Source organism: Nothobranchius furzeri, chromosome 18, assembly GCF_043380555.1.
Source record: "Nothobranchius furzeri strain GRZ-AD chromosome 18, NfurGRZ-RIMD1, whole genome shotgun sequence".
In the NCBI taxonomy this organism is placed as follows: Eukaryota; Metazoa; Chordata; class Actinopteri; order Cyprinodontiformes; family Nothobranchiidae; genus Nothobranchius; species Nothobranchius furzeri.
This window is the reverse complement of record NC_091758.1, coordinates 32,687,704-32,829,278: the sequence shown is the minus strand read 5'-3', so window position 1 is coordinate 32,829,278 and position 141,575 is coordinate 32,687,704. Positions and strand designations below refer to the sequence as shown.

At 41.9% G+C, this 141,575-nt stretch overlaps 9 protein-coding genes and 2 long non-coding RNA genes across 19 annotated transcripts in view; 7 read left to right on the top strand and 4 right to left on the bottom strand.

Annotated features, from left to right (window-relative positions):
* fcf1 (FCF1 rRNA-processing protein) overlaps positions 1-90 on the top strand; it is a 2,441-nt gene extending 2,351 nt beyond the window's left edge. Inside the window, exon 8 of the mRNA XM_015970214.3 lies at positions 1-90. This exon is cut by the window's left edge and continues 158 nt beyond it. The gene's annotated coding sequence lies outside the window, so the exon portion shown is untranslated.
* Positions 91-2,338: 2,248 nt separating this feature from the next.
* On the top strand, positions 2,339-5,277 carry vash1 (vasohibin 1). The gene is made up of 7 exons (XM_015970211.3): positions 2,339-2,705; positions 2,808-2,896; positions 3,318-3,374; positions 3,619-3,693; positions 3,973-4,354; positions 4,774-4,883; positions 5,015-5,277. The coding sequence occupies exons 1-7, from the start codon at positions 2,484-2,486 to the stop codon at positions 5,082-5,084; spliced, it is 1,005 nt and encodes a 334-aa protein (XP_015825697.1). The 5' UTR covers positions 2,339-2,483; the 3' UTR covers positions 5,085-5,277.
* A 2,182-nt stretch (positions 5,278-7,459) lies between these two features.
* angel1 (angel homolog 1 (Drosophila)) lies at positions 7,460-11,604 on the bottom strand. Its single transcript, XM_015970209.3, has 10 exons — positions 11,500-11,604; positions 9,662-10,427; positions 9,325-9,551; positions 9,179-9,248; positions 8,663-9,105; positions 8,436-8,583; positions 8,240-8,350; positions 8,096-8,129; positions 7,827-7,990; positions 7,460-7,739 (listed from the first exon to the last, which is right to left on the bottom strand). Exons 2-10 carry the CDS (start codon positions 10,350-10,352, stop codon positions 7,579-7,581), a joined length of 2,049 nt encoding a protein of 682 aa, XP_015825695.3. The 5' UTR covers positions 10,353-10,427; positions 11,500-11,604; the 3' UTR covers positions 7,460-7,578.
* A 3,481-nt stretch (positions 11,605-15,085) lies between these two features.
* On the top strand, positions 15,086-18,237 carry LOC107392043 (leucine-rich repeat-containing protein 74A). The gene is made up of 13 exons (XM_070546783.1): positions 15,086-15,194; positions 15,330-15,505; positions 15,589-15,696; positions 15,806-15,899; positions 15,974-16,023; positions 16,124-16,205; positions 16,315-16,400; positions 16,467-16,661; positions 16,752-16,847; positions 16,926-17,069; positions 17,162-17,266; positions 17,401-17,486; positions 17,631-18,237. The coding sequence occupies exons 1-13, from the start codon at positions 15,086-15,088 to the stop codon at positions 18,235-18,237; spliced, it is 1,938 nt and encodes a 645-aa protein (XP_070402884.1).
* Positions 18,238-18,927: 690 nt separating this feature from the next.
* hsd17b8 (hydroxysteroid (17-beta) dehydrogenase 8) lies at positions 18,928-22,333 on the top strand. Its single transcript, XM_015970208.3, has 9 exons — positions 18,928-18,998; positions 19,661-19,863; positions 19,945-20,061; positions 21,235-21,330; positions 21,492-21,577; positions 21,658-21,742; positions 21,921-21,963; positions 22,054-22,128; positions 22,217-22,333. Exons 1-9 carry the CDS (start codon positions 18,953-18,955, stop codon positions 22,234-22,236), a joined length of 771 nt encoding a protein of 256 aa, XP_015825694.1. The 5' UTR covers positions 18,928-18,952; the 3' UTR covers positions 22,237-22,333.
* Positions 22,334-24,433: 2,100 nt separating this feature from the next.
* Positions 24,434-31,265, top strand: rps6kl1 (ribosomal protein S6 kinase-like 1). Of its 3 annotated transcripts, none has more exons than XM_015970202.3 (12): positions 24,434-24,546; positions 25,189-25,305; positions 25,445-25,619; positions 25,879-26,003; positions 26,405-26,497; positions 26,680-26,727; positions 27,206-27,338; positions 28,933-30,384; positions 30,461-30,550; positions 30,678-30,760; positions 30,849-30,944; positions 31,012-31,265. In XM_015970202.3, exons 3-12 carry the CDS (start codon positions 25,484-25,486, stop codon positions 31,120-31,122), a joined length of 2,367 nt encoding a protein of 788 aa, XP_015825688.3. In that variant the 5' UTR covers positions 24,434-24,546; positions 25,189-25,305; positions 25,445-25,483; the 3' UTR covers positions 31,123-31,265. The 3 variants fall into 3 exon arrangements, with proteins under 3 accessions (XP_015825688.3, XP_015825689.3, XP_015825691.3); XM_015970203.3 differs by having other exon boundaries at positions 25,381-25,619; XM_015970205.3 differs by lacking the exons at positions 24,434-24,546; positions 25,189-25,305; positions 25,445-25,619 and adding an exon at positions 25,638-25,778.
* Positions 31,266-31,529: 264 nt separating this feature from the next.
* dlst (dihydrolipoamide S-succinyltransferase) lies at positions 31,530-41,822 on the bottom strand. The gene is made up of 15 exons (XM_015970207.3): positions 41,668-41,822; positions 40,819-40,852; positions 40,697-40,736; positions 40,266-40,327; positions 40,095-40,169; positions 39,965-40,020; positions 36,810-36,918; positions 36,554-36,727; positions 36,298-36,383; positions 36,109-36,206; positions 34,961-35,091; positions 32,821-32,894; positions 32,666-32,749; positions 32,407-32,574; positions 31,530-32,214 (listed from the first exon to the last, which is right to left on the bottom strand). Exons 1-15 carry the CDS (start codon positions 41,728-41,730, stop codon positions 32,080-32,082), a joined length of 1,389 nt encoding a protein of 462 aa, XP_015825693.1. The 5' UTR covers positions 41,731-41,822; the 3' UTR covers positions 31,530-32,079.
* A 1,677-nt stretch (positions 41,823-43,499) lies between these two features.
* prox2 (prospero homeobox 2) lies at positions 43,500-53,787 on the top strand. Its single transcript, XM_015970201.3, has 5 exons — positions 43,500-43,560; positions 45,093-46,685; positions 48,253-48,360; positions 49,805-49,999; positions 53,099-53,787. Exons 2-5 carry the CDS (start codon positions 45,138-45,140, stop codon positions 53,264-53,266), a joined length of 2,019 nt encoding a protein of 672 aa, XP_015825687.3. The 5' UTR covers positions 43,500-43,560; positions 45,093-45,137; the 3' UTR covers positions 53,267-53,787.
* An 8,058-nt stretch (positions 53,788-61,845) lies between these two features.
* LOC139063824 (uncharacterized) lies at positions 61,846-81,295 on the bottom strand. Its single transcript, XR_011517158.1, has 4 exons — positions 81,228-81,295; positions 81,019-81,150; positions 80,173-80,259; positions 61,846-62,279 (listed from the first exon to the last, which is right to left on the bottom strand). It is a non-coding gene; the product is annotated as an uncharacterized lncRNA (long non-coding RNA).
* A 3,017-nt stretch (positions 81,296-84,312) lies between these two features.
* esrrb (estrogen-related receptor beta) lies at positions 84,313-124,669 on the bottom strand. Of its 7 annotated transcripts, none has more exons than XM_070547195.1 (9): positions 124,583-124,669; positions 123,385-123,601; positions 118,867-118,935; positions 109,604-110,013; positions 103,929-104,054; positions 98,210-98,320; positions 97,678-97,839; positions 89,451-89,720; positions 84,313-87,055 (listed from the first exon to the last, which is right to left on the bottom strand). In XM_070547195.1, exons 2-9 carry the CDS (start codon positions 123,390-123,392, stop codon positions 86,811-86,813), a joined length of 1,401 nt encoding a protein of 466 aa, XP_070403296.1. In that variant the 5' UTR covers positions 123,393-123,601; positions 124,583-124,669; the 3' UTR covers positions 84,313-86,810. The 7 variants fall into 7 exon arrangements, with proteins under 7 accessions (XP_070403296.1, XP_070403295.1, XP_054597548.1 ...); XM_070547194.1 differs by having other exon boundaries at positions 124,588-124,669; XM_054741573.2 differs by lacking the exon at positions 118,867-118,935 and having other exon boundaries at positions 124,588-124,669.
* Positions 124,670-124,749: 80 nt separating this feature from the next.
* LOC129163634 (uncharacterized) lies at positions 124,750-126,070 on the top strand. The gene is made up of 2 exons (XR_008563417.2): positions 124,750-124,868; positions 125,376-126,070. It is a non-coding gene; the product is annotated as an uncharacterized lncRNA (long non-coding RNA).
* The last annotated feature ends 15,505 nt before the right edge of the window (positions 126,071-141,575 follow it).

Genomic DNA, 141,575 nt, shown 5'->3' with positions numbered 1-141,575 from the left:
TATAGGTGGGTTTGATATTTCAATCTTGCACATTTATTCAAATATGTTGTCGTTTGCACTTTTGAATAAATAAATACATTTTTGAAATTACTTTGGTTTTTGACATTCAATATTCCCTCCATAAAGAAAGCTGAATTGTTTTAAAAAATACAGGTAAGTCGATAAAAGCTGACTTTGTAGCTCTACTGTATCGCCACTCTTTTTGCTTCAAAATTAAAGAATTTTATTTCAGCTTCATTGACAACAGGAGGAGGGCTGCGCAGTGGTTAGCTCTGTTGCCTTGCAGCAAGGAGTTTGCATGCATTCCCTGTGCATGCGTGGGTTCTATTCCTCCCACAGTCTAAAAACATGACTCAGTTTCATTGGTCTCTCTAAATTGTCCTTGGGCGTGTGTGTGTGTGCTTGGTAATTTGTCCTGTGTGTTTCTGTGATGGACTCTCTACCTGTCCAGGGTGTACCCCGCCTGCATGCCTGGAGACTGCTGGAGATAGCGCCGCCACCCCCAGCCATCAAATGTGTAGATGCAACGTTTCGCCAACAGAGGGTGTTTATTGCCTACCTTGTTCATAAAATAAGATAAATATACTTGGATCCAACAACTTTCCAGCATAGGTTTGTAGTTTCTAATCAAACATGTCAGATATAAAAATATAAGTTATTAGTTCAAAGATCATCGAGAAGAGCCAGTTGAAGTGGCTTGGGCATCTGGTCAGGATGCCTGCCTGGTGAGGGTTTCTGGGCATGTCCAACCGGGAGGAGGCTTAAAGGGAGACCCAGGACACGTTGGAGGGACTATGTCTCTCACCTGGCCAGGGAATGCCTTAGGATTTCCCTGGAGGAGCTGGCCCAAGTGGCTGGGGAGAGGGAAGTCTGGGCCTCTCGACTTAGGCTACTGCCCCCGCGACCCGACTCCGGATAAGCGGATGAAGATGGATGGATGGAGTTGATCAATAAATACCCAAGTACATCTTATAAACACTCAGACAGATTTTTAAGTCATATTTTGTTTTAAACAGGAAAAGCAATAAAGGATTTGTGTGTCACCAATGAATGTATACAATTCTCAAAAACAATTAGGTGAATAAATAAAATGCTACTGAATGCATGAGTAAATGCGTGATGATGCAGATTTAAAGTTTTTTAATCATATAAATGAAAATGTAAAATTATATGCAATATGATAATTGTATGGCTCAAAGAGCAAAAATGAATACAAATAAAATGTAATAACTAAATTTCAAAATCAATGAAAGTAGAACAAACATTTCTAAATAACTCTTATTCACAAACTTTAGTAACCTTCCAGTAGATAATGTATATTTGTTAGAGCAGTCCCACATAAATACGCACTGTATAATACATTTTGTGACAAGACTGCAGTGAAAATAAATGTACATTTAAGTACTTAATATATATAAATATATATATTCCACACTTCACAATGTTTTGCTCATAATTATTTAACCGTGTGGCGATTTTTATAAGCAAACTTTGATTACAGAATCCATGCCTCAGAAAACTAAATCTGCTACGACTTCGTTTTTTAATCTCTGCCAGACTGTCATTTTGCCAAACCTAACACACACACACACACACAGAGAGAGAGAGAGAGAGAGAGAGAGAGAGAGAGAGAGAGAGAGAGAGAGAGAGAGAGAGAGAGAGAGAGAGAAGTAAAAACTAAGAAAATCTCACCCCGAGACATGTTTAAAAGTTGACAGCCCAGAAATGATATCTGAAAGCTGAAAAAGGTTTCTTGGACACGTGTCTATTTAAAAGTTAGTTGAGAATCGTACAAGCGGTCGCACTTGAATGCAGCACACCAAAAACTGAGATCATGCGGAGTCCCGCGCATGCGCACTCATCGGAAATCGGGGAGCGTCTGAGCGGCTCGCAGGACTCGGAAGAAGCAGAAGGAGCATCTGCAGGAAACAATGAATCTGATTATTTGAAGGGGGCATATTTAGTGAGCGAACAAGATGGATATGTGTCGGGTTGGGACATTGGGATCATAACAGGGTTCGGGTTTGTTGGATATTTTCAGCGTGAACGATTTCTATCGGTGCGGGAAATAAGACGTTCTAATACTTGCTGCCTGCAGTGTAATCTAGTGAATGAACTGCGTTGTGTTGGCGACGTTATGAATGTTTTTATTTTTTATTTGGTAGGTTAAAGCTTCGCATCTTATTAATTTTCATCAATAGCTGCATATTAGATGGCCTTTGGAGTCGTATTTATTCCAAAACCAAATGCTTTTTTACTGTATTTTTTAATGACTGCTTCATCCACCTGCTTGAGCAATCAAAGAGCTATTTAACTCCCCTTCTAACCACAAATGCATTGATGCTATAATCTCCTGGATGTCATGAGTTGACCATCTGCTGTTTAAACCCATTTGTACTTACAAGCTGATTAACCAGTTAAAGGATCCGTGGCACCTTCATCACCATTAGTCATCAGCTGTGCTGCAGGCTGGTCAGGGAGGGATGCTGAAGGCCACAGTGAGCTCAGTGGAGGAGAAAGATGATGAGCAGGAGGATGAAGGCGAAGAGGAGTTGAGGGATGGGGGAGTGCCTTTCTTTGTGAACAGAGGAGGCCTCCCAGTGGACACGGAGACTTGGGAGAGGATGTGGAGACATGCGGCTAGAATCCATCCGACTGGTGAAGCATTAGCGAAGGAGATAAGAGGAGTCTCTGACCTGCCCAAGGTAAAGTTATAAATATAAATCTAACACGGTATTTTATTCATTTCATTAGCACAAGGCTAGACTCTTGAGCCACAACCACTATTGTTATTGTTTGTCCAACAGATTCCAGTACCAAGTGTGCCTACATACCAACCCACAACTACTATCCCACAACGCCTGGAAGCCATACAAAAGTACATCAGGGAATTGCAGTATCCTTCAATACATCTTTAACAACCAATTACAGCTTTTATTATGACAAATCAAGAACTTTAAAATCATTTTTGTCTGAATTGCACAACTTAATGGCCCTGTTTGTTATTTCTGCACTAATTTTTGCTCTAACTGAAGAAGTTTGTGCATTTTGACAAAATGTATTTGTTTTCTTATAACATAGGTTGATGTAGAGTCTGCGTTCCAGAACCTCAGAGAAGATATTTATAATAGTGTCTTAATTTATAATTTATCTGCTGCCTATATATATATATATATATATATATATATATATATATATATATATATATATATATATATATATCAAAACACACTTTAGTGATTAAATTATTCTTGTATGCATCTTTGTAGCACATGGATTGCCATATTTTACTTTTTGACCTTAACTGTATCCTACAGGTACAATCACACAGGGACACAGTTTTTTGAGATAAAGAAAAGCCGTCCTCTTACTGCGTGAGTTACCTCACTGACAGGCTGTGGTGTCAGAGGTGGTGTTTGCTGCTGTTTTAAGGTTTCAGCCACTAACAACAGATGCATGTGGATTAGCTGTGTCTCTGGGCTTTGTGAGAAGCTACTAATGTCAGTCAGCTTGCTTTATTAGATTTACTGTTACTCTGGCTTGTGGAAAAGGCTTTTGAATGCACAAACGTGACTGGTTCACTGTTATGTCTTATTTTAAATATTTTTTTCTTCACAGGTTATTGGACATTGCTAAGGAGATGACACGAGAAGCTCTGCCAATCAAATGCTTGGAAGCGGTGATCCTGGCAATGTATCTTTAAACACACAAGCAGATTCAGATTTAACCAATCTGATCACTGAATTTTGGCCACTGAAGTGAGGAATGTTTTTTAGGTTCAAAATATATTCTAAATGTGTTAAAATAAACTGATTTCCCACATGGTTTGGGGAATGCCTCCTTCTAGATCTTTCAACAACAAGCTGATATTTCTGTATGACATCAGGTTACTGGGAAGCTTGACTGAAAATGCATATTTGCATTTAGGAATTAGGGAACAGATGTTCATTTCCTTGACTCGTCTCAATCCAGTTACCTCACCAACAACATGCCCGGTGTGGAGCGCTTCCCCCTCAGCTTCAAGTCTCACTTCTCAGGGAACCACTTCTACCACATTGTGCTTGGAGTTCACAGCGGGGGGCGCTTCGGTGCGCTGGGCATGAGCCGAAGGGAGGACCTCATGTTCAAGCCCCTGGAATTCCGAACACTGATGGAATTGGTTCAGGAATTCGAGGGAGCCTACAGGGGCTACTGGCACACCCTGCGCAAGATCAAGATTGGCCAGTATGTGTCCCATGACCCTCACAGCGTAGAGCAGATAGAGTGGAAACACTCGATACTGGATGTGGACAAGCTGAGCAAGGAGGAGCTAAGGAAAGACCTGGAGAGACACACTCGGGACATGAGGCTAAAGGTACGTTTATGTGATGCACATTTGTAGTTTGGGTGCTTTCACGAACACAAACTAGCAGCTAACAATCTAAACCAACAAAAAAAGAATGGAAAAATCTTGTCGTCCTGACCTTTCTGAAAAAGGTTTCTTGGACACGTGTCTTTTTACAGTGACCAAGTTAAGCAGAAAAGCAAGTTCTCTCATGTTTCTCCCTCATCACCTTCCATGAAAGGATAATGCATCGCGTGTCATAGAACTAATGCAATGATCGCTTTGTGCACTGATGGCCCAGTCCATCAATCACAGTTATTTTATACCGAGTGCTCTGCAGAAATCACTTTAAAAGCATAAGTGAAACCCACACTGGACAAAAACCTCGTTATTTCACAGGGGTAGTGTTGTAAAGTGATCAAAATCTGACTGTTGAATTGTTTTTACAGATAGGGAAACCTGCACCCCCCTCTCCCACAAAAGACAGACGAAACAGTATGGGTTCACCCCTTAAAGGACCAAACAGCCCCTTCCGGAGGATCAGCCGAGTTGAGAGACGGTAGGATTGATTGTGTGAAAAGAGCGTAAACTAACTAGGATTTCACAGAGCTGAACCTTCTGCAGACATATTTAGTCAAAATAGTTTACGAACAAACTTTCCTTTGTAATATTTTTGTGTTTTTGTTGCAGTCCCTCTGGAGAGAGAAAGGTTTTGGATCAAAAATCAGCAGATATTAATGGATACCAGATTCGAGTGTGAAGAAGGAATTGTGTTTGCTTGTTTAATGAAGGCCAGTAAGGGACTTATTGTCTACACACAGACCTATTCACTGGATGCACTGTTGAATTGGTAATGCAACTTTACTTCCTGTGGTTGTTTTCAGGCTTTTCGCAGATATTGGTGCCGACAGTGCTCCTAATGATTAAAACAGTGTAAAGCTGTAGAATAGTTTCTATTTAATAAATGCAGTTTTTCTATAAATGACATAAAATCTTTTTGTCTGCAGCTAGGTGTTACTGCAGCCATTATATTGTTAATTATGGGGTGCCATTTGTAAAGTCAGATAGTCATAACTTAACATAAATATTTTTGGGTAATCATAAGTTATTTTTTTCACTATCTTATTTATACATTTATAAATGTTAAAAGTTCAAGACTAAATAGTTAGCAAGCTAAATATTTAACTTCAAGTTAAATATTTATTTTACAAACTAAATATTTAGGTCAGACCTAAGTAGTTTGTGAAAGAAATATTTAATGTATTAACTAAATATTTAATTTGGAGCTAAATATTTAGTTTACAAACTAAATAATTAGCTTCAATTCAAATAATTATTTTCCAAAATAAATATTTTGATCCCAGCCAAATATTTATTTTGGGGCAAATTCTAAACATTGCTTTTTGCTAACCAAATGTTTAGCTCCAAATCAATATTTATCTGGGATCTAAAAAAATGATTTGGAAAAATAAATATTTTGTTTGGAGCTGAATCTTTAGTTTGTAAACAAAACATTTAAATTGAATATTTACTTAGTAAATTAAATATTTTACAAACTAAATATTTAGGTCAAACCTAAATATTTAGTTTGGAAATGAAAATTTTAACTCTAAATTAAATATTTTGCTTGTTAACTTAATTTTTAGTTGGGATCTTTAACATTTACAATATTTATAAATGTTTGAATAACATGCTGAAAATAGGACTTTAAAAAATTCAATCCCATTTTTTTCTCCTAAGATAAACTAAATAACTTAAATTATTAATGATAAATTATTACTGTTTAACTTAACAAATGTCACCCCATAGTTAATACGCAAAGACTGTGTGTGTATTGTTAAATCCACTAGATCACAAGTGTAGTAACTAGTTTAAAAACTAATATCCTTGTGCCTTGAGCTAAAATGGAAGAAAAACACTAATATTGACTTGGGTTAGCATGTTTAGCGCCCTGCTTTGTGAGATGGAACTATATCGAAGTGTAATAAGGCATCACCTTTTTAAAGACAATGTCATCAGTACCAACCTTCACTGCGTTTAATCTATATGTAAAAGATTAAAAGTCTATTATGTGTGGTAAATTTTCTCAGTACTGATTCAAATTTTTATTGTAGCAACTTTCACTTGCCTTAAGTGATACCAGTCTGACTTCCATTCAGTCATAGGTGTAAAGTATTTTTTACAGCACTTTTATTCAATTGTTTATGCTTTTAATTGACAATTCTGTCACTTTTATACTACCTACAGTGTTTGTAATCACTAGTGAACACTGAATATTCATGTTGCTGCTATGGTTGACATTTTTATATGTTTACTGGATGTTGTTCACTTTGATTCCAGTGTTCTGTAATGCAAATGACTTGCAAAATCACAATAAAGGGTCACTTGAGAGTTTTATGAACTTGTGGTTTAAAAAACTGGCTGAAACACAAATTTAAGAAAGTTAACCACATAACAGGAAGAGCATCAATCTTATGACTGTTCCTGTTGTAGCAGAAATTTACTCCAACGTAGAATGATTAGATCCACAATTCTATTTGATTAAGTTGTTGAAAATTTAACAATTTTCATGTAAAGAATGCCATTATCTGGTGCACCAGTATGACAAAGATAAGCAAGCACATCATATTCAATAAAAATAATTTTTCCACCTGTAATTGATGTGGTGATGGTGACAGTGGTGGTCTGAGGGACTGGTGGTGCTGATGGTGGCAGCCTATCAGTGCACCCCAGGGCAGCTGTGGCTACGGTGTAGCTCATCACAAACAATGTGTAAATGACTTGTGTTGTAAAGCACTTTGGGGGGGGTATAGGAATATAAGGCACGAAAAACAACAAGCCATTTACCATGTCAAAAATTATTTCAACCCCCAAGTGACCAAACAATGCTTGCGTGAATTGGTTTCAGGTATTAAAGTAGTCTGTCGAGACGATACTCAAGACCCATCTACCCATCATGATGCATTAAAGCTCAACTGTGTATGGATTATTCATGCATGCATTCATGACAAGTGCACACTGACAAAGTGGGATGAGAGCACCACAGCTCACATCTAGGTCATGATTACAGCCGTAGACTAGATAGGACGTCCTCAAATGCATTTGATTGACTCAATCATGAATTCAGGCAAAATATGAACTACATTAATGGCAAATTTTTATTTTATTGCAAACCACATTTGCCCAAAAATATTCATCATAAAACTAAAAAATCAAGTTTTACTTCAGCTGGGAACATAAAGAAGCTTGTTCTTTCACTCAGCATTAATATCCAGCTGGAATCGGGCGAGCAGACTGAGATGGTCTGAGGGGAAAATGTGATTGGGAAGACCATTCATCGACCACAAGACGTCTTCAGACAGTAGAGACAGAAAGCCAGTGAGCTTTAGCCCTTCCCCTGCAGACTTCCCATAGGCTAGGGGAAAATAAGGAACAATCATGTGAGCCGTTAGAAATAAGACATTAAAAACAACATCAGCGACTTGCAGTTTTATTTTTGTACCTTTTTGATCAGGAGCAAAGTCACGTTTTGGAGAATAAAAGATGTAGTCGACAGTATTTCCTCCTTCAGCGTGCAGGGTTGTGATTTCTGGACAGCCAGATCTGGGAAGAAAGTGTTTATAGACCGACTCTAGGTCCAACATGTGTCTGAGAATGTGTCTGAACCTGGAAAACAAAAGCAATACTTTCATTTATTTAGGTTTCTTTTTTTATTTACAGGTTTTTAAACATTTATCCAGTAAAACACAAAAAATCTTTCGGTTCATTCACCGTTTATCTTGCTGTTGATCATCCCTCGAATTCTCTGTGCTCAATGAGAAATAAAATCAGGATAAAAATTAAAAAAAAGAAAGTTTCAGCTGTTTAATCTTTTTTTATATATATTTTGCTCACAGTACAACATTTCAGACTCACCTGGGTTGATGTTAGTTACTCCTGGAATCAAGATCAGGTCTTGGGGACGAACACACGCGGCTGGACAATAGCGAAACTGCAGAATAAACTCACGAGTGTACTGACGTTTCTCTACATCGGAAGAACAGTGAAATGAAGGAAGGTCAAAACATAGGAACCTTCTACTTGGATAAATATAAAACCATCAATCACAGACCTGACTTCTGACTTGTGCTCTCAGAAGTATGATTGTTGGTGTTTGCGGTGTACTGGCAGAGGTCATTGATTCCCAGAGAGTTGGGCCACAAAGGAGCCCGCAGATGGCGATAACAATGCTTATTTGACTGGTCCTCCTGGCCTGATATCTGTTCGACACAAATAAATTACTGAAAAGATCAAAAGCTTGGCATGCACAAAAACTATGAAGTCCTTGTGTTTTCTCACCATGTTTGCCGGCAGACCCTGATAGTAGAGCTCACCGGTAATGATCAGCTGGTGCAGAGGCATGTGCGGAACAGAGTTAAAGTCCCCACACACCACAACATTACAGTGTTCACCCTTGGCCTTGCAGGACTTGACCACGGCATCGATTTCTGCCAGCAAAATGGCTAACTGTGCCAACTTCACATCCCCTTTTTTAGGGTTGAAGAGCAGGTGTGTGTTGGCTACACACAGCGGTGGGCCCACCGCCGTCACCACTGCTTCCTGGACTATCAGTGGCCGAATAAGTAAAACGATACCCACATTGTGACGGTCTAACATCTCCAGCTCAGGTCGGAAGAACTCCAATTTAGTGACAGCAACTTCAGCGAAGCACGTGCTACGATAGCAAGTAGCACAGCCATCGGTCTTGGTCCCTGTCCGACGTTTGTACACACAGGTGTAGCCTGGACAACAAAAACAGATGTTTTATTTTGTCACAACCTCCCACACAATCTCTGCTCCTTTGTTTCGTCTTACCCATCTGAGAAAGGGCTGGATACAGCTGTTCATGGTAGTGGTTCTCCTGAACCTCTTGAAGACACAAAATCTACATACAGGTGAACACATACCAAATACTAGTGAAACATTAGACACAAAATACTTTTTTTTTAATGTAAACTCACATCTGGAGTCCAGTTTTCTATTTCTTTTAGAAGCAGGCTGCAGCGGTAAGTCCAGTCCAGCACCTCTAGGGGGCACTGCACGTACAGCTGCTTGTTGGCCTCCAACAGGTCTTGAGCAAGGATGTTGTAGGACATCACAGTGAAGTCCATGGACATTTTTTTGACTGAGAAAGGGATCAGAGAACTCTGATCCTTTTGATTGCACTCATCCCACTCTCTCCACACAACTGGATGAAGAACAAACAGGAATATGAATATAAAGCTGCATTTCAAATTACATGGATAAAAACAGACAAATGGCAAACTCTTGATCAAATAAAAATGTTTGTTTTATTACCTTCAAATGGCATGGTCAGCTCCAGTTGAGGATAATAGCTTGCAACAGGAAAGTGCCACAGAGGGCACTGCACTTCTTGTGTTAGGCCAGGCCCCGCAGGAAAGTGCCAACTGGTTTGTGCATCAAGCTGCACGCCAACATCAAGATGTGGTTGGGTGTTGAAGAGAAGGGGGTTTAACAAAACCCCTTCGTTACCAGCCGCATTGGAGTTCACATCTCCAGAGAGAATCACATATTCATCCCAGCATTCCGTCGCTTCAAATACAGTTTTATCTTCGAGTCGTTTATCTCCAGAACAGCCAGAGTTGCTCTCCTCAGCTTGAACTCGAACCATGTTTGAGGTTTCAGACGGTTTTAGTTTTTGTGCTTGACAGGCATGTTTATGTATGCCTTCCTCTGTCTGCAGGTAAGTTAACTGTACCAACAGTTCTTCCTGTGGACTGATGCCACCAGCGTTAATGCCTTCACCATCTGTGCATTTTGTCATATGGTGTCCGACTATTTCACCATCCTCCAGTTTGGGAGGTTCTACTTTTTCCTTTGATGCAGAATGGATCTCACACGTATTTGCAGCTACGTCATTGATTGTGTCCTTTTGCAGGACAGCCATCAGTGGTTCCTCGTTCGTGACAAGTTGAGTTTTTTCCCCCTTAAGGCTAGACTCATTTACAGTATATTTTGTATCTCCCATTATTTCTCCCCTTTAGGTGGTGGTGCCACCATCTCACATTGTCCTGTCATTAACCACCACCTTTATTTGAGATTTCTAAAAAGAAACAAAAAGGTAATCATTAATTTCACAAAACACATTTGGTCAATTAGCATCTCTTTTCAAAAAGGAGATAATGCAATTAAAGCATAAGCTTTTATTATACGCATGTCTATGAACTCAACCACTTTCTGCAACCTGTGGTTCGTATTTGGCTCTGTAGACCCTTTAAAGTTGCTTTTTGTAGCTTTCACTTTAAGTGCCATGAATAGACGTTGTGCTTATTTAAACTAACGATACAAAAATGTGGCATTAGCAGTTCTGGTCTGCAGATATTTGCAGAGAAAGTGAAATAAGTTTCCATAGCAGAGAGGCTAATACAAAAAGTTAAAGGTGTCAGAGTGAATTAAATCTTACTAACTGAAATCAATAATTAGATCAACTATTATAAACAAGGGTGCAACCCCCCCCCCCCCCCCCCAACCACACACACACACACACGCACATTTTTTGTGTTTAAAATTTCAATATTAATAAACAAACAAATAAATATGGTCACTTATCTTGTAAATAGAGGTTGTGATCTTTAGAGGACAACTAATTCATAAAACATTATTTTATGGTTGCACTTTCGACATTCAATGTAATTTAATCCTGTATCTCTGAAATGACTAGCTCTCTGTTTAATTAAAAAGAGGAAGAGCATGGCAGGCCAGGCTATAAAAGGACAACAGGTTTTGCTAACTTAAGAGGAAAGTTTATTTTTGAGCAAGTTATATTTAGTAGGTCAGCTGGTTTAAAATGTCCCTCGGGAGCTTGAATTTATGGGGTTAAAAGGTTAGAAGTGCAAAAACAAACTATTTGCATCCCTCCAAACACTGGAGTAAACGTACGTTTGAAAACCAAAACACCTCGTGTTAGACTGAGCCCTATCTATAAATGCTAACAAACTATAAAAACTTACTTTGTCACCGTTGCACCAAGAAAACACCGCCACGTTAGCAGCATAAGCGTTCAGTTAAAAATAATTAGCACGTTTCAAAAACGGACAAGAGACAAAGACTGAAAATCAAACGGAAAACAGTTCACAAAAGTGTTTAAATAATCTGAATATCAACAGGAAACGTACCGAAATAAAGGGTAGAGCCATGTGAGATGTCTGTGGGTAGAGTAGAGCAACAACAAACCACTAAACGTGATTTCTCCCTTAAATCTGCGCACGCGTATTTGTGACGTAGTCCAGTAGCGTCAGTGTTTTGTTTAGTATTTATCTGGTATTTATGCTTTGTTTCTAACGTTGAAGGAGTGAATAAAATAGCTAATTACATCGAAAATGTCAAATAAATTAACAATGATAATCAATATTATTTATTTATTTATTTATTTATTTATTTATTTATTTATTTATTTATTTATTTATTTGTTTGTTTGTTTGTTTATATTATTGTGGTTTCAATGACATGTCAAAATCAATCCACTATTCTAAGGCAGTTTCAGGGTTACTTTAAGGAGAGCATCCTTCTAGTGATGCTAGCTGTTCCCAATGCACGTTTAAAAAGCCGTGGAGAGAGGGCTTTCTCTGTCTGTGCACCGAAGCTGTGGAACGCATTACCACTGCTAGTGAGGCTAGCACCAACAGCTAGCATTTTTAAATCACGCCTGAAAACTCACTACTTCAACCTAGCTTATACAACATAATTATGAACCTCACTGACATCTGCACTGTTTATAAACTGACCCCACAATTATCAACTTCCGTACTATTGAGGTTCTTTGTAAAATGTTTTTTCCTATTTTTACTTCACCCTGTGTCTTAATGATTTTTAGCTGTTATTTTTGGGAATTTTGTTGTATTTCCTTTTTATCTTTTATCTGTGTTCGACATGTTTATATAACGCCTGTTTAATTAACCAACATTTTTAGTGTACAGCGCCTTGTTTGGTTGTAATGCCTTGTGAATGCTCTTTATAAATAAAATTGGATTGGATGGATTGGATTGGATTGGATCTTTGATAAGCTCCGTAATGGAGACCCTTTCTTCAGATGGGATGGGCAGGTCTTTTTTTCTTTATTCTTGATGATGATGTCTGGCCTGTTACTGGTATGTACTCTGACCTGGCTAAAGTGGGACAGCCTGACAGAATGTGGTCAATAGTTTCTTCATACTGGTTGCACATTCTGCAGGTGGGGTCTGTTCAGTCTTTCACGATCTTGCTGTGGTATGATCTTGTAGACAGGCTCTGGTCTTGTGCAACTATCAACATTCCTTCAGTTTCTGCCTTTAGTCATGCACTGCGTAGCCACTGATGGGTTTAATTTTTTTCCACATCTGCTCTTTTTACTCTTAATGGATATATTGTCCATGCATGGGCTTTTCTACCTATGTTCCTCTCATCCTTTTCTGGGCCCATTTCCTTGCTTCCTTTGTGGTTCTCTTGGAAAAGCTTGTTACTCTTTCTTGCTCATTGCCTCTTCAGATGTTCAGTTCATGTGCATATCTGGTAGCTTCTTTTGTGATGGTGTACAACTTCTTGGTAGCTCAATGTTGATGAACTAGGATCAGCAGGTTATCTTCTGTTGTTTCCAGATAGGTTTTCAGTCCCACTGTGGTTGTTTTGTAAGTCATCTCAAGCTGGTTGAGCCCTCTGCCTCCAATCTTTCTTGGTAGGTACATCCTTTCGACACCTGCCTTTGGGTGGTGCATTCTTTCAGAAGTCAGCAATTTTTGGTTTCTAGCTTATTTACTTCTTTAAGTAGCCAGCTGATGATATTAAAACAGTGTGTAACCACAGCAACAGCCAATAAGGTTAATAGCTTCGACCTTGTTTGCTGCATGAAGTTCACACTATAATACTCTTTTTTGAATTTTTTGTTTCCATGGCAGCATGTTGTATATCTCCTTCATTGACACCAAGATATTTATATGTATCTTGACTGAGCTCCATTATGACGGTCTCTTGGTTATATTGTATGTCTGATGTTGATGTCAGTTTTCCTCTTTTGAATGCTGCCCCTGCACATCCGTCAAGTCCACATTGCATGTGGCTGTCTTTACTGAAGAGCTTGACTATTTGCAGTAGTCCCTCCTGTTGGTTGTCATTTTTGGCAAAGGTCTTGAGGTAATCCACGTGGAAGAGGTGGTTGATCTTCTTACTTTGAATCTTGGGTGACGGTGGCACAGGAGTGCTCACCCCGTAAGGGGTTGCAGGTTCAAGACCCGCTCAGTCTGTCGCTGTCATTGTGTCCTTGGGCAAGACACTTAACCTGCTGGTGGTGGTCGGAGGGACCGGCGGCGCCTGTGTACGGCAGACTCGCCTCTGTCAGTGTGCCCCAGGGAAGCTGTGGCTACAGTGTAGCTCATCACCACCAGGGTGTGAATGTGTGTGTGAATGGGTGAATGACTGATTGTGTTGTAAAGCGCCTTGGGGGGTGTTCCAGGACTCTAGAAGGCGCTATATCAAATACAGGCTATTTACTATTTACCAAGTGAACATCATAGGGATCCTCTATAATCTCATACTTGTCTTAACGAAGTTGATGAATGTTGGTGAGATTCGGTAAAGTTCCATTACTTTGATGATCCATGAGTGTGGTACACTGTTGAAGGCTTTCCTGTAGTCTGCTCATGCTGTACTTGGGGTTTTTTTTCCCTCCCCTTGCTATCTTCCACTATCATCTTGTTGATCAGGAGTTGGGCCTTGCTACTGTAGCCTCCTCTCTTGCAGCCTTTTTGTTTTAGTGGTAGCATGTGTCAGGATCTGCTCCTACCCCTCTGACTCTTGGTCTCATCTGCCCCTTGTTATCCTGCCCATGTGTTCCTGATTGTTCCTTGTGTATTTATACTCCCTGTTCGCTCTTGTCCTTTGTCGGGTCATTGTTGGTTTCCACCCTGTTACGTTGCGCCTCTTGTATCATCCCACCTACCATCATTCATTAAATCTGTTTTATGTTACCTGAGCTGCATTTCTGCCTCCTGGTCCTGCTCCACCACACATGGATCCACCTCCACCCACACCGCATCATGACAGAACGTTGTTTTCGACGAAGATATATGTTCTCCCAGTGATGATGGTTTTGAGAATCTTGTAGGCTGTTGGTAAGCAGGTGATTGGTCTGTAGTTCTTAGAGTTGGTCTTGGGCAGCAGATATGTTAGCCATGTTGGGCTCTTCATCGGTGTTTTAATGATCTCTGTGTATTCTTATGAAATAACTTCATGTATGATTTCAAGATGTTTAAGCCAGAAATGTTGTACTTTGTCAACTCCAGGTGACTTTCAGTTATTATTATTATTATTATTATTATTAGTCAAGGCCACTATAAAATCATAACAATCTCAGAGAATTACGGAAAACTTTAAATAAACCCATAAACAGTTACAAAAGATGACTCAACATTTTTGTACAGTAAAACAGACACATTCATTTGAAAAGCGATGACATCAAAATACTCGTAATCATTTCACTTTTAAACAAAATAATCCATCATCTTACTTTTGTTGCATATCTTGCTTACTGTTTGTTTTGGTGGTAACCACACAGGTGCATTAATTGTTAATGCCGCTCTGCGTGGCACATAACCTGAGGACTAGAATTACCTGCAGCCCTGCACTCGTCTGTTCCATTTCACTGGTCTAGTTCTAACAGAAACAAACTCTTTCTGTATTTATTATTTCCTTAAATTATTCCTCCAAATACAATTTTGACAGGCGGCAACCATGTCGTCACTATCATTTGAGGACCTCAGTTTGGTAGATGATAACCGTCCATCACCAACTCGATTGCAAGACTCAGACTCTGAGTCAGACCAGGACTTGGAGTCAGGCGGTGAGTACTTTCTGTAGGGTTTTATTTCATTTTGAGTCATTTTTTAGCTTTGAGTGTAAAAGTGGGCTTTATTTTGCTAAACGTGCAAAGGGTTTCTAACTGCTACTTTCTTTTGATGGTTTTAATCATAAACAGAAAACATAAAAGTCAGCAAGGAGATGTCGGTAGCTGAGGTTTACCTGCAGGCCTGCAAGTTGGTCGGTGTGGTTCCGGTCTCCTACTTCATTAGAAACCTCGACTCTCCCACTATGACACTCACCCATCATGGTTTAGGACCTTTAGGGTGCAAGGCCCTTGCAATAGCTCTAGTGGTAAGTTTGCTGTTGCTGAGTGAGTCTGCCTTAAAAGATGAGTTAGATGGTTTTATGATATTTCAGTTTTTTTAATCTATTAGTCTGACATGCACATTAACACCCTGGAATTGGCTGATAATCACATTCAAGCTGAGGGAGTAAAATGTCTACTGGAGCTGTTGAGAGCTAATTTTACCATTCAGCACTTGGTATGTAAAACTAAAGCATGGCCACAAGAGGGCGCAAATAATAATTAAGATCATATTTTGAATAAATACACATTTCTTGTTTTATTTATCTTTTTGTTATTTTTTTCAGGACGTTTCCAACAATAACTTGACATCTGAAGGAGCAGAGCATGTTGCTAAACATTTACTAGACAGCATTTCATTAAAATCTCTAAAGCTTTCAGGTAACATGGAAGTATTTATGTGCATTACGTAGTAAACAAGTAAATGTCTTGCACATTTAAACTTGCTTTTGCAGGAAATGGATTCATCGATGAGGATGCAAAACTTTTTGCGGATGCACTGTCAGTAAGTCACCAGTAAAAGAAAGTTTTTCTGTGTTTTCTTATTTATTGTATTGTTTGTTTTTTAATATCAGTTCTGATATTTAGTTTAACTTTGCATTTAGGTCAATTCCAGGATTAAGGAACTTGACCTGAGTCACAATAAGTTTAGTGACAGAGGAGGGGTGCATTTAGGACAGCTTCTAGGTATGATCTCATTAAAACAATTTTTTTTTTTGGGGGGGGCGGGGGGGGGTTGCAAAAAGTTTACTATATTTTCATGATTTATTTGTTTAAACCTTCCAATTTCCTTCAGCAAACAACGAAGGCTTAGTGGTTCTTGACCTGAGCTGGAACAGCCTTAGAATGAAGGGAGCTGTGGCCTTTTCTGCTGGACTAAAGGTAAGTCTTTCATACCTCAACTGTTTATTATCTGGCTTAGTGGGAATAAATCGTGTCTGTGTTCAGGTGAACATTACTCTGAAACACCTCGACTTGTCCTGGAACTGTTTGGGGAATGAGGGAACCTTAGCTATAGGCGAGGCCCTAAGATTCAACAACACTCTGATGCATCTCAACCTCAGCAACAACTGCCTCACAGACGAGGGTGTCAGCATGCTCTGCAGGGGTCTCGAATACAACGGCATGCTCCGAGTCCTGCTGGTGGGTGAAACAAAGGCTGTGTCTGGTTACAACACAAACACAAACATGGCCCCAGTGATGCTGCAAAGTGAATTGTCTTTACCTCTGTAGCTGGCTTATAATTCTATAACAGTAGAGGGCGCTCTGACTCTGGTGAACTTGGTGAAGAACACACCTAAAACTGCTCTGGAGGAGATCGACATCTGTGTGAGTTTGGATCTCCAGCATCGCTACAACTTTACATGTAATAAATGATTTCACCATTTCATTTGGTATTGGAAACAGAACGTGCTGGTAAATGAGAACTTTGTGAATCTGTTGGAGATCACATGTCAGGATCGTCCAGGTTTGGATGTTCATTACGGAGGGGTTGGAGGATTTATCGCTAAGAAGCCACCAAAACGAGTTGATCCAATGAAAATCATCCAGGTTCGTTGGTTCTTACACGGATGAAAAATAACAATGACAGATATTTGTTTGCTCTATATTGTCATAATCATTTCTCCTAATTTTTTCTGAAGGATTATCTTGATGGCCGAAAAATGCGTCTGTGGGACTTCTTTAGGAACATTGATAAGGATGGCTTCATGCAAGTTCCTGTCTCAGACTTCAGGAAGGCAGTTCAGGTTTCCACACAAATGATCTCAAGTTTTGCAGGAATCATCTGAACTGACAAATCTCAGTGACAGAATTTGATAGAAGATCACTTTTGTTAAAGGGGGAACTTATTTATTGTATTGTTTGTGTTTGAAACTTTAAGCAATCGACTATTCCACTGAATCTGTACCAGATTGAAGAGTTGATTCAGAGACTTGATCGTGACGGGACAGGAATGGTGGATTACAGGTGAGCTTGTCCCTCTCTGGTTGTGCACACACTAGTTATAGGAATGTTTGATGACGAAGTGTGTTTTAGTTAGCTAACGGCTTTGTGAACGCTCATGTCCAAAGCAGCTGAAGAGGTTTTTAGTTTCACAATGTTATTTTTCAGGGGACTGGCAGACACAAGAAAACAAATGATGAGAGATCATCGACGTCAGCTCAAGAAGGTTGAATCTCGTCAGAAGAAGGAGAAGCAGAAGAGTGATCGCATCCTTAAAACTTTCCAGAGTGCCGTAGAGGCGGTCACACCTCGCAGTTCCATCATCATTTCTCCTGGAGATGCCAAAGAAGAATCAAATGGTCCCCAACCTTTTTCTGCCACCCCTCTCAGTTCTTGGCATCACATTGTCATGACCAACAGCAGTCGCTACTCTGTTTCCAATTTGAGTGGTGAGCAGATCCATCTGCCCATGCTGAGTGGCTCAGCGTCTTACCGTCCCACCAGCTCCCCAGCCATGCGCTCCCACTCCCAGCCCAACCTGCTGGCTAATTCCCCTCACTCAGCTCCAGGCAAGTCCACATCCGCTCAGGGCATTCGCTCTGATCCAGATATGGATCACAGCAAGCTAAGTCCTACCACCAACAGCCTGACCAGGTCCAGACCTGTTCTCAATGCAGAGCAGCCAAAGGGAAATGGCAAAACCAAGAAAATAAAGAAAAGAAAACCAAAGAAACTAGAAAAAAGCTTGAAGTCCTCTAAACAAGTTGAGAAGTAAACGTTTTATTGTGCTGTTTTTCTAATATATTATCCTTAAATAAAAACTACGTCTTCTTGTTTATTTTGCTTCTGGTCTCATGCCAATTAAAAAGGACATCCAAGGTCACCTTCAGGGGTCAAATACTTTACAAGACTTTAAAATATTTTGGAATGTCACAAACTCATGTAGAAACGAGATTAAAATTCCTTTCTTTGATCTAAAAAGCTTTCAATATTTTTAATTGATATTCCAAGTTTTATAATAATCACTTATAAAGAAACTCTCATTATTCACATCTTTTCACAGAAAGTAGTTTTGATGGATTGTTGCATCTTTTTGAGTCATTTTGATAGTTAACGTTTTTCTCCAAAAGAAGTAGTCTATGGTAAAAGTATAATTTGGATAATAAATCATAAAGACCACAACAATAAAGAAGACAGGCTCTAACAAATGGAAGGATCGAAGAGGAACAGTACCGTTTCATCTCCACCAGATGGGGGTGTTTCACTGTAGTAAAGAGGATACTCAGACGCGCTGAGCCAGTGGAGGACTAAAAATCGCTTCTGTATAATATAGAACCATTAAAATAAATGAAATCATCAAGGCGGCAAAAGGCCGCGCCTCTCTATAGCTGGTTTATACCATCGACATTTAAATATTGGACAAATGTGATTGGATATCAGCATACGCCCTCTAGTGAACAGACCAAACATTACATAAACAGAAAACCGTCATGGCGGCCACCGCCAGACTCCTATCAAGGTTGACTCTGGTTACAGGTTAGGTTAGATTTAACTATTTTACTATTTAAAATTTGATATTGAACAATTAGATAAAGTGTTTCCATACACAGGACGTGCATACACTTCTAATGTTTTGCTAGTTTATAAAACAAAGTTTTGTTAAATCAAATCTGGATTGTGTTCATAACACAATTGTTCCGGATTGTTCTATAACAAAAAGGTCATTTAGGTCTTGCATCAGCAGGTTAGTGCGCTAATGCAAACCTTACAGGTTTGTTGTTATTTGCTAATTTAAACAATTATCACGAACATGTGTTAAAACATCCGTTTCTGTAACATTAGTGTGACAAAAGGATGAAAACTTTCTTCCCGTTTTAACTTTTGTTGAACTTATTTAACCAACATTTTCATCTAGACTGGCTTGTTTGTTTTTCACATTTTATTACCGATATTGGACTTTATTGTACTGGTTTAAATAAACAGACAATTTTGTTTAATATGTGTAACGCACCTCATCTAAACTTCGTTTGATGACTGTAAAAAAACATTAAATATCTTTTAAAAACAATAAATAACATCAAACCAATTAAAACTAAGACAATGCAGATTAAGTTTGTGTTCACTCAAGCAATCCTAATTATAAGGATTATATAAACTACAAGGAACAAAAATCTAAATTTTGTTTCACCTGTTCCCAGGCGGAGGCAGTGGGATTGGACGGGCGGTGTGCCAGCGTTTGGCCTCTGAAGGAGCTTCTGTGGTGGTCGCTGACATCAGCGAGGAGTCAGCTAATGAGACGTTAGGGAGTTTACCGACAGATCTCAGAGGGCAGGTTCACCTGGCGGCTGCTGTAGACGTGTCGTCTAAGGAGAGCGTAAAGAAGCTGGTGACGAGTATACAGGTGTAGAAAAACAGCTGAAATTGTGTTGGAGGGGGCTTGTTTATGCCTTTTCCTTTAAAACCTGTTTTTTTTTTTCTGCAGACCCATTACTTCCAGCCTCCTTCGGTGTGTGTGAATGCAGCGGGCATCACTCAGGACGACTTCCTGCTCAACATGGAGGAAGAGCAGTTTGACAGAGTCATCCAGGTCAACCTGAAGGTAGAAGTCCTGTCGGACGCACCTCTGAACAACGACTCAGAATTCTGGATAAAAACGAATTTTACATCTAAAGAAAAGTTTGATTTTCACAAACACAAAAGTTTCTGCTCCTCAAATTAAAGGGGCATTATGGAAGTTTGACAGCTAAAACATGTACAGAAATAATAAATTTTTTCTTCATACATTCTCCTGCAATGCCCTGGTCTGTAGAATGAGCCCTGGCATTTTTACTGTGATTGCCTGTTTTTCTGTAAAATCACAGAAAAAGAGAGCTGCTCGGGTCGAGCAGGCTGCTTCACACGCGTTCACGCTCAGGCATCGCCCGTAGCATTTGCTATCAGTAGCTTTAGCAGCAGAGAGTGAGGTAGTGCCAACTCAGCGACTTTGTCGCTGTTCCTAACGCCTAGTGATGAACCTAGCTACATTTCTGAGGACCCTTAGCTACTTTCTTCTATATATTTCCAGCAAATTAGCAACAAAATAGCCATTTTCTCTCCAAACCGTTCTTTGAACGTTGTTTGAGCTGTCATTAGGAATATAAATATTACAGATACAAAAGACGTCACCGGTGCTATAGCCCACCTAGTAAAATGGCGGACTCCCGTGCGGAAGACCCGGGTTTGATTCTGGATGTGAATATAATTTATTTAGAGTTTCTTTTTTACATTGATGGTATATTTTTTACAGTAAGATGTCCAAATTTTTATTTGAGACTCGCCGAACGGCATTGAATTCACAGATAAAAAAGATGTGGGTTCAACTTTCATTTTGGAACAATTTTTCAAGCAAGGGAAGGGAATGATCTGAGCATGCAGGAGGACTGACCCATCTTAAACCTTTGTCGGCTGTGCTGAAGAGAAAGGTACAGAACCAAATTATTTAATTAATTAGCTGCGCGTTCTCCTGTCCTCTGTCCTCCGGGCCACACACACACACACACACAGGACTGTCTCAGCTGTTATTTTCGTTAAGGAGTGTGCACGTACAGCATGCGCGCCTCGTGCACGAGCCTACTATTGAAGCTGCCGTTACGCTTTTGGCCTGAGGGGGCAATCGCGAGCATAAAAATTCAAAACTCCGTAAAGTCCCTTTAAGATGTTGATTTCATATCAAGTCTAAAAGTGAAACATCTGATTGAAATAATCACATTTATTTCTTCATCTTTCCTTTCAGGGTTCATTCTTGGTGACTCAGGCTGTCGCTCAGGCTCTGGTGGCTTGTGGAGCTCCTAAAGGATCCATCATCACGTTGGGCAGCATCGTAGGAAAGGTGAAACCAGCAGCTGTGGAGAGTCCTTTGTCTTTACTAAACCTTCCCAGTCATAATTAGATGTGTTTCCAGACTTGACTGGCTGTGGTTCAAAGAGAAAAATAAAGGGAATTCCGATCTGAAGTTAAAATGAGATGGTTAGGATGCGTGGATGTTTGCAGGTTGGGAACCTCGGACAGGTCAATTATGCAGCATCTAAAGCTGGAGTTGAAGGTTTGACCCGGACGGCTGCTAAAGAACTCAGCAGGTGGGAGGAAATCAATGCAGCAGATACAGATTTGAGTAGAACAGAGCTAAACAAGGATTTGTCATTCTTTTTTTATCCAGATTTGGGATTCGTTGTAATTGCGTGTTGCCTGGTTTCATATCAACACCGATGACGGAAAAAGTACCAGAGAAAGTCATCAACAAGGTCCGAAAACATGTAAAAAATTTTTTAAAGGAGTAACAGCTTACAAAATCAAATTTGAAACGAAGTTTCATGTTGCATTTATGCATTTAAATTATGTTTTGGAGTCATTTTATTGTATCTTTTTCTTTTCATGTGAAACTAAATTTACGTCGTTCTAAAATGATTTATTGGTTCTTAGATGATGTCATTGGTGCCTCTGGGAAGAATTGGCGAACCTGCAGGTTAGTTCACTTGTTTTATGTCTTACATCCCAGATATTGTGTGTAGTCAAGAATTAAATATGAGCTGATTTTTGTCTCTTTGTCTTTTAGAGGTCGCTGATGTTTGTGCCTTTTTAGCTTCTGATGACTCTCGGTACATCACAGGAGTCAGCATCGAGGTCACAGGTATTGTTGAAGTGACTTCTGTTGGTTAAATCATTTTCCCTTCAGAAAAAACTCACAGTGAAACACAAAACTTGTCTTTCTTCGTCAGGTGGACTCTTCATTGGTTAAAACATCCTTCTGTTGACCTGGAGACAGATTTCGTCATAATTACTACTATGTTAAATAGTTTATTTGTAAATCTGTATTAAACAACCTGTTGACTGTGTCATGTTTATTTTGTGATTATAAACGCATGATTTCATTAATTGTGATGTTTTCAATCTAATTTACCAACTAGCTCTTATTTATTCTGAAGCAACATTTGCAGCATTTTTAATCAGTTTGTCTAAATGTCTTTATCGTGATTACGGAAGAGGACACACATTTTTTTGGAATGTGTGTTTTAAACAGATAAACAAATAAATAAATGAATCTTAAACTTTTGGAAAGCTGGGATTAAATTCAGGAGTGCTTTAGTAATCCCAAAAGCAGACTAGAAACGTCTATGAGGTTAAATATTCTCTTTTAATTGGCTAAAAAAGGTAAAACGTTTTGTACCTGTTTCGGTCACTAGAAGGCAGCAACTCCCAATTTTCCCTTGTGTTGCCAGCGGAGGGTGGAAATTCTCCATTCTTCCAATGAATTAATACACATAGAGCAAGAGTTTTTCCAAAGTAAGTCTTGTAAAAGTCTATTTAGACAAAAATCCAATAGCAAAAAGAACTGCAACTGTATTGTGTTACTGTTTACTTAAAAACCCTAACAGTGTAAATAAATAAATCATTAAATAAATAAATGAATTTCAAACTTTAGGAAAGCTGGTATTAAATTTAGAAGTGCTTCAGCACCCCGAAAAGCAGACAAGAAACTTTTAGAGGAGGCAAAATATTCTCTTATAATTGGCTAAAAATTTACAAAGTTTAGTACCAGCTTCGGCCACTGGAGGGCAGCAACTCCCATGTTTCCCTTTTCTAAATTGTGTTGGAAATCAGAGTGTTATTCTGTGTGTTGCCAGCGGAGGGTGGAAATTCTCCATTCTTTCAATGAATTAATACATATAGAGCAAATGTTTTTACTAAGTAAGTCTTGTAAAAGTCCATTTACACAAATAACAAACAGCAAAAACAAACTGCAACTGTATTACTGGTTACTTAAAAACACACTAACAGTATAAATAAATCATTAAATAAATGAATGAATCTCAAACTTTAGGAGTGCTTCAGCACTCCAGTCCCAAAAGCAAACTAGAAACGCTTATGAGGAGGCTAAATATTCTCTTTTAATTGGCTAAAAAGTTAAAAAGTTTAGTACTAGCTTTGGCCACTGGAGGGCAGCAAATCTCCATCTTCTCTGAATGGTCTGGAAATCAGGGTGGATTTATAAAGTTTCAAGATTTACTCAATAGAAACAGCTTTTCAATATAATTTGTTCTGGCATTTTGGAACTGGTAAAACGAAAATTAACTAAGATTTAATTTCTTTTATTATTTAGCTAAAATAAAATTAAAACCACAGGTGTTTAACACGCTGGTAGTGGCAAGAGGCAAGTCCAGCAAGCTACATTGAATGTTGAACTGAAAGAATGGGAAATTTGCGCCCTCTGCTGGTTAAAGCTAGAACAACACTCTAGTTTTTGACAACATTCAAAAACAAGAGAAGATGGGGAGGTGTCTGAAAGCACTTTGTTCATTTCAGCCATCTAGAAGTGAATAATTTAGTCTCCTTACCTTTAATGAAGCTTTAATTATTTAAATCTTTTTTTTGTTGTTCTACCAAATGATGCACGGCTATCGCTCAAAAAACAATCAAGATTTTGTGCCAAACCAGGAAAAAAAAACCTTCGGGTGTTAAGGGATAAAGTTGCAGCATCACATTTCAGAGTTCTGCTGGAGTCGCTCCCCCAACCACCACCATCTGTAAAGCTGCCCTCTCTTGGGTGAGTTGTTGTCGTGTGTGTGTGTGTGTGTGGGTGGGGGGGTGGGGGGGGGGGGGTGTTCCTCTCCTTTGTATTATAGTTGGATACTGGCTCCATCTGGTATCAAGCACCAGGCACCAATCGTTTCATTTTAGAGCACAGCAGACATCAAACAAACATGTTAACTTTTACATGTGAATAATGCGGGCATGGGATTAGTGAAATAAATTATCTATTTAAAGCAAATTAGAGCTCAGATGTTATTTAGCCAGTGCATATAAAAGAGCACTATCTCTTTAAATCTTCCAGCATCTGTCATGAGGAGAGGAAGGGGGTGGGAGGGTGTCGTGCATGAAATGGTACCCTTACATGACATCACAGTCAGCCAATCAGCAGCCTTCAATGTACCCCGTCTCCTCCTCCTCTGCTTGTGGGATGACAGTGTTCTAGCTGCTGATGAGACGGTGTACGCTGCTGCTGCTGATGCTGTTAGGGTGGAGGATCCAGGCCGTGCTCACACTCTAGGTACAGCATGTCTCCTATCTTCATTTGTTACTGTTTTCTGTGATTTTAGTGGATTTATTCCTAATGCTGACTAGCTCTGGAAGTGCCTTTTGGGGAGAAGATGGATAATCATGGAGGAAACTAAAGATGGCTCTGTGCATTTCCTCACTCTGCTTAGATGATTCTTACCAGACACCCTAGCTGCGTGTGTGTGTGTGTGTGTGTGTGTGTGTGTGTGTGTGTGTGTGTGTGGTCAAACAAACATGAGACTTTCTGTTTTTAGGCTGCAATAGCTTCCACTGCTAAATGGGTGATTTAACTAAAAATTGGTGGCACAACAGTTGGGATTTATCATATTCCTTTCTAGCAAAGATTTGTTTCCCTTCTTGGAATGAATCAGTTTCACCTGATTTATTAAAGTGTTGTAGAAATCCGTGAGGCTTAACTTTGGATTGAGACACAAAACGTTCTCCACAATGATTATTTCACTATAATGAAAGCATAAATAACCCAACTACCCTGAAACACTCATCACCATCACCAGCCCTCTAAATCACCTCTTTGTCATCTCGGACCTTTCCATTCATCAGAAATAGTAGGCACACGCCAGCACTCACTTCCTGTTCTGCTCTGAAGGTTAACTCTTTGTTTTCTTTTGCTCAGATGATCATGCTTCGCTGCAAAGATCTGAGCCTTGGAGTCTCAGGGCTCAGACTCACATTGAGCACAGCGACAGGGAAAAAATATGTTTCCTTGTGCTGATCAGACACAGGAGCAAAGGTGAGAGCCAAGATAAGATGTATAGCTGAATAACTATTTATTCATACTTCCTACAGACTTAGTTTCTGTTTACAGATTGACAAAGAGGCGTGTTCATGTAGAGATCCGTCAGCATCCACGTGTCTGTGCTCTGATCTAGGCCCGTTTGGACCTGGACGGATGTAAAAAAAGCTCAAAAATGGCCAAGAGAGACTACCTGGTGGAGGCAGCCAAGCAGATCCACATGGCTCTGGACAGCGAGGTCAGAGAAGACTACGAGGCGGCTTTCAGCTACTATAAGAACAGCGTGGACTTGCTGCTGAATGGAGTTCAGCGTAAGTGTAGAACGTTAGTGATTCACAGCTTGGGTTAAATATCTACTCATCTGCACAAGACAGACATGTGATGGGACACAAATAAAAAAAGAGGAAGCTGAACGCTGAGTGCCGATTTGCCGAGGGGGCATTTTCTTCATCAAGAGTGAACGACTAACTGTAAGAGACAGGCCAGGTTGAGTGGAAGAATAATTTTATATTGTGTTATTATGGTTCGCTTTGATTCTTTAGGTGTCGTAAAAAGTTTTCTTATTCACAGTGGATCCAAACAAAGAAAGGCGGGAGGCTGTGAAGAGGAAGACCACACAGTACCTGAAGAGAGCTGAAGAAATCTTCATCACACATCTGCAGGATAACTTAGGAAGAGGGAATTCTCGTTTGGGGGTGAGACTTTATCTTGCGTTCCTTCTTACAGTCAAATAAACATTTACACTTCTTAATGTCTGGTTGATAAGGCAGTAGTGACAATTATTATGTATTTCAAATTGTTAACACTTTATATGTTGCTTTGGTGCATTTCAATAGTAAATAGAAGTTTCTTTATAACATAATATGCTGTATTTACAATAAATTACTGCTTTTTAATAGACTTACATATAATTTAATACAATAGAATAAAATCCAACAACCTGCTGAATGATTTTTCTGGCTGTTTTTAGAGTTTCCTTGAGCTAAAACATGTTCCCACAGTAGTTCTGCTTGTAATCAAGTACTTTGGAAAGATGTGTTATCATTTTCACCAAAATGCAGTATGTGATTGTTTCCTCTCTGGGTTTCCTGATCAGGGCTACAGCAGTCTGAGATTTCGTCCAATCAGACATCTGAGTTCACCTGTGGAAGATCTGGAGATGTGTAAATTGGTTGGAGTCAGCGACAAGGTACGAGACTTTCTTTTTTATCTCTAAAAGTAGAAAATGTTGCATTTGCACATGTTGGCTGTAGATTTTCTATTTAGTAAATGATCCATTAACTTTTAACCATGAAAGTTGCTCATAGTGAAATATTCTGAGATAATCCACCTGCTTTGCTGTGGTTACAACCTTTTTTCTCCTTTCCGAAGGTCCTGGTTGTTCAGAGCATGGTGAACAAAGAGAAATTTGTGGTGAAGGTAAGAAAGCCTCACAGAATAAATGCACACACTGTATGAAACATCTGAATCCAGCAGCAGACCGCTGGCGGGTCACAGAACGACATCTGGCAATAAGCCAGGTCACATGTTATGTGGTGAGCCAGTCGATGTAAGCCGTCGTCATCCTTTCTCCTTGAGTATCCCTCAGCATCGATCTGCCTGAGAGCTCCCACCCTTTTAGACTCCGATTTCAGTTCAAGTATTAGTCGTATAAATAGATGCACATTGCTAAAGGGCTGATCCAAATTGTGATTACTGCAAAACTCCGACAATGCCTGCACGTCTTCCTCATCTGCCATACTTCATATCAAGACTCATTTCACTTGCGTTTTCATATAAATTTAGACAATTTCCAAGTGATTCAAAAGCAACCGAGCTGCGGATGCATTTTATTTCTATGTAAAATAATCCAGATTATTGTCCCTGAATTGGTCTCTATGCTATTCTTGTTTTGCAGAGTCTGGTCAAATCAAGCTGGGAAAGCAGAGACCAGCCAACTATTATCCCTCAAGGGGTGCCGTACATGGTTAAGCTGCTACGGTATTACGTCAGTGAGGATGCTGTGTACCTGCATCTTGAGCATGTCAAAGGTGAAATGATTACATCTGTTTTAAGAGGCATGTTGTGTGAATTTTCAGGAATGTCCCTGCTAAAAAAAACAGCATAGGTTTTACCAGCAAATGCTGTGTTTTGGTGCTGGTTTGGCTGTGGATACAACGCTGGTCCAGAATGGGAAGCTAGCCTAGTGTAATGGTTTAATTTACATGTTATTTAATAAGCCATAAGACATAAGATGCCATAGTAAATATGAAATCAGCCGTATGGATCTGTGGGTACTGTTTAACCAGAAGATTGGAACTTTTTATTGCAGGGATTATGTAACAACCTCGTATTAACTCAGAGAAAACAGAAGAGAGAGAGTCAAGTTTAAAGATTTATTACCAAACAAATTAAAACTAGACTAACTTTAACACTAAATGTATGGTGTAACTAAGGCGAATGAGACGGAGAATGGTGTAATGTGGAATGTTGCTCAGAACCAGCAAATCCGAAGAAACGATTAGTTCTGGTGGGAAGTGAAGGTGATGTCTTCACGCTAAGCTTTGATTTGGAGATTCATAAACACATACAACGCCATTCCGTCGGCCTACGTACCCTTTTGGAAGTCCCCGTTAGATCAGGAATGTCGAGGTCCAGCTGGACCCTCTCTGGAACCGAAGCCAGTAGGAAAAGCAGCGGTTGCCGACCAGACCAGTCTTTGAGATACTTCCGGGTCACGACGGTTTTGTTGGCATCTAGCGAGACCCAAACCTGGGTCGTGATGGTTCAGCTTTTATTCTGAAAGGAACCGTTGCAGCAGTTGGAACAGCAACAGATTTTATCCAGCTTGTCGATGGTTCTTTTGGCTGAAGAGGAAAGTTACGGATTGGCCACTCCGACAACTTCTCTAGAACGCTTTGAACTGGCGTTAAAGATGACGTGGGCATAGTTTTATACTTCGGATGTTTGGGTTTATGGTCGAATGAAAAGATGACAGATTTACCAAACACCACCAAAACCACGTCTCCGTCACATCTGGCAGATTCTGATTGGATCAGTGAAAGCAATGTGTCTTCTCTTAACTCTACGTGAGATCAGTCCTAGTGGAAACATTTAAAGTCGTATTACTGATTATATTCTATAGGATTATATTAAAATAATTAATATTTTGATTTCACAGATTGGTCACATCTTATTATTGACTAACACTTTGTTTGATTAGCTTTATTAAAAATAGAGTTATTTGATTTATTAAAAGGAGATAGTTCTTTCTTCATTCTTCTCTTGAGCTGGAAAGAAGCAGTTTATAAGCAAATGCATGAGAACTTGAGGCCATATCTCATGCAGACTAGTTCTGTGTCAGAGGAGAGGGGGAAATGACTTTTGGTGGAAAACAGTCATTTCATTCTGTTACACTAGCATGCTGGTCCAGCGTCCCATGTTGGCCGCCGGCACAGTAAAGCAGGTAGAGGCCTCCCGACCGGTGTTACTGGAACCGCAAAACCTTTAAGTGCAGCTTCTGGTCAGCAGAGGGCTACAGAGAGCTGTACATTGTGAAGTTGCTCCAGTTTCAACATCAAGAATCACTTTGAAAGCAACAGTTTAAAATGTGAAATACTCTGAAGTGGTTTTGTGTTTTTTTAGGTGGGAGGCTCTTCTCCAAGTTGCACAAATTAAAACACGAGAAAGCCAAAGAACACCCAGAATGCATCACTTCTGGCCAGCATGGCATCAAAATGAAGCCCAGCCACACATCTCCCTCAATCACCACAGACTACAAGGACAGTAGCAGGAATTCAGCAGCGACGCCACGCAAACTAAGCGACGAGAGCCCGGACACGGATTTTCCATCCTCGTGGGATGAGACTCAGCAGCGACTGGAAAGCTGCGGCACTCACTCGTACATCGAAGAGACTGGATGCTTGCAGAACACGCGCTCTGCAGCATCGTTTTACACCAAGCTAGATCAGCTAACTCTGCTTTCTGGGCTCACAAGGACACAGCTCACCACCCACATCCATCCACCAGCTCCTAGTTTGTGTTTGCACTCCAGTGAAACTCAGGAAAAGCCTGCTCTTCCTCTCCCTTGCACTCGAGTAAGTCAGGCTCTTGATGTCATGTCAGAATTCCATAAAAAGAACGTGGGAATGGGGCTGATAGAGTGCAGTTCGGACTTTGAAGCAGCTTGGAAAGCTGCAGATCCATCACACAGCTGTGAGAAAACGAACCCCTATGCAGCGTTGGACAATAACTTATCAAAAATTGTTGAAGCAACTACAAATCAGACACCTCTCAATAAAACAGGATCTCCTGCAGGTCAAAATGAGGTTCTGGGTTCCTCTCCTGCCATTTTACACCTTCCTCTCCATTGCCAAACCCAAATCCATGGCAGGGCATCATGGGATACTAATGGCTCCCATAAGGGACCTTTTTTAAATTGTACCTCTGCAGAAATAAATACAGACTCAAAGCAGGACTGCAGCAGTCCAACAGTTGAGGAAAAAAATGGGATGATAGTTATCAGGAGCACAGACAGAGCTGTGTTTTCTGACCACACGGATACAGACACCACCTCAGAAAGATCTTGGACTTCCTCTGCTTACCTTCACCCCTCGAGTGCAACTACACAGGGGGCGCTCTCAGGAGTCTCACTGGGCCACACTGGGGTCATTTATAAAAGCGAAACAAGTTCCAATAGAAGAAAAGAGAGCATAGAAGTGGCCTGCGAAGTTCTGAGTCCCGGAGACAAGAAGTCGACTCTAAAAGAGAGATCATACGTAGGCTGGTTCTCCTCTGGCTCTCTTCAAGACACATCCCACGGGAGCAGAAAGGATTCAGTGGGTTCCCTTAAACCAGAAGGATCAGATAGGAATGCAGATGATCAGATTATTGAGGTGGATGGCTGGTGTCATCTGCCGCAGTTTCCTGCAAAGACACCCCGACCTGGAGATAATTCCATGCAGACCTACTGGGGGCTTCCAGAAGCAGAGGTGCGTGTGTGGGGGGCACAGATCCTGCTAGCTCTGGAGAGTCTGCACCAGCAAGGCATCCTGTGTCGGGATCTCAACCCTAGAAACATTCTGCTCACCAGCAACGGTGAGAGAAGCAAATAAATGTTCAAGGATTTTACAAATACGAGTGTTTTTGAGTTTAACTTGACATGTTTTCACAGGAAAAGTGTGTTTGACGTTTTTCAGCCAATGGAGCGAAGTTCAGTCAGAGATCAGCAGCAAAGCCATGGAAAAGATGTACTGTGCTCCAGGTAGTGACACCCTAGTGCCACCTAGTGGTGAGATGCAATTAGCTCACGACCGCCACATAAAGAGCATTGAACATTAAACTTTCAATGCTTTTTGAGCAGAAACATGATTAATTTCTTTTTGTGGCAGAAATTGGGGGCGTGTCCAAGATCACAGAAGCTTGTGATTGGTGGAGTCTTGGAGCTTTGCTCTTTGAACTTCTTACAGGAATGGTAAGATATTTAGGCCAGTAGGTTTTATATTCTGTATCACGGCAAACTACAGTAAAGGGAATATATATGTATATTTGTATTGCTTCAGCCGCTGTGGCAGCTCCATCCTGCAGGAATCCACTCCCATACTCAGCTGGTGATCCCCGACCACCTGAGTGCTGCAGCTGCATCTCTGCTCACCGAGGTTAGCCATCAGTATCCAAACAGGGGTCTGTAACCATGCTTCAATTCTGAACCTTTTCACCTTGCAGCTGCTCCAGTTTGATGCTGGCTACCGCTTGGGTTCAGGAGGTGGAGGTGTGAGTGACATCAAGTGTCACCCATTCTTCAGCAGCGTCTCATGGAAGGCTCTGTCTTGCTAGCACAAGTTGGGACTTGCAGATAAACTCTCTGCTGGAAGCATCTGACCTGCCAGAAGGAATGTAGCAGACCTCAGCTGCACTTTGTGCTTTCCATAGAAAACTACGAAAGTTGAATAAAAGTAAAGACACATCCATAAATCTAACATGAATCATGGATTTATTCAATTCATGCAATAAAAAATAAGGTAATTTTACCAGCTTTAGATTTGTTCCTGAAGCAAGAATCTGCCTCAAACTAAAGAAAATATGTTCATCTTATTTTAATGAGTTGCTCTGTAAATACAGGTAGATTTGCTAAGCACTTCTAAACCTTCTGTGTGTTTATGTAGATGCTCAACTAGTTTTTTTTTTGTAGACTTGCTAAAAAAAATTTACTAACGTGAAAAAATAAGCATCCAAACAAAAACTACAGTTGGGTAATGAAGCTTTTATTGTTTAAAACGTTGCTTTTCTCTCTTGAATACTTTAACTCACACAGCAAGAAGTTTTCCTCATCCTCCACAAACCAGATGGCATAAAATCTGAGGATTTCTTCACTCTGGAGACTTTAAAACAGCATTTCTAGTTTTCCAACCCAATATGTGCTCATTGTTCTTTTCTCAACCAGAATCATAAAATTATATCGCTGAAACTTTAATTGCGTGTCATCTCACAACAGGTGTTTCTTTTCTCAAGCTTCGCGTAGAAAATGACAAATGCAAATAAGTTATAGAATTTCTTGTTTGATCCAACGACCAGCACCAGAAACCTCAGAGAGACCCAGAACAGGACCAAACCTTTAATCCTTGCCAGTCTTACAAATGTCCATTGCACAACCCAACTGTTGCCAGAAATAGATTTTCCTAGTTAACCAATAAGACGATACATCAACTGTAGTTATGGTAATGTTCATTGAGTGTTTACACAGCCGCTGTTGGTGTGGGAAGTGGTTTGGTTGGGCCCGGAGCAGACGAGGGTTCACATGTCAAGGAGGAGCACTCTGGGGTCCTCCACCACCGACTTGATCTTACGTAGGAAGGTGACAGCCTCTCTTCCATCGATCAGACGGTGGTCGTATGTTAGCGCAACATACATCATGGGACGGATCTCCACCTAGGAGGAAGAAAAGTAATCACTGAAAAATGACCAATAATTATTTGCTAAATTTGTAAACATATGCAACATTTAAATGTGACCCCCCCCCGTTTACTTGAGAATGTAGCCTGGTTGCTCATAAATAATGGAGTAAAACCTACAGTTGTTTAAAAGCAGACACGTTTCAGCAAATGACCAGAGGATACAAACCTTGCCTCCGACTGCAACCGGTCTGTCAAAGATCCCGTGCATGCCCAGAATAGCAGACTGTGGAGGGTTGATTATCGGTGTGCCGAACAAGGACCCAAACACACCACCGTTGCTGATGGTGAAGGTGCCTCCGTCCATGTCTTCAACAGCCAGCTCATTCTTACGAGCCTAAAAACAACATCCAGACCCAGTTATGCAAACATTTCATCACTTTTCATGCAAACGTGTACAATTTAAACAATTTTAATACGATAATCACCTTTTCTCCCAACAAATTGATTGCTTTCTCGATGTCAGTAAAGTTCATCCCCTCTACATTTCTTATGACGGGAACCACCAAACCCTGGAAAAAGAGAACATAGCCGAACGTTCTAGCTCTTTGTTTTTCCTTTCAGTGAAATCCACTTTTCTTACCTTCGGTGTAGCTACAGCCACACTGATGTCGACATAGTCCCTGTACACAATCTCTTTGGTTGTATCATCAATCACTACAAACACAGAAAATAGGATTATTATGATTTAACTTCTCCAGATTAGACTATTAATCACCACTATATTTCTGGCAAGATCAAGTTCTTTCCTTGTGAACCGCTTTCTGTCACATGCAAAGCTAAGAGTTGTGGTAAGTGAACCCACAGGGCATTTCAGATCTTTAAAAGGCATCAGCATGCACCACCCTAGCTTCACTGTGGTCTACCTAAATAGGTCAGAGTGGTCTAGAGCAGTGGTTCCCAACCTTTTTCCCAAGGGACCCGTTTTTTACCAGTAAAATTGTTGACGACCCCCTCCCATTCTCTCTTCCAATAAACGTTTGACACATAAAAAATACACTGAGCAAAATGTACTTAAATGTGTATATTACTGTTTTAGGGCTGAAACGATTCCTCGAGTACCTCGAATAATTCGAGTACAAAAAATCCTCGAGTCAAATTCTCTGCCTCGAGGATTCGTTTAATTCATATTTAATTAATTTGTGGCTTTGCAGTCGCCCGTGGTCATGTTTCACCCAGACTGAAATAAGTGACGCACATGCCCACTGGACTGCACACGCGAGTAGCGAATGTAACTTAACTTTCTCTTAAGCCATGGCGGACAACGTGGACCCCGGTGGAGTGCGAAAAAGACAGAAAATGTCAAGATGTGGGACCATTTTTCACGTCGTTAGGCGGAAAACGTACTCCAGTGTAAATACTGTAAAATGGATTAAGCCTACCACAACACCACATCCTCCATGCTGCAGCACCTGTAAATGTCTCTTCTGCAAGCGGACTCGGAGCCTCTACAAGATAATGCATTTTAGCCTGTTTTTCTATATATTCTGTGGACACTGTGCGACTTTTTCGTTTGTAGCAGTCAGTTTCAGCTCACACCGTACGTCTGGTAGCAACACGTCGGACTTAAAATGTGCTAAAAATAGCAGTTTTTACACAAAACGTCGGACTTTTTATTGTGTTATTGATGTTTGTTGTCCTTCGGGATTGCTGCAGGAGGACATGGGTATTTATGAGAGGAAAACGAAAGAAAGTAAATAAATGTTTTGTGATCAGTATAATTTGACAAAACCACGGCAAACACGCTTTCTCGACAATCCTTGTTATTGTGTGAGAAAAAAGTGTTGAAATTAAAACGAACGTGTGTTAATAGGGAACAGCCGGCGAGCTGTTTGCGCATGCACCGTGAGCGGTTCTGGTTCTGTTTGGGCCGCAGCCGCTCGCAGCGCTACTTCAACAGTTATCCTCCTAGTTTTTGTCTGGCTTGCAGGCTAGCAGATTCTCGCACGAGGGGAAAATCGGCTCAGGTTGTGTACTTATTTTTTGCACAGCCATTTGTTTACTGTGAAGTAAAGTTGAAGTGCTGAAGTTTTGAAAACTAATTTTGAATAAAACTTGAAGAATAACTGGCAATAGCTTGCTCATTTTAAGAGGTCTTTCATATTTTATAACATGCTATTTGATAAAATGGTTTACAAATACAAAAGGGTAATTTATTAGAGTACTCGATTAATCGAAAAAAATATTCGATAGAGTACTCGATTACAAAAATATTCGATAGCTGCAGCCCTATACTGTTTATACTAGATTATTTACTGTAAAGGCTGTGATTAATCAACCAGTCCTATCTTTAATGAACTTTTGACACTTGAAAATAAAACAGTGAGCTGAGCAAAATGTTCTTAAAAGTGTGTTACTTTTTCTGTACTAATTATTTCCTGTCTTAATATCAGTAAACTTTTCACTCATTAAAAAAAATGTGAGCAAAATGTGGGCTATAAACAAGTAATAAATGACGTTTTAACCCCTTAAAGTGGAGAGGCCCTGGCGACCCACTGAGAGGCTTTGGCGCCCCCTTGTGGGGGTGGGGACCCCCAGGTTAGGAACCACTGGTCTAGAGGAAGTAAATAAGTTAGAGATGGCTTTGAGGTTGCTGAAATTAAAAAATAATACATTGAAACTTTCTTCACTACACACACACTTGACGTGACTTGACGCCACACATGCAGACGTTCCAAAACTAACACCAACATGTTGAAGGTTTCCAGAGGTAAAATCTTTACCGGCATTGACAGCAGGTTGGTCTGTCAGAGCGTACGCAGCAGCCTTTACGAATGCGGACATGAAGCCCAGCTTGATGTTGTGTTTTTTTAGGAAAGCATCCTTGTACACCTTTCTCATCTCCGTGATGTTGCTGCAGGAATAAAAGCAGGAAAACACAGAAATCCATCAACACTTTTCAAACGCTTTAAACAGGAAGAAACAACGAGCTGAAATTATTCTCTTGAGAAAAATATTTTTGTTAACTATGAAATCACGGCTCTACAGCTATAGTGGGGGAATAGAGCTATTAAAAACGGTTGCTAATTGTTTCAGTATTGCTCATTCTTCACTTGTATCTCTCTTTTTAATTGTTTGTTTTCCTGTCTCTAACCCTGTTGAAGTTCTAGGGTTTCTCCGCTAACGGAATTAGCCCCTCCCAAGACACAGACTCTCCGAGAAAGGAGAGAAGAAGCGATAAAAATCTTCACTTTCTAGAGCCTGTAAATCTTATTGGGCTGTCATAAAAGCCCATATCGGTTGAGGCAGCTCTTCCACTCAGAGCGCGGGTCTCTGTGGGCCTCCGCAGATGCTCCGGCCTCCTGTTCTGACCAGTTCCTTCGGCTCCAGATGAGCCCTAGACTGGGAAGTCTTCCTCCAGACCGTCAATGTCAATCCAATTAGGATGCACAGAAAACCCTGAATAGCTGAAAGCCGACACCACACATTTGCAGGGAAAAGAAATCCTCAAAGTGTCCTCTTCAGCACAGGGTGGCAAGTGCACACAATAACATTTCCTTGTAAATTAATAAAACCTGTTTTAACAAATCTTATCTTTGTTTTAGATGGAATTATGACCAAATATTTACATTCCAGTGTTTAAGAGGATATTGGGTTTCAAAAAGCTTTTCCTATTGGGAAGATTCCAATCTATAACCATTTGTGGGAGTGTTGTTAAGCCTTTTAACAGGAGCTGGAAGTGGTACTCGTCCTGGAATCTTGTTTGCAGCAAAAATACATACATTTTCTAAAAGAATTAGACTCTTTACACTCAGTGTGTGTGTTCCACTTATGTGTTTATGGTGAAATCAGCATATTATTGTATTAAAAAAAGCAGCACGGAGGGTTTAAATAGGTAGGCAAGTAGGTCAGTTAAGTGAGAATTTCCCACCTCATGTCGACCTCATTAAACGTAGTGAGCATGGCACAGGTGTTCTGGGCTTCCTTCAGCCTCTGGGCAATTCTTAGTCTCATGCGGTTCATCTTAACCTAAACACACACGTTATTAGCCACATTAAATATTTCACAACTTTTTTTTTGCATGAACGTGTCATTAAATCAGTTTAAACATTAAATTTACCCTGCTCTCTGTCCTCGCTGATTTAGCCCCTCCTTCTGCCTGAGCTGATGGTGCAGTCTGAGCAGCAGTGGGCTTAATGGCTGACACTTTGGGAAAGAGAGATTTAAAAAAGCTCTCAGTGTGGCTGAAACAGCAACGAAACACTGTTTACAGAATCCCAAACAATGATTAATTGTTAACGTTAGAGGTCAAGAACACAGATGTCAAGCTAATCAGTTTTCACGAGACCCAAGCTGTCTGGTGGATGACTACTAACCTGGTTTGGTGTCCATAGCATGTGCGGGCACAGGTGGCACAGGGGGCATGGTGGTGGGAATGGGGCCCACAGCTGAGGGGGGAGGTGGGGGTGGTGTTGGAGCAGCAGAAGGTGGAGGAGAGGCTGCAGCAGGAGCCTCAGATTTAGGAGCTTCTGTAGCTTTGGGAGCACCAGCTACAGAAACAGGTATGGTAATACAGATTTTAAACTTTTGTCTAAAATCTTATGTTTTTGTTAAAAATCCTGCCCAACACACCTCCTTTTTTGAGCTTGAAAAGTGGTGTTCCTCCTTCAACCTTCCCCCCATCTGGAACCAGGAGCTCCTCAATCACACCAGCAGCAGGAGAGGGAACCTGCACCGATGTCTAAAAGCATGGGGATAAAAGAAAAACCTCATTTAATAAAGAAATTAGATTTTTTTAACAAGTATAAAACAATTCTATGGACTAGTTACTATAAAAATAATGCACATTACTTAATAAATGATACAGTAGATTGCAACTTTGTGGATAAAGTCCTTGCAGATATTTGATCAATTTTAAAGTATAAACGAATGCCTTGTGAGTTGCTCTGCGGGAAAAAGCTCTGGCACTCCTGTTTCCGGAAGTAGAAATGAGCCAGATGAGAGGTGAGCAGAAGACAGCAGGATTGGGAGACTTATTTCCTGATATTCGGACAACTCACGGATTGGTTAACAGTAACAGAACTCTACCACTGACTATTTGTTTCGCAACGTTGATGGTAATCTACAAATAACTCAAGCCTGATTGGGTTCTGCCATATTGTGAAGTTGCTAACGGTTAGCTTCTACTAGCTGAGACTTGCTTTGCTCTCTCCTGGATTCAAAATCAACAGTCACAAGTCCGATCTTCCGTCATGAGCCAATGTAGGAGTCCATGAAAGCTAAATTTCACTGTGATGTAATCTGAGCATTCCACCATCTATTATCAATCGGCAGCTAATGCAGGAAATAGGGGTAGAAGACTCTTTGCGTTTAGCATGCATGTTTCAGAGTGGCCGATCATATTTCATTCACTGCCAGCCATTATCCGAACAGAAAACTCTCGACTGCTAGCGTTTTTTTTAAAGCCTTTTTACTGTTTTTTGAAGAGTCAAAATGCTGTGCTCTTAGCCTGGCCTGCCAGTCTCCTCTGATTAATTCTGCACAGAGAAAGGGTCTGGGAACTCTTCTATACAAATAACCCCACCCCGTGAGAATTCTAACCGAGCCAATCAGTGCACCACAACGCAGTTTCTCATAAACATGGCGACTGGAGTTCACTGCGGCTCTTTCCTCTGCTCTAAATGACTTGAATGTCTTTAAAACCACAAAAGGTAGAAGCGCTAAAAGCCTTTCTTGTTTGCACTGTCGCCAGACGCCATTTTTTTTACTACAGCTAAAAAACGACAGCGGATGTCACACACAACAATGCTCAGTTTCTCATAAACAACGAAGAAAGTGGCGGAGTTCGCTGCGGCTCTTTCCTCTGTTCTAAATGACTGGAATGTTTTTAAAACCACAACAAGTAGAAGTAAAAGCCTTTCTTCTAAAAATTTATTTTATATATATATATATAGGGGGGAGGTGGGGGTGTATATATATATATATATATATATATATATGAATTACAGCATCGCGCAGTACAGTTGGCACTTCCATCTTTTTTTTTGATTGGTCATTTTTGAGCTGCCTAGTCCCGCCCCTCAGGTGCCTCTCTGCCTGTGCGTTAGACTCTTTCTCTGTGCAGAATTAAACAGAGGACGAGTCTGGCAGTAGGGTTGGGCGTCATTTGATTGTGAACGATTCCGATTCCAATTCCTCGTTTCGATTCCGGTTCCTATAGATTCCCGATTCCGATTCATTCATGACATGACATGCTTTACATGAGCCAGCTAACCACAGGTCCTATTTGATGAAATAATCTTAACTTTAACATGAATTTTAATTCTATGAACAACATCACCTTCATTTAGACAAAAACATGTTTTGGAGAAAAAAGAAAAAGACTTGCAGCACAACCAGTGTGTTTGTTTCTGACCACAACCAAAGTATGGAAGAAGCCTCTGGGATGAGAGGCTAAATGTCTCCAACATATCCAGGAACGTCCAGCTGTTTCCAGCTAAAACTCTCAGGATGATCATGTCCAGGATGACTGAGAACTACACCTCCATGCTGCAGCAGCATTCAGTCAGAACAGAAAGTGAAACTTAAATGTAGCTGCTGTCAGAAACAATCTAACAGATTTTAAACATTAAAACTCAACAGAAATAGTTCAGAAAGGAAATTGAAATGTTCACAAATTTGTGTGTCATTTATTATTATTATTATAATTATTTATTGTGGCAGAAGCTGGTGTGGTCGACCACAGAGAAGCTTCTCTAGCATGATGACTTTAACCATTCTACAGGTTACTGTTCAGAATTCTGATGCTCATGCACACACGCACGCGCGCGCGCGCGCACACACACACACACACACACACACACACACACACACACACACACGAGTGTTGGTGAGCAGCTGCGTCTGACTGCTGACGCTCCGTGTGTGTGTTTTTATTTCTGCAGTGAGGCAAACTCGCCTCGCACCGTCCAGTTTGTTCTTTAAAGCTTCTAGTAAATCCACCATGTTGATGTATTTTAGCACGTTTCCTCTACGCTGCAGGAATTTAAGTTTACATTACGGAGTAAAAGTTCGGCAGACGCGTTTGTTTATATTTGGCCGCTGCGCGTCGGGTTGGGGGGGGAGGGGGAACTCTGTGCTGCACACAGACAGCTGGTGTGATCAGCTCTGAAAAGCATTGATCACAATTTGCAGATCACGTTTATTTTCACGGAGGTCGGCCGCGGATTACTCTTCCATCTGCATACTAGGAATCGAAACTAGGAATCGAAATAAAAAACTTTGAACGATTCTGGGAAAAACTAACAGTTGGAACCGGTTCCAATCAGTGGCAGGCCAGGTTACTGTACTTTATGACCATGTAAACACCAAAACTAAGAAAGAGTAGACTCACTTCTTACATCAGAAAAATTCTGCTTGTTTCTAGTTTTTTTCTGTTCTCTTACAAGCCATTGTCGAAGTGCGAGCTGCAGAAGGCTTTTCTGGTTAGCGCCTTTCTTTAGGCATAGCAACCTCCCAAAACGATCCAATTCATGGATTGTCTATTTCATGATCACGTGCGTGTGTGACACACACAGACGGAATTTAACTTTACGACCGTGATGTTTTTCTATCACAAGGTGCACACGCTCGTTCCCAGGCTGCCCCATTAAAAATATAATGATGAATGAAAAAACAATTTCTCTATGAAATTAATCTTAAAGAAAAATTATTTAGAAAATATATTTCATACAAATATAACTTTTAAATATATATATATATATATATATTGGGTCTTTTTGTTTTACCTTGTCTGTTTCAATTTCACACACCACCTCATCCTCAGAGACAGCATCTCCAACAGCTATGAAGATTAAAAAAATTAAGTATTTAGTCACGTTTGAGAGGTGCTTGTGTACTATTAGTTGTCAGAATTACCTTTCTCCCACCTCACATCCCCCTCTGTGACAGACTCTGCAAATGCAGGAGTCTTGACTGTGATGACTTCATCTCCTACAAAAGAAAGAAAATGAAAGAAAATCAATCTCATTTATTTGCAAATAACCTTTAGATTCAAGTATGTTTGAAATTGGAAGATGAAATACGTACTGAAGGCTACAGATGTCCTGAAGTACTGAATTCGGAAAACACTGGACCTGGGATTATATTTTCTGAGAAGAAAAAAGACAAACATCGCATTTATTGTTCAAATAAAATGGTTTGTTTTAAGTCTGACATTATGGGTTGAACATATAATGTTAGTTTTAAGGAAAAAATTATAAATAATCTGCACACTACAGTGTATCATTCATCCATTCACACGCCGATGATGATGAACTACATAATAGCCACAGCTGCCATGTGGTACACACTGACAGAGGCAAATTACTTTAATAATACAATAATAAGAATTAGTTTGAATTAAAATGGGGCTTAAGATGGTATACTATCACTAAAAAGCAGCCCACAACTTATCTGCGATGTAAAATATGATTATGATTTTTTATTCTGTAAATATTTAAGTTAGTATAAGAACTTACACATCATTGTTTAAAGTGGTTGGATGGCTAGCTGATAGAACTGGCAAAACGAGAAAAAGAGAAACATGTTACTTTTCAGGGAGAATTATGCGAGTCAATAATTAAACAAGAAGAAAACATACCTGCTGTGGCTCGACGAGCAAACACATTGTTTCCCTGTAAAACAACTGAATCATAACTAAATACATAATGACTAAATACATCATTTACTTTTAATAATCAAGTGAAAGTCCAATCAATTTAATTACATTAAACCTGCAAATTGTTCCAAGTCAAATACACAATAACTAGAGTGTAACTAAAAATCCCGATGACCTTTGGCACTACTGATAAGTGTTGGTCAAAATTTTTGTTCAATTCCCAAATATAAGAACTCCACTAGCTAACTTATTTGCATATTTTCCCCGAATAAGTCAATTAATCTTTGTAAGCATTGATATTCAATAATATAATTAAAGACATACTAGCTGATCAGCAGGTTAGCAGCAAAACTTACGTAACTTTGGCTAAAAATACTAAATTTACTTAACATGCATCTTACAATGACAAAAATGTTGTTTACTCACATTCTAAACAATTTGACCTCAACATGACAGCTTGGTGTAGCTAATGAATCTGACCGTTGCTTTGAGCGTTCACGGCTAACATGTTCTCGAGAGAGAAAAATATACATATAAATCAACTAATTCAATGGGTTTATGGCCATTGAAATGCGACTTTCTGAGTAGTTACAACATTAATGTAAACCCTCAAATAAAGTTAGCAGCAAATGCTTGTCTGGGAAAGTGTCATTCTGTCCTTGGCTTTCAATGTTACGGCCTGACCGTGGCCTACAGCAGCGATCTAGCTAATGCTAATGTTAGCTAGGATGTAGCTGACCACACACAAACTGCGGCTTCTTCCGCCGCCAGAGCCAGTGAGGGAATCTGTCACTCGGGGTTACGATAATGTTTTACTCATTTGACGCCTACCTGGCGGATGGCAGACAGGGAACGGCCGAAATTCCTGGTAAGACACCGGGAATGGGATAACATTGTCGCCGTGTGACAGCAGCCTGTCCGCGGAAGAGAAACTCCAGCAGCTCCAACAGGGCTGACTGCGCTTGCGCAAGACCCGAGGAGGTGTGATAAACCATTTAACAGGGAGGGGGCGACACAGACGAGTCCATTCAGTTTCACCAACCAAACACCAAATAATAAACATCGATATACCGAATAAATTGTTGCTGTTTGTTCATTTATCTTAGATTTTAGATATTATGTTGATTTTTACAGTTAATTTTTGTAACCATATCACAAAAGGTAAATAAGCCCCGGCTTTTGTTGTCATACATAACTCCAAAATTTAGCAGATCAAAAACAAGATAATTTAAAAGTTCATAATTGGAAAACAAAAAAGCAAAAAACCCAACTATAGGCTTCGAAACCATTCCAAGGATGTTGCTGTTTAGGAAATTGACCAAGTGCATTAAACATTTTCTTTCTTAACAGCAACTCCTTTGAGGAAGGCATCTCTAAATTCACAGAACCAACACAATTTTGTTAAAGGAAAGAGTGGGGAAATCTAAAACAGTTGGGAGGACAGAAAGGAAGGGACTGCAGTGGACAAATGTCATCTCACACGGGCGTTTGGAGATAGTAAAAGTACACATACTTTAGTAGAAGTACAGATACCCGTGTAAAATGGCTCTGGTAAAAGTAAAGGTACTGATTCTGTCTTTATTTAAGTTAAAGTAAAGATCCCAGGTTTTAAAATGTTCTTAATTATTAAATACTGGCAGGTACTGTGTGTGTGTGTGTGTGTGTGTGTGTGTGTGTGTGTGTGTGTGTGTGTGTGTGTGTGTGTGTGTGTGAAATTGTACTTAATTCCTGAATGTGCTTTATTAATTAGTTGGAGAAACTGATATGTAAAACAGAACTTAATGAAATAAATTATCTGTAAAACTTACAGATGCAAACTCCACGCGTCCTCCAACTCGTAAGCAAATTTAAACCGGATGTGCGGTTAAATTTGAAACGTGCTCGTGAACAAGGGCACCGTAATGCAGCTTGTTGTCGCACACTTGAATATTGGAGTGACGGCCTGTATGTAAGTCCTCTCTGAAGCGGAGGCTGTTTTGAGTACCACTGATGTTCTGTTTGGATGACATAGCCCAACCTCAGATGAATCTCTCTCAGATGAGTCCCTGTGCTTTGATTCCACACACATAAGATCCTTGAAGTATTAGTAAGGTAGGTTGTAGGGCTACCAAGTAGTGATGGGAATTCCGGCTCTTTTTAGAGAGTCGGTTCTTTAGGCTCACCTCATTCCCTCTTGTCTCCCTCCACCCGCATGTGCTCTGCTGTGTGTGTCTGTCTGAGTATGATCCTCCCTCTTCCCCGCCCCTACTGCTCTGTGTGTGGACAGTCTGGACACACAGTTACACATGTTGACCAATCGCCTGTAGCTTTCACCAAGGCAGGGGGGAGGGGGGAGGGGACGGCTCCCAATGACGAGCCGGCTCCCTTCGTTCACTTCAAAGAGCCGGCTCTTAGAGCCGGTTCGTTCGCGACCGACACATCACTACTACCAAGTACTGTCTGCTTTTTTAAAAACATTTGGGTTTTATTTACTTTCAATCTTTAATAAAACAATTGCTCTCAGGACAACATTGTTAAGCAAACATAATTTTTATCAGTAGATTTCATCTTTAGTCCACCATCACATGTTGTCTGTTCAGAGAAGACTCTTGTGAGGGATGAACCTTCCATCCTCTCCTTTCGCGTGGCCACGCCCCAGCTTTGATGGATTGACTCTCCTGCACTCCCAGAACCAAACTCAGTCTGCTCAAGCCAGCAGCTCGGAGCCACCACCCAGCTCAACAGGTAGGTCCCGTCACCGCCGCTCAGTGTGTCTCTATCAAGCGTGGTTATTAACCCGCAGACCTGAAGAAGTGTGACAAAGTGCATGCCTGCTGCTCACTTTGGTGGTTTGTTTAGTGAACAGTATTTCCACTTGTGGCTGGTATTTCTGCAGTAGTTCTCAGCTTTATCAGAGTTTCTGGAAGATTTATGTATTTAATTTAATTGCTGTATTTGTGTGTTTATTTACTTCTCAGTAAATGTTTTTACTGTTCAAACAATGTATTCTTATATTAAATCAGGCAACAACAACAAAAAAAGTAAGATTTAAAATTTAAGCCTATTAATAGGGACTTTTAAAAATTAATTCTAATTGCTGCTTTAAGAATAATTAGCTGTAAGAACTGTTATGTTGTTAAAACAATATACTTTGCTTATTTGCATGTGAGAATATGTTTCTCAAAGTCAGAATTTTTGCAATATAAAGTTCGTTAAATGTGTGATATCGTCATTACAAAAAATAGACTTCATTTGATTATGACACTATTTTAAATTAGTTAAATAATTTTAATTTTTGCTAAAACCCAAAGATACACACATGCAATTAATCCAGTGACCACAGACACGCGCAAAATACTTTCTATTTTCTTAATATTCCTATAAATTTGTTTTCCTATTTTAGTAATTCATACCATTCCTTGAAATATACATTTATTTTTAAGAACTCTTTTCATAGACTCTCTTTTAAATAATGCATCTCCTGTGCTCCGTATATTTTGTGTTGTGTGGATCAGCTTAAAAGGCAGCTTTTGTTGTTAAACTCCAATCCTTTTTTATCTTTTGCACTATCAATCAATCAAAGCTTTATTTATAAAGCGCCTTCCACAACCCTGTCAGGAAGCCCAAGGCGCTGAACATGGAACAGTACAAAGTTAAATAAAGTGAATAAATCAGAAAATAAAAGCAATTTAAATTACAGATTACAAATTACAAAAAAGGTGAAACATTCTAGTAGAAGACAAATGTGTAAAACAAGGGAAAAAGTGAACTAATGAAAACTGTGAGATAAAGTCAACATAAAAGAGGGCCAAATTCAAACATGTTCAGGAATTGCCAAGCGGAGGAGGTGGGTTTTTAGGCGACTCTTGAAGACTGGCAGAGATGGGGACAGCCTAACAGCCTAACTAATCATTATTGCAGCCTAAAGATGAAAGAAATCAAATGAGTCTTTTTCATTTATGATTATTTAATATGATAATATTATATATGATATAATATTTAGTTTTCAAACACCAGTTTAGATTATATTTAAGGCTTACATTGATTGTGAAAAACAAATAGCAACAATTATGAATATAAAAATAAAACACATTTTGCTCAAGACCAGCCTTTAGTCAGCACAGCAGGTGTGTTTATTTATTTGGCCAATGCAGCAACTTGAAAAACAAGAGTGTTAGGCTTTTACCATCATGAATTAAAAAAAAAGTATAAAAAGACCTTTTTTGGCATTGTATAAAACTCTTGTATTGTTATCTTTTGTATTTCCTGTGTAACAGTTGACTCTAATTCCTTAACGTGAGGTGAGACGATTCACCGCGAGCATGAACCTGAGTCTTCCTGATCAGAACACGCTCAGCTCAAATGAAAGCTGCCTAGAAGACGACAAGCCTGCAGTCATGCTGCCCTGCTTCCGCAGAAGCATGTATGACGAGCCTCTGGCTTCGTACTCAAACAGATCCATCATCTCCCAACTCCTTCGCAAGACAATCCACAACAAACGGGCCCTGGACGAAACCCACTTTTACCTCTCTAGCTCTGCTGCCGCAGACTCTGGCCAAGATGACCACAGCAGCGTCTCCTCAAAGGACAGCACACTGGAGGCGGCGTCCCCGGGTGACCACATCTCTACAGGAGCCAGCCCAGAAGGAGAGAATCCCATGACTGATCATCTACAGGCCAAGAGAGCCAGAGTGGAGAACATCATTCGAGTCATGGCTGGTTCTCCTAACAGCAAGCAGCACGGCGAGACCGAAAAGTCTGATGCAGAAGTCAGAGACACAAGGGAGGCCAGAGAATCATTTAGGGAGAACAAACGCAAGCAAAGGTTGCCCCAGCATCAGGAGCACAGTTCAGCGGGGGGAGAGATGAGCAGAAAACCTGGCAGCGGCAGCGACAACACTAAAGAAGAGGAATGTCACAAGTTGAAAGAGCAGCTGCACAGCATGCAGAGGATCCTGCATCAGCTCCAGGAGAAGTTTCTGCAGGTTTACAGTCAGGAAAATCCAGAATATGACAACAGGGATGCAACAGAAGCCGATTCAGATCATGATCTCCTGAGAGAAAAAGTAGAGTCGTGCTACATAAGCACTGAAGAGGAGCAGGAAAAGGACAAAAGCACAGCAACTCTGGCCTGTAAAGACAGAATAAAAGCTATTGGGTACGGGGTTCCTGAAAGAGAAATTCAGAGTCTGCAGGAAACCTTAAAACATGAGCTTTCCAGAGCCATGAATGATTGTCTAGACAGGGTGTTCAAGAAGGTGTCTTCCACAGGGATAAACCTGTCCCCTGAGCCCCGTATGTGCTCATCACCAGAAATCCCAATCAGCACAGGAGCAGACAGGAAGAGCCAGCTGACCTGCTCCACCCTTGGTGAGTCTGAAATGGAGGAGTCCGTTATAAAATCTCAGTCATCAGAGTTCTACGAAAGCTCAGAGGCTCAAAGCCCACAAGACCAGACAGAGGCCCTGTCTTTGGTGGTCCGTAAGCCCACAGAGACACCTGTTAGCTCCATTACCCCGGCTGTGAAAAGGCCTTACCCCGTGCACCACACACCCTTTCAGTTCAGCTACACCAACCCTCTGCATGAGAACCACATCCTGGAGCACCTTCTGAAGTACGGCCCCCACACCAGCTTTGGACTGCTCCCTTGCATGCCCCCTTCCATGGACAGGACCTCGCCAGACTCGATGAACATGTCCTGGGACGCCGTCGGCATGAGGTCCAAAGTGACATCCAGCCACTTTGGGCACCACCCGCGTTCTTCCAGTCTGGGAGCGGTGGCGGTGGACGGCCTGTGTGTCCCTCACGTTAAGATGGAGAGCGGGGAACTGCAGAGCATGGCTGAACGAAACCCCTACATGTCTCTCAATATATCCTTTGCTTTAAACTACTAAACCTTTGAAGATTGATTTTTTTTAGGAGAATGCAGACCCTACAGTCCACTTGATATTTCAACAAAAATTAAGAGTCATCATAAAAAATACAAGATTTTAAAGCTGCACTTTATGATTTTCTATTCATAACACGTATTATCTTAGCAATTTACACTAAAAGTCCAGATGGCACTTTGTAATATTGTTTACTTCTCCTGCTGTGCATCAGTGCATTTGTGATAATAATTTATATATGCACTATTTACCTTTAATTTAGCACAAGCTCTCCATTTCTTAGCTCATCCCTCTGAACAATGGCTGGTTGCGGTTCACTTCAACGTGGGCAGTTTCAGCAACAAACTTCAAGGAGAATTTTGCCTTTGATCTTACCAACCCCACAGAAAATTATAGCATCTTCTTTATTCTGAACAGAGTAATGACTTTAAGTCTGGAAAAAGACAAATAAAAAGGAATACAAGGCTTTGATAAGAATTGCCGGGAACAAAAGCCAATTTTCAAAGGCAGAGAAAGCTTCAGTCTCTTTTTCAGGAAGAATTTTTTTTTCATACTTGAAAAGGTGCAGGATCTATTTCTCCATCATCAGAGTGATAGGGGTGCATCTAAAAGGTCACCTCTGAGTGCTGGTGGAAACCACAAGTGCCTCCCAACCATAACACTTGAGCTCTTGTCTTGAGCTTTTGTTGTGGGAGCCCTTTTTTAGGAAGTGTATGACTGAAACAGAACACAATAGCAGAGGAACTCTACGTACGTCAGGCAGATTTAAAAAAAAGGGAAAATAATGTATTTAATTTTATTCCTGAAAAATAAATCTCAAAATTATGCAGCAGATCTTCAGTATCATCCATGAGGTGATGTGTTTGGTGTTGCTGCGAGATTTTACAGAAGTATGTTTGGTGGTAATGCTGCCTTTATCTTTACAGTGCAAAGAGCGTTCTTCTCTTTGAACAATGCTACATAAATTTTTCATCCATTCCTCCTTATTTCAAAGGGAGGGTTCCATCATAAATGTGCGGTTTGGCGACCTGATAAGAAGATATTATGAGCTCAGGTGGGTAGACTCCTCAGGTCAAGGAAAAGCTTGTGAAAGAATTGTGTATTTTAGTATTTGCAAAACATTTTTAAACTGGTTTTAGACAAATAATTCTTCATAAATTAAATAAATAAGCCATTTTAATGATCTAACACTCTTGCAGGTTATTTAGGGACAATTGTGACATATGCCGCGTTTAAATCAGATCGCTTCTGTCCGTCAATCAGCGTCTCCTTTCAAAACATTTCAAAACAAGCGGTCTTAACTCCCAGGCATGAAGTGCTTTGCTCTCTAATTAAAAAACCCCTAACCTAATTTGTGATTCTGTTTTGCCAATAAGCGCACGTTAGGATCATTATTGACTTCCAAGTTAATGCCGAGCTGTTCTTTAGTGAAATTCAATTTTGGCCGGAGACAGGGGCAACACAATCCTCTGGCCCACTATCACTTTGCACGGGACTGTGTGGTGTGTGTTGGATTTAATTGCCGTTGTCCTTAACTTAAGTGTAAAACATCCAGGAGGGGCTCACTCCGAGTCATCTGAAGAAAGCGAAGCTCATGTTCTTCTACACCCGCTACCCCAGCTCCAACGCGCTGAAGACCTTCTTTCCTGATGTCAAGGTAAGTGCTTACTTGTTCAAATCATCCAACCGCACGTGTCGAAAACCCACAGAAGTGTTTGTGCTGTTTTTTTTTTTTTTACCCCTACTAGTGTCTACTTGTCACTGTGTGTTTGGAACAGGAAAAAAACTCAGCAGTGTGTCGGAGGAGAGAAACAAAAAGGCAGAGGGGTTTAAATAACAAAGCCGCTGAGCTGCTAGTATGTCCTGGGGGCAGAGGGAGATACAGGGGCATTCTCTCTTTAAAAAAAGCCTCTCCAGTCAGCAAATGGACTGACAAAGGACTCTGTAGGAAAGGCATCGCTATTGAGTGTCAACAGAGAGTTGGTATTAGAGACTTTTGCAGTTGCAACCAGGCAGTCCTAAACAAAACATCCTGTGTTTTTTTAGCCTTGTCACCCCTTTTCTGTCATCCTTTTGCCTTCTTCCCCGTTGCTGTTTCCTACCGTATGTGTTCCTGCCTTAATTTCACCTGAATCATCTCTCCCTAGCTATTTCCTCCATGCATCCCTCAGCAGTCCCTCCCATCACCTTTCCTATCTTGTGTCCTGGATCTCTGAGTCTGTGCGGGCCCCCCTGCCTCTCAGTCTGCACTGACCCCCTGGGTCAGGGGGGAGGATGCTGTTGCTGCAGCCCAGCGAACGTCTCCTCCTTGCTTACAATCCTGCGGTGGGAAGTGGCACTGGACAAAAGAGCCCATAATCCCAGTGTCTGATTCCATCCTATCAGCCCGAGTCAATGAGAGGGAAGCTTCCTTCTGTCCTTACGCTGCTGCTTTCTCATCCACCACACCAGAGAGAAGAGGCGTCTTTGATGCCTGCCCAGCCCTTGGGCACTTTTTCTCCTCTTTTCTTTCTGGATGACAAGATAGAATAACAAGACTAATGTCAAGACCATCTTTAAAAACACAGACTTCTGACAGATGTTTTTTCATCTCAGACATTGGTGGGAAAGGATCAATGAAATCAATGCTGACTCTTAGATGGGATTTTATTGCTAAACTATTAAGGAAGATTTATATGTTTAAATTTGGAATATTTGTGATCATTTTGATGCCAGAACTTTACAGGTAAACCTCAGAATATTAGAAATGGTGCAAAAGTTAATTTGAATAATTCAACCTAAAAAGTGAAACCAATCTATGAGACAGATATTTCAAGCTTTTATTTGTTATAATTGTGACAATAGCTTACAGCAAATTAAAAAACTCAGACAATTAGAATAATATGAAAAGGTTCGATGTTCTAGACTCAACGTGTCACACTCCAATCAGCTGATTATTCCAGAACACCTGCAAAGGGTTCCTGAGCCTTTAGATGGTCTCTCAGTCTAAGATGAATTACTGAAATAAATGGATTTTGCAGTATATTGGAATTTTTCGAGTTTCACTCGTAACTGCAGAACAGTAGGTCTTAATTACCAATCGTTTTTCTCCTTATTTCTAGTTCAATCGCTGCATCACCTCCCAACTGATCAAGTGGTTCAGTAACTTCAGGGAGTTCTACTACATCCAGATGGAGAAGTTTGCACGCCAGGCCATCATTGATGGCATCACAGACGTCAAAGACATCACAGTTAGCAGGGATTCAGAACTCTTCCGGGCTCTGAACATGCACTACAACAAAGCCAACGACTTCCACGTGAGTTAGTTGCCTTTACACAGCTGGGGTTTGTGTCTTATCTGGGAAATATTTTGCTTTATTATAAGATTGAAACTTGCTTATTATAAGCAACATTCCTTTGTTTATTCTTCAAATCCTAAAGCTCATTGGGAAATGAAATATTTTTGTTGTTTTGATGTTTGTGTTTGATTTGGGAGGATTTAATACTTTTTTTGTACAAAGCAGATTATTGAACAATAAATGTTCAATCCATCCATCCATCCATCCATCCATCCATCCTCTTCCGCTTATCTGGAGTCGGGTCATTGAGGCAACAGCCTAAGCCGAGAGGCCCAGACTTCCTTCTCCCCAGCCACTTGAGCCAGCTCTTCCGGGGGAATCCCAAGGCATTCCTTGGCCAGGTGAGAGACATAGTCTCTCTAACGTGTCCTGGGTCTTCCCTTGGGTCTCCTCCCAGCTGGATGTGCCCGGAAAACCTCACCAGGAGGCGTCCTAATCAGATGCCCGAGCCACCTCAACCGGCTCATCTCGATGTGGAGGAACAGCGGGTCTACTCCGAGCCCCTCCCGGATGACCGAGCTTCTAACCATATCTCTAAGGCGGACCCAGCCACCATGCAGAGAAAACTAAATTTGGCCGCTTGTATCTGCAATCTCGTTCTGTCGCTAGCCAAAGCTTGTGACCATAGGTGAGGGTAGGAACGTTGATGACCGGTAAATCGAGAGCTTCGCCTTCTGGCTCAGGTCTCTTTTTACCACGACAGAACGGTACAACGCCTGCACCACTGCAAACACAGCACCAATCCGCCCATCGATCTCACACTTCAACTTTCCCTCACTCGTGAACAAGACCCCGAGATACTTAAACTCCTCCACTTGGGGCAGGACCTCATCCCTGACCTACAATCGGTTTGAGTTTCAAACCATCTAAAAAAGCAAAGTCCACTGTTTTATTTGTTTCTGAACTGCAAGTAATCAAACATTCATAAAAGCATGCAAAACCTTGTCTGACGACACCATTGTCTGCGAAACCTGTTGTAAATCTGCCTTCAACCAGTAGGGGAAGAAGCGGGAAACTCACTGAAGCCGGGCGTACACTGTGCGACTTTTTCACTCGCAGCGTTCAGCTTCAGCTCAAACTGTACGACTTCCTCGCAGGGCAGATCTCACGAGTCGTGCGCTCACACTGCACGACCCAGTTCTCGGTTGCGACCTGACTGCTCACACTGTACGTCTGGTAGCAACACGTCGGCCCTAAAAATATGCTAAAAATAGCAGTTTTTACACAACACGTCAGACTTTTTTGTCTTGTTTTGCCTGTTGTCCTTCGGGAGTGCTGCAGGGGGACACACAGGGATTTATGGGGGTTGGATGAGTAAAATGAAATAAAGTAAATCTGTGTTTGGTGATCAGTTTAATTTGACATGAACACGACAAACACGCTTTCTTGACAATCTTTGTGAGTAAAAAAACGTGTAGAAATAAAAACGAACAACGTGTGTTATTAGGGAAATAGCGAGCGAGCGGTGTTGATGCAGGATTGCGCATGCGCCGTGAGCGGTTCTGATACTTTTTGGGTCGCAGCTGCTCGCAGCGCCGCTTCAACAGTGCGATACCCTCACGAGGGACGAGCGAAATATTAAACACGCCAGAAGTCCGTGCGACCTCACGACTGCTGATTGGCAGCTGGTCACGTGTTGTTAATCGCCTCTCGTAACCCCCTGTACACTACACGACCGCTCGGCGCAAAACTCGCCCCGATGTCGTGGATTCTCGCACGACTGGAAAATCGGCTCAAAAAGTGAAAAAGTCGCACAGTGTACGCCCGGCTTAAGTGTTACTGTAAGACAGTTTCTTTCAGAAGGTAATTAAATGCAAAATAGAAAACTTTGTAATTGCAAAATAAAAAGATATGTCATTTAACAGATTACAAGGCTACTTCAAGCTGTTGATTCTTCATTTAAAAGTTGAATAAATTGGAAAAAAACAAGACACAAAATCAACACTGCTGGCAATTGAGAAGGGTAGTAATTCCCGTAGGTCGTACATGTGGAGTGACCCAACAGAAGTGCACGTTTAAGTTGGCGATCACTTTGGAGAAGAAGCTGTTAAGCCTGCTGGAAAATGAAAAAGGTTTTGGACCTAAAGATAATTAAAAAATAAATAATTTATTTAAAAAAACGGTTCCTGTGATTAATGATAGGTCTAATTTGAGCTTTTATGATGATGCAGGGTTTCTGGAGGATTAATGTTCTCTGGAGGATGTTAGTCTGCAGACACGTGAGACCTTCTCCATGGGGCTGTGGTCATCTATGACTGTGCTGACCTGCGCTTTATGCTGCACCTGTGGCTGACCAGCCCTAGCAGCCATTATCTAAACTCCAGAGTGATGCTTTATTAAACTGTGGGAAGAGGAAGCCACAAAATCCTGCTAAAACAACTTCGGATTAGAGGACCAGCACGCCTGAGCGAGACCGAGATTGCTACTGATGCGGAATGCTGAGAAAGATGCTGTGGATTCCGAGGGAGAAGGCCGTTTGATGGGAAAGGGATGGGACGGTTTTCTTTACCTTGGGACCAAGACATTCCTTTCCCAGGGATGCTTTTGTGTCAGGAGATGAGGGGAAAGAAAAATAACACATCCAAACCATTCTAGTGGATGGGAAACAAGTGATGAGGAATGGGTTTTTCCCAGCATCCTTTGCTTCTGGCTTTAAACTTCATTTATTTATGGGTTTCAGTCAATTCCGCTGCAGCTGAATCTCACCAAATCCTCACTTGGGTAAACTTTTCACAAATTCAATGTGATTAACTGAATACATCTTTTGTTGAAGTTTGGTTGGATTCAAAAATTTGCTTTTGTTCGGAGCTCTTTAAGAATCTCTTGGAAAAAGCTTGAAGAAAACACGGCTAGCTAATGAAAGACAGAGTTAATATTTGCTACGTCGCATTTGCTGTTTGTGTTCAGAGAACAAAGACATGAGCTCCCTTTCATCAGCTTGACTGAAGAATTGTGCTACTGGTCCTCGTTTCACATATATAGAGAAAAACAAAGACAGGCTGTTTGCGGCGCAGCTTCACGTATAAAGTTCTTCACTTTCTCTTTCTTGTTCTCCAGGTTCCCGACAGGTTCTTGGAGGTCGCCGAAATCACATTGCATGAATTTTACAATGCCATCTCTGCAGCTAAAGATTCAGACCCATCTTGGAAGAAGGCCATTTATAAAGTGATCTGCAAGCTGGACAACGACATCCCAGAGGACTTCAAGACGTCCTCATACTTGTAGACTGCAGAAGAAGAAACATCCAAATCAATTAGTGGGTTGTTTTTTTAATTGGCAGTAATATTTAATATTTTTCTTGTGGTGCATTTTCAGTGAGGTGAAATTACTGAACACATTTTTGTAGAATATAAAATCTGTATAGAAATTAAACATTTTATGCTCCGTTTTACAAAGTCTGAAAAAATAATACCTGGATAAATTCATCTCTTGTCAATTCATTACGATGTTTGTTGTGTTTTGGCATTTATTAAGTTTTAAGTTGTGCATAAAAGATGTTTCATAGCATAGTTTCCTATCAGTCAGTAGTTTTCGTTTAATAGATATGTGAATGCCCATGCACTGCTGGCTTTTTGTTGTGTAATTTATTATTTTGTTAGCTTGTCTGAATGAGTATGTCATGATTTTTATTATTATAGGTGACAGTTAAGCTGTCGTCTTGCACAAAACAAATCTTCATTTTCAGAAATTTCACTCAAATTATTGTACTGGATGATAAACTGAATAAAAGATGCAGTAAATTTTGATTCAAGGCTGATGTTGTCCTTGTGTTTTAAAGGTTTAAGCAAATGTTTAACTGTTGGGTGAAAGCCCTTCATCCCAGGGCCGTACCCAAGGTGCCTCTAATCCACGTCCAGCTGCCCCCCCCCCCCACAAACACACACACACACACTCCAAACTGTGCTTGCTCACATTGTTCATCGAAGCTGATTCAAGTCAACTTTCTAAGGCCAGCATTCATTGTGCGGCCGCTGCGGATGTGGACAACTGCCATGTCTTAAAAACAGCCACAATGCATTCCCTCCTCATGACGAACGCCGAGGTGACCTCATATCGCAGTTGTGCCACCAAAGCAGAATTCCACAAACCCGGTCGGCCCTGTCTTGCAGGCTCGAACCAAGCTGATGTCCAATTCAAGCCAGAGTTTGGCCAAAAATCACAAAAATAGCTGCAGAATATTTGTACTTCCTAAACGTAATCTCTACATGCACAATATTCAACCAGTAAAATCCATTTTCCTCCTTTTTGCAAACTTACAATTAGTTTAACATGAAAAAATGAAACGAGCACAAGTGTGAGTTTACAATTTCAGCACCTTAAACCAAACATTTAATTGAAAAAGCTGTTATGCACCCAAGCACCAATTACATCAGAAATGATAACATTAAGGAAATTAAAACATTTGTCCAAATGGTTGATGACAAAAACTGGAGACAATAAACCTCTCTAATCTTTTAATGGACATTTCTTTTCAATTACACCAGCCTTCTTCTGTAATTTGATTTACATTCTCAACCCAATTAAAAAGCCTCTGATTGAAGCAAAGTGCTCCGCTTAAATTAATTTGTTGTGTGACATTTTCTGAACAAGACTTGGTCACCTCTGATATAATGAAAGAAAACAAATTACATACCTTCAGTTGTTTCGCCGCCCCAGGCTGACGAGGCCTCAGCTTAAACCGCACGATATGAAATTATGTTCAGTATTAGAAAATCTGAGATAAAACAGAACCTTCCTTTATAATGAAGATGAAATGAAAAGTGAAAGGAGCAAACATGAAGAAAAGCAGATTAAATTAATGCAAAAAGTCAGTTTCAGCTTCATTATGCGTTTGACATTTTGAAAACTCACGGTATTATAAAAAAAACGCTGTTTTGCTGTTTTTCTGAGAATCTAATGTTGAAAGAGGCTGCAAAAATAAAATTGAGATTTCCCAACGCCACCACTTGTGACACTTTTAAAGAGGAACAACAGCACCACCTAGTGGACACTTACTGCAATCTACGCAACTCTCTGCACACTGATTTAATTGATCGCAAAGGCAGCTTAGAAACACAACTCTTCAGATAAGGGATACGTTAAAAATGCAGCTTTAAACAATTCTCCTAACAACAAAAAAACTGATCTGGAATAATCTTCAGTGTCATTTTTCCTTAGAAAAGGTCAATATTCAGTTTTATATTTTAAGAGGATTTTAGGTTCACTAGAGGCTGTGTTGTGGTAACTTTAGATAAAAAATTAGCCTGTCTTCTTTGCAGGGTCCTACAAAGACAAAGGCGGGATCAAACACCCCAAAGCGAGACACAATTGGAGCTTTGGGACTGGGGGAACTGGGGGCATTGGGACAGCCCCTCTCTTTAATCTTGTTGCTCATAAATGTGGTCTTTTGCCAACTGAGAGGGCGCTGGGAGCAAAAGCGAGTCTAACTTGAGAATGGAGGCTGCTGACTTTAGGCTGCCCTTCAGACAACCACTTCTTAGTGTAGTTTAGACTGATCACCAGTAAATCTTTATTAATTTTAATTGGAGCCCCCATTTAAAAGAGCAATTAAAGCGAATTAATCGAGCCCATCCCATATAATGTCTTCTGTTAATTAGTTTGTCAGCACTGTTTTAATATCGCTTAATGACTTCATATTTCAGGGATGACATTAAAGGGATGCTGAAGGAAAAGAAATGGCCTTATCACAATGCACTGCTTTAATGGGAGATGCCCCCCACCTCATCCACCAGTGGGCAAGGTCAGACCCGGGGCCGCTGGGGAGGAAGAGGCGTCAGGGTGCCACCATGACAGCCACCTCCAGGGAAACACAGCCACACAAATCCTCCTGCCACCCAGGAACAGTCTCATTTTCATAGCAATGTTACGGAGAACAGATATCGGTAGACGCTTGACTATTTTTTCCAAAATTAACATTATTACACATTTTCAATTTTACAATATTGTGCTTTTTACTTGCTAAGCCTCTGAACTTGTTTCCCCAGGGAATCAGTTTTTAATTCATTTTCTTTAATTATTTGAAAGCAATCTTTTCAAGCTTTTTGAAGGTGTTTTTGGACTCTTGTTGCCTTTTTTCCAGTCTTAGCCTTGACAAACATCGCAGTTTATGCATCACATGCTTAAAAAAATAGAAAGATTAACAAGTAACAAAAAATATGAAACTTTAAAACATTCTTCATGGTCTGTGATAAAAACATAAGCCACCAAACATCTGACCCAGGACCTGAAAGATGTCATTTGATGGTTCACTGAGGAATCTTGTTTGTGCTAAAATACTATTTAATGATTAGTTTTGATATTTGTCATAGAATTAGTCCTAAAATGTAAATAAATTCCTTCTCTTTGACAATCAATTAGAAAAAAGTATCTAAACCACATTTTAAATGACTTTTAGAAGATTTCCAATGCAATGGTTGCCATCATTTTAGCTTGTTGCCAGTTAAATTACAATGATACATACTCGGTATCCCATAAACACAAATTTTATAGACATGCCTTCTTCTTCTTTCTTTAAAAATAAAGATTTATTGCCTTGTACCAAGGCCTGTAATGCTCCTTCATATAGTGACACCAAGTCAAAGGTGGCCAGGTAACATGGAGCTGATAAAACCCAACGCCACGTCTTCCTTATTGCAGCACTGGCTGGCGTGCATCCCTGCTAATTTGAGTGTGCCCTCGCACCTCCACTCTCCTCAGCAGATTCATAAATCTCATTCCCATTATCCCGCTAATTAGCCAGGATTACAGGAGCATGTAATGCCCCCGCTTCTCAATAGATTGATTGGAGGACGGTCTCTTTGTTTTGAAATCACTTCCTGATTGATGTACAGAGCTCTAGTTTGCAATTGTAATGGCCCAGATGTTAACAATCAAATGCGTTTCCGCTCCAGGAAGTAACAGTCTGTCATGGAAGAGGAGCCAGCCGAGCGTGTAACGACACATCACAGGAGTGTGGGGAAGGAGGGACTGCAGGGGAGAAGGGGGGTTGATGGAGGGGTGGTGGTGCTGAAGCTGAGGAGCATCAAGGCCGTACATGTCCTTCTGTGTAAAACCGTTGCATTTTTGTGGGATTTTTAAAATGAAAATGGCTGAAATTGTGTTGGTTGTGAATTAATAGTGTTTATTTGCATAGCCAAATGTTTTAAGAAAAAAAAAGCTATTTCATTCTTTTAAGGAAGTTTTGTGCATCATTAAAGGCCAGAATTAACTATTTTCTCCCCTCCAAAAACAATGAAATCCTCACAGCTGAAGCTTGACGAGCTTCTTTTCCTCCCCCCTGTTCCAATGTGATCCACTTCCCCATCAGTAGAGTGCACTATTGTCTAACCAAACTGTCTCCAATCCCACTTCCTCACCTCACCCCCCCCTTCCCTCCTTTCCCCAATAAATCACTTTCCCGGATAGTTAATGGATATAGAAGCAGATCATGAGTGAGCTATCTGCGGGGCGATAATTTAAGTGAAGATCCCTGCACTGATTGCTGTGAAAGGTTATTTATTTCAACAATAATGCTGGAAACAAAGGAGGAATCATGGGCAAGATTACCAGCTAGGGTACGCTAGAGTGCTCATCTCCAATGGAGCAGCGTGTAAATTGGGTTCACTTTCCCCAATGAAAATACAAACTGCAGTTTATTTCAACTTTATGCACATGAAAGGCTGCGCTTCCCTCTCAAGGGTGGCTGAGGACTCAGAGATGGCTGAGTGTGAGAGGAAAGGGAGGGTTTAGACCTTGAAAAATGCCCTTTTTGTCCCAGAGTCAGAGTCTCTGGGAAGGCTGAACCGCTGAGGTATGGACCCCTGTCCACCAATTCCCACTCTCCTCTAATTAAAAATTATGATGACAACAAGGGATTGGTCAAGATATCGCAGCCCGACTAGAAGACAGAAATGCACAAGCGCCTGAAAGAAACTCACTGTGCATCCGTCTTGCTTTATTTGTCTGGAAGTCTGTGTGTTTGCATTCTGTAAACAGCTGACTCCGGGCATTATCGATTGACTGAACCGCCACAAAAGCCAGCTCGGCATGGACACTCCAGGTCTCTACCTCATGCAGAAAAATGCACGATTAAGGCCTGACTGACAGGTCTAAAAAGGCCCGGAGAGAAAAGGGGAAATGGCTCCATATGTTTCCCCATGTGGTCACAGCATCCATGAAGGGTGGAATGTGGGTTCAACAACAAGTTCCTGCAGCCTTTAATCACCAGGTCCTATAAAATAGTGCTAAACACAAACAGGGACATTAAAACTGTGGCTTTGATATTTTTACATGACTGTTAGCTGGCAGCCTTTCAACCCTGTTGTCAGGCAAGATATGCATCAGACATGGATCCAATGCTGTGTGAGATACAGCGCTGAGTAAAGGATGGGAGCCCTTGAGCTGCATGATAAGCACTGTCAGAGAGACATATGTATCAATTCTATGCTTTGCTCAATGCTCCAGTGAGCTCTGGTTGACTTTACCTGAGGTGGCAGGTGAATTCCCCTGTTCAGCAGTAAAGTGAAAGGATCAAACTGGAGGTCTGAAGTGATGCAGTGAATGAGCAGCGATCAGAGGCACAGCAAAGGGGTGTCTAGTGCTTCTTCAGGGGGGATCTCTGCCCCCAGACGAGCCAAATGATCGTCTGACTCCTTCCTTGGGGTGATGGAAGCAAAGCACGCCTGTGAATACAGCCGTCTCTCCAGATGGGTGGATCACAGGTCAAATCCTCTTAGACATCTGAGTGGGGACAGTGGGGTGGCTGGTCCCAGGGGGACAGCGTGGGACAAGAGGGAACCTGCCTGAGACTGGCAGATGCAGCACTCCCTCCTGGCCTAACACACCCGAGGGTGTACCTGCTGCTCAGCTTGTGCCCTGGTGGCATGTGACAAATGGTGACATGCTTCTGCTCCCCTGCTTTGTCAGATTGGTGGCCCAGAGTGAAAGCGAAGCAGCAGGCGCCTCTCAGATCCACATGTCTGCAGAGAAATAGAGAGAGCAGAATGCAAGGGGGTGATTCTTCTGCAGCTGCAGCGAATGCTCAGACAAATGAAAATTAAGTGATATCGTTCCAGCACATAAACGTATGCAGTTTTCTTCAGTAATGGAGGGGAAGTGGAGATGAGCACATGCACCGCAATCTTTTTATTTACATATGGATGAGTCATTTTTTGTTTTTATGCACACAGCACTCTTCATTAAAATGTGCTGCTCAAGTCATTCAAAGATGGGTCATATTTCATAGAGAAAAAGGAGACTTCCAAAGGATTTTGAAGAAATAAAACAAGAAAAGAGAATAACTGAGCTGGGCCTTCCTCTGAAGTTCCAGCAGCCTTTATTAAAAGTGCTGCATGATTGATAACCTGCCAGTCATCTGAATAATAAAGACCAATCCCGTCTCTCACAGCCAGCACTGCTTCCCGCCCTCATCCTTTATGCCCCTATCACCTCCAACACATCCACTTGCCATTGAAAACCTGTAATTGAATGAGTTTTTGTCATTATTGTGATTAATCATATTAATTTGAACTAATTAAGAGATGGTTTGAAGTTATGACAATTAGATTAATGAAATTAGTTTAAACTTTTTTTCTTTCTTTCCTTTTTCACCCAACCTAATATGAAAGGAAAAAATCCAACCAGGAAACAGTTGGCAATCTGGATTTTGGGACTAATTGAATGTCTGATTTTATTAATGATGAAATTTATAAAAGCCCTTGAGGGGGAAATTAACGCAGATTCAGCTGCTCAGAGTGGAAAATTAATTAAAATTCCTGGAGATATTCCTGTCATTAAAGGCACGGGCCTTGCTAACCCTGGTCTTTCTGTGAAAAGCAGTCTGTGATACACACAGGAGCCCTTTGTGACTGCATACGTTGGATATTTAGAGGTTTGTAGAGGGATGATGGAACAAATCTGTTCTATTTATCATTGAATTGTGCATTTTTTCTCCATTTTTTTGCTTTAAAGAAAGTTATATGGAGAGAGTTTCAGTCAAAATGAGTCAAAAACTAAAGATTATCTTTGAGAGGCTTCGCATGTGCTATATGTAAAATCACATATTTGGGCTTATTTTACCGGTACACTTCTTAAATAAGTTGCTGGAATTTCCTGAAAGGTAGAAAAACACTTTTAAGCTAAAATATTTTATAATTTATTTGATTTTTCTTAGCAAATTTTTATTTATTAGATTGCCATGAAATGTAGGCAGACTTAAGATATCGTTACAGTGTTCTCAACGTCGATGGACTCTTAGCATTAGTACCTTCATTAAAAACAACTGCCTTCTGCCCTCTAGTGGAGGAAGTGGCCAATTTTATTTTATTTTTTTCTTCACCTTATTACAAATTGTTATAAAAGTACATCGAATAAATGAAACTATAACATTAGTAAATGTTAAAAAAAGCTTAAAATTTCATCTAATTCAGAAGATTTTCATTTAGAACTGTGGAAGGTAATGAGATTACCTCTAGATATAAAACATATAATATGCAAGAAATTAAAAGGATCTTATAGTTGCAGAAGTTTTATTTAATACTTCAGGGAGTCAGAAGCAAAGAGTCGAAGAAACGTTATTAACGTTAATAACTCAGTAACTCATAAGACTTTCACAAATGTAACTTTTAATTAATGTCAATGTAAATTTAAAAATAAATAGGATCATCGTGAGCTTGTGTGCACACAACATTACACTAACTGTTATCCTGACTTCCTCAGATATGAATGAAAAACCTAATGTTTTAAGACTTCACTCAAACTTGAGTCTTAACATCCCCGCGTAAAAGCTGCTGAACTTTTCTTTGCCGTCAAAGTAAGAAAGTTCCTTTCTATGTGTAGTTTGATATTTTGGGTCTTTTCCAAGCAATTCTTGTCCTGTTGCTCGACCAGTGCTGCTGATTGACACCCGGGTCGACCCCTGCCACTCCAGGTGCTGTGGGGGTCCGACACTTGTGTTGCACGGGCTCTGCACGCTCCTTCAGCTCTGCATATTCACCAGCCTGTCTCCCTCTCTGCAGGCCAATTCATAATTAACAGCTGTTGGCTTGTCAAAAGTGGCCCTGGCCGCGGCTCGCGCACATATATTTATATTCACTGTGAAGACCCCTTGCCATGGATGGATTTCAGAGGCCGTGAACCCATCCTCTTTCCCCGAATGATGGACACTCACCTGAAAGCTCAAACGCATACTCAGTCAACCTGCTCTAACTATCCCACCTCCTTCTTTTCCCTCCATCCCTCTTCCTCGCTTCTATTCTCATCCAGGCCCCCTCCCCCCAACCCCACCTCCTGCTCAGCACCTTCTGCCTCCACGTCAGGAACTTTTGCATTAAGTCCAGTCCTTCTGGCTTGCGAGGTGGCAATATGAAAATGAAGTGTGTGGCCACGGCTATGTGTGTTTGTCATACCTGTTTAGCTGAGGTTGAAATGTAAATATCGCCTGCAGGAGATCTCAGCTGTGATAGGCTGCTTGAAATTCTAATAAACAAGTAGCTGTCCACCTGTAATAAATGACGCCCATAAAAAAGGGTGATTCCTCGAGCAGATAAAGATTAGAAGTAATTGTTTGTGCTCACACAAAATTAATCAGATCAAAACAGGGGCAATCATTTTAAAGAGACACCAGACCCATAAAAAAGGCAAAGCTGTGATAAAGTATTGGCTATCAGGCATGCAGTCTGGAGGTTAGCATTACAATAATATGAAGGGCCAGTATTCATGTGGCTGGAGATAGGATTATTGCATATATTCAAAGAGGAGAAAATGTTTATGGTACATATATGAGGTTCACAAAGATATCAAGGTACAAGGTCATAGGCAATGGACAGTTTCATGGGATATCAGTAGCTGATGGCAAGAAAAAGGCTACAACAAAGAAAAATCTCCTCATCAAAGTAACATTTGAGGACAATTTTAAGTGATTTATGGAGACTCAATGAGCTCCATTCATCATTCAATTAATTAATAAAAACACTAATTTTTCTAGTGAATTGCAGCATTAATAATTCATGAAAGAATAGTGACAAGCCTGTCTTTATCTACTCTGCACCTGATGGCATTTGTCTGTTCAAATTTTCACATTTGCCCAAAACCAAGTGTAACTTGAATTTGGTTCTGCTGCATGTTTGCTGAGCCACAGCTGCCATCACTTCTATTGGAACTAGCACTCAACTCAGAGCCAGCCAGGGGTGTTCCCCGTACGCGGTGATCAACACACATGCCTCGTGCCATCCAGTCTGAGGGCCCAGATATGATAGACCACCTGGAAAGACAAGAGGCAATGCAAACATGGTTATTTTCACAGCTTTGATATGCTAAACACACAAAACCCCAGAGCAGCAAAAGGGCCAATTTCTGTTGCTCGGTGTTTAGCCGTACACACGGCGAGGACATAGAGGAGCTCTGTTCGGCTCATATGCACTGGCTGTGGTCCTGTGCAATGTGTTTACCAGAGCAGCAGAGACACCCTGATGCACACAAATAACACCGGAGCTCAGTTCCCACTGGCCACCTTGGAAACCATCCATAATGCATTTCAAGCATGAGGACGACTCACATAGTGCCATAATGTATGTTTGCACAGTGACATTTTCATTCAATATGTTTCTCTTTCTTCTTCTATAGTGTGAATTTGTAAGAAAAACTTCATAAATTGTTGGTTATCTGGTGTAAAATCACCAAACTTATGATTTAAAGAGTCTTAAATTGAGGAAATCACAAGTCTTTCATTTATTAGCTTCCTTAATTGAGCGGGTGATGAGTGTCAGGCGTCTCTGGAGGATGTTTTGGCAACAGTCTCATGTAGTTATGAGTAAAAGATCGTCTCAGAGAGAGACGGGCAGCCTTCGTGTGAAACTTTTAACTCCCCACACACTTTATTCTTGTCTGGCAGTTTGTAATGGAGTTAATTGTACAATAAAAGCTATTCTCTAAATCATTTCCTATCTGTCCATACAAGATTGATCACGGAACCAATCCTTTCTATCGCCGTAATTTTCATATTTAATGAGCGTGACTCCAAAACTATTACACTAATTAGTCAAATCTCACATATCGGTAATGATGCTCGCAGTAATTAATATTGTATTTAATTAAAAAATGACCCATTTCAGCAGCTTGCATACAGGCGCTCCTCGTTGGTTTGCCTGCGGGTAGGAAGAGATGTTGTAGATGAGCGTTTTTGAAGGGGTGGGGGTTGGACTGATGGAGAGGACAGAGTAGATGGATAGAGCTTGACAAGATGGGGAGAAGAAGGATAGACAGGTGGAGGTGCACCGAGTGTCTCTTCTTGTGGCTGTGCTTTTGCAGATTTTCACTCTCCTGCAGCATATGTCTATGTGGTTAGTATGTGCTTAAAAAAACCCTCTTCCTCTCACTAGAGGGAGCGAGCCTGTGTGATTTATGTGAGGACCCTGTTCCACTGTGCATGCACTGGAAAATCTCCAGTTTACACAAGAATTGCCTGAAAAATGAGATCTGTGACTACATTCTTTTCATTAGCGGCTTACGCTAGCGTGGAGCCCGGGAGCCTCTGAGCTCCTAATGATGCGCGTGCAAGCCCGCATAGTCTCCCAGCTGCTCTCAGGCTCTCATTACCTGCAACATTCATGTCACAAACACTTTTATTTAATTTCCACCACAATTAAAAAAGGAAAACAGCAGAAGAAACTTCAGGTGGAGACGGCAGCGCGAGGCAGCTGTGTGTTCAGCGACGCAACAAACGACACAACACATACTAATGTTCAGCCATAAAAAAGAAGATTTAAGCAGCGGCTACAGCCTATTCTGATACTGTTCCACATAACACACCCAGAGAGGTCCTAGAGAGGAAATGACATCAGGATGGAGTATGATGGGAATTTATTACCAAGGGACTGACTTCACAAATGCACACTTAAAAAACAAAAACCATGTCTGTCTATCTGCAGAGTGACAGATTTTCTCTTCTTGTGGTCCTACTCTTCTGCAAACACAAGAACAACAGTCAATCTGTCTTGTGGCATAAGAACATGCAAAGACCAGTCACCCCCCTCCGTCTGCTCCCCTTCCTCCCCACCGCTCCAGCCATCAGTAACAAACAATGATGCTCTCATCCCGGGCGGCAGTTCAGTTCTCTTATCTAAATAAGATTTAGCCTTCATTTAAACAGGGCCTCCATCAGTTTGGAGAGATGGCAGAGGAGTAGTCAGTGGGACAGAAGACCTAGGCACCTCGTTTTATCTTTATTTACGTCTCTAGGCTTCGCGAGACTGGGTGTACACACGCCAAGACACACTCAACAACGTAATTGGGGTGATGAAAAATTATCGTGATTGGGGGCATAGCCTCTCTCCCTCGTACCCCTTTTGCCGCCCTATGCTCCCCCAGACCTCCAACGCTCCCCCCCTTTCCTGACACCCCGTCTCCCCTCCCCTGACTGCCTCACCCCGACCAGTAATAACATCTCCGGGCCCATCTGTCACCATCTAATGTGACAAAGTTTTTATCGCATGTATTAAGGCGGCCAGATTAAAAAGTAAATACGGCAATCTCACCAGGCCCCTGGCTGGCAGGTTATGGCGCATTTCACGGTGGCCTGAGCACCTCATCAGTGTTCCGCCGCCTGTGCCCCTGGCAGGGAAACAAACAGGCCCCGAGGGAGCACAGCCTGGGGGGTGAGGGGATTGGGGCGGGGTTGTGAGTGGGCTGCAGGGGGGGAGGAGAATCCAAAAGCAAGGGAGGATTGGGGTTAAGGAGATGTTAACAGATACCATTAATGTTATATGTCTTCTTTCCCATGAGGTCTCCTAATATTGCCTCTTTGTTCCCTCCACATTTTCTCCTCCTGATCTAAAAGAGAAAAAGAAATGGAGAAACTATTAAATTGTAAAAAGTGGTGAGTCTACAGAGTTAGCTTTCTAAAAAAAAAAAAACTCAAAAATGCATAACTGGCTGCTGATTCCACCAAAAACCATGCCCTGACCAGGTGATTCAGTCGTCCTCTTCCACCCTGCATCTCTTTCCATCCATGGTCAGTAGTTTGCCACTAAAGTAGAGTGTTTTCCATCTGTCCCATCCAGTTCTGCAGTCAGGAGGAACAAACTGTGGCTCTCAGCGCTGAGGCTGGCAGATGGGGAACTGAATGCACTGTGCCTGTCAGATTAGCTCCTGTAATGGCTCATTTGGGCTCCTATGAGGAGATATTAGCACATGTGTTCGATACGTCTGTGCTGAGCTCCACCAGGAGAATCCTTCATAAACACAAAATGCACACCTCAAGAGTCATCTTAGCAAGGGAGACCAAGCGCAGCAGAGCAGGGAGTTTTGGAGAAAGGTAACATTATTGCAAGATGGGTTTTACATCCAGCGTAGAAGAGCCTGAACATCAAATCAAAGGCTAAAAAAGTGTTGTTGTCTTGTGTCCCATGCATACTGCTTATAATGAAGTGTCCAGGGCTGCTTTGAGTAAAGCCTTAATGAATCTTAGCAGCAGCAGGCTTGGCAGAGAAGCCGACAGAACAGGGTGTAGGGATTGTCAGGAGAGCACCTGGGATAGCGAGGCTGCGTAGCTGACAGGCTGGTTGCTGACAGCACCGTGACAGGTCAGTGTCTGTGGTGGAGCGCTATCTGTAGCCTCCTCCAGAGGGAGAGCCGGCGAACATGTGTAGCTGTCTCTCTGCCTGTCATTAGGGGCTGCTTAGCGAGAAGGCCCAAAGCGCCACTCCAGTTCACAATTAACTTTGCATGGCGCTGGGTGTGACAGACAGAGAGGACTGTGTGGGATGGTGTCAGGCCAACAGCGAGGACAGGGCGGCCGCTGTGCAGCTCCCGTCTACAACAGATGCTAGTTCAGATGCCTGGGACCTCAGTGTCACTGACCATTCACATTGCCACCATACTCAAAACAGGATATCCAAAGGCAGCAGATACTCTATGCATATGTCTCACTTTGCATAATGTATAAAAGGAGGCCTACATTGTGCAGTTTAACAGGCAACATATATGCACAGGTCAACAAAGAATAATGTCATGCGATACTCTCGTGCAACCTGCAGTGAAAGTCTGAACAAGACACAGCAACAGTCGTCCTCACATCCTCAGAAACACAGTATGATCTGCATCCGGGCCATGTTTCTGCTGTTTGCACAAATACTAGTGCTTGTGCATGAACGCACGATGTGCTGAAAGGCTGCTAACGTCTTCCAGCCGGGCCATACTGAAGGTGGAGGACATCCCTGGTGCTGAAAAGGCCAGGGCCAAACACTTAGGAGTCAATTCACCAGAAAGTAACCCACCAACAAAGGTCACGTTGACACATTATTGCGTTCACTGAGAAAGACATGGGCTTTACAGAGCGGAAGAAATCAATTCATAATCTAACTGAAGGTTTTTCTGTGTATGTGCCAATGCTGGCGATGAGTCTCTTTGTAGATGTGTGCATCACAGAGCTAGTTTATTGAATGACCTATTGTGTGTGGGCTTTTTGCACACAAACACATATTTCAGCTGCAACTCCTGAGTGTTGCAACAGGAATCCAAATAGCACACCTAAGGGTCTTGTCTTACAGACCGTCTATAACAGGAGAACAAAGAAGCGATCTCGGGTGCTTTTAGAGGTTTAAAAGCAATATTTTACCCACAGTTACAAACCTCTGTGTCTCTTAAAGCGCTCACGGATTCAGTTGTACTTTTTTCTCAACACCTTGGTATTTCTGCTAAGTGGCTATCTATCATTGATTGCTGCAGCCATTGTGATCAGATATGTGAATGACCTCTCATTAAGTCAAACGCAGCAGATTAATCAGGGCCAATGGGTGCTGTTCATGAGCAGGGGGAGAGAGAGAGAGAGAGAGAGAGAGAGAGAGAGACATGATAACTGGGGTATGCAATGAGATTGAGAGAAGGAGGAGGAAAGGAGCATAAAAGCAGGAGAGATGGATCATCCTGCCGAAACGATGGAAGGTGAAAGTGAGGGTGGAAACAGTGTGCAACATTTACGGATATACTCCGTTCTCTGGTTTAAGTGATTGTGCACACATTGCATCATTGAAATGTCTCTTTGCAGGCTTTACTTTATCCACTTTACAAAAAAAGGACTTTGTTTAGTCTAGAATCAAACAAGGTTTGATAGCGGTTTAGTGATGCTGGAAAGTTGATAATTTTCTCCTGAATCAATACTTTTCAGACAGACATGCTGCCTCTGAATATCTATCTATCTATCTATCTATCTATCTATCTATCTATCTATCTATCTATCTATCTATCTATCTATCTATCTATCTATCTATCTATCTATCTATCTATCTATCTATCTATCTATCTATCTATCTATCTATCTTATATAATAATTGGCTTGTTTTGACTAGTTTCCCACGAGTTTTAATGTGTGTAAATGCTCGTTCTGCCAATCATGATGACAAGGGGGTGGTCCCATGAGCGGCATGATGTCACTTGCAAAGGGTCAGTTGCAGCCTCAGTGGGAGATGAGTGGATGAGGCCAGCTCCAGCTCGTTTTCTTAAAGTGTCACAGCCCTGAAACAGCTCACTCTGGAAGGTACTGAATCTGAATAAAACAACTTACATTGTTTCATGTAAAAGGGATTTCATCCAAATCATTTCATTAACATGTTTTGTATCAACCACAGAGCTGTTATACTGTAAGAAAAAATGTGTCTGCTGTAATAACTGCAACGTTTTTCTTAAATTTATAGTGTTGTTCTAAAAATGCCATGAATCTAATGGACTGTAGGAAAATGTAATAGTTGTCCAACAACGCATGTGCACATCACACATTTAATGAATGTCGTACAATGCGCACCATGTACTTTAACTGCATACTAAATGCAGATGTATTTAATTTTCTCCTGTGTCCATCTGATGTATTGAGATATCCTTCATCCACACTGGCGTGGATATTGATGAGTGGACAAGGTCACGAGCCGCTGGCACTTCCGCCTTGTGTGCATGGCAATTATCATCAAATTGTTCAGAGGCAGGATGCTCTCGGGACGCTCTTATACCCCAGAATGCTGCAGTGAAATGGGTAAGGTGTCTGTTTTTTGCAAAGTGAGAAAGTATGTGTGTGTGAGCTGCGAGGGGGTTCCCTGTCATGATTAGTACTAAAAGGGATTGGCAGGCTTAGCTTTAACCTCCCACTTCCAAGAATCTTTGTTCAGCAAAATGGTATTCCTGATTTAATTAACACTTCAATTAGATGTGATTGCATACACACTCCGCTAACAGCGGAAAGCGGTTTGTAAGCAATGCAACATTGGTAGGAGTTTTTCTCATTATGGCAATGAGAGCAGTCTTGTTACACAAATGATAATTAGGCGTCATTAGCACATACAAACTGGGTTAATTACGGAACAGAAGCCCAAACACTTAAGATGGACTGATTCAAGTTCCAGCCTGACATTTTTGGAGTATATTCAGCTAAGGGTAGGGCTAAACATTATCACTCATGTCAGCTATGAGCTGGACCTCAAACAAAATATGAATACGAAGAGAACCATCCATTATGGGATGTGTTTTATCATCCCCTCTGGCTTTCCTTATCGTCACAAGTTTGTTTCCTTCTTTATTCATGGAATATTCTTTCAGTAATCTGCAGCTGCTCTGAGCATCCCCTATTTGCAACAGTGAGATGGTAGACTTACACCTGAACTTTGATACTCTTTAGAATAATTGCATATCAGCATGCGGCATCACCGTGGTGCACACCAAACAAGCTCCTCTGCATGGCAAGAAAACACCACTGTTTGCATAAACCCATTTATTATGAGTGATAGTGCTGCCTTCTGTGACATTTCGTAAACTGGAGGCACGTAATCTTGTTTGGATATTCGATACTTATTAAAATACCAGAATAGTCAGTGAGGAGATGTCGAAAGCACTGCTGACGATGTCCTGATAGGCGTTGTGCTTTTGATCACAAATATAAATACATTTGTCTTGTGGCAGCCAAGCTTGCTGTAGGTTTTTTTTTTTTTTTTTGTGTCCAGGTAAGAGGAGCACTGTGGCTGTTTGCCTCCATCACACATGATTTATGATCTAACAGCAATGAGCAGGGCGTTGTGGTGGGATGTGAAAAAGTTTGCAGAAGCCAGCCGGAGAGCCGGGTTGTTAACGCTCAGGCTGCAACAGTCAGTTTCACAAAAGAAACCTCCAAACGATCTGTTGCAGGTGTCTGTGCATTAAAAGAAGGAAAGGGGGCAGTGTGATGTGGAGTTTAGCAGCTGTAGACAGTTGGGGGGGTGGGGGGTGGGGGTGGCAGTGTTGCCAGAATAATTGAATTCTACAATGGTTGGCAGATATCTGAATGTGACTTTGTGCAGCTTCGGTCCTTTATCCCTTCCCAGTCCGAGTATTGACAGCTAAAAACAACAGCCATTATCTGTTAATTACATTAACATTTTATCAGCACCAGGTTGCCGGAGTGCATGTCCCGCAGCTAGAAGATAGCTGTCAGTCAGAGGCGTGGAGGGGAGTGGAGAAAGGGCTGGAGGGGCAGGCTCTGGAGATGCAGCCCTGCAGGAAGAAAGGCCTTCTCTCAGAGCTGCCCTACTAATGCCCCTGCACCTCCAGGGGCTCTGCTGCTCCACCTCCTGTGTACTGTTCACAGAAGACCAACCGAGATAACCGCTGACACCTGCCAAGCCATCCAACCCCATGGCAAGAGACACACCAGTTTGGCCACGCCACTCAGGACAATGGACTTGAGACGCAGACGGATCAATGTCGTACTGCGTTGCTCTGTGAAAACCAAAGGTGGAGCTGTTGGATCTGCAGCCTTCTGTTTTAATTATACAGAACTCCTTTTGAGCGGTCTGTCCGAGTACATCAGCAGACACTGAACTCCGACTCCGCTGGCTCCGCTACTATTTTCTCATTACGGCTCTCATATGTTTTATTTATGCTGTTTGTAGAGTGTCCAGCTCTGCCTGGGCACAGACATGGGTGGCAGTGCCAAACTGAGGACAATAAGAGAGGGTGCCAGCTAATGCTCCAGGATTTGGCAGTGGACTTTGTGCGATGGCCCTATTCAGGGTGTGAGGACATAGTTTCAGCTCTGCCTGCAGGTCTTTGGGGTTATCCACAGCCCCCAATCATATTACCCCCTGGCTAGTGGGTCTCCCACTGAAGGGACTTGGCTCTGCCTCTCCTCTCGCCTCTGTTTATTGATTAGAGGCTGACTTATAACTTAATATTTTACCTGCCAATTTCCCTCACTGAAGCCGCCTCCTGTCAAAGGGGCAACAGAGGGATCAATGAGAACCTTGTTGAAGCAGAGAAAGGTCCCAGCAAGGGTCGGCCACTGACTGACAGGAGCTTTGCATTCAGCTGCAGCAAAACAGTCAACTGTCAATAAAAAACAATCCATGACCATGTTGTGTCTCATTGCAATTAACAACACTATTTGCATGATAGTGTTCTGGTGTTTTTAGCAACAGAGGGGTTGAGGACCAGTAATACACACACAGCAACAATACACCAAACCATGCACCAAAATGCTAAACCAGTGCTGACAAAGAGAGAGTAGGAAAGAAAGAGATATCAAGTGTAGTAATCAAAATGAAAAATGGGTCTCCAGCTACTTTAAACAAGAGCTAATTTATCACCAGAAAGTACGGATAAGTAGCCGAGTTGTTGCCGTTCAGTAAGTACCCGTTCTGCACCAAATTATTCCACCCCTGCCTGTGTGCAACCATAAATCATACACTTCCACACATCTTTTCCTATTAGCAGCCATGCTAGGCATGGGCGCCTGCTTTGCTACCAAACACAGACTAATAGACTATAACTTTTAATTTTTAGAATGCAACTCCCCCCTTTCAATACTCCCCACCTCCAACCCCCCAACCCACTTCTGCTCTTCACAGCACAACGTTCACATTGCCGCACACAGAAGCATCACACAATCATGTTTTATCAGCTGATACCAGCCAGTCAGGAGGCTGCTGTCCGCCCACATATCGGCTTTGTGACCGGGAAAGGGCTGATCTCTCAGCCCAGGACACAAGAGGACACACTTTTCTGTTTGTCCACAATAAATAACTGTTTTTACTTCTATTTGTCGTGGATGCATGCGTGTGTGTGTGTGTGTGTGTGTGTGTGTGTGTGTGTGTGTGTGTGTGTGTGTCTGCACCCATGTTTGCTAATTATCTTATGAATGGATTAAAAATAAATAAATAAACACAAAAGCCATCACTGTAAACAACTCATTAACATATGGCGTTAACCTGATTCAAGATGGCTGCCACAGCTAATCACTAATAACAGTAAAATATTTATGATTCAGTCATTTTTACAGATATGTGGCTGAAAGCTATGCCAATCGCACCTTCCAAGAGCTAATTTAGTGTTTAAGAGCATGGTATAAGTTTGCCATTTTCACTCGGAGTCAACAATTTTTTAACGGAATTTAATGAAAATTTCCAAGAGTAATCTATTATTGTTGGTTATTGTTGGAGTCACCTGAATTTAAAAAACACTCAGGTGGGACCAAGCTAGACTGCTACACATCACACTGTAAAATTTGCATTCATGGACTCATCCGCCTTGGCTTGTGACCAAGGAAGACTGCTGAGTTAGTAGCCAGGAGAGAGCAGAGCACATCTTAGCTAGTAGAAGCTAACTGTTAGCATTAGCAACTCCACAACATGGCAGAACTCCTCCAGGCTTGTGTTATTTGTGGAGATAAACATCCATGTTGCAAAGCAAATAGAGTGAGTGGTAGAGTCACATTGCTGTTAGTCAATCAGAGGTTAGATGTCCAAATATCAGGATATAAGACACTAAAATCTGCCGTGTTCTGCTCTCCTTGCCTCTGACTCACTTCAGTTTCCAGAAACAAGAGCGCCAGGGCTCACTTCCCCACAGAGATCGACTCATAAGTCATTCATTAATACCAGAGACAACTGCAAATGTGTTAGGAAAACAAGTGAACTTGGTCTTTGAATCAAAGTCACAATCTGGTTTTTCTTCATTAAAAATAAAGCAAACATGAAACAGTTTTAGTATAGCCACAAATATTTCCCATGTCTCCTAAAACATATCTTAAGTAAAATATTCTAGCAAATATATTTTATAGTGTGAGAAAATTGCATTCCACAGTATGGCTGCAGCAATCCCTGAAACTACCAAACCCATACTGTCTAAATGCATGCCTTACACCAAATGTTTCTCAAAACAGCAAAGCAATAAGCAGTAAAATGCATCCACTACACACATACAGTATGTGTTTGTGTGTGAGGCTGGAAAGTCCCACAGAAGACAGCAGCAGCACCAGTCAAATGCTAAAGGGACGTTATGGGTGATGGATGGAGTCTTTGACTTCCAGTAGAAGTGGCATGATGGCCAGGCTTCTCTCTGAAGTGAATCACTCGCATTGTGACCAAATCCTGTTATGTCCCTGTTTCATTGCGGTGACAGCATGAGGAATGCTTGGTTTTGTTCTCCCTACTGTTGCTATCCATCATCTGTGGAGAAAGAGAACAAGCACATCGTGACACTTTGCTTTCCACCTCTAATCCACCTCAGCTCGCTCTCCTCTCTTTTTATGTGTTGAGACATTGTGCCATTGCAGCGGCAGCCTCCTGTAAAAACTATCTGCGCTGGTTTTCGCTCTTCATTCCAGTGGATTTCTCTTCATGGTGAGAGGACAGAAGCTTTGTTCACAAACACTTAGCCCGTAAAGGTGCAGCCCCCAAATCAATCCACTACTTAAAGACGGATGTAATGTGAGCTCAGTCAATGTGCTTGGTGATGAAAGCATCCTGCTCGGTTTTTCTAACCTTAAGAAAAAAAAATGCATTAATGTCCAAGCATCTAATTAAAGCTCGAGTTTCACTTGATCACATTCTGGAGCGGTCAATGGGTAGGAGGATAAAAATGTTTAATTACTTCTTTCCCCCTCGCTAAAGCTTATATTTAAATTAGAAAATAAACAGGAAATCAAGGCCTTGGTGTCTAATCATGATCAATGAAGCAGAGCCTGGACTTATATTGTGATAGGAGGGAAAACTCGCGGCTTAAATTGCCACATAAAAGATACGTAATTAGTCAAACGTAATTAGCAGAACATTACGCAATTATTAGGCTGCAGAGTGATGCCTTTCATGCTTGTGTGCAGAAAAATCAAGGAGAACCCTCATTGTGTTGCAAACCTTCCAGATGTTTGAAAGTATAAACGTTGTGCTTCAAAATGAGTTATTTAATTTCTCGTTTATTTAACAAGGTAATCACATCTAAAGGTTGATGTTTGGCAAAAAATAAAAAATAAAACTACAAACAGAGTGTCATTATCGTCCTAACTGATAATACAAGAGTCTGATATGCTGTCGCCTAATAGGTACCCAGGACCCGGCTCTGCATAGGCGTGTCAGTGTGTATCACTCACGCTTGAGTGTTGAGATCCTATCTCATAAAGAGGCTTATAAATGTACAACTATCTCACGTCTCATAAAGGAGCCCGCTGATTTATTTCTATTGATCAGCCGCTGGTGAGCGACACTGCTGGTTTTCAACACTCCTTCACAGTCAAAGCAGTCGCGCAGAGACACGAGTCGTCTGTGGGGTTGTACGCTTTAAAATTTAAACTATGCAAGAATTATCAGGCGTCAAGTGAACCCTGTGAAAGGAAGTACTCAACAGATGTACAGGAACACATGAATATTGCAAACTAGAGCTTGATCCGTGCCCAACTTTGGCAAGCTTTAAAAACAAGCGGAAAAAGCTGACGTCCGAGTTTACGGAACGCTTATGTGACATCACAGCTGACCAGTGCTAGACGTTGACCCTCAACCTGTCTCTGTGTGGTGCCCCAAAGGTGTCATAAAAGCCGGGCTGGGAGCTTTGCTTTGGATGACAGAGTGCCAGGCGTTCTCCCACCAGGACCTCATTTCCCCCTGTGAAAATGGATAGCACGTCCAAAGCGTAGCTTAGTTTAAAATGCAAAATGTGGACATTATCTGGCATGGAGATTCAGCGGCATCCATCACGCTATGCTAATGCAGCCCAGTGGTTAAGATATTCTAATGTAAGCCACCCTGGAGATGTAGAGGAATTAACACAAACAGAGCAGGGCAGCTGGAACACAGAGGGGTCAGGAGATAGGACAGGGGAGCTACTGGTGAGACAGGCACTGCCACACACACACACACACACACACACACACACACACACACACACACACACACACACACACACACACACACACACACACACACACACACACACACACACACACACACAGATTCCAATACAATCAAGCACACAGGCAGACTTTTGCTTATGCTGACACACCCAATCATGCACACAAAGATTTCCACAAAAGCATTTGAGAATCACATTCCAAACCGACAACCTTCCTCTTAATTTTAAGAACCAGGTGTGTGAAAGCGTTTATTCTTGCAGCCATATCCAATTCCATCTCCATTCAGATGTTTTCTCCCTAGCTGGAGTAATTTTTCCATTCGGCAGTGACGTTGTTGTCCCTGCCTGCAGAGTCCCAGTAGAGTTCCTTTCCCTCGGTTTAGCAGCTCTCCTGACAGCCCAGTCCCATTCCCATTCCCCGGCTCTGCCTGCCAGAGCTGCAAGGGAAGGCATTATTATCATTATATTAATGTGACATTAATTGCTTTTACTTTTTCACTCCATTAAGTGTGCTCTATCTCTTTGGGAGCCTGGCCAGATGGTTTATCACTTCCTGAGCTGTTGGTAGCACCATTAATGGGCTAAGACACTGGGCTATAAAATAATTGTGCCGCAGTGTTGGAAATGTTCATCGTGCTAATTGAAAAGTAATTGCGGCGGTATAGTGCAACTGTCACGCCATAAAAAGGCCGTCATAGAGAGGAGACATGCCTTCTTGTAAAACAGCTTTTGTTTGCAGTCGTTCACTCCAGCGAGTGGTCAAAGCGGCGAGGGAAGGGCCTTTCGAGCTAAATGTTAACACAGGCAACGATCCATCCAAAACACCATCCTTCCGTTTGTTTCCACGTCACGTGGAGTCTTTTCCACTGCCACAATTTATGCTATCAGTGTTTAGCTGTTTCTGTAAAGTGTGTGTTGAATTAACACTGTGAGAAGATGTGAATTAGTAAATGTGACAGTTAATCATGCAGGAAGAGGATTTTACAGCAGAGACTCAAAACGTCAAACTAAACAGACAATACGATCATATCAGTCATTTCTGCTGAACGTGCAAAGACACACAGGCATGTTCTTTCATGCACATGCGCACGCACACACACACACACACACACACACATGCACGCACATACATTCTGTATTGTGTGCACTCTCACGGAGATTCATGGCATTTGCATCCTAAATTTTTCATTACAGCATGCATTTTGGTTAGTTATAAATCAGAATAACAAGTTCAGTCACCAAAGCCTCATCAGTAGTGAAATGTGATTTACTTCTAATGAACTTTGGATATTACAATGCAGAAGCAAGAGTATTAAATCATTAAAGTGTTAATGTAACATTATAAAATGTCATTAAGCTGGCAATTAATCAGTAGGAAAAATAAAAGAGGAGGATTTTAGTGCTCCACAACTTGTAGATTTCAAACTTCTTTACCATGATGTACTCAGAAGCTGCAGCTCTATGACCTTTGACCTTTAGGGGTATTGTTCAAGTGAGGCTTGACGCGTCAAATTTGATTTGAGTTTTGTTGTGATTGTAACAGCAGTTCTAAGCCGTCATTACTAAAACAAAGCAGCCTCGCTTCCCATCAGTCCCACATCGACTCCCTCAACAGCCCGTCTCCGGACCAATCCGCAGTATTGACAGTCATTGACAGGGGCTCCAGCAGCGGTGAACTTGTCTAACACAGATCAGGTCAGGATGAGAGAAAAGAGGTGGGGAGTTTTGAATGTGAGCCCCACCCCCACACACACATACAAACACACACACATGTGCTCGTGGACCCAATAATGTGCATGTGCTCCTGATCACTGACACGAGGGCAGAAGTGGTTCATTTACACTCATCTTGAACCTTTCTTAATTATTTGTTCTTGCAAAAAAAAAAAAAAGACTAAAACTGTATCACGTTCAGCAACAGGGGCGTGTCCAGGGAGTGGCCTGGGGTAGTGCATGCCACCCTTGGAATCTTATTGGCCACCCCAGGTACCACCACACCAATTTACCTTTAAATAGGCTTTTCATTGTCCACAAAAGGTTTGGGGGCAAAACAAAAAAAAAAAAGCATAACCATTGGTGCCACCCATGCACAAAGTTGTGCCTCAACTGGGCCACCCCATTTTAAAAGATCTGGACACACCACTGTTCAGCAACCTGCCTGAACTGTGGGCCACCTCAACCCTTCACCCAGTTTCCCCTTCCTCTGTCATTTTCTTCACATACCAAGGTCAATATCCTCAACAATTAGTCCGAGGAGGAGTATTTGAAGCATGGTCGCACCCTCTACAAATGCCCCTTCAAGGGCTTTGTGGGGCAGCAACGGTATGTCAGACTAAAGTGAATAGTGTACCCATTTCCTCTTTATGTCTCCATTTGCCACCCTCATTAGGGCTGTTCATGAGCACTTAGAGGCCCCTTTTACATCCACACATCACCACGGTCAGGTCTAACCTCTCCTCGATGCACCTTTTTCCAATCAAACCGTTGCTAATCTGTGTGTGGGGGTTCAAAAGGAGTCTGGTTTGGTAATCCATATTTAAAGGACATAGCACAATTCCTCCTCTTTCCTCTTTTTTCTCTTGTTTTCTTTAAGAAAAAGGGATGCCAACTGGTCTTCGGAGACTCAGCGGAGGACAAAATAAGAACGGGGCAGCCGTCAGGAAGCTCGATGTGTGTGAAAATACAAAGGAGGTGAAGAAAGTACAAAGGTTGAGCACAGAGAAACTAGTCCCCTGTGGGCTCATGTTCTGTGTTACTAAGAAAGAGGAGATCTGTCTGCTCTCACAGCAAACTCACACACACTCAGATGGAGAATATTTGGCACATTTTGTCATTTTGAATTCGAAACATCTGAGAAGGATTCTTTGAACTTTTTTTTTTTACTTAACATACAGCTGTTGCCTTTCATTCAGCCCCCCCACCACACACACACACACACACACACACACACACACACACACACACACACACACACACACACACACACACACACACACACACACACACACACACACACACACACACACACACACACTCGTTGCAGAAATCACAAAGTGTTTTGACGGCGAGAGGCCTCAAAGACTTTGGAACAAAGAGCACGCTGCTTCGTTTTTGATTCAAGTGATTTGCATAGAAAAGTTCATAAGCATGGGACATAAGGATGTGATCATAAAAGAGGGCAATAAAAAATTTAACTATGACAGAATATTAAAAGTGGCAGTAAATCGAAGGCAGGCTGCAGAATGACCCTTACGGAGTGACTTCCTCGATTGGGACTGCTAATCTCGGCGCGTGAGAGGGGCACTCACTGTACACAGAGAATAAAACACCTCCTCCCGACCCCTGACAGATATGGTTGTCTCTCACACTTTCATCCTGCTGGATAGTTAAGATTTAAGATAATGACACAACGACTTTCACGTTGATGCCGACATTGAATCTTTTTAAGGGGCCTCCTGCTGCAGAGCTGGGACGGCCCGTCAGCCACTGGCAGTGAAAGAGCTGAATGTCTTGCGCACGCTCGTTTCTCGACGTCAGGAAGAAATTGTTCGTAACATCGGCCCCTCACACTTGTCTCAACTCATTTATTTCAGCCAAGGTCTGCGGATATAAATAAAAGGAAATGTTACTGGAGCATTTAAACTCGACGCCAGCCTTGAGAGCAGTAATGTAACCACATATCATCAAAAGTGCTGAATCTCCCTTTGTCACCACACATGACATGCAATTTCTCCAAAACATATTCATGTTTGTTGCCATTCATACAAATAAATAATCACAGGGAGCCAGGACAGTTCTTTAAAGCTGACCTCTACAGTAATACTGAGTGTCCGTCAGATTTATACAGCTGCAGCTAAAAATAGAGGTTTCAAGTGGTTCACCTCCTTCAGGGGTTTAATTTCACAATAAGCACCCTTTTTTTAAGCAAGATTTAAATGATTTTATCATGAATGTAGTTCAACAGGTGGTCCATAGATGGAGCTCTTCTCATTACAATATGCATCATATTAGATTAGGAACATGTCCTGAGGTAGATGTGTGCAGGAGCATCAGAAAAGTTCTGATTACTCCTCTTCCACCTGAGCAGAAAAACTAAAGAAAAACAAGCCCGCTGCAAGACTTAGACAAATTTCTCTTATTTGTCCAAATGAGTTGTGTTTCTCTGCATTAGTTAACCCTCCGGACCCCATGTGAGTGGGTGTCAAACCACCAACCACCGGGTCCCCGGCGCAGGACAAGTTAATTAAGCCATCCTGGGAAATCTAATTACAATAATGCACAGAGGATGGTGTGATATTCCCTCTGCTCCTGCTGCAACACCTTTCCCTCACACACACACACACACATGCATGTGGGTGTGTGTGCTTTCACTCGCCTCATGCACACGAATAAAAAACTGGAGGCAGGGCGAGAGGAGGCACATCTAGGCTGTGGGTATTCACAAACTGAAACAACTGTAAAACATTTAATAGAAGACGTTTTAATCACGATTCATGGGCCAGTAAACCTTTAAAACCCAGTCACTCAGATGTGAGGCTGTAAAAAAGACAATATGATCTAGGAGTGACGTGTTTATATGGGGTGGAGGAAAGTTTAGTGTTTTATATTTAGAAAATTTTCTGAATTCTTTGCAGGTGGAAAAGTCACTGAGCAAAGCTTTTCCCAGCAAATTTCAGACAGTTAGAATGAAAGCTGCTTGGTTTCCTTATTTTATGTCACACTGTACAGCTGGGACTTTGCAGGTAACGTACGTTTAAAAATCTATAGAGCAAACAGTTAGTGAAAGTTAAGTAATCCACAAAGAAAGAAAAAAAGTCCTAAAATGTACAGACATTTGAGTTTTTAATCACACGAGGATAACAGAAGTATTGTTGCAGAATAAAGCTGATCATTGAATCACTAACAACAAAGTTGAATAAAATACTTTTAATCTGCTTGAAAAGCAGACATGACTTGTGCATATAGTTTCTTAAAATGTCAATATGTGTTGTATGAGGTCTGTGATTAAGTGCAAGGTCAAAAGGACACAATGGGGGAGAGCAAGGGCACAAACTGAGAGGAGGAGGGGGGTTGTGCCCAAGGCCATACCCACGCAGACGGCTACCATATTGGAATTAGCAAATGGACTACGTAGTGCCCCATTTGCAGTCCCCTCTTCTCTGGGTGATATAGTGAAGAGACATCGGTGTTCCAACAGGACACCAGAAAGGAGAACCAGAGGAGACAGTGTGTGTGTGTGTGTGTGTGTGTGTGTGTGGGGGGGGGGGGGGCTCACCTCCCCACTGTCCTAAAATTAAATGGGTTGAGTCTTATTTATTTACAGCATGTTTTGCACTCCTCCCATAACACTGTAAATTATCTGCATGGTCAAGGCTCCCTCCTCAAGCAAAGGGGAAAAGGACATAAAACATGTGATCTCTATGATATTTAATTCCAGAATCACATATGATCTGTCAATTTCCATATATCAGCCTTTATGAGTCATATTTTAAGTATGAAATCACGTTTATGAATATATGCGTGTGAATTACGAGCGGCCATGTGCGTTATAGGGTGTCTATGGGCCCCCACCAATATTTATGAGATATCTATGTTGTCTCTACATGAGGATAAGGGATGGCTGATCATTTTTGAATTGTATTGAATCATGTTTCCCACTTCATATGCACTCTTATCGTGTTGTTGACTGTTTGACTCACAGTTCATCTCCAAAATGACGGGAAAATGATAATAAGAATCTCATAAAATAGGAAGGGACTTTTTTTCCAACATGTAAAATAATTTATGCTCTCAGAAAACACTTGGTTAAGGTAAAACTGGAACACCCGACGCTCACTTGCATTAAATTATACAGTAAAGACAGTAGATGTGCATGAGTGAGTGTCTGTGTGTGAATTCCAGAGAATTCCATCAGAGAAAAATCCCACGGGACCAGACCTGGTCTTTGGCTCAAAAAGGCTCAGGCCTCCTCCATTATGGCAAACAAGTGCATTTGCTTTAAGGCCACTGGAGATTTCTAACCTTTGCTTGACACGGGGAAAAGGTCAGGCACATCCGCGGCATCCCACTGGAGTCCAGACTGAACATTTCCTCCCTGGATCCTCACAGCTAACCCAGAAAAACCCCGGTACCCCAAAGCGAACAGTTAAGATCAGCACACAGCAAGACTTTAGATGCAAACAGCCAAACACTCCAAATCGTCATAATTATTTTTTGCTCACATATATTATTGCATACTTCATAGTGCTCTGGACAGCCTTAGTTTGCAGAAAGACACTAAACTGATGATCTAGTTTTAGCAAGGCCAAGACAACACTAAGCTCAAACCATTCGTAGATGTTCATTTCATTTCATTTATTTATAAAGCCCCTTCTGCAACCATTGCAGACGCCCAAGGTGCTGAACACAACACAATAAAAACATAAAACCATCAGAATAAAATAAAACAATCGTAAAACCAACATAAAATCAATTAAAAGAGGAGAGTAAAAGCAAAAAATAAAATCCTGAAAAACATTAAGAGGCCGGGGCATCGCAACCGGGTAAAATTAGCTAATCCTGAAATGCCTTGACAAAAAAATGGGTCTTAAGGCGAGACTTAAAAACTCCCAATGAGGGTGACTGATGCACCACCAAAGGCAACTGGTTCCACAGAGCAGAGGACAACACAGAGAACGCACGGTCCCCCCGTGACCTGCACTTAGTGCGTGGAACGATCAACAGCTCCCTGCCGGCTGAGCGAAGGGCCCGCGAGGGGGCATGCCTATGTTGTTCATGTAAACATGATCCAATACATCTTCAAACATTTGCACATGTCATAATAAATTATTGCATTTTCAGAAATGTGATATTTCTGCAGGAACTTACCCGCTAATTGCTACTGCTGCTTTTTGTGCTAACCAGGTCACATTTGTCTCAGGGGTGGGACTACAGGAGGCGAATACAGGAAGAAAGGCTAGGCTGTAGCCCTGAGCTTGTTGAGACATTGAGATTCTTATCCTGCAGAAATATCAGAGAAAATGACCATCTTCTCCTTCCAGGGTGTGCACTAAAACATTCCAGAAGACAACACACACCTGGTCAAAGGAAAACCTTTGGCTCAAACTTGTAGCACACACCAGGTTGTGTCTGACTGAGGATCAGGTTATAATCAGTGGCCAATTAACCAAAATGAGCTGTAGACCTTCTGACAGTGGTGGGTGTGGCCAATCTGGACAAGCTGCCAGGTGTGTTGGAGAAATCAGCTGGTGCAGATTGGAAATACTTCCAAGTAAAAGAAATCCTTCCTTTTTTTTACACCAGAACAAAAGAACCAAAATTAACTATTCAAAATCTTTCCCACTTCTAAAGTTCTGAACCACCAATATTTAGAAATAAATCCACAGATAATCTGACTCTGATCCCACCTGCCCTCGCAGATCAAGCAAATGTCTTTATACAATTCAAAACACACGCTTCACACAGAGTAATAACACTGTAATTCTGTTAAGCGCCTGTGAAGTGAGCACACACACACACACACACACACACACACACACACCACCCTGTGAACGTTTTTCTCAAATTGATGGACGTATCCATGCTTATCAATGTTCCTTATCGCCCTTCATTATTTCCAAACCAGTGGTTAAATTGGAAAAGCCAATAAGAACGTGTGAATACATGGCAGAGGTAATAAAACAGTAGGAAGAAAAGCCACCCTCACACACACACACCACACACACACACACACACACACACACACACACACACATACACACACACACACACACACACACACACACACACACACACACACACACACACACACACACACACACACACACATTTCACAATTGCTCTTTCCTTGGATGGAGGAAGATACATTCAGCAGATAGTTGGAAATATTTCTGCTCTCCGGCAGCTTCGTATCAGTGAGCTGCACAGATAAAGATACGGTAAAGTAAATAAATCTCAAATGAAGTGACAAAACTCTTAACATAAACTTATCTCTATGTGTGTGTGCGCGCGCGTGTGTGTAGGTGTGTGTGTGTGAATATTTTTTTACCTGCTCTCTAGCACCAGTTTTGTTCTTACAATCTTTAAGTGTTGCAGAACCTGCACACGCTGATTTTAGTTATTTTTTCTGTAGCTCCGGCTGGTCGCTATGGTCACACACTGCCGCGTCATGTGTGGTGTTGTCTCTCTGCGTCCTGTGGGACGAGCGAGGTCTCAAGAGAGTTTGTGGGTTTGCATAATTTCTGCAGTGGTTGAAACAATGAAGCTCGCCCTTTCAGTGCACTCTAAATAAAAATGAGATGGTCCAGAGTGGAAGATGCTTCGTGTTTTGCTCCAGATTCGATGTCAGACTCAGATCAGATTAAAACAAGCTCCTAATTTTACTTTTGCATAATGATCAGACATTTTTTTATTGCAATCAAAGTCATTTGACAGGCTGGGACAAAGGTCCTGCTGATGGCCGTTGGGTTTTTAGAAAACAGCAGCTTATCCGTGCATTAAGTGGTGCAGGAGTGTAACCTGATAAATGCACTTAAAACAGAGAAGATGGAGAATGAGAGGGCGAAATCTCAGATGGCCTGATCCGTGTGCCTGCTAGGCACTGTTACAGCCTATCGATCAGTTCTGGGCTGGGTCAGAGGTGTGAGGATGCATGGCTTGGATACTGCTAGTCGGACAGGTACAGCACAGCAGTAACCAGGATCTATTAGGAAATAGATCTACTCCTGAGCCCATTACATTGTCCTTTTATTAAAGACCAGACATGCTGCTGACTGCTGGCATTCAGTTTCCCCAGCCAAGTCGGAGGAATTTCTTTCTCCAGCCTAATACGCTTCAACAATATAGCAATCTGTCTGCCTTCTGAAATTGATGTGACGTAACATTTCTGTCTGGGACATTGATAGCTCTATGGTTGTGAAAATGTCTTGCTCCAGTTATTGAATAGTAACAGGTTTGTCGGCCGCTGCCTCCAATTTCACAAATGGAGCAATAAATACACATAACAGAATCAGTGGAACAATAAGAAGGCCCATAAAGAACGTTTGTGCCTAAAAAACACGGGGCAGCACGCGGAGAGGAGAAGGCAGGCGGTGACGGGGAGGTCAAAGTAAAATCTAACTAAAGAAAAGGGATGGCGAGTGTGTCCCTGTGTGAGAGAGAGTAAAACAGAAGCAGAAAGATGGTGGCCCACTCTTCATTTTTGTGCCACAAGCTCTCCTGGGCATTTACGCGCTCTGTTTTCAACCTAAGTGTAATTTGAGGCCCGGGTTGATACAAAGTGTATGCAGCAGCTCTGTTCAAACCCAATCATTCACTCTGACGTCTAATCCTTTCCCTCACCATCATCGTGTTGCTTTGGGAATAATGAAAAACACTCATGCAATACACAGCAGCCATACAGCTGCGAGTGGCGGCTGCATCTTGAAGAGATGTCGCGTAACTCTAATGGAAGGTGCTTTGACCTGCCAGCAGAGGTAAACGATTGCTTTACTGTATCTGTGAGAAACGTATTGATGCCTCGATCTGCTCCAACTGGACGATTTGCATGAGCAACAAGGAGAGCATCAGTTTTAAAAACACAGCACTCTGCATCACTGAGCTCTAGATCATCACAAAACTTAGTTTATTTTTTTATTCCCTTCATCCTCTCTCTCGTCTTACGACAGTATTGTTTCAACATAGAGGATTATTACAATTAATTGGTTGGCAAGACATTATTTCAAAAAGGGAAATTGGCTCTCATAATTATATAGTGAAGGGAATACTTTAACTCCCTGGAATAGCAGCTTCCTGAAATAATGGAGCTTCCCCCCCACCACCATTCCTCCCCCCACCGCCATCAGTGTTAGCGTGTCTGTCTGCCTGTTTCCTGTGACGGATCCATTTTCAACAGTCCCTGGCCCTGCAGCGGCTAGGGTTGATTGCTCGATGGTTGGGTGGCCTGGGTGAATCTCTCACCGGCTCGCCTCGCTCAGCCACCAATCTCTGGTCTTCTGGGAGCTCCGATCTGCACTCCGTCTGCGTGTGTGTTTGTTTGTTCAGGATGGGTATTTACAGCAAGCAGAGGGCAAGGTTAGGTGGGATGCCACGCTGGATTAAAACATAAACTGGTATAAGCGCAGCAAAGCGTAAACGTGCGGATCCAGTCAAAACACAAAAGAATCGCAGAGTTCAGTGAGTATTTAATTCATTGATTCCTTTTAGCCTTTTTGAAAATCAAAAACAGAAAATTACACAGATATTGGTGATTCAACAATCAGAGATATCAATGTACACCATTGCCAAATGATATATTTCACACAATAAATACTCGTAGCACAGAAGCAGGAACTCAAGTTACCCGCCCCCTTCTGCAATTCGTCATCAAGGGACCAATTCTGACACACTGATGCTCATACAAACACAGCAACCAGAACGGGGCTCAAACCCACTGATGGTCAAGTCGTATGGTCAACACGAAGCATGCTTTTACCTTTACAGTCTGTCGAGGATTGACAGGATGCGAAAAACCCAGAACTAGTTACAAATGTTTTGGCAAGAACAATGAGGGAGAGTAACCTGTTATTCTTTTATTGATAAAACAACGATGATGGCTCAGGTATGTGAAGATGTGAGAATAAAACAGGTAATTTCGGATAAACGTCGACAAATTGACAATGAGGTAGTAGTCAGCAGGGAGCTGCATACTTCATTTCCCGATGGCGGTACTTTATATATTTACAATGGACACAATCTGCAATGATACATTATTTATTTATTGGTGTTGCAGGATAGATTGTAGTAAATGAACTTATTTCACCAAACAATGAACATTTTGCCAAAAGCATGCCTTTAGCATGACCAGTCAGAATTGGTCCCGTTGTATTGCACAACAGTAGTGTTTATCCTCTACATTAGAGCATTGGACTAGTTTAAGTTTTTGATGAACAGAAGATAGCCTTCCTCCATTTGGTGGCCAATCAGGTGGCTGTGTAGAAACGCACGCCTGGTTTTGGCATCACGGGCATGGCTGCAGCTCGAACGGATCCCTTTGATCACAGTGTGACAAAATCCTCTCCACGAGGAGAGCAGTGGACGGCACACTTATCGTAATGAACCTGTAGCTAAACTCGATGAGTGGGGGGTATCGGTCTCCCCACCAGAGATCACACCTTGTACAGACACACTGTCGAGTTGCCGTTTCCCCTTTGAGGCGTGATGACATTTTGTTTCTTGCATAGCTGTTCACATGTGCATGATTGGGCACTCGGCGTTCTCATCACAGATGCCTGCCTCCTGGCCGGTGGGGAAGGGTGTTACTCTGCACCGGCCACCGTGTCAACATGAGGTCAAGAGGTGCTGTTTCACGTGCCTACTGTACTCCTGTGCAGAAAACAGCCTCCCACTGGGTAAAAATAAGCCCGCTGTGATGGGCCACGGCTTCTGGCTTGCACCTGCCGTTCACCTCCGTTTGGTCGGAGTCCTATAAAAGCAGGCGTGCCTATTAAAAGACGGAAGGTGTCTAAAACGGCGAGAGCAGATGCTGGACACCTTGCTCCCTGTGTGTGGGATGACTCGGCCACAGGCTTAAGAGGCCCAAAAATAGAGCACGGCTGACATGCGGGCCTCTGATTGTTTGAACACGGAATCTCAGACTCCTGCCACTCGGCATAAATCCTTTGAAACTTCCAGACCAAAAGCCTGCTGATCATCTTTCACCTAGGCTGAATCAGGTCATCTATTTGCATGTTGAGAAGCAATTTCCACAGGCTTAACCAATGGCCAAATCTAAGGTTTAGAGCACGAGAACCACCCATGCAGACCTCTTCAGGAACGGGGAATTACGACTGCAAAACTTGTGTGTCTGAGAAGCAACAGCAGCATAAAAAAAGCACATGAAAGATAGGAAATTAGCCCAGCTTTCCAACAGCTCTCTTTATTACTGAGTTACTACATAAGACGATTAACTATTTGACCTGTCGATGCTAGATTTGTGACCAGCAAAGGTCCCAGTCCAGACCAGTACGTGAAGATCACACTGCTCTGGGGAGGTATATCCAAGGACATTTTAACTGATAAAAGAGTTCACATTTAGGCAACATCTTCCCTCGTTTCAGCTTTTTTCTTTTTTCTTTTGCAGGAGGAGAAAAATGGCCACCAGGTTCGCCAGACTTTGAACTGTACACTCAACCTTCCAAATAATAAATATTTACATGTCCTGGTTGAGTCCAGGCTAAAAAACGCAAGAGCGAGACAAGTGAGTCCAGGTACAGTTGCTGACACCGTAGCTTTTTCCTGAATGAGTTTTAGGAACTTTTGCTTTCTGAAAAAAGATTTGCTCATTCTGAAGATGCTGAGTAGCAGAAGGGTCCTTCTTCATGTGCAGCACTGACAATTACCAAAATAAAAGAAAAAAACTGTACATAGCATTTCTTATATATTTAAATTAATCTGCATCATTTTAATATTTATACTAATACCCACGTTTTCCACTTGTTTTTTTTATTATGTTGTGTCCCATGATTCAAGGAAGAGGAGGAGCAAAGGATATCAGTCTCCGTCCTGCACTGTCCATGTGTCTCCCCCTCCCAAGAACCCCCAGCCTTGGTTCAAGTCATTTTCCGTGTCCTTAATGTTGCTCTTCACTGATGCCGTAGCCGATTGGCCTCCTGGTCCTTCCATCAGACCTTGGCCTCCAGCATCTCCAGGAAGAGTTTGTGCATGGGCACCTTGCCCTGCACCTTGATGCTGTAAAAGTGCTGCACAGCCTTAGTGGCCGTCTGCCTCAGCAGAGGCAGTGTCATGAGCAGTTTGCCAGCCCGCCGTGGGTCCTCCTGATGCTGGCTGCTCTCGAAGTCCTGCAGGGCCTCATGGAGAGCGTCCTGCAGCTTCTGGACCGCCTCCATGTCCTCTATGTGCATGGAGTCTGCTGGGACGAGAGGACAGGAAGATGCATGACGGACTTTCAATTGAAATGAAAAGCAGTTAGCACTTATAACGGTAGATTACAATAAATCTTTTAATTGATCTTTTTGTGTTCATGTTAGCACAACTCACACGCTAACAAGGTAAAACTTTAATACATCACAAAAAACAAACAAAAAATGTTTATTTTATTTATGTACATTTGTTGGACTGATGCACTCAGATGGTGTTTGTCCAGGGGAACTGCGAACCAGTGTTGTCCTTTACTGAACAATGCAATGAATATGACTGACTCTTGGCTGTGAGAGCACACATTAAACACCTCACCGTTCCAAAGGACAGAATGGTGTCAGAAAATGAAAAGCAGCTCCATTAGAAGAGTGGACAACAATATAAAGCGTGGGCTGAATTTAGCAATTCCCTCCCGATTAAAACGGCTTCAGGCAAATTTGTTTTTTCTGCATCATAAAAAACAAAAAAAAACCTTCTCTTTAGGTTTCAAATCCCACACTAGATATCTCTCCCACCTCCTGAATAATTTTGGAGCGGTCTACAGTTTCAGTCTGGCTTCCCTCTGGTGTTTCTCGCTTTCCTATAACGTCACGCTACACGCTACGCTACATGCCGTTACCTCTCTGCTCTCTCGTTTTCACCCATTTCTGGCCCTGCTCTCGCCTCCCGCTCCCTCTCAGGGACAGTCCGGGGTGGCGCTTTCTCTCACTGGTTAACTGGCATCTTGCACCCGGGAGCCGGCGTGTCATTGGCCGCCTGACTCGTCTCACCTTGGCAGTGCATATTTCACCACGCGGGACAATAAAAGGCAAAACAGATTTCAGGCTTCGTCCCAAATTCATTGACTGGAACAACTGTATTCCCAAGACCTTGAGACATTTCTCACCCTGACGGTTTTCAAATCCACCGTGGTAAAATGAAGCGGGTCGTTATGTAAAGTGAACGTGGGAGGGGTGACAAGGGGAGGCTGGAAGAACAAAAGCCAAAAAAATAAATAAAAAAAGAAGGAAGAGGAAAATCACAGACACAGATGTGGTGTGACATAATTATCTCTTGTTATTTTCACAGACGCTGCTTTCACACGCTCACCAGTTTTACAAATCACACCAATGCTGAGTTCTTTCATTCACACCTACACAGACACACGTTTTTAGCGATAAACCTGACCTGAACCGTGCTTTAATGGCATGTTTTACAGCAAAGGGGTGGAGGAGGAGAAAAATAAAAAGCGATGGAGACATCGGAATGGATGTGAAAGAAAAGAGGGCAGTGAACACGTCGCTTCCTTCAGTGGAGCAGGGGGAGACAAAAAAAAATACAACTTTGAAGAAACAATTTCCTAGCAATCCATCAGTGAGCCCACATCGATCGAATTGATAAACTGCTAATTACAAAATCAATCGCTAGGAATTTTCACAGCTGTCAGACTGAGGGGCTCTTGGGAGAGTCGTCTCCCAGAGACCTTGTTCTAACATTTCGGACACCCTCCTCCTCCTCGGTCCCCCACTCCCCCCCACCCTGCCTGCCTCCCAAACGCTCTGCAGTCTGAAAGCAAAGTCCCTGCATCAGCATTTTCATTTTTACACGCCGGACAAAACAAGGGAAAGCAGCCCGGTGACCCAGGCGTGCATTGATCAGAGCGGGACAGGTCCTGCCTCCTCAAAAGGCACCTTGTCGATAGCAACGTGCCGTCTTTGCACTGGAACAAACGAGGCCCATCACTCCCTGATACTCGTTCCATTCAACTTAACACATTTTATTGACAGCCCCTGTGCTCCTAATGAAATGCTAAATTTACCTCACATGGCTGCGGTGCCCTGCAGCTACTGTTATGGAAATGGAGGGGGGGCGATGGAGCGCTGGTGAAATACCACAACACAGAAGGTGTTCGATAAAAAAAAACTACTTGAGCCTTCTCGTCTTACACGCTGGCCCTATTTTCTCTTCTCTACTTCATCTCATTCTGAAAACTAAAGGTTGAACTGAAAACCTAAATACGCTGATGCTGTGCATTAAAAAACACGAGTAACTGAGTATCACATAAAGGAAATTAAACATTAAATTTTTTTTCCTGCATATCCATATTTGTTATTAATTAAACCATTTAAAAGCAAAAAATGTCATATTATTGTGTCAAAAGAGCAATGCACTTTTAGATTATTTCATTTTTTAAAACTGTATTTTTGTAGAATTAAACAATGATTTTAAATTTTCAAAACAAATAAATGTATTTTCTCTAAATAAATAACTTGCTATTTAAAAAATATTTTCACGACATTAATTAAAAAATCCAGACTTTTTCATATTTTGTTAAATAAATCCTAATTGTTTGTTTTCAAACAAATAAATCTGCCTGACGTGTTGGCGTGCGGACGGCGTCCCACCTGAGTTGGCGAGAGCGATGGCTTTGAGGGTCACAAACTCCTCTTTCTCTACTTTGAGCTTCTTGTATTTGCGGACCAGCTGCAGGATGGAGACGTACAGGTCGAGCAGGCCCGTCAGCCGCGAGTGCTCCTCGTCCATGATGTAGTCCTCTGCGTACACCAACTCGTCCTCGTACGGCAGTGAGCGGAACACGATGCTGAGGATGAGGATTTCCATCCAGGCACTCTGCAGTAAACTCATCTGGTCTCCCAGGGAGAGGGTGGAGAATCCTGGATAAGAGAGGACGAAAACTAGTGAGGACAACAAGGTGAAAAACAGCAAGTAACGATGTGAAACAGAAACAGGAGACTAAACTTGTTAAATGATTCGACTAAAGCAGAATAAAAAAACAGATTTTATGGCGGAAATGAAACCAGAACCATGTGACTGAGGCGTTGATCAGTAGAGCAAACACCATTTGTCAAGCTGCAGTAGCTGAGAGTCCACACGAGGCACATGTGGTTAATTTTAAATGCACGGTGGAAGGTCTCCTTTGAAGCTCGTGTCGGAGCACTTGAGTGGGCTTTACTGTAAGTGAGGACAGTAAATCAGAGCAAAGGTCCGAGTTACACAAAGCCATGTGGTTACCCCTTGTATCCTGCCACTCTTCTATTGGTGTTAGGGGGATTAGCACCAAACACGTTCTCACTGGAGGGGTTGAGGACATGACATGCACCGTGGTAACAGGAGGAGGTGATGACGGGACACAGGCACACACAGATGGGCACGAGGACACAAACACGTCAGCCGAGAAAACAGACACATGTGCACATCGGGATCGTGACATCTATATGTATGCACATAAATCCATACACATAAAAGTACATACACACACACACACACACACACACGCACACACGCACACACACACGCACACACACACACACACACACACACACACACACACACACACACACACACACACACACACACACACACACACACACAGAGGGGTCACATGGTTCAAGCCCAGCCTGGAGACCTGCTTAAACCCAGAATCTCATTCTGCAGCAGCTGGATGAGCTGAAATTGGCACGGGTACATCAAGTCGCTGTCATTTCCTCTCCAACACCTCGACATGTGCTGAGAATAGAACACTAAATAAAACAAACAGCTAGATCCCACACAGATGAGCTTGGAGAAATTCAAACAAAATAAAAGAGACTTAAGTCAAAAAGAGAAAGGAGGAAAGAGGGAGACGCAGACGATCATATAGCCATCTCATCCCTTTTTCTTCTTCCTTTACCTTTTAGCTGTCAATAAACCCCTCCAACCACCCCGCACTCACACACCCCTCCTCCTGCACGGTGCTCCTGCAGGCAGCTCATTCTGACAGCATATTAGACTCCTCAGCTCCACCCCTGATTAATATGATTGCTTTTTACAAGTTTGCTGGTGCCACAGCAGCTGCCATTGTGTGATTAACAGGCGATAGATTACAGTATTGACCAGGGCGACTCGCTGCACCTGCATCAAACGTTTTCTCTTGAATATAAATGATCTGAGGTGCAGCCAGAAGCCTGATGTTTATCTCCTCATGCCACGCCACTACACACACACACACACACACACACACACACACACACACACACACACACACACACACACACACACACACACACACACACACACACACACACACACACACACACACACACACACAGCTGGAACAGAATAAGAGACAAAAACCAAGACCCGTGAGAGAAAGTGGGAGAGAAATGGGGCAGATGAGAGAGGAAAAGAGGAGCCAGGGAGAGTGGTACCTGAGTGTTCAATTTCCCTTATCGTGGTGATGACCACGGCGGGGAAGAGCTGCAGGATACATTAATTAACAGATTGTGATCAGAAGTTGAGGGCCTTCACATTTCGAAGGGGAATCAATAGTAAGCAGAAAAGAGTGCTAACTGAAAGGTGCTCGTGCCCAGGTAGATTGGTCAGAGCCTAAATTAGACACAACAAAGTATAGCGCCAAAAGCACTCCAAACACTTATCAGAGAAGGCAATAAGCCGTATATTTTTTATGGTTCGAGCTGTATAACACGAATCCAGGCAGAATCTTGAAAAGCTTTGTTGTGTTATTTCCTTGTCTGCATACGTAGCCATTAAGTTGGACAGAATCTGGACTGGCTGCAGAGAAATTGTCATGCAAGCTTGGATGTGGTGTTGATTGCCGCATCAGGTTGGCATCGCAATCACAGGCGAGGCTCTGTGTAGCCTTTTAATGCCAAGGAGGACTGAAGCGGAACTAAAGCGCAGCTCCCGGTATGACAGCTCGAGTGAAGGCCTTGTTCAGGGCTCGCTGAAGTGGCTCTGGAGTTGTTCTGATACAACAGACACCTCTCAGCCATATGCAAACTTGCATCCCAGCAGCCTGCAATTACCTTTGACGCTAAAAGTCCTTGAATTTAATCCGGTGTTGTGAGATGGAGAGGTAGTGTTTTCCCCTCGCTCCAGCCGCTCTCCTCAAAGCCTAAATTATCGCTCCAAATGGGATCTTGTGTCATTGCCTCGCCTTTTTCCACTCAATTTAATCGAGTAATGAAGTGACTTCCCGACTCCACAGGTCACGCGGCGCTCCGGCCGCCCGCACTCTGAAGGTGGCCCGGTTAAGTGCCGTCGGACTGGGTGATTTCCTCTAATGAAATATCAATATTTACATCTTCATTTCCAGCCCACTGCCTTGGCGGGGTTTGACCAAACATGACACAATATTGACCAAATTAGAGGAGCCTGTCTGTGCACTTCAACGGCGCTTTTCCACTCCGCTGCTGAGTGCACCGGGAGGTTCCTGTCGGAAATTCTTTGCGGTGAGAAAGGGGAGATAATAACAACGTTTGCTTCCACTTCAGCAGCCTGATCAAAAAAAATAAATAAAATTAGGATTTTCACTCCTAAAAATTACAATAAAACTTTGTAGGCTTGAAATTTAGATCAATTTATAAATAAATAAATAAAACACGGGACAAAAATACTTTCCTCCTGCTACCAAAACAAGACCATTAAAGACCGACAACAGAAGCGGAAACCATCATCTCTCCTTTTATCTGCCCGAAAGCCCTCAGCTGTGAGCAGGAGGGGGCAGCTCCAGCCCACAGACGGCCGTTTCAAACCCCTTGCAGAGATTAATCAGAGCACTGTTTCATCTGCCAGAGCACAGGACGGTCCAAAATGAAATGCTGGAGATTTTTGTTGAGCTGGAGTTCATATTCTATTAATTTATTATTGTTTCTCTCTCCCGGAGGGCCATTAGCGCGAGTAATAAAAAGAGATGTAATTATGAGGCACGGCGGTCCCCTCCAGCTGCAGCCCCCTCGTAACTCACCCTCAATCAGACAACAGAGCAGACAAAGAAGGGGGAGAGAGGAGGGAAAAGGATGGCAGGAGAGGAGAGAGAGGTTAAGAAATGGGGGATAAACGAGAGGAGGAGATATGGGCCAGTGAGGAGGGAGATAAGGACGAAAGAGAACGAATGAGGACCAAAGCACGAGGGGGGGAAAGGAACTGGGAGATAGAAAGAGGAAGGAGAGTAATTCTGGCTGGACGTGGGCTGATCTATCATGGCCAGCTATCAGAAGGACAAGGGGGCCCTGAAGATGTCTGCCCAGCGGCAATCTCACCTCAGCCAAGTCAAGTGCTCTCCGGGCACCAGTTGAAGCAGAACTGCCCCTAACAGTACCCCAGGGGTTCGGCACGTCTTTTATTCTAACCTCAAACTGGGACTTATGATCACACCGCCGTGAGCTTTTTCTCTATCAGAGATTTTCCTTTCAGCTCAGACGGCTGACTGAAAAACAAAAGACCTGGGGAGAAAGTAGATGCACCTTTGAGTTACATAGATCTGTCTAACGTAGCAGTGTGGCACGCTATAAATAAATAATTTTGATCCGATTCACAATGGTTGCTCTTTACAGCCTCATCTGCATGGATCCACGTGTGCAAACCATGATTCTTGTGGAATTCCGCGACGGCGTCAGGTAAATCTAATCAATAACAGCTCGGTTATAAACTGCTGCGCTCCGCATAAATAATTTGACCTGATATCTGGGCCACATGTGCAACACAGACAGTTCGGTTTGCTTCAAGCGGTCCCCAGACGCCGATTTGATGACACAAAGCCTGATCCATGTAGAATAAAATCACGTCAGTACACACTAAAATTGATTTGATGAAGAAGAAGATGATGGATGAAAATTAATCACTCCAGCTCTAGCTTTCAGGAGACTCACCCATTTGCCTACATGTGACCTGATATCCTGTTATCCTGTGGGGGAATGGGTGCTTTGACCAGCAGGAGGCAGAGAAACGTTAAATGCAGTAATCCCCTTGTTTTAGTTTGCGCCCTGTGACCCCTGACCCTAGGAGACAAGTCTTCAGCCCTCTCTAGGGCCCCTCAGACCAACACTGACTTTACATATCTCTGCTGAGCCCCCAAGACCAGATGAATCAAGCTTTAATCATTGTCGTAATTACGCATAATTTATCTTTGCCGCCATCAAGTAACATTGCTTAATGAGGGCTGGCGCTCTGCGGATAATCACTTAAAGGCACATCAGCATTTAAATAAAACACCCTGATTGAACAAAAATGCTCCAGTTTTATCAATCCTGAGAATTTTATTCAACTATGCATTTCTCTTCTCTCCATAAACACTGCCCTCCTCCAACCTGCCTGGTAAATCCCTCCTTCCTGTCACTGCTCACTCCTGACTGCCTGTCTGCCTCCGATCAACTCCCATCTCAATCGTCCTGAAGTTTTCCGCCTTCCTCTCACTCTTCCACCCGGGTTCAGGCCTCAGCATCCACCTGATTGCTCAATCCGTCTTTATCTCCTGTGTTGAAGCCTACGTCAGAGGGTAAATTGAATATACTGAGAGCTGTCTGTTGGTGTCTATATTTAATAAAGTGCACTGATGAGGTGTTGATTTATTGCTGGGCAGTATTCACACTCTATTACAAGGAGATTATGCAGCTTGAGTGGGATCAGGCTGGCAACACAGTAAGTAGATTTCACAATTTAATGGCAAAGAGAAAACAGGAACCCTGAGGGGGCTGGAGGACGGTGGGTGATTACGGCGGCGGGTTGAGCTGACACAAACACGACAACGTACAAGGAGGTGCGATCTCTTCTCAACATCGCTGCCTCAGTGTTAACAAGTAGGGCGCCAGCCAGTTGTCTGTCAAACACGCGGCTGATGAGCCGGAATTCAATAATGCTCAAGATAATGAATATTCCCAAAACACAAGCCTTAAATAAACAATACAAACAAGCCTGATTCACGAATGCACCGACATGTGATGTTAGAATCTCAGCTGAGAGGAGATTCATTTGAGTTGAAAACTGTTCATTCTAGGGGCGGTGTAACGATGGGAGGAAAGGAAACCCCCGCAAACAACAAGCAGTTGGACACAAATGCCACCCTCCCCCACCATAGGGGGGTGGAGGGGAGTATACAGGATGCCGTGCAGTCCCAGTGTTAAAGAAGGCAGCAGTGTCAAGGTGGTGAAGAGGTTTGGGGGCTCTGAAGATGAGAGTGGACAGAGTGGAATTCAGCTTTATGTGATGGAGGGGGTGGGGGTGCAGAGGGCTGCTATGTGTGTCAGAGGTTGTTAGCACCTTAGGAGCAACAAGCCATCTGTCAGCATCCCTGTAACACTGCTCCCCATGACCCCTGGAGCAGCAGCAGCCGAGTTAGACTGCTTCATAGTGCATTTGGAGCGACGAATCCAGTGTCCCAAAGTTCGGCTGGGATTACTAAATAACTAAAGGCAACTACAAAATTAGGGCAAGGCTGCAGTCTGGTAAGAGTAATCCTGCATAGAATGTCTGCCTTATATATATATATATATATATATATATATATATATATATATATATATATATAAGGCAGAAATATATGTGTTGGTCTGCCTCTGGTCCTGTGGTGGCGTTTGTATTAGGACAGTCTCTCTCCCTCTCCCCCTCTCTCCCTCTCTCTCTCTCTCTCTCTCTCTCTCTCTCTCTCTAGAGAGAGAGAGAGAGAGAGAAAGAGAGAGAGAGAGAAAGTGCTTCATGTATATAAAAGGACTCAAAACAAAAACCCCAAGCATTAGCCCATCTAGATCAAAAGGTTTCATCTATAGCACGTCTACAGCTGCTCGTCCTCCCATTACTGCTCAATTAGACAATTCTTCTCCACATAATGCCGCCGGCTTCCAAATGCCTTTTGGAAAGTTAGCGATGAGCAGAAGAAATTTTAAAAATCAACTGGGAGAGGCTAAGTGCCAATTTCTGTGACATTCAAACTGTTGCGTTTAGACTTTAGTTATTGGCCCATCTGTAAGTGGCCTAATCAGTGTGCTCCACTTCATAATGAACTGTTAATCTTTTTTAACTCCACCGCCCAAGGCCACAAAAATCCATCAGAATACAATCAGCACCTTTTTTCCCTGTTCCTGTCTTGTCCTGTAGTGGATGGAGCGGGAGAAATAAAGCAGAAGCTGCAAACGGTAGGCTGCCCTGGGGTGCCGTTGGTGCATGGAGTGTTAGTGCACGGAGTCTCGCTCAACCAGTGAACCGTCTCTGATCAGGTTCAGCCATGTACAACTCAATTATGCAGCCATTTCATGGCCAGAGGACACCTACTGTCCTAATACAAACGCCACCAGAGGACCAGAGGCAGACCAACACTTAGCTGGAGTGGTGGACATTTATTTTTTCTTTTAAATTGTCATTTAATAAAAGAAGCGTTTGAGTTAACAATGAGTGCTACGGTGAGTTTGAATCCGTTTACACAAACACAAATCAGAATAATCTCCTTAGAGGCTTTCTTCTCACAGGTAACAGATTATTCTCTGCAGCCCTAAGTTGTAGGTACCTGCTCAGCAACAAACGAACAATACTGCGGACATACAGCCTTAAAGTTAGGGTGGGATGATCATTATCTATAAATCTGAAGTCAAAAGGTGTGAGGCAGATACATTAACACTATGGGAAAAGTGTGGATTACCAGCATTTTCTAAAGTAAACAAAAGGCAAATAAAGTCACTTCGATGTTTAGTGTTTGGTAAATATAAAATCCTTTTACTGACCTAATTTTAATCTAAAGTTATTACTGATGTGTTGCTCTGTCTGTGTTCTGATGCGCAGTCTGTCACCATGGGAGTTTTTAGTGTGGTGCTGGAGTAATTTTTGGGTCACAACAACGGGAGTGTGTTATCGGGTCAGCTGTGATCCAGTCCTCAGTAAGCTCCTTGGGTAAACTCTCAGGCTGCTGACCACGCACAGTCATGTGGAAAGCCATCCAAACAGTTTAGATGTGTAGGGGACGAGGCCAGGCGCTGGGAGCGTATCCACTCCTAATCTCCTTACTATCAGATCTGTACCTGATTAATACCCTTGCTTCTGAGAAGTACTCTTAACACCTTTTCAGCAACATAAGGGTCAGCTTCAAGCTTCATTTCCACATGATTTGATTGAAAATCCAGATCTATAAAAGTTGATTTACATTCTGAATCAACTGACACAAAATCTAAGGAGGCACACGCTTAAAAGCATATTTGTATGTAAGAAACCGTGGTAGTGACGTTGCACATTTCCTACGCGCTGACAGCTGCGTGCCTGTTCAGGTTATGCTGATGAAACGAGGAGGTTATGGAGTTGCTGCTGAGGGACACATTCACTTATTTTGTTACTCCTTTATGCCAACAGCATCGTGATGCTTTTGAGTTACAGGGGTCAAGTGTCAAGATCAAGCGAAATCTGCCTGGGTTGCAGAAAAAAAAAAAAAAAGAGCAGCGGAACAACACCCTCTGTCAAAATCTGAGGAAAACTCTCAAAGGAAGCAAAATCTCTGCTGACGTGAGGCAGTGTATTCTCAATGGTGTGTCCTTAATTCAACAGCCTCTTATAACCTAACACCTCGTCTATCACAACGTCTATGGGGCAAGGAAGAAACACGATTATGCTCATCAATAATTCAATGGCAGTGTGTGTGTGTGTTTCAGAGCTTGTGTGCATTCATGTGTGTCACATGATGTCTTATTGCATTGGGTGAGTCCCCAACTTTGTTTTAAATCTCCCGGGTGATTACAGAATTCATTTTCTGAAAGAATCATCTAAGTGTTCTGGCTTCTTTTGCAAGAAGTAAATAAAATGAGATGAAAGTGCTTTAATTTAAGATCCAGGATGTGAAGAAATATTATTTTCTACCTGGGATGTGTTTAGCCCAGCCAATGATGACCACTAGCTCTCGGTCAGCTAGGTCGCACAGCGTGGTGAGAGCCTTGATGTCACTCTCCGGCATGGTGGGGTCAGGCATGGCATAGATCTTCTCCGGCTCTGCCACCAACAGGTGAGACACTATCTTTGTGACTGAGGACAGAAAAGGAGAGGTCAGAGGTTGTAGAGCTTTACAAAGATGTAAGGTCATGATAAACATAATAATATAATAAATCCAAAAGAGTGTATGTTTATAGATTCTTTTTGCAAAGAAAACTTGAGTTTTCACAAGTAAAATATCGAATTTACACCCTCCAGTAGACTGTTGGTCAAAATCAGTATTTCATCTGGATTTAAAATAATTCAGCTCTGACTGTAACTGTGCAATTCTTGTTACACACCAGGGAAATGTCCAAACATGGACAAGACAGGAACTTAGCCTCTGCTTTACCTGCACGCTGTCCTGGCAGAGGAGGGGCGATGGAGCATGGAGACAATGAGCTAGTGACAGAGCAGTACTCACGAGGCTTTTTGGTCGGAGGGGGGAGTGTCAAGCCCAGGTACGGGTTGTTTTCTGCGTCCAGCCTCCGCTTGTACTTCTGTCTGCCCCCTCGCACACGGTCCAAACGAACCCCTGAGACAAAGAAGACAGGAGGGATATGAGATGGGGAGTGTGTACTTTTCATCCTGACAAAATCTAAGAAATATCAAATCCAAATTTCAAACATATTTGTAATTGTTTTCTTTAAAACATTTGAATGAAAAACATTCTTGCTTGTATATATGCAATGAAAAAAAAGACTGCTCTGTGGCGTGTGTGAGTGAGAGAGAGAGAGAGAGAGAGTGTGTGTGTGTGTGTGTGTGTGTGTGTGTGTGTGTCAGTCACAGGGTTGCTGCCGTCCCATATGTGGCCCATGCCTGGCTGGTCTACTGTGACACAGCTGAGCCCAGAGCAGGTCTAAACATATGAATATTTAATGCAGGGTCAGTGATCTCACAGACTGGCCCTCTAATTATTTAGCTTTTGGGGTGAGGCAGACTGCATACTAATTAGCTGCTAGAGACATGCCTCTCCGCTCGTATACTCAGGTGTGCAGTCCTCAATATCCACAAATAACAACAAAAAAACCTACAGCAGCCAACAAGCAAAGCCACACATATAATGCACAAAGCTTCCACTGTCATACTGCAGATAGATAACTAGGTATTGCTTTCCCATAAAAGACCCCTATTTCACCTCTCTTTCACTGGCGGAGTATGGAGGCCTTATCACCCCCAGCCACACCAGGGGGCCAGGTTGCACACTGATACTGTAAATGTCAAGCCAGCTTCATCGTAACATAAGTTATTTATTATCTCATTATTTGATAAGAAGGTTGCTATTTGGACGTCTTTTTTTATATTATATTAATTTTCAACATTGTTAACATATTTCATCTACATTCTTCTATTCTTTTGGTACCACTGAGCGGGTATTTGGGTTATTTAATGCAATCGCAGGCAAGCATGTAAAAGCTACACTGCTGTGGTGAAACTTAAATCTTAATCCTGTCAAGAGGGAGCACCCCTTCAATCTGTATACATAATGTAACCCCCAAAGAAATTCAATATTAAAGGCCGGATGAGAAAAGGTTCGATAAAAACGCTTGTGGTGGAGGAGGAGTTAATTTGTCAGCTTCCTACGTCCTCTGAGTGAAGAACGCCCGCAGCCGGAGCACTTCCTTGATGATTTCATCACTTTATAACAGGGAGGACGGTGTCAAACCCGGGCATTGTGTGGCCACTGCAAATGAGCCTAATACAATTTGCCCATCAGCAAGTGCTCATGGAGAGGATGAATTTGGATATGTCCCATGCAAGACGACTGGAGGTCGCTCGGTGAATGGGAGGGAAAGGAAAATCAGAAGATGCAAGGTAGAAGCAGTGGTCTTCGTTTAGCAAAAAGGAATTCAACAGAAGATGTATGCAAAAATGTACATTTTCATCTCTAAACACAGAGAGGGAGCGTGACAGAACGTATTATCATGTAACTGTAGATTTTGTCTACTTAGATTTGATTCCCTAGAAACACAAATCTGATTAGGATTGCCTTTCAATTTCCTGCCACTGACAACCTACTAACCTAATTACCCCATATTCCCAAAAGAGTCTCATCTTTCCCAGCAGCATCCAGGGAAACAATCGGTTTTTAACAAGCACAAACCTATTATAAAAGGATATGGTGGTCCTTTTCATTAAAAGTACTTATGGTCTTCAAATATTTAACTGCTTCCTTTAGCTCTAAAATGTATTGGTTAAAAAAAGGAAAAGTACTCTATTTCAAACACGATGTCACAACTTTCTACGGTTTCTCCTGCTGAGATTGGCTTCTGCCAGGTGGCTTCGACACTGCTCGTTCCTGCCAGTCGAGTCATGTGGCTGTGTCAGCCAGCGACGGAAGGTAGATGGGTGCCTCTTTTAATTAGAACAGTCCTGGCCATAATTAACAGATGCTGACAGGAATTAAAGCTTGGCACTAACCTGTCTCATTTTATTGTCCAACAGGGCAAAAGCAGAGAGGAAGAGGGAGCGATTAAGAGCAGTTAGTTCACCCATGTTGTTGCCGCTGTAGGCTGGACATCCTGGAGCTCTATGCGGAGGCCTTCAAACACTTTAAAGGCTCTGACTTTAGTGGGTACTTGTACTTTCTTAGGCGTAACAATGGGTATGTAAGGATTTTCCAGAGAGAGTTGCATATCACCTGATCCAAAGTTGTGTTTCTGTTTTATGGCTCACTGTACGGTGCAGCTAGGGTAGCAGCGGGTAAGCTCGGGTATCATCTCTTCAAAGAAGGGTGCTTGTGGAGGGGGCTTTTGGCCAAGGCGGCTGGCATTTTCAAACGGATTAACACGGGCCTCGAGGTGGGGGCTGGGGGCCAGCTGATCTGGGGTTCTTCTTTCTCTCCAAAAACAATAATAATCCCCCTCCATGCACACTCCTACAAAAGGGCCTGTCTTCACTCACTTTGCGTAGCCAGTCGCGCTAGGAGCCCTTATTTTGAGTCTCTCACCTGTTCAGGGTGTCTCTCCATGGGGGAAAGTGTCAGGATGTCTGGGATGGTTGGCAATGCCAAGGGGAGCTTAGCCAGACCCTAATTTAGCTGGGAAAATCAGAAGGCCACATGGCAAGGCATGGTGAACCTTGCCTTTCAAGGAAGCCGTCCCGCTAAACTGCCATCAGCACTATTTCAAAGGGCCCCCGTTGCCAGCTTCGCATACTTGCAAGTGTGTCGCAGCATTTTCAATCACGAGTGGTGATGAACGAGGGTAGCGGAAAAATTGTAACACATTGCTCCCTCTTCATCTGCTGACCCCAGAGGCTGCCATAGTGACACCCTTGACAGATGCTCCGTTTACAGGTTAGCTCAGTGCTCCTGCTGAGCTAACATCATCGCATGTACCGATAATTGGAAAGCCTAAATGACTCCTCAGAGCCTAAACTATAGAACAGTAAAAATAACTGAAGGGTGTTTTTCAACAGAAAATTGTACCTTCTACTCACTTCGTTGCAGTTACTATGTATTGGTAATGAATTGTTTGTTTTATGCAGTTCAGCTTTAAGCCAACAACATAATGAGTATTCCAGGGACGTATGCGTGTTGTTGGCGTGTTCTTTGCAGGGAAATCACACAGCAAGCAGAGGAGCTTCAAAGAAGCTGCTGTTACCTAAACCTCTAAAATGTCTCATTAGTCGAGGATTACGACCGTAGACTGATTCCTGCAGTTCGTTGAGTCTGTACTGTAAAGCATTTGGAGGAATCTCTGCGTGAGCATGTCTCACAGAAAGGAAATGAAGAAAGCAGCTGCCACTGAATGATGTCAATGTAATCTCTCAATGCTATCTTGTCTTCTCTGTTGCACTAAGCTCCGATACGCTCCCATTGATCACAGGAAAAACCTGTTGCCCCTGACATTTGATTCTTGCATTGATCACCTCCTCCTTTATACAGTCAAAGGAAAGTGCAGCGACTAAACACAGGGTTTAGCCAGGTCCCTGTAATTCCCGTAAACTAGCAGTTTATCATTATCATTCTCTTTATGTCTTATCTTGCCACACTTAGTAAATATGCCTAAAGCAGTTATTTCAGAAATATCGAAGTCCCTGGCAGGGATGGGTTTATATCAGTGTTTCTTTGTTGGAGGCAGAGCTGCACTTTGTTAGAGCAGTAAAGTTATACTTAGGTGATTTTCCATTCAGACACATTGTGACCTTTCTTTAGTAATGAAAGTAAGCGGCATCCTCCGTCACATGAACATCTCCTCATCATGAGACCGGGCACAGTGTTGAGCCGATGGCTTCGTGGAGCTTACAGCGGTCACAGACTGTGTTTTTCTTTCCATTTAGTCTCAGGGACTCTTTAAAGTGCTAAAATGTAAATATGCTTCACATCTCTGGTGAATATCTTAGGTAACTGTGACTAAATCAGAAATTTAGAATAAAGACTGCATCACTAGCTTAGCATTGGAGAGGTATTTAAAAGAGAAGAGCTAATTCTCCTTCTGGTATTTTGCTGAATACCCAGAAGAACACAAGGCTTTGTCAAAGTGTGCATATTTGAGTTTTACACTCTTTTTACTTTGACCTGACACTGGTCATTCATTTATAGCTGTGGCCACATATTTTTGTAGTCTCTTATTCTCCAGGATGATATATTGGCATAAATTTTTCATCAGATAGTAATGCGATTACTCCGTCTTTCTGGCACTGAGGCTTTATCTGGCTGCACGCAGTCCGAGGGATTCTGTTACTGTGTGAGGACCCATACAGGTTACAACTCTGGATTCAGGTGGTGGCTGCATCTATATGCATCTATAAATCCTGCTCTCCAATGGGAGAATAATGGGAGGAAGAATGGGGGACTTTCAGCTCAGAGTCTGGTGGATAATCTATAAGTGGAAGATTTTAAAGGTGTTTTTCTGCTGCTTAGGAGGACATTTCTGCTTTTGCACAACATGCGTCTCACCTGACAATCATCTGTAGTTAAGAAAAGGCACAAATTTGATTATGTCATCATATTTTTCTGTTGTATGTGTTTAAAGTCAAAGATAAGAAGTCGTTGTAGCTCGAGTAGCACTCACATGCAAATATGCACTCAAGTTTGTAGCAAGAGAATAAAATAAACTTAAAATATATGAAAAATATTATCATATATTTAGAACCATGAGTTCTTTATTCTCTCCAACAACAAAAAAACTGTTATTTTTCAAATGTTCTATAGACAAATAGGTGTCAGATTTTATCAGCCGGGGGGAGGGGGGGGGGGGGGGCAGCATACCCAAAGAGACTTCTTTCTGCTCGTGTTTCTGTACATTAAGAAAGGATGGATCGATGTAACGTGAGCATGCCAGTCTCTCTGACAGAACAATTGGACGAGTCTCTGCACTGCAGTGCCTCACTGAAAGAAGTTCTGAATAATTGGGATTTTTAAGAAAAAATAAAGAGAAAAATGATTTTAGGGATTACAGTCTAGTTTTACTGACAGGCCGAGTGAAAAATTCAAACGGTTAGGCCAGAGATTGAAATTCATCGATTGATTTCAAATGTTTTGATCGTTTTATTAAAAAAACCTTGAGCCATTAACATTTATTTTATGTTGAAGTTAGATGTATTTTATTAAATATCTGCCTCTAGCAGCCAACAAAAGAGCAGACTAAGGTTGCATAATGAAGCTACGACGCTAAGACAAAAAAATGTGCTTCCCCTAAAAAATTACAAAAGACTCGGGGTTTCAGAGGGATTTTAGTTAGTGGCAATATTTAGTTAGAGAAAAACCATGGCCAGACAAATCCATCTGAAGCATGTTTAATTGTCACTGAATTCCCTGCTGGCGTGACTTTAAAAAACCATTCACAGGAAGATCGCTTCGGAAAACATTTAGTGGATCAATATGCCAGGGAGAGCCGAGACTGTGGCGCGTGTGTGCTGAGGGACCCGGCGTGAGCCTCTCCAGCTGGAATACTGTTACATTTCTATTACTCAGAAAGCAGGAGCAACCAATTCAGCATATTTCTGTCCCCAGGTCAACTGCACATTATTTACTGCTGTGTGGGTGGGGGGGGGGTGGGGGGGCTTTGCAGCGGAGCAAGTGAGAAATAGCTTGGGACTGATTGCTGCAACAATCTGGGACTTAATTATCCTCAAAGAAAAATGTGGAAATGTTCATGCACATGTGGGTGTTAGAATAATAAAAAAAATGTTCTTACTCTTCTTACCTTCTTTGAGCATCCCCACTTTGAGGCATTTCATGAAGCGACAGGCCTGACATGATTTGCGTCTCCGTTTTGTGATCTCACATTCATTTGTGGCAGGACAGCTGTATTCTATGTTACCTGAGCAGGAAAGAGGGAAACAGGTTGGCAACTATAACTCATTAAAAAGGAATGTCCTAACAACAAAATGGATGCAATGACAATGGCAGGATTTAGTGACCACTGAAAAGAAAGTAATACATTCAATTTTGCCTGTGACACCGGCACGTCCATTAAAATCCAGGTAGCTCAGGTGCCTTCCTGTGAGCATCTTCCAGTTACAGCTGGAGAGGAGGTGGGTTAAAGTGTAGAGGGGCAGGGTGAAAGCCACAGTGGTCCTTAAGGACAGCTCAGTAGGTCCCACTTTGGTCAAGCACTGAATTGGCCTCATTAATTCTGCACATGTCCCCTCCAGGCCCCGGCACTGGCCGTGTCCCCCTGCACTCACAGGGGTCTGCTGTGGCCTCAATAGCTGGCTTGAGTTCCGTACACGCCGCCCCTGACCACTTTACATAACACTCCTGCAGACCCCAAACCTGTTGTTACCACTGTTGCTATTGTTGACTGTTTACATAGAATACAGACAAGAGGTCGTATGCATTATTCAGCTGCAGCGTCTTGAAAAAGAGTTTCATTGCTACACAATAAAAGAGCCTACTCTGCTCTAGCATTAGGAATAAAAAAGGATATGAGAGTCCCGTCTCTGTCCTGGCTCCCTACATTTAACAGTATTCAGTGGGTTTCAATACAGGGCTTTTATATAATAGCTGCTTGAAGCCCAGGAAGCCGAGTGAGCTTTCAGCTTAAAGCTTTTGACATTGATATTTGTCTCAACTTTTGTCTTTTTCACCACCAATTCTGAGTTAATCATTATAATTTGTGAAGTATATTTTTCCACAAGCCAAAAACTATAATGACACACATTTCAGCCTGTTGGTGAATGACAGCTTTGCATCTGGTGTGTGTTTCTGCTGAGGAACCGTCACGCGTCCGGATTGCATCCCAGCATCTGCAGCTCTGACCCTTAGCCCACATTTTCTGCAAGATAACCTGAGAAATATTCCACCAGCGTTCTTCCACTAGCCCTTCAACACCCTTTGACAACTTATGCAATTATGTTAACATTATTGGACAGATCAAGGGGGAGGGTCCCAAGATGTTATAAATAATTAGAAATTCCTCCTTTTATCTGGGTTAGAAATCATTATGCTAATTCTCATCATCTCTTCGGGATTGGGGTAAATAAAGGTGTGAAAGAGGCAGCTGATGAGCTCTGATTGCCTTCACTTGGTCTGTTTTTCTCTGTTGTCATAGCAGGACAGACCATAATAATCCAATTCATTTCCTGCAAGCTGGGAGTAGGCAATCAGGGGACAAGGACTTAATCCTTCAGTCATTTTTGTTTGTCCATGTGCACTAACTAATGGCTGACTATCATAAATATTAAATAAATGTTGAAAACATATTTATGTATTTGAGGTCTCCATACATGTTATGTGGCAAAGCGAAGAATAGTTATTCTTCATCTCTCTCTCCTTCTTTCTTACGAATGCAAGGGACATGTCCACATGTCCTGTCAAACGTCACAGACATCTGATGTCCTGTCAGATCTGGATATTAAAAGCTCACTGCAGAGCAATCGGTGGATTAGCTGATTGTTCAGGTCTGCACTGGATTTATTTTTAGAGCAGGGAGTGTTTTGATATCAGTACACACACCGTCTCACCTGAAAACCACCATAAACTCATACTAATCTGGCTCGGTTTGTATTCAAATGAACATAAAACTCTTGTGATTTATCTAAATATGGGTCAAGTCCACCATTCAAATATGAAGAGAAGCTTGAAATCTTGAAACTTTTATAAAGTCTGTTTTAATAAGTAGTTATTTAGCTTTATTAAAGCAGCGATTACAAATTTGGACAACAAATGAGATGAAAATTTTAGTTTTTTTTTTTTTTTGCTTTTTAACATTCCAAATGTAGCATTTTTATAATTATATTGCAGAGGACATAAAAATTAATAAAGTGGTTTTCTCACATTTGTCTAAAAACCTGCACCAATATTGCCTGAAAGCATTGGACCACCTGGCTGTCGTCTTGCCGAACGGCTGCAATTCCCTGAGTCCTCCAATAATTACACATCCACCTTTACCAACAGAACACCAATGGCATGAGAGGTTCACGGCTCAGTAATATCAGAGAAGGAGAAACATCCGGCTGCTACCATTTCAACTTTACTACAAAATGTCCCAAAAAGAAAAACACTATTTCAAGTAACGGTTAAGACGTCTGGATCCAGAAAACGGCGACTGGTGTTTAGCAACATCTCGTATCATCTGGCATCGCAGGTCTCCAGTTCCGGCAGAAGTGTCTCAGGGAAGATACCCGAGCAGAGGGGTGAGTGGTCCGTGACCGTGTTTGCGTTCAAAACCTTGAGTACTCGCAGATTCGTTATAACAGCTTTAAGATCTTTCCTATTTTCAGCTAAATGAACCGATTCCTTTGAATTGAGAACGCACTCGACTGAAACTACCTCAAAACTGAAGGGGTTGAGTCAGTACAATAAACAAATGGTTATTTTTATTTCTCAGTAGTTTAAACACATCCTGATTCACGTGTGAAAGTCAAAGAAGCACATACATTACACATTATTCAGAAATAGCCAGGTAGACTATTTCTGAATAATGTGTAAACAAATTTTCACCTTCACTAAATGAAACACACCGACTGGAACCCTTTTAACCCAAAAGTCGCGAACAGGTTGATCTGTCTTCAGAGAGGCTCTGGTACGGTTACCCGTAACATTACAAGGTGAAAGGAGAAGAAAAAGATTTCCCTCCTTTTTCCTCCTGATAAGTATCTGTCTCAATCTATTTTATGGCTTTTCAGGACCCATGCCAGGGCACAGAGGGGAAAGTCAGGTCTTGTAAGTAAATTACAGTAAAATGGCAAGTATTTCTCATCAAAATCTAAACTGACTTTTACAGGCTTACTGTCAAGGTCTATTACTTCACATAAAAGAGGGCCACCGAGTTCAGTTGGTTTTCAAGCAATTTTACACTTGGGTTCAAAATGGGAAGAAAACACAGTTCAATAAAGCGTTTATGTTTCTGATTGGTGGAGCACGTGAGACGTAGGGATGGATGATGATGAGGAAGCAACAAGAACGAGGGATGGATAGAGATAAAGGCTGACATTAATTTGGACTTGGCCTTGACTAATGCAACTATCCCACATATAAGTTCAAGGGGCTTTCCACTGTATGAATAGGTGACAGAAGACGGATCTGCTTTCGTTGAAAGAAGGAAGGGACGTCTGCCGTCAGCTAAAGGTTGGAGGCCAGATGGGAAGTGACTTGTATTTGAGGGTAATTCAAAAAATAAATGCATAAATCTGTGTGATCATTCAAAATACAGACTCAAATATCCCAAAGTGCAGATCTGCTACACAGAACTGAAGTTGTTGCATCACAAGGAGGGCACAAGGTGATGAAGAAACGGTCACGTGCATGCTTAACATTAACTTATCATGTTTGCCCCGAGTGCTATCGAAGAAATGTGATAAAGGCCTGGGAAAGACAGCTCCTTTGTTTTCTTCTCATTAGAGTGGGCCGAAACACACTCCACCCTTGACTACCTCGTTATTCCTTTAATTAATCAGTTCTCATCAACAGCACCCTCTCGTTCTTTCAAGGGCTCCCTCTTCATTGAGCGATTTACTGCCCGCTTTTTTCCTCCAGCAATCCTACGCGTGTTTCTTTTTATCATTTCAGAAGGCTTTCACCTCCCCCCTAAAAAAGTCCCTCCGTCCTCCTGCCTCCACTGCTCGGGACCCCTGTCTGATTATTATGCCATTAAGCCTCTCCTCCTCTCTTCTGAAAGAGCAGCAGGGTCCCTCTCCAATCTAAAGAAGTCCTGGTTTTTTCCCCTCCTTTCCCTGAAATTACCCGGCGACGCGTGCCTGAGTTTCTAATTGGCATGCCCGTCCCTGGAGACGGCCCCCTCCCTTCCTCCTAATGAAAAGCCTCGGCCTTAATTACACTTTCCAAACGCTGATTGTTATTGACAAAACTCCTGTGGCTCGGACAAACGACGGCAGATTAGCTCCATTACAGGCAGCCCTCCAAGAAGAGAAAGAGAGGGATTTCAAATCGACAATGCAAAGTGAGGAGATGGAAAAAAAGAGGAGCTTTCAATTTTTCCTCCGTGTACCTTGCTCTTAATTGTTTGGGCGATTGCTCCACTTAAGATGTCTCTTTTCTTTCCTAGTGTTCAATTGTGTTGCTGTCAGTGTACTTTTACTGAGGGGACAAAGGCTCAGTTATGTTACTTGGGAGAAACTGTTCATCTTTTGTCAATAGACAGGATTGCTGATGGCAGCATGAGTAAACGTGAGGATTTGGCCTAATGCTCGTGTTTGCCTGCAAAAGGTACATAGACTGTCTAAAGCTGATAGGGCTGCAGGGTCCAAAATCAACACCTAGCATCAAGACAGGCCGGCTGCTCTGCATGTAATTCCTGCAATCGTTTGCTTATTTAAAGAAAATTGCTGACTTTTTTCTAACGCTGTAATCGTCTGTGCTGAAACTACAAATCTATGTTTTCTTTTGAAAACTGTAATTCAAATATATGCAAAGTTATTTTATTCATCATTTCCAGCATTCTCCTAATAAACCAGCAGAGATCAGTCCGAAGCAGCTGTGCCTGTTGGGCAGAATGTTTTTAAGGCTCCGACAATATCTTCATCCTCCTGATTAATCTGGAGCAGAGACAGTTTCACAGTGGGGGGGGGCGTTCATTGCCTCCATAATGAGGCCACGATGCACATAGTCACACCGGTTTCAAAGAACACACATACCCCCCCCCCCCCACACACACACACACGTGTGGGTGTCTGATCAAACAGCCACCATTCCATGATGAATCTGAACAATCATAGCAGATTATCTAAATGTGATGATTTTATTTTTTGCACTGCGTCAAAGACCTAAAAGTTATAAAAATAAATAATGTGTTTTTGTCCCACTCTGCTTTGTGAATGTTTAATATAAACAAAACAAAGACTGCCTCTCCTTAGTTACTTGTCTCAGAGATCAAAATGACTTTTGGTGGTATTTAAAGAGCAAGTCACCCCCTACCAGATTCTAACTCCACTCCCACTTCATGTTTGAAAAATGCAACAAATGCCGTTGCCTAGCAGACCGAGAGGGCGGAGCCGCTAACAAATACAGACACACACATGTTCACAACAGCATTGTGACATCATAATGTACCAGTTTACATCATAGCATACCTCTTAGCCAATAGCGGTGGCAGTTTTAAATTCAAATACAGTGCAGAGTTTTTACCTGACAACGGCACAACACTGACAGTTTTAAGCAGATATTTAAATTTTAACTAAGATGCACTGAAGTGCCGAATTATTGACTACACGTGTCTGCAGCACGATTAGATACTCGTTTATTTAGTTTATCAGCAAAAAAAAAAAGTTGATTTGGGGGTGACTTGCTCTTTAATGGCTGAGTGTGTTCCAGGCCCGTAGTTTTATGCATGCAGGTTTTTTTGTGGCAACATGGAATGAAAATTGTACTGAGTGTTTGCTGGGGTAGTAGGTGACAGGAGAAAAGTACCTTGTATTGTCCTTTTAAAAAAGGCTTTGCAGGCCTCACAAGAAGCTACCCCATAGTGATACCCCGAGGCTATATCTCCACACACCAGGCACAGCCTCTTGGGGAGGGAGTTCAACATGTATTCACACTTTATGGACGAGTCCTCCATGATGGTGCTGGAACAGTCGTCGTAGCGCTTGCGGCAGGAGCCGGCACCCAGCCCGCTGGGGGTGAACATGGGCGGAGAGTCCAGGCCGTTCGAGTGGCTGTTCATGGTGTTGACATAGCCACCGCTGGCGTCCGAGTTGCCACTGGGGCTGTGGTGACTGACTGTGTCGATGACCGAGGAGGGACTGGATGGCTCAGTTTTGATGTAGGACCCACAGCTGGAGGGTAGATGCCGTTCATCAGCGGCCATTCTATTCAGCAGCCTGGAGGAGGAGTGAGACGGGTGATGGGGAAAGGAGGAGAGAAAGAGAAAGATGATCAGAAATAAGGTGTAAAGTGAAAAACTCAACAAAAATATTATAACTGATTAATGATTGTCTAATTTTTTTACCTTAACAAAAGGGTTTTAAACATTTAGGGTGGAAGTTGCCATTTCTTTGTAATATTTTACAAATAATCTGACGTGTTTCAGGAATAAATCATGCACAGATTTTCACGTCTAGAGAAAGAAAAGGGAGATTTGAAACAGGGTCCACTGAGAAGATTCAAATTCCTGTTGATGATAGTTTTATTACACCTTTTTTAAAATAGTGATGTCCTCAAATTTACATCAAACAGGAAAACAGAACCCCAAGTGCACCATCAGCCAAACGGTTTCTATGAAGAAATCTCACAGCATATGATGAACTGAGACCGGTGTGTCAAAACTGTTCCTCCTCAGTGGAAGTGCAGTGTCTCGCTCGATTTAACCCCTCTCTCCTCTCTGCTGCTGTAGCTTGGTGAACAGAGTAGGATTAAACCTATATTAGTCTGCCCAAGACTCGAGCAACGGTTGATCTCTAACTATTAAAGTTGTTTAGAAGAAATTCTGCATCTTTCTGCATAAGAGTCAGAAGTGTTGATCAGTTTTAACGTTATCATAAACAGTTTTCCCTTTGTTTTTATTGATGCGCAGGAAGTAAACAACCTAAAACAGTTCTCTATCTGTAAGAAACTAGCTCTGCTTAAGTTTGGGACTTCAAGGAGATGTAATGAACTTAATTCATCATTAAATCAAACGAAGAATGTTATTAAGGTTCTTCATTTGAAATGAATTTCTGTGTCTAAATGAATTCACCTCCTCTGCTACAGAACTTTCTATATTATCTATGCATTTATTCATATTATTTTTGGTCTGGGTATTTTACACTTTATCAGGAGTCAATATTTAAATTTGAGAGGTCTTACACTCGATATTTCTTATTAAGGGCAGCTGGTCAGAATCCTCAGAATAAGATGAAGCCCACAAACATTTTCAAATGAAAGCTACATTTTCAAATCAGCAAAGAGTTTTTAAGTCACTAAGAAGTTATTGAAAGTAAATTATTTTTGGACCCCTGAGCAACAACATTGCTGCTTTAACAGTACACAGACAGAAAGGAGGGGAGGCGGTGTGAAAGATGCACCGATAATCATTTTATAATCGCATCGCGACCTTCTGAATCGCAATCAAATCGAATCGTGAGGAGCCTAAAAATTCCCACCCCTAGACACTACGGCAGCTGTTGAAGTCCTTCAGAGAACAAATACACACAACTGCTCCACAAATATCTACACACACACACTACCTGCAATACAAACACGACAGGACAAGAGGGAAGTGGATGGGAATGAGAGACAGAGGGACAGACGGCAAGCGCTCTCAAATAACCTAATACACACACACACACACACACACACACACACACACACACACAAACACACACACACACACACACACACACACACACACACACGAAGATGGGGGCATCTCAATAGTTTAAAGAGCACAGCGGACGTTGGCTTGTCTCCTTCAGTCAGCAGTCATCCAAAAGGAAACATGATGGCAAGATATTGACTTTTTCACTGTCTGTCTAATAACTATATTTTGGAGTACATGTAATCTAATGCTGTAACGTGTGCAGACTAAAGTGCAGCCTTTTGAATGTGGCCACAAAATGCACTCTGAAGCCTTCCTTGCCCATATAAATGTATTTCAGTCTTGCTCTATAACCTTTAACTTGAAATTGCTCTGAGTGAACAGTGGGTGGACGGTAGAGAGGCGGGGTGGGGGGGTGCGACTGGACCCAGTGCCGTTTCTTTGTGCCGATTGAGTGAAATGAAGAAGTGAACTAGGAGAGGAAATGAATTACTCAGTGTATCGGGGATGCTGTGCAGACACAGTAACCCCTTAGGGTTAAGGCGAGGTCACATGCTAACGTATACACACACCCGTTTGAATTAGGAACCTCGGAGAGGGTGAAAGAGTGCTTGCACTTGCCTGCATTAGCTAAATTGCGCCTTGCATGGCTTATGCAAATGTAGATACAGAGGTTCTGAGGGAGCGGCAGCTAGACAACCCAAGTTGTGCTATAGTACCATTAGCATATTGCCAACTTATGTTAATGTTTACATCCTTGATAAGTCAGTTTACCATCAGAAACGGGAGGGGTTGGTGTTTCCAATTGGGCTGTAAGTGTGATTAAACCACAGCTGTCCATCTCGGAGCTCTTCAGAACAAACAGAAAGTGACAGGACGCAACTGCAGTGGCCCCTATTGGTTGGCCGGACATCTCCCTGCTCTCTCAGGCTGATTTAATTGTGAGGATGGGTGACGGAGGGGTTCAGGCCCAGGGGTCAGTGGGTCAACCTTATTTTCTCACCCTGCCTTCCTGAGCCTGTGGAGATGGGGGTCAGCGTGTCAAATTAAATCTCATTCCTGGGTTTCCCTCCCCTCCTGTCATGTATATTCATCGGAGCTCTGAGTGACTACCACTTCTGGAAATTCACAAAAAGGTTAACTGCTAAAATAAATAATAAAAAGTGTCCCCTGTTAAAACTGTTGACCTTGTGGAATAAGCCCTCGCTCACGAGCAGTCCTGGAATCCTGCCTCCAATCTTCACTGTATAAAAATGAACACACAACCTTCATTCTGCCTTGGAAAAATTAAGATCCAACTTGGACATTTTTTTCTCAATTACTCCTAAACTGAACAATGCAGATAATCCTTCATCGACTCTTTGCACCATCATTTCAAAATAGAACTCACTGCTATCAATAATGAATGCAGATTGCATCCCTATAAATTATCACAAACCTGTGTTCATCTGCTTTACGCTCCATGTTTCAGATGGATATGTGCACCTGCACGATGGGCCACCTGCACTTGGCTTATTAAAGATGATATGTTAAAACGTAGGAGCACAAGATGGCTCCATTTAGCTTTTATTTCACAAATTCAGAGTAAGCTTAACCCCGGTTCAAAGGCCATCCTCAGGGTGACACTTAGCATAATTGCATAAGTGTTTTAACTGTTTCCCCTCCAGCTCAATGTGGTCATTTATAATAAATGTGCTAGCCAGAATACCCTTAACTCATTCTGATATGACACATTAGCACCACCACTATGCTTATGTTTTTAACAGGCCTGCTTATACTGATTAATGACACGGAGGAAATGCTAACCACTTAAACCTAGTGTATTAATCAATAGCCTAAAATATTTCTATAAATATTCGTAATCTCTAATAAGACAGGTCCAATTTAAATCTATAAATACAATTATATGAGCAAAATGAATTATGAGCATTAAATGATTTGACAGCAGCAATAGTTCCAATAAATAATTCAGTGTGCGGGGCAGGTGGTAATTAGCTTATGTGCTACGCAGACAGAGCAGACAGGAAAGGGTTTGCCGAACTATCTGAGACTTGATGCTGTAAAATCTATAGTTCTTTCTTCCTTCCTCAAGGTAAGAGCTTTTTCAAATTCTGCTGCCTGGCTGCCCAAAGGAACAGCTCTCTTCTAAGACACAGTATCCCCCCCGGTTCCTCCTCCTTTTGTTCCCTTTGTACCGATCAAAATTCATGCTGAGTAGTAGGTTATGGGCCTGCAAACGCACACTGCGCAGTTTGGTTTTAATCTGATTCCACCTGGTCCGCCTAACAGCATTTCAGATCCCTAATATCATTCCAGCAGTGCTGCTGTGACCAGGATTAGCTGGCCTAACGATCTGGCAGCTCGTCCCACACTCGCAATTCCACGACTTCCCTTAAGGAGAACCGTAGAGCTCTTATTCTCCTCGTCTCAACATTTTCTCACCTGCAAGCCAAACTACGAACTTCAGGTCACACTGTTGTAGAATTTAGAATCTAATCGGGTCGATCCCTCATCCGAAACGCACTCCCTTCCCCCTCTGAGTAACTTCAGCACGCTCGTCGTTTCATGTTTAAACCAAAGCTGCTCCTGAAACTTTGCTCCGACAGTGAGTAAAATCTCACAGTTTTACTCGTAATACCAGCAGAAGCCAAAAACATAATTTGCTCACCTCAACCCATGAGCATCACATTCCTGATCAGACTGTAAGCGAGGAGAAAAGGTAGATGGTGGCGGGGGTTGACATCTGAAAGCGAGGTGATGCTGATATCAGATGCCCCAGTAGGGGCAAATCTGTCTTGAAGGCCTGAGGCGATGTGGCCTGATAAGCCACTGGCCCCAGAGTCAGCGCTGGTAGGACGAACTCAATTAGCTCCTGACAGACCTCCTCTCAGCCTCCCCACCACAGCCAGACCCACCAGCAGCTGCTGTGTTGACCTCTCCTCTGGGGGCCACTGCTGCCTTTTAGCGCGCTAACACACAGCCAAGGGACCCATTTTTGGGAAGAACAGAGACCAAAATCTGCACGGTGCCGGTAAAGTCATAAACATACATTTAGAAGCTTGCCTGCCACCTGAGGTGGTCCACGTGTGTTCTCACAAGGGAATATGTACATTTCAAAAAGGGAAATAAGCTCGTGGAAGAAGTTGTGGTGATTCTGGTGTGGATTCCAAAACACACTTCAGTGGAAGAAGCTTTTTTCTTGCAGTTTCAGGTTAATAACCATCATGGGAATATGAGGCCAAAAGACTCTTGGGTGTGTGTGAGTGTGTTGTGCATTATCTCAAGTCTGAGTGTGTGTTTGTGCTGAAGCCAGAAGATGAAAAATGGATATATGGGGGAGGATGGTTGGTTGACGGCTGTGGTTGGGTTGAAGGCAAACCCGGCACTCCAGAGGGACCAATTCTAATCTATGACAAAGAGGCCTCTAATTTTGGAGTTTCTCATTCATTAGTCCTGCTCCGGCAGAGAGATGACTGAGAGAGGGGTGGGGGGTGGACCTGAGGAGAGGGGAGGGGCCTCTCTATTAACAGATATGCCAGACACCTTCGGAGAAGCTGACAGAGATTTATGATGTGCGGATCTGCACAGGAAAACAAAAGGGAAGACAAGGAGGCAGAAAGACAGGAAGTGTGGGAAAGAGAAAGTAAGATGCATGAAGAAAAGTAAAGGAAAGGAAAAGAAAGTGTAATGTTTATCGTTCCAGTGAGACTTGAGGGTCCCCAGATCAATAAGGCCAGGGACTTGGTGCAGGGTTACCATTTAGAGAGGCCACGCCGCTCTGCAGGCTGGGTGACTAAGTTTTAAGGCTGCAGTAGAGGATTATATTTAGCTGCTTTACAGCTATGTCATTGTAGTCTTTATAAAGCTATGAGCTCACTCCGCTATGACAACATGAGCCACATGCTCCGGCAGCACCACCACAGAGCCGGCCAAGAAGCAGATCACATCTATTGATCCCTCTCCCGCTCCTTCCTGTTCAAGAGATGCTGCTGGCAGAAAAGAAAGGGCCTCTGGTGATACGGGCGCTGCCGTATGTCTGACGTAAACTGTCTGGGCCGCAGTGGGAAGATCTGGTTCTTCAGAGGGGCCGATTTCAGGATGTTGAAGGAAGTAAGTGGCTAATGATAGCGCTACTGTCAGTGGAAGGGAGGGGGAGTGCACAAGCATGGAGAGCAAGGAGTTAATCATCTCTGCAGACCACAAGGAAAAGCTCTCTGCAGAATTAGACAATTTCATCACAAAAAAGGAAGTTCAGGGATTATTCCAGAAGTACATTTGGGATCAAATTTCAAATTTTGCCTTTTCATTAAGAAAAGATTAGTTTCCATTAGGTCCATTATGCAGCACCGTCATGGTTTAATTCAGCAACAAATTTACAATGGCTCTTGGAATCTATAAGGAAGTAATTAAAGTCAGGTGACAAAAAAATCCAAATAAAAGATGTTTCCTGCAAAGCATAGTGTGATTAACAATGCCCTCAGACCTGAACACACACACCTTAGAGCTGATTAGCTTGTGTGTTGTCACTTGACTTGAAAACTTCTAATTCATTTGCCACAGTTGAAAATCAAGAAATGAAATGCTTGATTTGGATTCTTCTGCAACACATTTCAGCATAAAAGTATAAATTAGACGTCATTCAGACTGATGAGATATTTTTTTTTCTTATTATGATGCATCTTCCTAAGTTGGAATCAGACAATTTTCATAACGATTGTCCTAAGGGGTCAATAGCTGATAGGGTTTTGCTTTCCTGTTCTGTGAATGCATCATTACCTGGTAGCAATAAAATAAACTGACATATTCCTGGTCAGTGAACTCACCATCACCAAGCACCAACTATGACAGATTTTCCATGTGGAAATTTCAACTTTCAGAATAATCATGTCATTCAGAAATTGGAGAAACACTTTCCGTTCATTAATTTTGTATTAAATAAATCAGTATTAGCAAGTCAGACCTGTGCAAGAATCAACAATCAGAATCGGCCCTCAGAGCCATAATTAAAGCATCTTTACTCAAAATTAATAAAATGCACTTAAAAAAATTCACCAACTGTAAAATAAATACCTAAAAGTCAGGATTGGAGCTGCTCCCTGTATTAAGAAGTTGAGGGATATTCCTGACTGTGTGTGTGTGTGTGTGTGTGTGTGTGTGTGTGTGTGTGTGTGTGTGTGTGTGTGTGTGTGTGTGTCACAAACAGAGAAATATTATTACAGCAGGTTAAGGCTATTTAACACAGTGGAATGTAAATCACAGGTTTAGACACAGTCACTGTGCATACAGGGGGTAGGAGGCATAGAGCCATGCATGAAATTACTTCATTAATCTTCTTCTGATAGGCCGTCCTTGTATTTTTTTTTGGGGGGGGGGGGGGGGGGGGGGGTTCTACCTGCCTAAAACAAAGCGCCAATCCCTCCTCCTCCCCATAAATTGTCCTCATTTATAGAAGAAGATGCAAACATAAAAACACAAACACACACACACAAATAAACCGTGAAAACTTAACTGGTCAGCATCTGCAGGTTTATCAGATGGTGATTTAAACACAATCAGACGTTTCAATGTTTGCAAAGGCTGACAGTGACTGTGTAATCCTGGCTCACAGGAACCATTTAAATGATGAGACGTTTTCAAACGGTGGAAAAGGCAACTTCATTTCCCACATTTAAATGTAGTTTGAAGCACACATTCCAAACAACTCCATGATAAATTAATCTCAGTGAAAAAAAATAAAAACTATTGTTATGACTGTCGCACGCTGCAGCAGTCGACGTAGTCACAGCAATAGCCTCTAGCTTTTTACAGGCTCATCTCTACCAGCTGCCACGTATTGTCTATAAATAGTGCCGGTAATAAAAAGGCGGGTGGGCCTAACTGATTTATATGCCAGTGTCCGCCAGCATTCAGGAATAATTAAACTTTGGGGCTGATTTCTGAATTAACATGTCTCCTTTGATGGGGAGGCTGAACGCAAAGTTCACAACATCTGGTGTCACAGGTTCAACAGCCAGTCACTCAGTGTGACCGCTGGATTCCACTTAGCACTGCAGGGGTGATTTCATAGGGAGGACTTTAATGTGAACATGTTTTGTGACCAAGAGGGAAGCACAGACACACACGAGCCAAACACACACGCTCACACTCAGAAACCTGACATCAATTTAACTGAAAGTTCACTTTTTATATTTGCTCTACTGAAAGATTTGCAAGGGATGCCACCCAACATCTGGATCCAGATTCTTTAATAGCTCACGCATAATTCTGGGTCAATCTCCTGCACAGATATGAAACATGAATCACAGCACGCTCATAAAACAGCAAACAAGTTAAGTTTGGGAAGTGTGACGACAAAAACAAGCTTAAAAATACCAAATGTGCGGTTCCTCTAATGGTTCCAAGGCTTACTCAGGCCCAGAGCAGAAGACTTGATGGAGCTGTCAGCGAGAATCAGAGCTGCTACTGTGACAGACGGTTTCAATATTGATTTCATAAATAAACAAAGCCAACCATCGATCCTAATGTTATTTTGCATTTCAATTACCGCTCTGAAACATAACCTTCAAACAACTGACCGCTCAATACCAATAGCCTTCTCTGATAAACACCCATATGGTTACCCACCTTAAGTCACATCTCATAACCAAGTGTGAATTACAGAAACCGAATTTTGGCCCAAACACAGAAAATAACAAAACAACTTCTCTTATGTAATAATCAAACCCCTGTTTTTTTTTTCTCTCGTGTTTGTGTGTTTGACTACCTACACACTTGCATGTGTGAGTGAATCAAAAGGAGCCCTTCAGCGTCTGAGCAACAGGAAGAAGTGCTGACGCAACGTGTCAGTGATAGCACTCTGCTGCCACAAGGGCATGAGAGCCCACATACGCTAGCATTATCCATCCAGACTAATGGACCTGGTTATTTTTAAACAGATTCTCACACTGCGGCGGAGGTGTCCAAGGTTACCATGGACAAGAAATCTGGGGAGGCACGTGCTGCGATGGCTTGGTGGTTTCCATGCAGGTGGGTGTTGTGAAATAGTCAAGTAAGCATGGTGGGTAATCACCAAGACGTGTAAAATGCAAACACACACACACACATCTCAAGAGATAGCTTGTTATGGCAACACTGGATATTCCTAAATTAAACATGAATTCTGTTGGTATGAAAACACGTAATCAGTGGTGAGGTTTGTTGCTCAACCATCAAAAGGGGAAAGTTAACCATCAGCGTGACGAGGTTAGCTCAGATTTATATTTTTCTGGCTGTTGTTTTAAAAAGAGTTAACCGAGCATCGTCTGCTCTTTCTAAACCAAAACCAGACTAACATCGGTCAAATTGAAGATCTCTGAAGCTAAAGGACAGTGAACAACTACAGAGAGGCTTCTAGAGCCTTCAGTGACAGTTTCACAGTAAGAGTAATGATACTAAATACCAGAAATGAGAGTGCTCCAGCGTGGCCATTGGACTCAGGAATCTCTCTAATGAATTGGACAACAAAGCCCTGTTGATACAAGGAAGAAGTATTTAGAATTGGACAACAATCTCGGCTCAAGCAGAATAGGTTCTCTTTAAATGACACATCTGACAACTGCCTAAAAGCTGCGTGAAAATGGGGGGGGGGGGGGGGGGGGGCACAGGTGGGGACTGGCTGAGCTGCAGAGGCAACCAGCTCCTGGCTCACAGTGGGGTGGCCGTCCTCGTCCAGGAGGCTCTTCTGGTAATGTATTCTGAAACCAAATTACCGTAAGCTGATCCCATCTGGATAGTGTCTGTGTGCGGCTGCTTTGGTTACTCACCACTGCCTCTAGCCTGTGATAGCATCTCCATGAAGACAGCAAAAATCTGATTAACCCAATAACAATGAAACACTTGGTCAAAGAGCAAAGAGCTTTTAACTTAAGATACACTAATGCAATTCCCTCGCCTTGTTTTCTGAAACCTAATAAGAATCAAGTGGACGAGGCTGCTGGAGATGGGTGTTTGCAGGCTCTAATGCAGCGAGCTGGGAATGAAGTCAAATAAATTGAAATCTAATTCATCACCGTGTGCTAACTTCTTTCCGCCTCTCGAAAAATACATTAAAAAGCTCTTATTTCAAGAAGGGAAATTGAATCGCCTTGTTAGTTTATTGCAGTGGCTTTGCCGGGGCTTAAGGAAAACAAGGGTGCTGATGGAACATTTGGAAATGAGAAAAATCAAATCTCAATTCGCTGTTGTTCAAAGAAAATGTGTAACTGAGCACCCCCTAATACAAGACTCTCAACACACACACACCCACATAATCTCACGGCTAAACAAAGTGATATTTAGACACATAGAAACGTAATGAGAGACTTGGTGGCAATAAAGAAACATTTATTTTGTCTGATTTGATCAAGAGCTCCATGTGATCATGTGTTGTAGTCCTACTGACAATCTCTAAACAAACAAGGAGAGTGTGTCTAGAACAAAACAACAGTTTCCATCCGATTCCCAGACACTGGAGACACCTTTGAGTCGATTAACTTTAAACTAAAGTAATTCCAACACAGCTCTGAACTAATTACATGGAGTGGAAATAATTTCCTCCGAACATCGCAGATTCAAGTGGATCTGAGGAAAAAAATTCCAGAGTAGAATTTGCTGAAAACTGACCAAAAATTAAGATGAATTGCTAGGATCTGTCAGAAAAAAACGTTGATAAGCAAGATCATTCGTGCAGGAAAAAGCTATGACATGTTTTACTTGATTTAGGAAAGATTATATTTTATAGTGCATATTTGTTATTCATAGCCTGCACAAAGTGAACGGTAAAAAGCATTATTTATTTATAAAACACACAGCTGCACATAAGTTTTCGAAGAAAAGATGAATTCTGTGAGGAATTTGTTTTAGAGTAAAAAATGTTTCATTTTAACTGAATTTTATGAACACCTTAAGCAAAAATGAAGTATTAAATTAAAAATTCAAAGCTTTTGTGTGTGATTATTAAATAGATTTTATTACTTTATCATTTTATAGAAAAAAATTCTAAATTTTTGAGCAACATTATTTAAAATTGCAGAAATTTTTATCTGCATACATTCATTAATTCCAATATTCGCCAATTATTGGAAACTGAACTAGAATTTCTTTGCAATCAATTGAGCATTAAAGTTAAAAAGCTGCTTTTCAAATAAAAACATAGAAAAGTGACAACAAAATCTGAGGTTTTGCTGTTTTATTTTCCATCTGGTAAGATTAGGAAAAGCGAATATGCGTCAAGAGCTGCACATGAGGTAAAATAATTTTTAAACAGAATATTTTATGATCATATCTCTCAACATGGCAACAAATCATCAGGTGGTGTGAATTTACTCTTTAGTGGGAATTTAAATGTCATAGATTTGCATTAAAGCAATACATTTCAACTTAAAATTTAAATGTTTTACTTCACTGATTTATGTTTTATATACATTAAAAAAATCGATACATGAATAATCTATAGGAGAAACACAAACTTCACCAAAGTGTAAATCTGCAGAATTATCTTTTATGTAAATCAGTGTCTTCAAGAAGAAAACCTTAAAGTTTTATTATTAATGAATAAAAGATTCTATCACAAGATAATTTCCTAAAATCAGACATTTATAACAAAGCCTGTCATTTTTTAAAGTTTTTCTTTATTGATTGTTTTTAAACTAGGTGACTGAAACATTGTGTTTTCCACTTATCACAAAAACAATTCAATTTTTTTAAACAATTACATAAAATAAACTAAATGTACTTTTTACTTCATGCATTAGTTTAAATTTCTTAATTATAAAATAACAATTATGGCATCTAAAATTATACAATAAATAGATCGATGCTCACAATGAAAAGTAAATTGTTTACATTTAAATATGTTCAGAAGAGATTTTCTAACTTTCCCAGCAGCCAGAGGCTGTTGAGACGGCAGCTTGCCTGCATGCCGCTGCCTGGGTCAGACTAGCGGCTCACTGATATCCCAAGGTGCTTCCAGTCCTCTCTTCCTGTTTACAAATGTCTATCATACCGTGTAATGTAGCCCTTCAATCCCGTTTATCTTATCTCCTTGCAATATTATTCCCAATCTGCCTGGGCGGTTGACACTAACAACAATCAGCTAACAAGCTGTTAACCCACCTGGACGGGGGGGAGGGAAATACAGACTTTGCTTTGCAGAGGTGCGAGGTAAATCAATCAGACATGCTCTGGATGAGACTCATAAATTGCAGCATACATGATGTGCTTACACAATAAATCGTGCACCTGCTGCTCAGTCAAGTCCAATGTGACTTTAAATCCCTAAAACCAAAATAAGGTGCTTTTTATTTTTAAATTGAGTTGGTGTAAAGATGCTCCAGGAAAAGTAAAAGCCAATCAGTGCAGTTGGAAAAAAGTTCAGCAACTAGACTTGGGAAGGAAAACTTAAGAGCGGGATATCAAGACAGAATGAAAGAAAAGGAAAAGACAACAGCTGGGTTAAAACAGAAAGGAGGAAAGAGAAACAAGGTGCACCTACTGGTTATGATAGCTGAGAGGGTCTGGAAGACAAAGTTCGGAAATGTCCATCAGTCCAGTTTTAGCATTCCAGGAATGAGAGGAAGAGGAAAGAGAAAACAACTGAGACCGGCTTCTTCCCCCAAATGATGGCACAGCACCCTCAGAGACAACGCTGCCGAGAAGCCCCTCCAGCTCCGCTCCCCCCCAGCCTGCACAGGTATGTGGGGCTCTGATGAATTGAGTGTGTGCGCATGTGTGTTGTGTTTATGTATAGATGAGTATGTGGGAGAGAGAAAGAGTGTGTGTAAGTGAATGTGTGTGTGTGTTCCAGAGAGAGCGAGAGAGACAGAGGGAGGGTGAGGGAAGGGAGGGTTGGATAGACAGAGAGGTAAAAGGGGGGGGTGAGAGACAGAGAAGCGCAGGCAGCACTGGGATGAGTGCTAAGATGGAGAGTGCATGAGAGTGCGAGCGAGAGGAATGACTCTTTCCATGCTCGGGATAGGGCTCTTTAAGACTCAAGGGCTTGATGAATATGGAACAGCTGCTGTTGGCTGGCTCCGAGGGGCAGGACTTAAAGCGACAGAGGGACCGGCGGAGCACCAGGGAGGAGGGATCCGAGCGCTCGCTCACGCTCTCCGTGATGCACAACTCTCACAGCTCACGCACGCATGTGGACAAAACAACCCATCACACGAACCACTGCGATGTGACTCAGAGAGCTCCAAGTTTCTGCGTCAGTTTTAAAACAATACGTAGAATTCTGACTGCTGCTAAGTCAAATTCAAATACAAGTTTGATGAATTAACAAAAATAAAAAGTAAAAATCCAGAAAAAACAGATTTCTTTGATTGCTAACATAATACATTTTAAACTACTCCTTTTTATGACACAAATCTCTTTTTTGTACTTTTTTTTTAACCTCACAATGATTTATGCCAATTTGTAAGACAAAACACAAAAACTTTAAAAAGCATTCAAATCTTCTCAGTAAACCCACTGAACTCGCAGAGAGCCACCATGCATGAATATCCTGGACTAAAATGATGTTTTTATCATAAAAGACAAGATTTCATCCAATCTGACATCAGCACAGAAAGTCCCAGCACGCAGTCGAGTACATCTGCAGTACTTTCTAAAAGCTATAGCTTTCAAGCACAAAAGGACAGTAAATGCACTTATTGAACTGTCGTTTAGCTCCGTTTGGGGGGTTTTGCATGTGAGGGACCATTGTGAACCCATCACCACCTGTGAGAGATGATCTCAAGCTATAACTCACACTCTGGAAGCCCCTCAGCTTCTAAAGCAGCGGAAAATCCATCTCTGTCTTCTCTAACCCCGGCTTTAGAACCGCCTGTGTTTCAATGTTGATCAAGCTCAGTAAGAATGCAGAGAATGCAGATAGCATTTCACGGTCAGCGAGGGTCTCCGTGTTACTGTATCCCCACATTATAAGAACAGAGCTTACCATGGCATCTTGACACTTGGCTGAGTCAAGCAAGAAACAGCAGCTTGCCCACTTCTCAGAAACTCACAAGGTGTCTGACAGCGGTCCTCAGCTTCTTCGGTAAAGACACGAGAAAGCGGAGAAGAGCGGTGATCTACCAGATGATTCGAGCAAAAAGATGTGTTGCATCACCCTGCTGCTCTTCAGTTTTCTCTGCTGAACAGGAACAGCATAACCCCTGGAGAGGAATCAAGTTCCATTCATTGGCTCACGTTTCTATAATCAATGCAAAAACATCATGCAGTCCCTATTGATCATCACAGCCCTACTGATGTGCAGCAGCAGTGCCTCGACACTGGCACAGATCATGCAGCATCTGGTCTCTTTGAGACAAAACCAGAAGCTGAAGAAGGAAGTGTTTCGAGACTGATGCTAGTCCCTTTCAGTCATTTAAGAGGAGTAAACGACATATCAACAGCTTTAGAGTGTTCTAAAAGAAAAATGTGAATATAAAAATATTTTACAAGATTAGAAACAAAAATTAGATGTTTTGTCAAATACAACAATATTAAACATCCAGCTTCAATATTCAAACTTTTCATAAGTCAGACTTGCAACTCTTGATTTCACCTGAAAAATCGGAATGTTTTTCTGCACACTAAAAATACTTGGTTTAACCTTTAGGCTGCCAAAGCCTTAAAACTAATAAATATTATTAAATTTTATATCCAAAAAAAGTTAATTTACTAATATCATCAGATACAAATAAAACATTAAGTCAGGCGAACATGTGGCATCAAAGCTCAAATCATTAAGCTTAAATTAGCTTGTGTGTTTGTTTACATGTGAAAATATAATGAAAGTCACAGCAGAAAACATTCCATAACTTACGATTTTTAAAATGTTAAAACTTATAAGAACTAGAAAACGGACATGTTGAGCTGTCATGTCGATAAAGGTGAACGTTCAGGTTGAAGTTGCTCTTCTAGCTCCTCTCCTCTTCAATAAACACACAACCAGGCCTTGAACTGTTAAAATCACCAAACTTAATCCTAAAATGATCGAATTGGTAACAGGACTGCGTGCCTGCTCCGCAGAGGAACAGGGGGCACGCGCAGCATGTCTCAATTAGTGGCGCGCGCAAATTTAAAATCAAATCAACTAAAAAAGAGTATATTTTAAAACGTTTATGTGTGTAAATGCTGATGAATGTGTGTACCTTACTCTGACAAGTCATGCCACATCCCCGGCTGGACACAGCGCACGGTGGAGGTGGCGTCTTCAGGTGGTGGTGGTAGTGGTGGTGTGGCTGTGTGTGTCTGCGCGCGCCGTTTAACAGTCACACACCGCGGTCGCGCTGTCAACTCCTCCTCCGGTACGCGCCCTGTGGCTAAACAAACACATCCACGGGCTGGCGGCAGAAACTCTGGAGAGCTGGGTCAACATTTTCAAACTTAGCCAACTTTTCCCCGTTGGTTTCTGATAAATCCTAGCAGATATGAAGGGTAGGCACTTTTATTCCTAATTTAGCGTTAATTTCTAGAGTTTTTTCGGCTGTGTGAGTTGTTTCAGTGGCTTTCACCTCACTGCCTCTCCTCTCGTCTCCTCTGGTATTTGGTGGGTGGGCTTTCACCTGAGAAATCGGTAGGTGACAGAAAAGAGGCCGATCCCCGTGGCAGTCGGCAAGTTTCCACTGTTGATGAATAAGTCAGAGGGACAATAGCAGCGTCGCGTCTGCCTGCTAAGATCACAGTTACTGTATCAAGTAACAGGGCTTTGCACGTGACGTAGTCGTGATTTGAATTGGCTGTAAGTGTTTACGCAGATAAATCTGTTTGAAACCTGACTCCAGTTTGTGGTAAAGATCTCTATGGAGATCAGATTTTATTCTCAGTATACCAAACTGTCCCAAAACAGGACTATAAATAAGAAATCTTATAATATCTTGTATTAGGAACTATAAATAAAATCATTTGGTGTGATGCTTTTCTTGTGAGCATTGTCTCTTTCAGGTGTGTGGAGCTGTGCGTAAAGCTGGCTGGCAAACAACTCCTAATCATCTCCACTAGAGGGAGGGCTAACGCACAACAAGTCAACCATGGAGCTGCATCAGACCTACCTTTTCATTTTTTATTTTATTTCTGGTGTAATTCATAAACTGGATGAATGACAGCCATGACGGTGCCAACGTCCAGGCACACAATGGAGACCTGACTGCATTTTCCTCTGAATGCAAAAACCTATCCATTATAAACGTGTAATTATTGCCTTTAATAGATTAATTAATGCTGAAAGATAGAAATGGGTTCCAGGCTATTGATGTAATTATTTCACCAAAGAAATTAAGTGACATTAAAAGAATGATATTGTCACCGCCAAAGTATCATTGATTCGTTTCGAATGCAATTAACTGTATTTGAGAATGGGACCTGCACACTGAGCTGTGCAAGGAGCACCGAGGATCACTTCATTTGTGAGAGATATAAAGACCAAATTATCCCATCACAGGGAAAATCTATAAATGTAATGGCACAGTGCTTCAGCGCTAAGGGGTGACAACAGCTATCCTGTTCAGTTCTCTGTGTGTTAACCAGAACCTGTCAGCGACATGCAGCAACAACAGTTTACCTGCTCACTTGGTTAATTATGAGGAATTCTGCTTCTGAAGTTTGACTTAAAAGAAAATAAAATCTCTGAGAAACCATCATTTGTAAAATGTGAGTTGACAGATGGAAGTTGATAGAGGAAAATTGTCTCCTGCTGAATCTATGCTGGGAGATCAGTAAAGAAATTTAGGGATATTTGAACTTATTCCATCAAAGCCATCACTAGTTTTGCTTGTTTGCACATAAAGAAAATATTTTACATGAGCCATCTCTCTTTTTTTCAAACACAAAGCAGTGGTGGATCAAGGATTTTTCTGGACCCATCAAGAGGCCACAATATTTCTTGAGGGGCCAAGTATTAGTCCAACATCTTTACACAGATTTTACACCGGAAATGCATTTTTGGCTTATTAGCACCCCTAGTGGTTAGAACTGGAACCTCATCCACCTATTCTGATCATCAAGCAAGGACTGATGTGTGACAGGACTGGGTCACGTTAGCGGATTTCAGCAGGGGGCCAATCACCCTGTGGTTCCACCCCTAGAACCGCCAATGACACAGTGACTTTAGCATGTTTTCATACATAAAACAAGCCTCACATTACTCCAAATCTGTTACCATATTCAACTTTTACATCGTGGGTTTTCCAAAGGCAATTTTTAATATTTTTTATTTTTAGAGTTTGTTTTCAAACAATATGTTAAAGAGCAAGTCATCCCTGCCAGATTCTTAACTACCACTTCCTGTTTGAAAAATGCAACAAATGCTGTTGCCTAGCAGACCGAGAGGGTGGAGCCACCAACAAATACACACACTCACAACATTGTGACATCATAATGTACCAGTTTACATCATAGCATACGCCTTAGCCGATAGCGGTGGCAGATTTAAATTCAAATGCAGTGAAGAGTTTTTACCTGACACCGGCACAACACTGACAGTTTCAGGCAGAAAATTTAAATTTGAACCAAAATGCACTAAAGTGCTAAACTATACATGTGTTTGCAGCACAATTAGACACGCATTTATATAGTTTATCAGAAAAAAATAGTTGATTTGGGGGTGACTTGCTCTTTAAGGATAACTTTTTTAAATTTGTCTTTTAACAGGAGCACTGAAAAGTGACTGTAGGAATTCTGTTTCTATTCTTTTTGCAGCTTTGAGAGCTGAATGAGCTGAAATAAATGCAAGACAACTTTCAAACTAGTCTTTTTTGTTTAATCAAAGGGGTAGCACGGCAATAAAATTGCTACATTTGCAAAATTTAGAGTTTTTGTTTAAAACACAAAAGATTAGATTATAAAAGTGTTATTAAATTATTTATTTTAAACAGAAAAAAGGAGGAAATATAGGCCAAAAGAAAGTTGCTGTACTTCACATCAAAACGGAGGGTGAGCAGATTTGGCAGAGTTGTTCCACATCAGTCCAGCCGTCTTTGCAGTTAATGCAAAAGAAATCCCAGATAAATCTACAAAACTACTGATCGCAAATTAAGCAGCTCAGTGTTTTATCTCTATTGCACTAGTGTGTGTAATCTGATGTTTACAATTAATAAAAGTAAAACACTTGTAAAAATCTTGCAAGAAAGAAAAGAAAATTTGAGTTTTCCATTTTCTAAAGGTTGTGAGACTTCAAATCTAACGTTGCATGCAGAGTTTACAGATTTTCAAAGAAATATTAATACATCCTTAGTAAAAATTAATTAAAGTTTTTCATTCTTGCTTTGTAAGTTTTTCATAGAAGAGTATCCACTCTTTCTTTTTCAACAGTCTCTTTTGGATTGTTGTTTTGCTCTTTCTGAGGTTGTGCGGCGCGTTCTGATGAATTCCAACAAAAGCATGTTTGTGCAGCAGTTGCTGGTCCGCACAGCTCCCTAATTCTATTACACTGTTGGTAATCCACTGAAAAGACACTCAGTGGAGAGGCAGAAAGGCCTGGCAGAGGGAGAAAAACATGAAACGTATCAAAACACAACTATGATGTGATGTCCGAGCATCACAGGCATCAATCTCCAGTCCTGGTCAAAATTGTGACATCATTCAAACCCAAACATTTTTCTTCACAATTCAAACCCAATGAGAGCCGCTCTCCCTCCTCCTGCTGCCAGCCGCCCCATCCCACCCTCAACTAATTTTCATCGGTCTCCCAATCCCTCCTGCTCTCATGCTCTCTCTATTGATGACTTTAAATTCAAGGCACTGTAGCTCGTAGATTTAGTTTCTTAACAAATATGGACAAGGGACCTGAGTGTTTTTTGAAATCTTCAAATGGACTTTGGAGTGCCGGGGCTGTGGCAGGTGTCTCTGTCACTCACAACCTAAACTTGTGTGGCTTTATGTTCTTGTCTGTCTGTCGGTGTGTTTTATTTGTGCGTGCATAAATGTATTTTTAGGTCCCCCGTGTTTTCACAGACTCCTCAACTGGGAGGTGGTCATACTGGGTGGAGCAGCGGTCTGGAAATGAGATAAGGATGTCTGATTCATAGGATCTGACAGGAAATCTATACTCTGCAACGTTTATAATCCACCCATTACTACACAGCTGAATGAAAAAACAATAATCCAATCATTTACTCCATATTTACCTGAGGCAGATTCTCGGCTTAAAGTGCATCACATGGAGACGGAGGCTGGAAACAGGAGGTTGATATGGATGAAGTTGTGCAGGTACAGGAGGAAGAGACCACAGGGGCAGGATGACTTACACTCTGCAGGGTTAAAGGTCATCCACTCATCATTATAACCCCATATGTTTGTAGGAAAGTTTAAAAATAGAGTGCAACTGAATTTATAATAAAAGTTGTGATTTTAAGAAATTATCTGAATAAATAAGAAAAACAGGATTGGGAGCCTCAAAATTTGGGGGGAGAGTTTCTACTTTTGTCTCATTTAAATCTTTTCAAGGGAGATTTCTAATTAGGCTCCAATAAGAAGTTTAGGTAGAGGAATTTTCTGGTGGGGGTTGACTCATCATAGTCTTTCATGGACAGTATGAGCTGCTGTTCATTGTGTACGAGGGGGGAGGTTTATCTTATTTGAAAAAGTGAAGGGAGCCTGCCCTTATCTGTCAATAAACAGTAATTAGATTTTGTGGCCGATAGCGTCGATTGGTTTCTAATCTAGCTGTCGCCCTAGACGTGTGTAATTAAAATCCTGATTGATAAAGGGGCAGAAGCCCGCCCACGCCACCACTTTACCAGACCCTACCCCCGACCCCTCAAAACACAAACAAGAGGAAGATATGAAAGAAGGCCTGCGGAGAAAACTGCTATTCATATTGATCAGCTTTATCTGCTTTCCTATCAATGCCCTTTTATCCCCCAACAATGCAGTAGCGAGTGCAAAGGGTTCCCACGTTAAACTTCAATGCAGATGTTATCGTTACTGAACAAAAAGAAAGATTTCAATTCAAAAGAAAACTGGCTGCATGTTATCATGTGGGAAAATTAATACTTATGTATGCAAATCATTGAAATTAGGATGGCAAACGATTGAAGAGAAAAACAACTTTTAGGCAAAAATGGCAACTTATTTGATCTATTTAACTAATTAGTCTGATGTGAGTGCAGGAGTATGATCCAGACAAACATACAACCACATCAATAGGGCAATGTCAAATGTGTATCATGCATTAGACTAATAAGATGATAACCTTCAACTATGAGTGCTCCAACAGTCTGAAAGCTGTCCAGCACACTGTCATGCAAACACAAGAGAACCTGTACGTATGTCATCAGGATCCAAACATAACAGTGTGGAAGGAGGATAATCTGTTCCACAAAGTCAACATTTTCCTATAGTTGTCTGCAGGATTATTTAAACTCCGTAAACTGGGAGAGTCTGCAGGGCTGTGACCTTTCCTACCCGACACTGGTCACATGGCACTGAGTGACGTCCGCAACTCGTCCTGCTGCTCCGACAAAAACAAAACTCACATCGTTGTGTCCACAAGTGAGTATATGCTCCTCCATTAAAGGGATATTCCACTACTAAGTGAAATTTACTCCATGGCCATATTCCCCAAAGTCACAGGGGAAAAGCCTTTTTGCAATCAGCCCAGTCATCCTCCCTATCTGGCAGTAGTCCATTAGCTTAGTATAAACAATGAAAGTGAAGGCAAAAGCTAGCCTTTTGTTTGAAAATGTCGTGAAAATTACTCAATAATGATCCTAATCTTTTTTTGGGTGACGTCAATAATCATATTCACTGCAAATAAAAAAAAATAGGTAACATGAGAAATTACAGGAGCCGATTTAGACTTGGAACAGGATGCCGCAGCCCCAACGCTTGCAGTGTACCTCATAGCATTTACAAGATTTACGAGATTTCAACCATATCAACAGCACGTGCACGGCACGTTTTGGGGCCGCTGCTTCATGTTTTTGTGCCTAGTATTGAGTAATTTTCATGACTTTTTCACATCAAAGGCTAGCTGTTACCATCCGCTTACATTGTTTATGCTAAGCTAAAGCTAACTGCCAGATTAGGTGAATGACTTTTTCCCACTTATCTAACTCTGGGGAATATGGCAACAGACTAAATTTTCCTTCGGGGTGGAATATTCCTTTAAGGATTCAGGAATAGAAGTGTTTTTAAGGGAGTGAACATTTTTAAAGAGCAGTCATCCAGAGCTTGATTTGATTCTTAATGGAAGGAAAACTTTCATTGAGCAGAAAATGACCTTGCTTGGTTTTCTTTTTCACACACTTTGCATAAGATTGAGATTGATAAACGCTCCCTTCCCAGTGCCACTTCATGCATGCTGCACCTTATTTAACCAATTTCTGTAATTTCCCCTCTAAAAAACGATTAAACATCAGTTTCCTAAGACAACAGAAAAAACTCCAGGGAACAGTTTTGCAGGAAAAACATTTTTTTTTTTCATTTATTTTATGGTGATGTTGTTGCAATGCCTGGATTTTGGTATTTCCTGCGTGCACTGCATGCACTCCATCACAGGGCACTAAGATGTATTACTTATTTCACATCAGTCATTCATAACTGCTTTTTATTCTCTCAAATCAAATGTTCTGTCATATCTGGCTTCATCGGGGTTGTGCTCTTACTTTACTTTTAGATTGCGATCTAAAAAAAAGCATTGCCATTTATAGGAAAGTTGCTCCTTCTGCTTAGAATCAGTAAAAAACAGTTTAAATCATTTAGAATTTGATGTTGGCAAATGAATTTAAAACAACACTGTTCGATCACTGTTTTGTTTAATATGATGATCTGTGGAAGTTCGGCTGCAGCTTTACTATTTTGTAATGCACTCTTTAACCCTTGATATAAATGATATTTATCAATTGGAATAAGTAACTTAGGTTTCTTCAGGGCTGCGCAGTGGCGCAGTGGTTAGAGCTGTTGCTTTGCAGCAAGAAGGTCCTGGGCTTGCTTCCCGGCCTGGAATCTTTCTGCATGGAGTTTGCATGTTCTCCCTGTGCACGCGTGGGTTCTCTCCGGGTACTCCGGCTTCCTCCCACAGTCCAAAAGCATGACTGTTAGGTTGATTGGTCTGTCCAAATTGTCCTTAGGTGTGAGTGTGTGTGTGTGTGCATGGTTGTTTGTCCTGTGTGTCTCTGTGTTGCCCTGCAATGGACTGGCTCTCTGTCCAGGGTGTACCCTGCCTGATTTTGCCCATTGACCGCTGGAGATAGGCACCAGCCCCCCACGACCCTGCGTGGACAAGTAGGTTCAGAAAATGGATGGATGGGTTTCTTCACTGTACATTATAATCTGTGAAACCCTCACTATTTAATATCAATGCATCTTTTTTCCACACTGTCCTAAGTCGACACATAATTAGCTTTAAGACGATAGAGGGTAGCTGGTTCATATTTCGCTAAGACACTCTAACCCTAACCCTAATCACAACTCTAACCCTAACCCACAACTCAAATTTGAATACTATGACTATCAAGATGATTGACTTCATTAGCTTAAAATGTACCCTTGACAAACTTGAGAGGAAAGCTTCAGGATATAAAACACCTTGTCATCCACGCCGTTTTAGTAAGATGTGATTGGAGATCATATTCGTCTTTTGATTCTTCTTAAGATTGTCTCCTCTGCTGATGATAGGCCAGCTCCCCCCGTGGTTCCAGAACAGTGGAGCGACCTTGTTACCAAGGCGCCAAATGTCACAGCAGAGGGACCCAGAGGGAGATGACAGGATGAACAGATCAACTCCCTGCACGCCTGGTACCAGTGCCCTACCCGTCCTGCTCCCACCACAGGCCCAGCACCGTTGAGGCCGGTGTGGGGAAAGGAGCAGCTCTAGGCTCAGGAGAACACGACTCCAATTAGGCTCCAGAAGCCCGACTCATGCTTCACTGCCTCTGCAGCCCAGTTGTTCTCTAAAGGCATGAAGACACTCAGTCAATCCAAGGAAAGGAACTCTGTCAGGATATTCAAAATGGTCTTTTTGCTCTTCGAATAACCAAAGAGTCGCTGGGATTCAGCTAAATGTGTCATTAAAGCTGGTTTTGTTGTTATTGGGTACAAACGTGAGCCACGTGAAATGATACTTTTACCTGATTTGAGAAAAAATAATCTTTCTAAAGCACACAGTGATAGACGAGAGCGACGGACGGGTCTCGTTCTCCCTTGTGATTAAAAATGTATGTTGCCACACGCAGCCTTTGGTGTGGAGCTCTCCTGGAAAAGGAGCTGGTTAATATTCAGGCCCATGTCTTGCTAATGTCTTAAAGTGAGAAATATGAGGGGGTTGCTGCCGTTTGATTGTTCTTCACAGGCAGTCTGGGAGCAGCAGCACAGGGGGATTTAAGGTGGAGGAATCCTCTCAAAGCTCCTCATTCATTCACTCTCAGGCGCCCCATCATTAATTGGGCCTGTCGACATGACGCCTCTGTACCCAGGGCCACTGGCTGCTGCCGTGGTGGATGAGCTTTTTAAGACAGTTCAAAAGAGTCCTTGCCTCATGAAAGACATTCAAATTACATGAAATTGCATTCATGTCAAGCCTTGCAGGCATAGTCATACAGTACACTGGGACAATGTCTTCTTTCGTGCCGTGCATATCAGTGTGACTATATAATATGTCTCTTGAGAGCAAATCACAAACTTAAACGTCTGCTTTGGTGTGAGTAAACGCATGATGTTTCAGTCTGAGCTGCAAAGAAAGATGCTAGTGCTGAAATAGATGCACATTATCAAGTAAAACACCTTCATCTTTACTTGAGCTGGAGAAAAACAACTTTTAAACTATTTTCAACATGTATTAATTTGCGTTATATATGTTGTGTATAAATAAAAGTGTCCCAGAGTAGACTAAAGCTGAACTACTGTGTGTGTCAGCCATCCCATTGGCAACACTTTTCACTTTAACACCCCGTCTCCATGAAAGTAGTTATGCAGGACAAGGTGAGTCCAGCCTTCAAAAACTTTGTGATTTCTACCAATGTGGAGCTGGAAGGTTACAGCAGACGGAGGCCAGATTTGGTTCACCATGCCAACTGTGTGATGCTTAAGTATTTATAACCATTAGAGGCCGTATATATGTCATGAAGTACAGAGGTTCCTATTTTTTACACTGGCCTACATCACTTCTGTCCTTGTCCGAGTATTACTTTCTTCTAGGGTGGATGACCCCTGTTTCAATCAAGGGTTAAACCCTTTAGAAGCGTTTCATATAACAGAAAATATTGATAAAATCCAACATTATCCTAATTGTTTGGTAGATTAAGAGAGGATGGTGTACACGCCCAGTAGATGTTACATTTCTTGCACAAACTTGGTGGGGAATGAAATGTTTGCATTTGCAGAGACCTCTCACAGAGCCTTAAACCCGGGCCATCAGCGGTTCTGAAAACCACTTTTCATGATTTAGTCCACCTTTTGCATCGTCATTTTTAGAAATTTCCTACAGAAACAATATGCAATCTCACTCTTTTGCCTTTTTTCATTTTTTGCAATCTTTATCAACTAAGCCTTCCCTGTCTTCCTATTACTTTCCCCCCTTCTCCTCCTTCTCCCCCTGTCATGTGAGAGGTTTCTGTTATGGCAGCGGGAAGGCTACCCGCAGCGGGAGGGATCCTAATTAACGGGCTATTCATTTGTGTGGAGCGGAGGGCTCCTGCTTTCTGAGCACTTGTTTTATGGTGGCGCTAGGGAGCTCTGTCCAGGGATTTGGAGGGGGATAATTGCCTTTGCCGCAGGCTGCAGTAATCTGGTTGGCTAATTCATTATTTTAATAAGTTAGCTTCTCCTCGGGGGTGTGGTAGCTGCGCTGCGCCTCAAACCTTGGTGGTGCACCTCGTTATTGTGGCGCTCTTTTACACCGGCGCCCGCACGGGGTTAATAACTGTTATTAGCCTCTCTCCTCAGCCTGCAATTTCTCGTTTAACTAGGGCGATTCAAACGAAACCTTTGCAAGCGCCTAATAATCAACCTCTCTGGAACCAGGGGTAATCCCTGTGAAGGGGTCTACATACTGGAGAGGGGTAATGGATGCAATCGCCTGAGTGCCTTTGCCTCCGCTTCTTTCATTATGGGTCCTGATGTTGTTTATGTTGTTGATGCTGAAGTTGTTATTTTTACCTAATTCCATCAAAATCATCATTTGAGGAAGGAATATTAACTTTGAGGAAGAAGAATGGATCAGTCTTATACACACAAATAAGACAGTCATTAGCTTTGCATAACTAATGGCTTCATTTAGGCCCTAATCTTGCATGTCCTTAATGGGCCATGCCTTCAGTAGGATGTGTCTGTGTGGAGGCATGCAGGTTTATTGGCTCCAGAGTATTCATTCATTTTGTGCATTGGCTGATTAAAAACAGTCATTTCAACAGGAAGGGGGAAAAAGGAGAAGGGTTCATGAATAGAAATTTTTGAAAAATCCAATATCGGAGATGGTGATAGCTAAATGTTTGAAGGAAACTGCTTTCAAAATCCAATTATCAGCACAGAACAAAGCAGTTAAAGGGTTTTGAATGCACATGTTGAATACATTACTTCACTTTGTGATGAAAAGAGGTATCTTAATTCACTTTTGAGGAAATATAGAATGCAGACAAGGAAATCTTATTATGTGCCCCGAGGTACCCCTGCTTTGCATCTGCCAATGACAAAGTGGATAAAGAAGGCAAACTACAAACAGCAAAACCTGTCTTTAAAATTGACATCAAAAGCATCTTAATTTTTAAACAGTGTTAAGATCTAATCAATAATGACTCTTTAATGAATTAACTGAATCTGAGTGTTTGTCCGCTTTGAGTTTGGCGTCCTCTGTGTGTCTGTCCACATGATCTCCAAGGCTAATCCTGTTAGCTTGTTTAGCTGTCATCGTGCCGTTACCTGCCAGCTCCTGTGAAATTAGCTTGTGGTTATTAAAGACGCTATCTCTTCATCTGTATTTAACCAGAGTGAGGTGATACGCCGAATGGGCCTGGGCCCCCGTGAGGAGAGGGACAACAACATTATCATGTGAGATGGAAAATGTTCAACTGAACAGGGTCATATTCTGTGGTCAGTCAAATGACTGAAAAAATAACACTTCCACTAATATGCTTTCCCCATCAACCCAGCAACATTTAAATCACCTGAGGTATTGCACAATGTTTGTCCAAGAGTGTAACAGTCCGCAAATGGCTCAGCATGATCACTTAGTGCTTTTATCTGCATCTAAAAGTTAAACTTGTTCTTGGCCACAGCCCCTAATGCACACAGAGCTGGTGGTTGTGCTCCATAAAGTACGCACGTGATAATAAATGGCCTGGTTCGCTATTAACTATTATCCACTGGTGTGTCCTTCCTGGCTAGCCACATGTGGAGCCTGAGCAGCGCGCTGGCCTTTAGGGGCTGCCTGCGGCTCGTTCATGGCCATGGTTTTTCAAAGCCCACGCTGCCATCTGCTCGACCAGTGTCCCTGCTCTCCTTCCCACTGACATCTGGGACCGCCAACACCCACGAGTGTCCCACATCCAGGTGTTAAGAGTCTGACATTGTTACAGATTTCTGAAACTGAACTGCTAAATGGGCAGTACTGTTATATAAATGCTATTTATGTACAAAGAGGAATACAATAGTTTGTTTTTTTTCAATCGTGGTTACATCTCATTTGACACTCTTCTGTGTTGGGCAGTATTGATCAATGATGTCATCTGATGTTTATTTAAAAACCGCTGGAGTGGCTTAGCACAGGCCTGCTCACCTTAAAGCCGCTCAACTTAGCATGACTGGCTACTAATGAGTGGTCCCTCCTCTCATCACCCAATCCCGAGTCCCTCCATCCCACATTCATCAATTCTCATTAGCGAAAATCATCATGTGGAATACCAACTTTTGGCCAATATTCATCACTGTCAGCCTTCATCCATAACAGCACAATGACAAAGGGGAGCCTGAGTAGCACTGACTTAGCTGTTTTATTCCCTAATCTCACCCTCTGTGCATGTGGAACCTAAGCAACTTTTTGCAGTGGACTTTCCCTGACAGCAATTACTTTATGCAAAAGGAGTGGATGAGTTCGGTGAATGGCTTGACTGAGAATAAGCCTCTGCTGAACTTTGTCTGCTGGCATTTCAATAAGACCTGCTGGTTTTCCCTGGACAGTAATGGGCAGCTAGGAAGAAAAAGATGTGATAGAGGACAGCTTTGCAATCTTGTGTTCACATTAGCCATTTATATTCCGTATTCATAATTACATCTGCACATGTTTTTGTGCAAATCGTGTCTGCCACTCTTTAAAATTAAAACCAGATTGAGCGTCGTGTGCACACTGCTCCTGATGTCTTGGATGTTCGTCCTTGATATCCACCTGAGACACAGCCATTTGGAATAAAACCCTAAAATAACTATTTCTTCTGTTCTTGATTTTTTATTTTAAATAGGACCAGATCCACTTTAATCAAAAACTATTTTGTTTTGTTTTTTTATTGGCTGAGCTGGGCATCATCAGAAAATTGTGTGATAAAATATCATATCATATCACATCATTGCTCACAACACGTTCTGTCTATTTTAGCATTGAAGCTGCTGTCAACCAAATAGGTGTGGACATGGAGGGACGAAGAGAGTCCAGAAATAAATGAATAAAAATCTGTGTCAGACAGACACTTTTGATACCAACGGTTAATTAGCTGATCTAATCTCAAAGACCAAGGGAGCAGCCATCCTGGCTTGATTCAACAGTATCATAATTTAATAATTACTGAAACTCATTGATTAGAAAAGAGTAAAAACAACACATATCGCGTTCTACTCTGCAGATTTATTGTTTCCTCAAAATTCGAACTTTTGTCGTGAATCATCTTTTTATCCCCCACCAGTCCGTTCCAAGTCCAGCTCTGGAGCTTAACTACGTCACAAACAGATTGCTTTCACCAGCAGTGTGTTCCCCCTATAAAAATAGCTTGTGTGTGTCATTCTCATAACAGCAACAGGATCAATAGATTCAATCCTGTTTTAGCCTCCCTTTGCCCACCCACACCTGCGAATAGAACAGCTTGCAAAAACCCAGCCGCTATGTCAGCTAATCGCAGCCTTTTTTTTTTTTTGCCTCGGTCGCTCATGCCCCATCGCTGGCCCACACTGACTGCTTGCCCAGCACAGCTAGAGATTCTACCCAGAGGTCACTGGGCTGGCCGCCTTGTGTCAGTGCAAACCCCCCTCCTGCCAGGTGGATCAGAGGGAGGCTAGCAGTTTGCCTCTCTGCTGAGAAAATGAGATCACACCACCACAATAGGGGGGCTGCCTTTGGAAGACCTTCATACCAGGCTACAAGATTACAGAGTGGAACCATTTGCATCTACCAGGAAATGCTGTAACAAAGCAGACACTGTCGTTTTATTTGATTGTTCCTGAGAGCCAACAAAATTGTTTTTTTCCCCTCAGAAAGAAATAATATGTTATATTTTGGTAGATGGATGGATGGAGGCATAGATGGACAGACACATGCAGAGTGTATTGGGAGCCTTGGAGAGCAGCCTGTGGCCTGAGGCAGCAGCTGTGTGGTTGAGGCATCAGTCACTTCCCTTAGGGCTCCCACGACAACATAAATAAGACACAACTTCCCTCTGTAGGGCAGCATTTATGAAAGCATAGCAAATATAAGATGTTCCCAGAAGTTATCAAACTGTGAAGAAAAGTGCGAAGAAACAATTTGCTGGTGGACAAAACCAATGCACTTGTAAGATATACAGATCTTTGCACGCATAGAGTGAAAGAAATGTTGCCATCACTAAAGTCACATGTTGAACTTTGACTCCAGAAATTATGGTTTGAATTATTTTTTATACTTATTTCATTAGAAGCAGCTTGTGTGGACTGAAGCAGCTTGCACACCAAATTCAGTCTGCACGATAGTCTGCAGAAGAGTTTGATGCAAAAGGTGCTGTTTCCACTAATCAGTTATTTTATGTGCAAAAGTGTAAACGCTGAAATTTGATTGCAACAAAAATGTTTCTGTGCCAGATCTTATATGGTAAACCTGCCCATAAACTCTGTCAGGTGCTGTGAAAACCTGGTTTAGCACAGAGCATGCAGTGTAAAGGAATGGATTTCAGAGCACAGCGTACGCTTGGCAGCTTTTCTTGTGAAAGCCCAACGAAGGCATAAAAAATACTTTGTTAAATTCAGGAAACAAACATTGTGTTAAAATAGATTTTATTGTTTTACATTCTAATAATAATCATTTACTATTTTTAATTTAGTACTAGATAAACAGTATGTATAATAATTTTATATAAAATAAAAGATGAAATTGTTATTTAAATAGTTGCTCAAATGAAATCTTAAGTATTTTGATTACAAATCTAATTAAAAACATAGCTGCCATTTAAATATATATATTAATGAGTTGAGAAATTTAATTTTTGAGGTTAAAATCTGAACCTGCATGCTTTCCATTCATAAACCTTCTCTTGTTTTATATAAAGTAAGTGGAATATAATGTTGGTAAATGACCAAAGTCCTTCATTTCTTGGAATTAAATAGGACCTGAACTTTTTCAGTGCCTGATAAATAGATGACAGAACCTCCCTAGGGAGCGGTGATTAAACAGGAAGTATAGCGAGTCACTGAGCAGAAGACCAGGAGCTGGTTGACTCCTCCAACTCCTCCGCCGCTGACTGATCTGCTGCCGCAGAAGTGTGGAGGAAAAGAACGAAAGGAAGCCATAGATTATCAATAATGTCAATACAGCATCGTGTTACATGTGCCCTCTGACCGAGGAGGCGCTACCAGCTCTGATATCCTTACTGTGGTATCGGCATTCATTCATTTAAATGGACTGTAACACAGTCATAATTTATCCGTTTTAAACATGTTATTGGAGATGTCCTCGCAATGTTTTCATTTTTCAACCAAATGGAGATCTTTGTTTCTCAAACTTGTCTCTTAAAATGTAAGCAAATGTGACAAAATGTAAACTTTATTCACTTTCAAACATATGTCCAATGCAGTTTTCACATTAGCATGCAGATTTTTAAAACTGATCTTTCAGTGGCTTTATCAAAGCATTATCTCTTTATTCCTAATTAAAATTCCTGTCACTAACGCCAAAAACCTTGTTTCAACACATACCGTATCACAACTGCCTCCATGCAGTAATGCCTCTGAGCTAAAATCTGTCTTAGACCTGCTACTTTAATTCAGCTCCGGCGTTCCGTGTTTAATTTCTCGCCTTGGCTGCCCACTGGGATTTTAACCCTTTCTGCTGTCTCATTTTAATCGGATGCTTTTTTGTTAAATGTTTAACTTAAATTGGGAGCCTCATAAATATTCCAAATCACTCATCCTGTGTTTGATGAGGAAATGAGCTTCGTACCCGCCGCGATTCCCCAGGCGAGCGGGGAGGGAAGGGGGAGAAAGAAAAAAGCCTACAACTTAACTCTAGGAACTAGTCCGGTGCGGCGCTCTGACAGCTTACATTAGCAGGCGGCAAATTGTTTTAACAATGTGAGGGCCGCCTTTGTGTCGAGATAATGATGATATCTCTTTTCTGTGGCGCTACATGCTACAGAGGTAATCATAAAGGTCTCTGCTGTCATCAATGCCTTAGAGCACCTTTCATGGCCTAAAGGGACAACAGCTTGAGCTGAATACGAATCTCGCCGCTCTGTAATAGACTTCGAGCGTAGCACGGCGATCCCAGGTCAGCTTGATATCTTTGGTGGAGAATGATAAAGAAACATTTTGATAATTTCCAGGAGTGTTTGTACGCTGTATAGTTAGTGTTACGATGTCTCTGCAAAGGTCAAATAGCTCTGATCTTTAAGGTAGTCAGATAACTCAGGCCTCTTTCAGAGTTTCTCTTATTCTGTCTGTCTTTTCCTCCCGCGGCTCCTTGGTCATTAATCTTCCACACAGGTGCTGAGGACTCCTGACCCTCTGCTCCACTTCCTCCATTAGCAGTATGACAGCTCCACTGTAAGGTTCATATACTCCACCATATTTCCATCCCTCTTCTCCCACTCCACTTAAACTGGTCTGGGAACCCGAATCCAGTGTGTCCCCTTTCCCTCCTCAAAAGTTCAACTACTCTTGTTTATGTGAAGCTTCATCATCCGTCAACAGCAGCGGCGATTCATGCATTCAAAAACACGACGACTGCTGTTGTTTTAGTTCGTTAAATATGAATTTATTATATTTCACAAATGTAATTTAGGTACAGTATCTCTGGATCCTGTTCACGAACGAGGGGAAAATGGAGTGAGAGATGGCTAGACGGTGGTGTAGGCGTTATACCTGGTTGTGATGGTGAAGAGAGAGCTGAGCTGGAAGGCAAAGCTCTCAATTTACGGGTCAGTGTACGCTCCTACCCAATTGTTTGAATTTTTTGAAGCCAACCAGGAAGTGGCAAAAATTGCACTTCCTCCTTCATCCACTAGATCCAAAACAGAGAAGACCCTCATTGATAAATGATGATAAATGACCCGCACTTGTATTGCGCCTCTCAGAGTACGGACTCCAAAGCGCTTTGCACTACAGTGTATCATTCATCCATTCACACACTCATTCACACACTGATGGTGATGAGCTACAATGTAGCCACAGCTGCCCTGGGGCGCGCTGACAGAGGCGAGGCTGCCGAGCACAGGCGCCACCGGTCCCTCCGACCACCATCAGCAGGCAAGGTGGGTTGAGTGTCTTGCCCAAGGACACAACAGCAGAATTCTCTGTCCGGAGCCGGGATCGAACCTACAACCTTCAGATTACTGGACAACCCGCTCAACCTGTTGAGCTACTGCTGCCCCCATTGACTCCCATGTTAAAAATGCCAACTTCACAGCAGGAATGAACATGTTTACAGCCTGGTTCATGAAAACATTTGAAGCTTGAAAGGTCTAGTTTACAGTCATGACAATTTTGGGGGGTGATTATTTGTGTAACTCTTCCATTTAATTAAGTGCTTAAAATCATGAACAATTATTTGATTGACAGGTAGCTAGCGCTAGCGGCTAGCTCCAGAAAAGGCCTCAGACTCTGCCTCATGTTAAAAGTCTTTGGCCAGTTCGATTCTCTGAAATTTCGTTGTGTCACCTATGTATTCGTGTTTGGATGTTGATTATGGAATTGTTGGACAAAGATGGCTAGCTGTGGTATTGACTGCACTCACAGATCATCAAAGAACTATCTGCTTCTTTT

Bases quoted from the DNA above. Each gene is read 5' to 3' on its own strand.
- vash1 (XM_015970211.3), top strand. From the start codon at position 2,484: ATGCTGAAGGCCACAGTGAGCTCAGTGGAGGAGAAAGATGATGAGCAG. The intron at 2,706-2,807 runs GTAAAGTTATAA...TTTGTCCAACAG, and splicing joins GAGTCTCTGACCTGCCCAAG to ATTCCAGTACCAAGTGTGCC. The intron at 2,897-3,317 runs GTATCCTTCAAT...TGTATCCTACAG, and splicing joins AAGTACATCAGGGAATTGCA to GTACAATCACACAGGGACAC.
- angel1 (XM_015970209.3), bottom strand. From the start codon at position 10,352: ATGGGAGATACAAAATATACTGTAAATGAGTCTAGCCTTAAGGGGGAA. The intron at 9,552-9,661 runs GTAATAAAACAA...TTCTTCATCCAG, and splicing joins GCTGACCATGCCATTTGAAG to TTGTGTGGAGAGAGTGGGAT. The intron at 9,106-9,178 runs GTAAGACGAAAC...TTTGTTGTCCAG, and splicing joins TCCAGCCCTTTCTCAGATGG to GCTACACCTGTGTGTACAAA.
- LOC107392043 (XM_070546783.1), top strand. From the start codon at position 15,086: ATGTCGTCACTATCATTTGAGGACCTCAGTTTGGTAGATGATAACCGT. The intron at 16,662-16,751 runs GTGGGTGAAACA...TTACCTCTGTAG, and splicing joins GCATGCTCCGAGTCCTGCTG to CTGGCTTATAATTCTATAAC. The intron at 17,487-17,630 runs GTGAGCTTGTCC...GTTATTTTTCAG, and splicing joins ACAGGAATGGTGGATTACAG to GGGACTGGCAGACACAAGAA.
- hsd17b8 (XM_015970208.3), top strand. From the start codon at position 18,953: ATGGCGGCCACCGCCAGACTCCTATCAAGGTTGACTCTGGTTACAG. The intron at 20,062-21,234 runs GTAGAAGTCCTG...CTTTCCTTTCAG, and splicing joins TCATCCAGGTCAACCTGAAG to GGTTCATTCTTGGTGACTCA. The intron at 21,578-21,657 runs GTGGGAGGAAAT...TTTTTTATCCAG, and splicing joins GCTGCTAAAGAACTCAGCAG to ATTTGGGATTCGTTGTAATT.
- rps6kl1 (XM_015970202.3), top strand. From the start codon at position 25,484: ATGGCCAAGAGAGACTACCTGGTGGAGGCAGCCAAGCAGATCCACATG. The intron at 26,728-27,205 runs GTAAGAAAGCCT...CTTGTTTTGCAG, and splicing joins AAGAGAAATTTGTGGTGAAG to AGTCTGGTCAAATCAAGCTG. The intron at 27,339-28,932 runs GTGAAATGATTA...GTGTTTTTTTAG, and splicing joins GCATCTTGAGCATGTCAAAG to GTGGGAGGCTCTTCTCCAAG.
- dlst (XM_015970207.3), bottom strand. From the start codon at position 41,730: ATGTTATCCCATTCCCGGTGTCTTACCAGGAATTTCGGCCGTTCCCTG. The intron at 40,170-40,265 runs GTACGTATTTCA...TTTCTTTTGTAG, and splicing joins CAGGACATCTGTAGCCTTCA to GAGATGAAGTCATCACAGTC. The intron at 40,021-40,094 runs GTAATTCTGACA...TAATCTTCATAG, and splicing joins GGATGTGAGGTGGGAGAAAG to CTGTTGGAGATGCTGTCTCT.
- prox2 (XM_015970201.3), top strand. From the start codon at position 45,138: ATGAACCTGAGTCTTCCTGATCAGAACACGCTCAGCTCAAATGAAAGC. The intron at 46,686-48,252 runs ATATCCTTTGCT...TAAGTGTAAAAC, and splicing joins ACCCCTACATGTCTCTCAAT to ATCCAGGAGGGGCTCACTCC. The intron at 50,000-53,098 runs GTGAGTTAGTTG...CTTGTTCTCCAG, and splicing joins ACAAAGCCAACGACTTCCAC to GTTCCCGACAGGTTCTTGGA.
- esrrb (XM_015970198.3), bottom strand. From the start codon at position 121,988: ATGGACATTTCCGAACTTTGTCTTCCAGACCCTCTCAGCTATCATAAC. The intron at 98,321-103,928 runs GTAAGAACATTT...TCTTTGTCTCAG, and splicing joins GCTCAAAGAAGGTAAGAAGA to GGGTTCGTTTGGACCGTGTG. The intron at 97,840-98,209 runs GTGAGTACTGCT...TTCTGTCCTCAG, and splicing joins CCCTCCGACCAAAAAGCCTC to TCACAAAGATAGTGTCTCAC.